At 40.3% G+C, this 144,179-nt stretch overlaps 6 protein-coding genes across 12 annotated transcripts; 3 read left to right on the forward strand and 3 right to left on the reverse strand.

Annotated features, from left to right (window-relative positions):
* Positions 1–36,539: 36,539 nt before the first annotated feature.
* Positions 36,540–48,601, forward strand: LOC115621302 (calcium/calmodulin-dependent protein kinase kinase 1). 2 transcript variants are annotated; one of them, XM_030514912.1, is made up of 6 exons: positions 36,551–37,623; positions 37,685–38,039; positions 39,864–40,051; positions 40,107–40,340; positions 48,161–48,430; positions 48,484–48,601. In XM_030514912.1, the coding sequence occupies exons 1-6, from the start codon at positions 36,583–36,585 to the stop codon at positions 48,544–48,546; spliced, it is 2,151 nt and encodes a 716-aa protein (XP_030370772.1). In that variant the 5' UTR covers positions 36,551–36,582; the 3' UTR covers positions 48,547–48,601. The 2 variants fall into 2 exon arrangements, with proteins under 2 accessions (XP_030370774.1, XP_030370772.1); XM_030514914.1 differs by lacking the exons at positions 39,864–40,051; positions 40,107–40,340; positions 48,484–48,601 and having other exon boundaries at positions 36,540–37,623; positions 48,161–48,354.
* A 6,709-nt stretch (positions 48,602–55,310) lies between these two features.
* On the reverse strand, positions 55,311–61,894 carry LOC115620589 (histone-lysine N-methyltransferase SETD1). Of its 2 annotated transcripts, XM_030513899.1 has the most exons (7): positions 61,836–61,894; positions 61,644–61,724; positions 61,223–61,585; positions 60,914–61,163; positions 57,156–60,844; positions 55,953–56,586; positions 55,311–55,880 (listed from the first exon to the last, which is right to left on the reverse strand). In XM_030513899.1, the coding sequence occupies exons 3-7, from the start codon at positions 61,549–61,551 to the stop codon at positions 55,707–55,709; spliced, it is 5,076 nt and encodes a 1,691-aa protein (XP_030369759.1). In that variant the 5' UTR covers positions 61,552–61,585; positions 61,644–61,724; positions 61,836–61,894; the 3' UTR covers positions 55,311–55,706. The 2 variants fall into 2 exon arrangements, with proteins under 2 accessions (XP_030369759.1, XP_030369758.1); XM_030513898.1 differs by lacking the exon at positions 61,836–61,894 and having other exon boundaries at positions 61,644–61,801.
* Positions 61,895–62,616: 722 nt separating this feature from the next.
* LOC115621145 (cytochrome b-c1 complex subunit 6, mitochondrial) lies at positions 62,617–63,292 on the forward strand. Its single transcript, XM_030514701.1, has 3 exons — positions 62,617–62,637; positions 62,863–62,986; positions 63,049–63,292. The coding sequence occupies exons 2-3, from the start codon at positions 62,894–62,896 to the stop codon at positions 63,220–63,222; spliced, it is 267 nt and encodes an 88-aa protein (XP_030370561.1). The 5' UTR covers positions 62,617–62,637; positions 62,863–62,893; the 3' UTR covers positions 63,223–63,292.
* A 16,888-nt stretch (positions 63,293–80,180) lies between these two features.
* Positions 80,181–97,135, forward strand: LOC115620840 (rabankyrin-5). 5 transcript variants are annotated; one of them, XM_030514274.1, is made up of 6 exons: positions 80,181–80,225; positions 80,304–81,046; positions 94,243–94,377; positions 94,433–94,527; positions 94,595–95,478; positions 95,549–97,135. In XM_030514274.1, the coding sequence occupies exons 1-6, from the start codon at positions 80,222–80,224 to the stop codon at positions 97,099–97,101; spliced, it is 3,414 nt and encodes a 1,137-aa protein (XP_030370134.1). In that variant the 5' UTR covers positions 80,181–80,221; the 3' UTR covers positions 97,102–97,135. The 5 variants fall into 5 exon arrangements, with proteins under 5 accessions (XP_030370134.1, XP_030370139.1, XP_030370138.1 ...); XM_030514279.1 differs by lacking the exons at positions 80,181–80,225; positions 80,304–81,046 and adding an exon at positions 82,107–82,128; XM_030514278.1 differs by lacking the exons at positions 80,181–80,225; positions 80,304–81,046 and adding an exon at positions 82,108–82,141.
* LOC115620841 lies at positions 81,086–82,655 on the reverse strand. Its single transcript, XM_030514280.1, has 4 exons — positions 82,638–82,655; positions 82,427–82,574; positions 81,678–81,922; positions 81,086–81,614 (listed from the first exon to the last, which is right to left on the reverse strand). The coding sequence occupies exons 2-4, from the start codon at positions 82,494–82,496 to the stop codon at positions 81,390–81,392; spliced, it is 540 nt and encodes a 179-aa protein (XP_030370140.1). The 5' UTR covers positions 82,497–82,574; positions 82,638–82,655; the 3' UTR covers positions 81,086–81,389.
* Positions 97,136–129,889: 32,754 nt separating the features above from the next.
* On the reverse strand, positions 129,890–130,456 carry LOC115621436 (mediator of RNA polymerase II transcription subunit 21). The gene has a single exon (XM_030515090.1). It carries the CDS (start codon positions 130,402–130,404, stop codon positions 129,979–129,981), a length of 426 nt encoding a protein of 141 aa, XP_030370950.1. The 5' UTR covers positions 130,405–130,456; the 3' UTR covers positions 129,890–129,978.
* Between the last annotated feature and the right edge of the window lie 13,723 nt (positions 130,457–144,179).

The following is a 144,179-nucleotide window of genomic DNA, read 5'->3' on the forward strand; positions in this document are numbered from 1 at the left end:
ATGCAGCCGAAACACAAACTCCACTTAATGAGTATCTTAAAGGCGCAAACATAAATGCGACAAGCGTGAAATAGCCTGGACGGTTGAGGCAAACAAAGCTTTCGAAAATTGTAAACAAGGAATAAGCGATGCAGTGCGAGCGGCATTCCTCGCACCCTCAACTATGCATCAAAACTGATTCATCCGATACTGCAATTGGCGACGCCCTCAAGCAACTGGACGGTGATGTCTGTCGTCCTGTCAAATTCTTTTCACGAAAGCTAAGTCCAGCGGAAAAGAACGACAGCACTTATGATCGTGAACTACTGGCCATCTATGGTGATATTTTTTTCAAGCACATTCTTGAGGGTCTTCTTCTTATCATCCACACCGATTAGCTTATGCCACGAAAGCATCACCACGATAGTCGCGCCAGCTGGACTTCATTTCGCAGTTCTCAGTGCATGTCTTGGCACATCCTAGTGGCCGCACAAAAGCAAAAATGCTTAAACAGCGATTTGTCTGGCCAGGTATAAATCAAAATACTCTCGCATGGTCAAGACAATGCGTTCCATGGCAACGCGCAAAAATCCATCGACACACACGCAGTGAATTGAAGTTCCTATGAACCGCTTCGAACACATCCATTTGGATTTGATAAAGCTACCTCGTGTCAACGGCTACACACAATGGATTTGTCTTTTCGGCACCCCTCTCACCATAACCATAGACCAGGGTACACAGTTCGAGTCGGCGTTATTCGCTGAATTATCAAAACTCATAGAAGCTGAGAGAATTCGAACTACAACTTATCATTCACAATCTAACGGCATATACTCCAGCCAAACGACTAAGTAGCGTCATCTTATCCAGCACCAAACCGAGATGCATTTCTGCCAATGTTATTACCAGCAATGCTGCCTTCACAGCCACACGATCATATCCCGCTACCTTCTCCTATCGACGAAGTCACTAAAGGGGAAGGGTAGATGTAGTGACTCCGTTTCAACAGACATAGCACGGTCTGGCACCTTCGTCGAAAACAGATCAATTTCGCATATTGTTACAATTCGAGCGTCTTTAACTTCTATGGTTCTATGATCTCGCCAAAGAGGAAAAGGTTTAAAATCTGCCTTAGTGTTTGGATGGACGCAATAGGTTCCCTTGAGCCTACTAAAATAAACTATTTTAAGACTTCAGAGTTGCTAACAAAATCAATTCCCATCTGCGAGCACCATGCACAATGGCAACCACACAAGAGCTTGTTGATGACCTGCTTATTCATCTAATCTCTGGCCAAATGGCAGACACGTCGCAATTTTTGGAAAAGAGATGCCAGATGATGACAATGCAAAGAACACCTAGCCAAAGGTAGGCAAAAGCTCAAATAGATCGAGAAGTAACACACTTACAAGTATGGTATAAACTAATCGCACACAAGCAATTTGTATATTTTGTGACGCTAAGGACCACTATTTTTCCAAATGCTCACGATTTTTAAATTTGCACTCCAAACTGCGATACAAGTTGTCAAAACGGCAGATGCAGCCGTTGCAGTTGTAGCATACAAGACCGTGTAGCTCTAGCATATTATCGGCTGTTACTTTTTAAAATAATAACCTGCGTGTACACCCTGCTCAACTCTTTTTTTTTCAGGTTAAGATCTTTTTGCAGTGTTGCCAATTTGGCTTTTTTCTCGTCAAATCTGGTTGTTTTCGAAATGAGATTGCAGGAAAATATTCGAAATTGCGGGAAGCGGGAATTCTGGCTTTTTAAAAATACATTTAACTTTTTTTCGCTTTTTGTAATTTTTCCAACATTTATGTTAAAAAAATGGAAACGAGGCAGCTTTATCATTTTTTTTTTAAATCTATATTTGCCTATGTGTGGTTAATGATGGCAGATTATTGAGTTATTTGTATGCAAAAAGTGACTTACAATTACTAATTATGTATATAATGCCGCTCGTTTATGACAGTAGTGGCACTCGCTTGTGAAAGTAGGCCCTACGTATTGACAAAGAGACTGCTGTTGTTATACTACACATGACATCACTAGTTTAAACCATCTTTATCTCAAAAATGCGCTTAATTTGTGCCGAAAGAATGCAAAAAAAAAATGCCGTGATTTTTGGCTCACTTACAAAGAAACACAGACTTTCTATGGGACAAACAAAATTAGTTTTGTAAAGCTACTGAAGAAAGAAGCAGCTCTCTACCTTTACTTGCTCAGCATACAGCAATAGCGCAGATTGACCGCTTTTGAAATGTTCACCAAGATGATGGAAAAATGTATTTTCCAAGGTTTTTTTTAAAGCATTTATTGTAAAAATAAATGTAGCTTTTTATTACGCTTTTTGCAATAATTTTTAGCTTTATTTCACTCTCCTTCCCGACAAAAACAGCTTTTTTTCCTTCTAAAAAGTTGTCAATACTGTCTTTTTGTAAGCGCATCGACATAAACTGTGCAGAAAACATTAAAAGTGTCGAATTGCTTACATAAACACACACACACACCTACATAAAGACCTCACTATCGGTCTCCTACAAATCAGAAGTGGTGCGAACTAAGTGGCTGTAAAATTTTGCTATGGACTTGAAAGAATTATTGTTGTCGACACTAAAAAAGTGGTTGGATATATTAAACATGCCATGGCACAAGAGCAAAGAGCTTGCAATGCAGCGCGTCAAGCGAAGTCAGCAGTTAATGAGTCAGTTTGAGAAGCATCTAATGTTGTTCAATGCGTCAAAACAGCAACCGGCTACAACAAATAGCAGCGTGCAAAACACTGTAACGACTGTACGTAACGGTAAAACATCAACAGCACAAAGCGAAACAAAAGCACACGACGACGAAGCGACAAACGATGTGGCAACAGACGAAGGCGAGGCGACAGCAAGAAGCGAAGAAACGGCCCTCAATAAAACATCAGAGAGCAAAATGAGTGAAAAATTTCGTGACGCTATCGTACAATAGGGTGACTCTGTTCAAGCTATTTCATCAGTTCATAGCAGTGGCATAGCACTGAGGTGGCTACTGAGATATTGAGCGAATACAATGGCCAAACGTGTTTGTGTTGTGTTTGGTTGCATGCAAATTCAACTCGTGCGAAAAAAAAAATCAAAAGCAGAGGCAAGACGCGAGTTTGAGGCTCGTATATGGAAATTTAATGAGAAGTTTGCAACATACATGGACGACAAGTAGATGCTATCATACAACATCAATATTGATCAAGCAAATCAGGAGGAGTTACTTGATTGAGTTATCGAAGGTATACCGCATGAAGGGTTACGCACTCAAGCGCGTATTCAATGTTTCGGCGATATTGCACAAATGAAGCGTACGTTTGCTCAGGTGACCTTACCTACAGTTCGAGCGGGCAATGTTGAAAGAGCGGTGGTGGCTGGAGAGAGACACAGTGGAAATATTGTATTCGCTCCCACAATTGCATCTCACGAGGTCATCTAGCGAAAGACTGCCTGAAACCCAAAAGAGCACCTGGCACGTGTTTTGCATGCGTGATGGGGCATTGGGTGGCTCAATGTACGCAGAACAAAAGCGGCGGCGGAAACAGCGTCAACAATATGGGTGGAAGCAGCAACAACTATGTAAGATTATTATACTCTGTACATAAAATGTACAAGAGTATATTAGGTTTGCGGAAGATGAACATGTAACAGGCAGAAGGAGGCGTGGCAGACCCCACAAAGTATATATATTCTTGATCAGCATGACGAGACGAGTCGATCTAGCCCTTTCTGTCTGTCTGTCCGTCTGTCCGTATGCACATCTGGATCTCAGAGACTATGAGAGGTAGAGACACCAAACTTTGCACAACGATGCGTTATGTGTGTACGCTGTGCAAGTTTGTTTTATTTTTTTTTTGTTTAAACCCGGTTAAACTCAGTAACATCGATCAAAAAATTTTTTTTTTAATTCTCTTACTTTTTTTTAATTTCTATAAATATTCTAAACATATGTACAGAGTATTTCAAAGTCGGGACATCCGACTTTAGCTTTTTTACTTGTTTAAAATTTATTTTAAGGATTTTATTAATGACCCATTAATTACAGAATGCCTCAGAGATTCGGGAAGCCAAATCTCGTTTATTAAATTATCTATTGTACCAGAAAATATAATGAAATGTCCAGTATTAGGTTCATACTATGGTTTAAATAAAAGTCGTCGTTTTATGTTACATTTGCAAAAAATTAAATAAAGTATATTTTCATTTAACTATAGTGGCGAACGAATCTATGAGTCATAATGTGGTATTGGGCAGGAATTTTATGGAAACATGTAATTTAAATTTCGACTTAAACACTTTGAAAATGGTTACGTTGGAAGAAGTTGAAACCACAAATGAACACGTTGAAATTAAAAAAAGAAAAATGAGCACGAGGAGCAACAAGGCGAAATGGTTAGTAATGAAAATGTTAGTGAAGAAAATAATACAATTGTGAGTATGGTAAATGGTGAAATGGTTGTGAGATGTGAAATTAAATTAAATTTGGAACAATCGAAGCCCTTTAGTTGTTCACCTAGAATATTATCATATACAGCGAAGGAACAAGTAAAAAAGCTAAAGTCGGATGTGTCGACTTTGAAATACTCTCTACATATGTTTACAATAATTATACATCCTTTACGTGAGTTCGAATACCAAAAGAGGTAAAATCGATCAATAAAATTTTGTTTAATTTTCTTACTTTTTTTAATTTCTACTTGTATAATTATTCTAAACATATGTACAGAATATTTCAAAGTAGGGTCACCCGACTTTAGCTTTTTTACTTGTTAACTATGCCGATGGGACTGAAGAATGCACCAGCAGTATTGCAACGGTTTATAAATAACATTTTGGCTGATATGATTGGAGAAGATAAACTCGTTGTCTATATGGACGACATAATGGTAGCAAGAAAGGATATGAAGGAACATTTAAAAATTATGGAAGAAGTTTTTGATAGATTAGTGAAGAACAAACTAGAGCTTACAATGGACAAGTGCGAATTTTTAAAATCAAATGTAAAATACCTAGGTTTTCTAATAACGGGTGAAGGCATTCGGGCGGTTGATAAGGGGATAGAGGCTATTCAAAACTTTCCGGTACCAGATAAGGTACATGGGGTTAGGAGTTTTCTTTGGAGATTTATATGCTCTTACTTTCGGAGATTTATAAAGGACTTTTCAACGTTAGCTAAGCCCTTATATGATTTATTAAAAAAGGACAACGAGTTTTTTTATATGGAAAAAGAAGTAAATTGTTTTAACTATCTTAAGAAAAAGTTATTCGGAGCTCCAGTATTAGCATTATATGATTATAAAGACGAAATAGAACTGCACTGTGATGCTAGTGCAACAGGTTTTGGGGCGGTAGTACAGCCGCTGTACTACTACAGAGGAAGGAAGGCAAGAAGTTACACCCTATATTTTATTTCTCAAAGTTAACAACTAAAGAAGAAGCAAAAAGCGTTTTAAAATTGTTACAGATTGTAACTCGTTGACATTAACTTTGAATAAAATCGAACTAAACCCATGAATCGCCAAGTGGGCTTTAGAGTTATCAGAATACGATTTCGACTTAGTCCACAGATCAGGAAAGCGAATGCAACATGTAGATGCTCTTAGCAGAAGTTCAAACATTTTAATTGTAGAAAAAAATAGTTTTGAAGAGAATTTGGTTATCTGTCATGCTCGGGATAATAAGTTAAAGGATATAAAAGCAAAATTGGAAAATTCAGAAGATAAGTTGTTTGAAATGAACAATGGGTTAGTTTATAGAAAGACAAATGACAGTAAACTGTTATTTTACGTACCAGAAGAGATCGAAGATAAGGTATTACATAAATATCACAATGAAATGGGTCATGTAGGGCGGGACAAAGTAGTAGAAGCAATTTTAAAAACATACTGGTTTCCAAAATTAAGGGAAAAAGTTGTCACTCATATAGGAAATGGTTTAAGGTGCGTAGCACTTTCACCAAAATCTGGGAAGGGTGGGGGATTTTTACACAGCATCCTAAAAATAAGTAACCCATTTGAAATGATTCACATTGATCATTATGGGCCAGTGAATGCAGGAAGAGCGAAGAAGCATTAATTCGTAGTGATAGACGGTTTTACGAAGTTTATAAGATTGTATCCCACAAAAACAACAAATACAAAGGAAGCAATTGCATTATTAAGGGATTATTTTAGAGCATACAGTGGCCCCTTGCATATTGTTTCTGACAGATGAAGCTGTTTTACATCAGGGTAATTTCGACAGTTTCTGGAAGAGTGCAATGTAAGACATGTTAAAATAGCAATGGCTTCCCCGCAAGAAAATAGACAGGTGGAAAGGGTTAATCGGATAGCGATGATAGCAATGATAACGAAGTTAGTAGAGCGTGAAAAAGGATTGCATTGGGATACGGTTATCGAAAATGTTGAATATTCATTAAATAATACAGTTCAAAAAAAGTATAAATCAGACGCTCAGTAAAATGTTGTTTGGAACGGAGCAAAAAGGAAATGTTATTGATGAGTTAAGAGAAAAGCTTGAAGGGTTAGTAGCTGATAAAAATGTTAGAAATTTTGAAAGTATTAGAGAAGAGGGAAAACAGAATCAAAAACAGGCACAGATGAACAATGAAAAATATTACAACCAGAAAAAGAGAAAAGAAACTGTATACAAAGAAGGGGACTACATAATGGTCAACAACTTTGGTAGTACGGCGGGAATATCGAGAAAGTTAATACCTAAGCACAAAGGCCCTTATATACATAATTCAGAAGGTCTTAAGAAATGATCGATATTTAATGAAATACGTGGAAGGATTTCAACTGTCACTTATCCCTTATCAAGGAGTTTGGAGTGGCCAAAACATTAAGTATTGGATAGGAAAAGATAAGTAAATAAGTAAATAAATTCGTGTAAGTCTTAAATATAGAAATAATAAGTAACTAATCAAATTGTCATGTAAATTTAAGAAAAAACTTTATTATTAAAGTGTAGTATGTCTAGGCAATTAACAAAACTAAATTAAAGATCAGGGGATCTTAGAGGTGAGGAAGGAATTGTAGCACACAAGACCGTGTAGCTCTAGCATATTATCGGTTGTTACTTTTTAAAATAATATCCTGCGTGTACTGCTCAACTCTTTTTGTTTAGGTTAAGATCTTTTTGTAAGCGCATCGACAGTCAGTCGTGTGTGCACAGGCTAACCGTACGCATGTGAATAATAAACTGTGCAGAAAACATTAAAAGTGTCGAATTGCTTACATAAATACACATAAACACACACACACCTACATAAAGACCTCACATATCGGTCTCCTACACAGTGTAGGTCAGGCCATTGCTATTTCATATATATACTGCCACGCAGCCACATTCGTCGTCCGCATTTGTATCAACCGCTTCGCTCCAAATAGAATCAACAGACCTGAAAGCCAATACGACCGATTATGCTGTACTTGGTACCGGAATAATTTGCATCAAAAATCGTTCGTCTTGCTGGATTCTGCATCGCAGCTGAACTTCGTCGCTGCTCGTCCTGCTGACCAACTTCAACTTAAAACATATCGCACAAGTATCACTATATCGGCCATTGGAGAATCGCCTCTCTTAATAAAAATAAAAATAAATCTTTCCGACCCACTTTTCTTCAAATCGCAACGTATTAGCAAATTAGAAATAGATAGCTGCTGCGGTCTTTCTTTGGCATCAAAACAATCAAATATTCCTCAATATTTTCTACCGCATCACTGTGTCCAAAAGTTGGATAGCACAACAACAAAGCTAAGCGTTGTTTTTGATGGATGCTAAAACAACATCAGGCGCTTCATTGAACGATTTGTTATTAGCGGGCCCTTCAATACAGCCAAAAATTCTCATTACACTTCTTCGTTTTAGATTCTTCAAGGTTGCATTATGCGGCGATATATGCAAGATGTATCGTTGTGTGCGTGTGACGCACCCAGATCAGTATCTACAATGCATCCTATGGCGTGCCAATCCATCTGAAGAAATTAAGACTTACACGTTGGACACCGTAACGTACGGCACAAAGTCAGCAGCATTTTTGGCTATCAGAGCCATGCACCAATTGTCCTATGACGAGGGGACTGCATTTCCAATGGCAGCCAAGATTGTTTGTAGAGATGTCTGCGTTGACGACTTGATCCCTGGAGGCGACACCGAAGAGGGGGTATCCCAAATTCGCCAGGAGGTGAAGCAATTGCTGCTTCGACGTAATTTTCCAATTCGGAAATGGTGTTCCAATGCTGCACTAGTGAGGTGAGGCGGTATCAGATCGGAAGAGCATGCATGAAATTTCATGATTTCTTCGACAACTTGCTCTTCAGTTTTTTGCAAATGTTTTTTGACGAGCCAACTAGCCTGGGACGAGAGTTTGCCGCAAGCCCTGCGCTCCATATGGTTAGAGCATACGACGCAAATCTCATTTGCAGATACCAAAATTCGTTTCGCAAAATTCAGTTCGTATTTGGCTATGTACACCGGACAAGGATAACCCTCACATTAGTGGATCGTTAACAGTGCAGGACATCAAGGGAGGCACGTATCTGCTGAGAGCTATACAGGACGTACACTTTGCTAATGAGCGCAATTTATTGCTCGCTCAGAAACAACCTTCATCGAAAAGCAGATTACTGTCGCTTCACCCGATTATTGATCACACTGGACTCATGCATGTTGGTGGGCGCCTTCACCAGCGTTGTGATGCAAGGCATCCCGTGTTGCTTCCGAAGCATCACACTCTCACTGATTAAATTGTCATGTTCTTCCACCACAGTTTTCTAAATGCTGGTCCACAAAGCTTGCTTGCGACCCTGCAGCAAAGATTTTGGCGAATTGGAGGACGCAAAACTGTGGCTGCTATTCTCAATAAGTGCCTTCTTCTAAAGCCCAAAAAGCTCGAACACATCATGTCTCCACACCTGTGTCTTCTACACCGAGTCCTCGAGTGGCCGCCTTTGTACTTCTGAATTACGACAATCTTCCACCGATTCGATGGCATCTGCACCGAGTCGTAGCCATCATTCCCATAAATGACAGCTTTGCTCGCATGCAGAGCTGCCAATTTCGCTTTTTTCCCGTCAAATCTGACTGTTTTGTAAGGCCTGTTGCGGGAAAAATTGAGAATTGCGGGAAACGGGAATTCTGGATTTTTTAATTTGGTCACCATTCATATAAAAATTATAAAAAACTGGCGGTTCATCATTATTTTTATCGATATTTACCAATACCCCCACTTGTTTAGGGCAAATTATCATCTCAATACCAATAGTGCGCGTCAATAATTAAATGTTAAATTGTAAATTGACGAAAGAATACACCTAATTCTGTTTTTACACGGTTTTGATTTAACACCGTGTGAAAATTATAAATTGTATATATTGTCTTATGTCCGCCTTTGTCTTTGCATGCTCTGTCGCAACGCCGGCTAGCTTGCGGCCCAGGGTCGGATTCGACCGCGACAGGGATACGGCAGAACCAACACTATATTTATATTTTCTCGAAACACACATACCTATATATGTAATCGCCGGTGGATGGCCGCCTGGGAGCTTTGTGCGGTGTGGTGGCTGCATTGTTTTTTTACAGCCGCGTGGCCCTCCCTACCATGAGCCGGTATCGACATTCTATTGCCAGCTCCCTTTAATGAGCTTGCTTTGTTTCTGGTTTAGTGGCTTTTGTCACCCCACCTCACCCCATAAATGGTCCTTACTCCATATTCCTTTTAAATCTTCATTTATTACATATACCGTACATTTTAGTTCGACGACTTGTTTGGAATGCTGCAGTTCGTGGACACGTTCTTGTCCCCTTTTTATCTATATTTTCTTTTCAATCGCTGACCACGGTTTCCCTAGCCTACCTATACTCGAGTATAAGAGTGAATGGGATTATAGCGTTACTGTTCAATTATAATTTAGGCAAACAAAAAAACCGCACCACTCCAAGACATGATACAAACATGGTTTTCTTAAACTATACGAAATATATTTTTAAACTCAGTTTTAGACTTAAGCAGAACTGCGTATAACGTTAAATATACGTATACGGTTTGTTTGTGTTGAATTTGTGTATAAGTTTGTGGATCAGATTCCTTTTACATTATGGTTAATTGTTTAACTGGAGGGATGTATATGTCGGCGCTTACATGTATGTGTGTGTGAGACTGTACATTTACGAATATTTCACAACAATTGCAGACGGCACATTGCTGTTTATGTTGCGTCTGTTCGGTTTACATTTTTGTCGCTTTGCAAAGATCCGTTAGTGCGGGGCGACAGCAATGCTGTGTGGTTCGATGGTATGCGAAGGGAAAAAGAAGAGCGTTGTAGGCAGTTTGTTCTTGAGTCGTCTTGCATACGCATCGAAACTCGCTGCGCTCTATAAATCTACGCAATGGAGAATATTACTCTGACATAAACTTGTTTGTATCAACTGTTTTGCGGGCTATTTGTTTATAACTTGTGTGTATCATATCATGTGGTATAACAATAATAACTATTTTGATGTTGTGTACCCGAGTACAATGTCTGACAACATTTAAAATTCACACTACCTGTGTGGCTATTGTAAGAAGTGTATGTAGACTTAGGCTATGTGTGTAATAGGAAATTGATAATTGTTTTGTGTCTTGTATGTTAAATGGACATGGCGAGTATTATGGTATATGAATGGTGTATGTGAACGTATGGGGTGTATATAAATTATTTATATGGGTTTAAATTGGGCTATATAAATGATGGATGTATATGTGTGGACTATATACAAATTTCGTGTATGTGTTTAAATTGGTGTATATGAATTGGCTATGTATACACATATACTATATATATTATGTGGGGTGTATAGAAATGTTGGTGTTGTATGTTTGAAAAGAATATGTATATGTGTAGGGATGTATGTAAGCTGATAGTCGTAGGGGTACTTAGCCCGAGTCCAAAAGAGCAACGCTGATTGGAATCAAATTACGGCTGAGGCCCCGTGCAGGATGCAGCGTCGCCGGCCGGTGTTGGCGTTGTCTTCTGCCGTGGCTACAATGAAGCCCTCCTGCATCCAGGCTACGCTCGTTGACCACGCCGCCCACAGCCCACTTTTCAGGCCCGCCCGTCGCTACGGTTGCCGATCGCCTACCATGCGTAACAATACATTATTTTCTGGCATAGCCCTTTTCCGACTGACTTACCGCAGCCTAGATATTCCCAAAGATATATTTCCTCGTCCTCTTCTTGTCCACCAGCTATTCCCACGTTCTAAATCTTCCACTTTGCTTCCTTTTTCTTCTCCTGTGTGCGTTACAATTACCAAGTGTAAATCCCTTCGTTACTTGCCAAACTGTGCCTTTTGCCCTTGCCGGAAGCTATTATTTGTCATTCTCAAGGAACCGATAACCTCTCTTATCCCAATTCCCGATGCTACCCCGCACTTTGAAACCCTGGTACCACTTGTCCTCGCACCTCACGCACGAGTATTCGGTGTTGGTATCGGCGCGCGCCAGCTGTTAATTACGCGTGTTGCCATCCCCTTCGTCCGACGCCGTTTGAGGTTTCCCAATACTGCCGTGTCGCACATAACAACACCGGTTTTATTTTGTGCCAATCGAAAGAAACGGGAGTGGAAAGCGACGTGACTCTTTTCCTGCCCAACGTAGGACAACGCCCACACCCTGAGATGAGCCTTATGTAGATACCGCCGGGCCTCCGCTACTGCTTGAGGTCTTTTGCATGGAAAATTCCCCATCCGCCGCCCGTGAACGTCTTCCAGCTCATACAAACTGTTCCCCACGCTGCTCCGAATACGGCATTTCACGTATCTGGGGCACAACTTTGCGTTCGATAACGTGAACCGGCTGAGAACGAAATTCCTCCTATAAACCTCCTGGCCTGGTACGTATCTCACATCCTTTGCCCGTACATTGTAGTGCTGTTGTGCCTTCTCATACGGCAGGTGTATATTGTGTCGGATCTGTTCCCGTGCTTGTTCGCGCGGCATTATGCACACTTCGCCATCTTCCAGCGATCCTAACTTGCCTGCCAGTTTATAGTCTTTGCCACTGGTGAACATATGCTGCCCGAACATCGCGAAATACGGCGACGGTCCAATGCCGTGGTGGATAGCGCTGCGCGCGGCACACTGCACTTGTGCCAACCTCTCGTCCCACTTAGTGTGGTCTCCCTGCACATACGTTCGAATCGCCGCAAGCACCGACTGGGTAACTCGCTCCGCAGCATTCGCCTGTGGAGAATAATTGGCCGTCCGCGTTTGCGTAACGCTCAAACTCCCCAGGAACGAGGCAAACTCCCCAGACACGAACTGTTTCCCATTATCCGTGTGTACAGTTTCTGGGACCCCAAATGCTGCGAAAACGTCCTCCTGCAAGAACCGTACTACCGCCGCTGCGGTCGCTCTCGGCATCGCTCGCAGCCAGACGAACTTGGACATATCATCCAGCACTGCCAAGATGGTAGTGTTCCCCCTTCTGAACCTCGGATATGGCCCCAGAAAGTCCAAATACAATTTCTGCATCGGCCGGAAGGATACCACTTCAGCGCCCATCGTGTCTTGCATGGTATGCTTGGTGGCCTTGCAAACCTCACAACTGGCCACATATTTCCTAACCATCCCGCGCCAGAAGAAGAACCGCTTGAGCCGCTTCACCGTCCTTGCCATACCACCATGCATCGCGACGTCGCTCAAACTCCCCAGGAACGAGGCAAACTCCCCAGACACGAACTGTTTCCCGTTATCCGTGTGGACAGTTTCTGAGACCCCAAATGCTGCGAAAACTTCCTCCTGCAAGAACCGTACTACCGCCGCAGCGTTCGCTCTCGGCATCGCTCGCAGCCAGACGAACTTGGACATATCATCCAGCACTGTCGGAAGGATACCACTTCAGCGCCCATCGTGTCTTGCGTGGTATGCTTGGTGGCCTTGCAAACCTGATAACTGGCCACGTATTTCCTCACCTGGGCCACCATCCCGCGCCAGAAGAAGAACCGCTTGAGCCGCTCCACCGTCCTCGCCATACATCCATGCATCGCGAAGTCGCTCTCATGGGCCTGCTGTATAAGTGCTGCGGACACAGAACGCGTAAACTGCGCCCGCTTATACAACAGCCCGTCCTCAACGCGCAAATCAGGAAATTGCTCTGCGTTCTCTTGCACCAGCTTTAACTGCCCTGTGTACTCTGCACTTTCGAACTCTGTAGTCTCAAAGTCAAAGAGGTCAATCTCCTCGAGTTCGAAAGGCCGCAAAAGTGTATCGGCCACCACGTTGTCTTTCCCTTTTGGATGCTCGACGTCGTAATCAAATCGCTGCAGCGCCAACGACCACCGCGCTAACCGTCCGTCCAGCTCCTTTAAGGACATCAACCGCAGGCTGGCGTGACGATTTTGAACGGCATCAACTCGATATACGGTCGAAACCTCGCCACCGCTTTCACCGCAGCCAGACACTCTTTTTCGGTGACGCTGTAATTCAGATGCGCGCCTCGAAGCTTCGACGAAAAGAATGCTATCGGCCTTTCGGCCCCGTCATCGTAGCATTGGAACAACACTTCCCCTATGCCCGCATGACTCGCATCGCACTGCACCACAAAAGGTTTGCGAAAATCTGGATGGACCAGCACCGGTGCGCAGCTAAGTGCTCGTTTCAATTCCTCGAACGCCGCCACCGCCTCGCTTGTTAATTGGAACTTTCCTTTTCCTCTCAGGCAATCGGTCAAGGGCGCGGAAATGGATGAAAAATTGCGGATGAATCGCATATACCAGCCCGCGGTTCCCAAGAACCGCCGGAGCTTCGCGCTTTTTCCGGATCAGTCCGCAATGCGCCATTGCCCGAGACGAATCCCAAGTACTTTAAGTATCGGTAGCAAAACTTGGATTTTTTAAAGGAGATCGTCCAACATCCAACAATACTTTGCAGTGCTGCTCAAACGTACGAGATATCACCAGCAGGTCATCTAGGTAGACAAAGACGTTACTTCTAAGCTTCTGGGGAATCACTTTGTCCATCACTCAACAGAGCCGCTGCGCTGCGTTGCACAAACCAAACGGCATGGCCTTGAACTGGTAGAGAGGCCTTCTGCCGTCTAAACGTAATCTATTTTTGCCTGGCTTCCTCACTAGGGTCAGCCGGTTGCTCCACGGGCTCTCACTCGGCTCAATCATCCCGAGCCGCAGCATTTCGTCGACCTCGGCCAATAGCAGCTCCTGTACTGCCGATGACACAGGATAAAACCGTTCCTTTACCGGTAACGCCCCTTCCGTCAAACGGATGCGATGCTGCTCTACCGATGTTCCTTCCGTGTTCATCGTACGACCTAAACTGGGCCACCACTCGCTGCAGCTCCTTTTGCTGCCACGACTCCAACTCATGTGGTTCTGTCGGCGTGCTCTTCGGCAAACACTCTTCATCCACCTCCGCCACGTGATGCAACTCACTTTCGGCTGCTATCACCCCCGGAGCTAAACCAAATCTGCGCCAAAAATCCACGCCTAAGTACAATGGCTGGCACAGCGACGGACAAACATGGAACACCATAACTGCATCAGTTCCGTTATACCTAACGCGTGCCCTCACACTGCCAACAATGCAATGCGGCGCACCTCCTGCTGTTCTAACCGCGGATTTGGTCTTGCACACTACCAGACCTAGTTCCCGGACTGCCTCTATGGCACCATTGTCCAGCTTGCTCACCGACGCCCCGGTATCCAGCAACCCGGTAAATTCTCTGCCCTCAATCAATACTGCAGCATACGGACTATTGTCGGTACGCCCAGCTGATCTCAACGTGCCCGCAGGTATGCCCTCGACGACCCCGCGGCTTTCAGTTGTTGGCGTCCCTCAAAGATGCGGCTCCTGGCTAATTCGTACTCCTGTTGGCGCTGCTCCAACGACTTCCGTTGCGACCATTTCTTCTCTGGCTTGTCTGCTGCATTAGTCCTATAAATATGTGAGTAAATGCGGTTAAGTACACTTTCCTTGCTGCTACTTAATTCTAACTACTTTCTATCATCCTCGGAGGTACATGGCTTCTTACTCAGTGAGAGTGCGACTCCTCCGGCTGCGTCGGACTCCTCTCTTGGTTTCCCGGACGACATTTCGGGTATCTTGGCAGCACCACGCCTGGCTGTGCGCACTTAAAGCAAAACAAGCTGCACACTGCGGACTCGCACTCAAAATACGTGTGTCCTGGCTGTGCACAGTTCCAACACTTGAGAGACGAACGGCTCCCACCAGCCTGCGGCCTTTATAGCGCCTCCAGATTTTCTATCGGGCCGACTCCTCGATTGTCCGCGACCACTTCCAGCTCGTGCACCCGATGCTGCTCTCGCTGCGGTCCGTAGTTGGTATTGGCTGAAGGCTGTGCCCAACGCGTTGCCAGCATCTTTTCGGCGTCTTGGCACTCCTCCCGCAGCTTCTGCAGGTTGGTGATATGCATCGGATATATGACCCTCGACACGGTGTCCTTAATGCTTGTCTTGATCACCTTAATCAGGTCATAATCCGAGAACGGACACACCAACCGCGACCGCAGCACCAGCATCGCGTGGATGTTCTCCTCCGTGCTCTCGCCGTGTCGCTGCTTCCGCTTCCTCAGCTCCTGCTCTCTCTCAAACTGCGAACTTCGAGTTTGGAATTGCTGCTGCAGCCCATAGCCGAGATTCGGCCAATTGGGCACTCCAGAGGTGCGTATGTGCATCCAGTACCAGTCTTTCGCCCTTCCACTCACCAAACCATGGAAATCGCGCAATACGTCCGCCCATGGCACCTGGTACAATGATTGCAAATGTTTCAAGCGGAAAATGAACTCTGCCACCTGCATACTTTTGGCCTCGCCATCAAACACCAGGCTCCACTTCCTGATGTGGACGACGTCAGTCCTGGAATCGCCCATCGTGGTTGGCCTATACGGCCTGTGCACCTCAGGGCCCAGATCACGCATCCACGGAGCAGCTGAAGCTTGCCGCTGCTCCACATGTGCCCGCTGCTCTGCCTCTAATGCCCGGTTGTCCACGAACAGGTGAGTCGGTGCCGCTGCTGCTGGTCCACTGCCTACTAAATCAATTTCCTTTTCCGCCGGCTCGTACCCGCTTCTGGCTGACTGCTGCATTTGTGTGGGAGCTCGCCCTGGCATGCCCACCGGCGCATAGGCTACAGACGCAGGCGCGCTATGTGTCTTCTCTTGATTAAGCGCTGCCACTGCCTCATTAATTTCGCGCATGGATGATAGCTGGACTGCATCGTGTCCCGTATAGCCGCCACTTCTGATGACAACGACGCGCGATATGTTTCATGGGCCTGCGCAAACGCCACGTTGATGGCCGAACGAATTTCACTAGGGAGTGTGGACTCGGCTCTACCACCCGGCAGATGTTAATCGCCGTCAGGCTCCCGTGCCTGTGTGAGTACCGCCGCACCGGACCTGGCTGGTTGTTCGTCGGGGAACCCCTTAAAGGCTACATCGCGCATATATATATATATATATATATATATATATATGTAAGATTTATTAGGTTTATAAATCGTTTAATAAAGTATATCGAGTATTTGACAAACAATAAGAACAGTATTATATAATAACATAAGACTTAAAAAGCTGTTTAGACGCCGACTTTCGCTACTTCTGACCAACTTTAGTGACTGCTGTACAACTTTACTACTGACGACTGAATGCCACGACTGCTGCTTACGATTGTTGAAAACCGACTATCCCACGACTTCTTCTTAATTACACCTTCGCCTGATCGGGGGTGACAACTGATGATAATGGCACAAGGATGCCACTTTACATATATATATAGGTATAATAAATAAATAGCAATGTGACGCAGAATCCCGCTGCGTCACAATTAGCGACAACCTCATTTTATCATTGTTACTAGCCTAAGTTTCTATTATATTGCACAGATGAATATTGCACATTGTATTACTAGCCTAAGTTTCTATTATATTGCACAGATGAATATTGCACATTGTATTACTACCCTAAGATTCTATTGCACACTTGAATATTGCACATTGTTTTACTAGCCTTAAGTTTTCATTGAATATTTCTAGATCTAAGACTCCATATTTTGTTATTTTCTTATTAATCTAATATTGCAAATTGTTATGTTACGCTAAGACTAAACAGGAACACATGAAGTTAAATATTTAGTTATAATTAGAATATTGCGCATTATTATACTCTGTACATGAAATGTACAAGAGTATATTAGGTTTGCGGGAGCTGAAAAATGTAACAGGCAGAAGGAGGCGTGGCAGACCCCACAAAGTATATATATTCTTGATCAGCATGACGAGACGAGTCGATCTAGCCCTGTCTGTCTGTCTGTCCGTCCGTATGAACACCTGGATCTCAGAGACTATAAGAGATAGAGACACCAAATTTTGCACAAAGATGCGTTATGTGTGTATTCTATACGAGTTTGTTTTATTTTTTTGATTTCCCCCCCCCCCCACTTCCCCCCTATGGGGGTTTTCCCGATTTTCCATTCGTATAATCGCCTATATCTCGGAGACTATAAGACCTAGGAACACCAAATTTTAGTCCCAGATGCCTTATGTGAATACGCAGAAAATGTATATTTTGGAATTCCCCTCCCTCCCCCCTCTACCCAACAAATCGTAACTCCCGTAATTCTTGGAATTTCGAACTAAAATTTTGGAAATACCCCGAGTTGGTTATTATGTGTCCGTATGCCAAATTTCATTATGATAGACCGATTTAACAAGAAGTTATAGCCATAAATATATTTGCTGATGCAGCGCTGCTGCAGCGCTGCTCAAGCGCTGCCCGCGGCTGTTGTTGATGTTGCTGTTTGGTTGACTGCGAAAATGCTTACACAGACACGAATAGATGCGCATAGGCATACATACACTCACACAGACGCAATTGCTATGTAAATGTGCAATTATAAACCCTTTACGTGAGTTCGAATACCGAGAGAGGTAAAATCGATCAAATTTTTTTTTTTATTTTCTTAATTTTTTTATTTTCTATAATTATTGTAAACATATGTACAGAGTATTTCAAAGTCGGGACACCCGACTTTAGCTTTTTTACTTGTCCATTTCTATAATTGTCATGAAGGACCGGTATTATTTGATTTTGCACAACGAGAGGTATTTTATAAGTGTTGTAAATAGAGAGAGAACAGGCGGGCTGGCATCACCGCCCACGCAGAGAGTGTTTTTCGATAAGTAGCGAAAAGGGATGCAAGGAAAACGAGGTTAGAAGGGCGATCAAAAATGTGACCACAGCAGCGAATAGACGTGCGAGTACCAGCTGCAAAGCCTTACACGATCAAATAAAATCCATGTAAGCTCGAAGCATCCTGGTGTTAAATTTGTGTAGCATAGGGCCGGCAGCATCTAGAGTAGGAGTACAACGAAGTGGGGCTAATATTTCGTGGGAATTATGGCATGTTGGTGGTGGGTATCTGCTGGGCCATTAACAGGCAGATATAACGCTAAGGTGTTATAAACCACGAAATCGGCAGAGCCAGATTGGTGACGTCTTGTAATTGCAGTGTCGTTAACCACAATTGCAAGGCAGCGGCAGTTTGGTAGATGCGTCGAACTTTCGTTCATCGGGCATCAACCAGTCAACGCAAATTCCACGTGTCGCTGCCAATAGTCCCCTACAGTGTGCATCGAGCCCTTTTGGTCGCAAAGTGCCGCAACTTAAAAATTTTCTTGTAACGGATCCTGGACAGCTGAGCATTATCTCAGCTGGAAAAATAACTTCTTTACAGTGGCGCCCAAGTGGATTAAACGCTGTAGGTTAGGGAATTGTCTTTGAAGCTGCACCCTAGAAAATTTGGCACACGCCGAATTTAATGCACATGGAAAAAAAACCCAAGCAAGGGCTTAACACACAGGCAAAACAAAACCAACATCGCTGCCGCGCTCTCGCTGCTTCGCTCAGCCTAACGGCTCACGACACGCGCTGAGCAGCGCAGCCGACATCGGCTGCAGTCAATACAATGTATAATAAACGGTGTCTTTTTCAATAGTAATACACTTTATTTCAACGGACTTTATTTCTACTTTTTCGAACTACTTTTTGATCGCACGTCTGGCTTCTTACGCTGCTGAACCTAACACTGAATACATCCTCTTTCTGCCGCTATTCTTTTTAAACATGTGTGTTGCCAGATATCTTTTATTCTTTTAAGGATGCCATATAGGGAATTTTATGACTAGATTTAAATATTAACGTTCGCTTATGAATATTCGATTTTACATATACGTATATACAGCTTATAGTAAGTAATTACATATATGCATCTTAAGTAGCTATTTACATATATACACATCTTACTTTTTTTTTACATATTTTTTTCGGTGTGTGCATAAAACTGACGAAGTGGGCATACAAGCAACACAGTGAACATATGTACATACATGCAACTATACAACAGTAAGCCAACCAGAAAAGAACAACAGATGCAAGAACAATAAAATACAAATTAAATAAATATAAATAAATAAAACAAATCTAATCTAACACATCGATACATGCAAACAAGCATAAGAACAGTGAAACAAAAACAATACTACAATACAACGCAAGCAAGCATAGAAACAGTGAAACAAAAACCAAGCAACAAACAATAAGAAGACAGTAAGAAAACAAAAGAAAGAAAGATGAATCCAGAAATTCAGGGTGGGTACGTTCCAGTAGTCACTAGAAACCCTGGGGTGGGAACCGGCTGGATCTACGGCCGGTCGCAAGCGGAACTGGAAGAGTTCACAGTCGAGTTCGGATTCAACACGGCGAACCAGCTCGACGATTTGAAGCAGAACTTCGCAACTTTCATTGTGGGGAGAGCATTGCAGCGCGAAACTTGGGCTCGGTTGGCGGATCTTGAACGGCATTATACGTCGAAGTCCGTACCGGCCCCAGTTCCTGAGTCTGGACAATTGCCGCGCACATCGCATAAGAAAATGGGGACTTCGTTTTAATGGGCGTACAGACCCACTGGCATTTGTATCCTACGACCTCGAGTTCGATGATCTACCACGCGCCATGCCAGAGGTCCTAACTGAGAAAGCTGCGCTCTGGTTCCGCACAAGCCGGTTACAGAATGCAACATGAGCGACCTTCCGAAGAGAATTTTTAGAATTTTTCCTGCCCTCCAAATATTTTCAGCGGCTAGAAGACGAGATAAGAACTCGCTTTCAAGTTGAGGGGGAGAGTTTCAAAGATTTCGTGGTAGAGCTGCGCGCACTCATGCACCATGCAGGGTACATCGAAGCCCAAGAATTAGATCGCATCTATGAAAATACTTTGCCAGAATTTCAGCTATATGTACGCTGCCATGAGTTCCGGACGCTGCCTCATCTTATCCAACTCATCGGAGAGTTAGAAAGTGTCAAGCAGCGAGGTCAGAGGCGCACACCCATGGCTGCACCCTTCATCGACACTTCGCCAAGGCGGCCGCACACGCCTGTAGCTGCAACATATGGCCGCGGCAACAACACGCGCCCAACAACGTTCGAGACGCCGCGCAACTCTTTTCGACAGCAACCGATGCCGCAGCTTGAACCACCAACGACGTTGGCGGCGCCTGGTATGCAGCAAGGTGGCAGTCGAGAGGCAGCGAACCAGATGATGACGCAGGACTCGCATGTTCTGGGCGACGCTCGAAGAGCATGCAGGAATTGTGGCCCCTGCTGGCCATTTCCAGGATCAGTGCCGTAACAGACGGGTACTGTTCTGCTGGGAATGTGGTCGACGAGGCCTACGAACCCTTGCCTGTTGCCCACAGCGAGCAGCAGATTAACCATATACTAGAGCGACTACACAACGCGAAGCTTATAACCACACTGGATTTAAAGAATGGCTATTGGCAAATACCCATGGCTGATGACAGCCGTGAATGTACGGCATTTACCGTACCTGGTCGTGGTCTATTCCAATGGCGCGTCATGCCGTTTGGACTACATTCGGTGCCTGCTACGTTTCAACGCACTCTCGACACAGTCCTGGGCACAGACATGGAACCCAACGCTTTCGCCTATATGGATGACGTCATCATCATCGGCAAACATTTTGATGACCACATCAGAAACATGCGCTAGGTCTTCAGACGGCTACGTCAGGCAAATCTCAGAATTAATCCAGAGAAATGCAGTTTCTTCCAAGACTAAAATACTTGGGCCATGTGGTCAGCAACCATGGCATCCACACAGATCCCGACAAAGTTTCTGCTGTACGAAACCTAGAACCGCCAACGAACTTGAAGGAACTTCGCCAGTGTATTGGGGTGGCATCCTGGTATCGCAGATTCGTTCCAAACTTTGCTGCAGTTGTGCAGCCAATGTCCCAACTACTCAAGAAGGGAAGAGTATGGCGTTGGGGCGAAGAGCAGCAAACAGCATTTAATAATTTGAAATCTTTACTCACCACAGCTCCAGTTTGTACTCCAAACGGACGCTAGCAATGTCGGGATCGGTGCGGTATTAACGCAGGAGATCGATGGGCAGGAGCGAGTCATTTCATACATCAGTCGCAGACTAAGTATAGCTGAGCAGAATTACTCTGCTACCGACAAGGAATGTCTAGCTGTCATTTGGGCAATCCGGAAGCTGAGGTGCTACCTAGAGGGCTACCGATTCGAGGTGGTGACGGATCACTTGGCACTCAAGTGGCTAAATACACTCGAGAGTCCCCAACTGCAACAATATCAATTCGACAATCGCTACAGAGCCGGCAAGCAAAACGTCGTGGCCGACGCACTCTCAAGGCAGCCCCTGGAAAACATGTATCGAATTGAAGCAGAAAGAGAATCATCTTGTCCGTGGCTTACGAACAAGATAAAGCAAGCACAGGAAGATCCACAGAAGTTCTCGGAGTACACCCTGGAAAATATACAACTGTATCGGAACCTGGGGCGCAGGCCAAACGACGACGACTATGTCCCGTGGAAGCTCTGTGTTCCCCGGCAACGATGCCGTGTTCTCGAAGAGTGCCATGACGCTCCAACAGCAGGTCATCAAGGCATCCGCAAGACAATCATCAGGCTATCCCAGTGATACTACTGGCCAGGAATGTATCGAGACTCCAGACGCCACGTCCAGAAATGCGAAAGCTGCCAACGATTCAAGATCAACCAACAGCGGCCAGCGGGAACAATGCTTACGAGACAAGTCGATGAGCCATTCAGGACACTTTGCGTCGATTTTGTCGGGCCTCTACGTAGATCCAAGCATGGGAACCCTACACTGCTCGTCTTCTTCAATTTGCTCTCGAAATGGGTCGAAGTGGTACCCCTTAAAAAGGCCACTGCCACCCATCTGGTACGAGCATTTAGAGAACGAGTCTTTAGCAGGTTTGGAGTCCCAAAACCCTTTGTGTGCGATAACGGCAGACATTTCACGAGTCGGATATTTAAGAACTGCCTAAAGGAATGGGGAGTCGACGTCCACCATACAGCGCCGTACTGCCCCCAGGAGAACCTAACAGAAAGGGCCAATTGGACAATCAAAACGATGATATCGCAGTTCATAAGCGGCGATCAAAATACCTGGGACGAGTTGCTGCCAGAGATTACTCTGACCATCAACTCCAGCATCTCAGACTGTACTGGTTTGAGTCCAGCCTTCGTAGTACAAGGGCGAGAGCCAAGACTCCCAAACGTACTATACGACTAGGTGACAACAGCCACTGGAAGCGAATCTAAAACGCCGGTCGAGAAAGCAGCCCGTTTGAAGGAGACATTCGCCATAGCACAGTCTAACATGCAACGAGCTACGCAAGATCAACAACGCCAGTACAACCTACGCCGCAGAGAATGGCGGCCGAAGCTAGGATCCCTCGTTCTACTCCGACAGCATCACCTTTCAAAAGCTGCTGAAGGATTTGCTGCGAAACTGGCACCGAAGTACGATGGGCCATTCAAGGTGGTCAAGTTCGTATCTACTTACATCGTGCGCATTCAACGAGTGGGAAGCCATAGCAGACAAGTTGCCAACGTGTCTGATTTGAAGGACTACCTCACTGATGTAGCAAGCAACGACGACGACGACGCAGATATCCTCGAGGCCATCAAAAGCCCTCGAGACTTGACCAAGCGAACATCAACCAAGTCCTAGTAGTGACCCAATTCCTGGGTATGAACCAGGAGACGTGGCGCACCTACTTGGAGAGGTAATTTGTGAATAAGGCGGGAGTACAAGCCAGAGACCCAGCGCTCACAGGCATCGCCCACCAACGTAGTTTACCTCAACCAAAACTAGTTATCTTACGCGCAAGCCACACCTCTAGAGCGGAATAAAACCAGCACAACATTCCACAGCAACAACAAATTTTGACAAGCCAAGATGGAGAAAGAAGATGGCAATCGTCGCCAGAGCGGGAGTGGGAAGACGACAAGTCCACGTCCCCGTACCTTCCCCAAGACCAGGACGCCCAGTCAACGGATGACCCGTCCCCAGCCAGCAACACCCACAGCAACGAGTGGCTCTCCTCACCGGAGCATGAGCCCGACGAACGATTCGAGGATCATCCGGACAGCAATTACGGCTCCAGCTCGCAACCGACGCCGAAGTCCCGCCGAGAACCGAGATATGGACAAGGAGTATATAAGCCCGCTTAGCCACTAACTGAGCTGGAACACTATACACCCAGTCCAACCAGCGAGTCCACCAGCGACGACGAGGTCACCTAGTGATGAGTCGCGAGGAGGTCCGATGTATGCGGGTCGAAGCTGAACCACCCACGGCCGACTGGACCAGGGCTCCGAAGCTGGGCGCGGCCAATGACACGCGAGAGGCACGAGGTAGGCGAGACGATAGCCCGCAGAGGCGGCAACCACGAAAACGCACACCTCCCGAGACTGTCCAATGGCTTGTCTGGGAGCCAGCAACATCGGACGTAGAGGACAACCATCCCCTGTTCCGCCGTCGCTACCCCCAAACCACTACCGATGCAACAACCAGCGAACCAGCCTCAGCGGAGTGGGTTACGGCATCGGCAGAGTGGAAGGTCGACACGAAGGACCGAAGAATACCCCAGGCTCTTCTTGAGGACATCATGTCGGAAGAACTGGGCGACAAACGGTTCCAAATAACACGGGCAAAGGGAAGGGTCTCGATCCGTTCAGCGCCCCGAAGGAAGGAGAGGGTGTGACGCAGAATTCCGCTGCGTCACAATTACCGACAACCTCATCTTATCATTGTTACTAGCCTAAGTTTCTACTATATTGCACAGATGAATATTGCAAATTGTATTACTAGCATAAGTTTCTATTATATTGCACATATGAATATTGCACATTGTATTACTAGCCTAAGTTTCTGTTATATTGCACAGATGAATATTGCACATTGTATTACTACCCTAAGTTTCTATTGTACACTTGAATATTGCACATTGTTTTACTAGCCTTAAGTTTTCATTGAATATTTCTAGATCTAAGACTCCATTTTTTGTTATTTTCTTATTACTCTAATATTGCACATTGTTATGTTACGCTAAGACTAAACAGGAACACATGAAGTTAAATATTTAGTTATAGTTAGTATATTGCGCATTATCCATTTCTATAATTGTCATGAAGGACCGGTATTATTTGAATTTGCACAACGAGAGGTATTTTATAAGTGTTGTAAATAGAGAGAGAACAGGCGGGCTGGCATCACCGCCCACGCAGAGAGTGTTTTTCGATAACTAGCGAAAAGGGATGCAAGGAAAACGAAATTAGAAGGGCGAGCAAAAATGTAAGCTCGCTCTCTTCTCCAGTGACCACAGCAGCGAGTACCAGCCGCAAAGCCTTACACGATCAAATAAAATCCATGTAAGTTCGAAGCATCCTGGTGTTAAATTTGTGTAGCATAGGGCCGGCAGCATTTAGAGTAGGAGTACAACGAAGTGGGGCTAAAATTTCGTGGGAATTATGGCATGTTGGTGGTGGGTATCTGCTGGGCCATTAACAGGCAGATATAACACTAAGGTGTTATAAACCACGAAATCGAATCCCCTACAGTGTGCATCGAGCCCTTTTGGTCGCAAGGTCCCGCAACGTTGAGCATTCCTCAGCTGTAAAAATAACTTCTTTACAGCAAGAACAATAAATAAATAAGCCACACACCAAAATGTGGGGATAAATAAATAGAACAAATGAATATATGCCACACGAATTGACCATTAAGGAAAATCCGTGCCCACATGCAAAAAAAAAAAAGAAAATAATCAAAAATAAATAAATAAATAAGACGTGAACTTATGTCACCTACTCAAACATATAAACGCTATATGAACACAAAGGAAACTTCAAATTCCCGCCCTCTGCACAGACTCGCCAATCTATGCCAAAACACCCATAAATAAAAGGTAATTAATACACTGACTGACTATTACACAATATTTCACACTTACAGGCTCAACACTAGACATGTAAGGGTGAGATGGGTATCCTCCGCCTGAAGCGGCACCATGGCTCGCCGTCGCTGCGGTAAGTATACCAAACCAAAAAAAAACTCCTTTTCGCACGCTTGATACCGCCAAATTTCTCCCAGGCGACCACAAAAACTGAAATCCTGCTCAGGCTATTGATGTTGTGTTGCTCCCATGCTCTGCTGTGTAGGACAACGATGCTCCTTCGGACAAGGACAGGACATGGACCTTCTACACAACTAAACACAAGAACTTATACAAACAAAAACAAGTAAAAAAGCTAAAGTCGGCTGTCCCGACTTTGAAATACTCAGTACATATGTTTACAATAATTATGGAAAATAAAAAAATAAGAAAGTTATAAAAAAAATTTTGATCGATTTTACCTTTCTCGGTATTCGAACTCACGTAAAGGGTATATAATTTCACAATTGCGTCTGTGTGAGTGTATGTATGCCTATGCGCATCTATACGTGTCTGTGTAAACATGTTAGCAGTCAACCAAACAGCAACATCAACAACAGCCGCGGGCAGCGCTTGAGCAGCGCTGCAGCAGCAAATATATTTATGGCTATAACTTCTTGTTAAATCGGTCTATCATAGTGAAACTTACGGACACATAATAACTAACTGGGGGTATTTGCAAAATTTTAGTTCGAAATTCCAAGAATTATTGGAGGGAGGGAAATTCCAAAATATACATTTTCTGCGTATTCCCATAAGGCATCTGGGACTAAAATTTGGTGTTCCTAGGTCTTATAGTCTCCGAGATATAGGAGATAAGGCAACTTTGTGCAAAATTTGGTGTCTCTATCTCTTATAGTCTCTGATATCCAGGTGTTCATACGGACGGACAGACAGAGACAGGGCTAGATCGACTCGTCTTGTCATGCTGATCAAGAATATATATACTTTGTGGGGTCTGCCACGCCTCCTTCTGTCTGTTACATCTTTCAGCTCCCGCAAACCTAATATACTTCTGTACATTTCATGTACAGAGTATAAAAACAAGGTAAGTACCATACTATCTACGTTATATCTTCGTCCCTAACTCCTCCTCATCTTTAGCTCAGGGACCCCCTGTAGGGCAACGATGAGTGGGTACCGAGACCGCTCATGGATCTGCTACATGTGCCCCTTCGCTGTATTCTTCCTGCTGGCCACGATCCTACCCGGACCACGCAAAGGGACGCGATTGCGGCAACGATGGGCTGAGCCCTACTGGAACTCACCCACGGACCTGGCAAATTTAATCAAAACCAAAAAATAAATGTATAAAAAAACAAACACGACTTCGGCTTTCCAGCTGGTGTAAGGCAAATTAGGGGCACCATTTGGTACAATAGTAGCCCCAATGTCATCTATACGAACGTCTTTTGCTTGTCAAATGGGGCGTTCGGGTGTTGTTTTCTGATTGGGCGCCATCTTGTTATGTCCGCCATTGTCTTTGTTTCCTCTGTCGCAACGCCAGCTAGCTTACGGCCCAGGGTCGGATTCGACCGCGGCTGCTTTGGTTTTTTACAGCCGCGTGGCCCTCCCTACCATGAGCCGGTATCGACATTCTATTGCCGGCTCCCTTTAATGAGCTTGCTTTGTTTCTGGTTTAGTGGCTTTTGTCACCCCACCTCACCCCATAAATGGTCCTTACTCCATATTCCTTTTAAATCTTCATTTATTACATATACCGTACATTTTAGTTCGACGACTTGTTTGGAACGCTGCAGTTCGTGGACACGTTCTTGTCCCCTTTTTATCTATATTTTCTTTTCAATCGCTGACCACGGTTTCCCTAGCCTACCTATACTCGAGTATAAGAGTGAATGGGATTATAGCGTTACTGTTCAATTATAATTTAGGCAAACAAAAAAAACCTCACCGCTCCAAGACATGATACAAACATGGTTTTCTTAAACTATACGAAATATATTTTTAAACTCAGTTTTAGACTTAAGCAGAACTGCGTATAACGTTAAATATACGTATACGGTTTGTTTGTGTTGAATTTGTGTATAAGTTTGTGGATCAGATTCCTTTTACATTATGGTTAATTGTTTAACTGGAGGGATGTATACTTGTTTTGTATCAACTGTTTTGCGGGCTATTTGTTTATAACTTGTGTGTATCATATCATGTGGTATTACAATAATAACTATTTTGATGTTGTGTAACCGAGTACAATGTCTGACAACATTTAAAATTCACATTATCTGTGTGGCTATTGTATGAAGTGTATGTAGACTTAGGAAATTGTTAATTGTTTTGTGTGTTGTATGTTCAATGGACATGGCGAGTATTATGGTATATGAATGGTGTATGTGAACAGTACTTATGGGTGTATGGGGTGTATATAAATTATGTATATGGGTTTAAATTGGGCTATATAAATGATGGATGTATGTGTGTGGGCTATATACAAATTTCGTGTAGGTGTTTAAATTGGTGTATATGAATTGGCTATGTATATATCTATATATGTGGGGTGTATAGAAATGTTGGTGTTGTATATTTAAAAAGAATATGTATATGTGTAGGGATGTATGTAATGTAATAATATACGTTGTTTTTTATTATGAGTTTTTATTAATTATTTATTAATTTTACGACACTCAAACTTAAAACTTGAACTTATACTGATTTCTTACATTTTACTTAAAATGAACTTAGCTAAGGCCTCGTAGCTGCGCTGCCAGAGACGCCGGCAGCGGAGCGGCCGCATTATGTATTTTACTTATGTATTTGTACTCAGCGCTGTTGGCAGCGAGAGCGCGAGGGAGAATGTTATGTGCACTTGAGGTGGCTGACACTAGTTGCACTGACGCTGCACTTATGTCGCCCAATGCATGTGCGATCATATTACATCGCGTCCGAATTATGCTTGGCTTTTTGAATTAATTTATTCACTGCAATAAAGTGTTACAGTGTATGTTCTTAAGAGTGCACTGCGTACAGTGTGTACTCCTTATGTATGCACACTACATCTCCCTCCTTTTGAAAAATAACGTAATATTATGAAGTTATTTTCTAAATTATTTATCTATTAATTTCATGTATATCTAGTTATGAAATATGTTTATATCTTTATGATTCGTTTCTTATTAATCTATTTGTTTTGTTTGTTTAATAATGTTTTTAAAGGGAAAATTGATATATGTATGTATATACTTATTTGTATGTATAAATTTTGTTTTTTTTTTATCTTATTTTTATTTTATTTTATTTTTTTTTTATATGTATATGTATATATATATATATATTTTTTTTTTTTTTCTATTATTATTTTTTTTTTCGATGGAATCATAGGAAATTGATGTATATTTTTTTTTGTATTTATTGATATTTATATATATGTATTTATGCTTGTGTATGGCCATACTTCAAGTTACGAATTAAAAATCTTTAACCTATCCTTATGTACTGTTTGTTTTTTGTCTTTATTATTTGATATTATTATGTTATTATTTTCTTCTACTTTTTCTACCTTATATGGTCCTGTATATTTAAAATCTAGCTTGTGACCTGTTTCATTTTTCAATAGAACCTGGTCTCCTATTTTTAACTTCAGATCTAAACTATTCTTGTCATAACTAATTTTCTGTTTATGTTTATTTGACTCTAGCATTAATCTTGCTCTTTTCAAAGCTTGTTCTATCCTAAACTTAGATTCCTTAGCATAATCTTCTATATTGTAAAGTGGTTCTATTCTATCTATGCTATTGAAATACTCTGGTAAATTTGAGGTTCTACCAAAAACTAGCTCATATGGACAGTAATCATGTGCCATTGAGGGTGTAGTATTAAAAGAATATACGAAGTACTGTAACCACACATCCCAATCTGATTTGTCGACTGAGATGTATGACCTGATGAACTCATTAAATGTTCTGTGGCTTCGCTCCACGGTTCCTACAGTCTGGTGATGATGTGCAGTAGATGTTATGTTTTTAATATTTAGATTTTTACATAAATCTTCAATTATTGAATTCTTATACTCTGTTCCCATGTCCGTAATGAACGTCTTCATTGGACCGTACTTCAGAATAAAATGTTCAAATATAGCCTTGGCTACTGTCTTTGCACTTTTGTTCTCTATTGGTATGGCTACAAGGTATTTTGTTAAATCGCAGATTAAAGTTACTGCGTATTCATTTCCTTTTTCGGACCTAGGTAGTGGACCGATCGTATCCACAATTACCCTATCGAAAGCCTTTATTGGCGTATCTGTTATTATCAATGGGGCTCTGGTATGTTTAGTCGATTTCGACTTTTGGCATTTTCGACATTTTTTTATATAATTTGTAATGTCTCTTGTTATATTTTTCCAGTAATAATGCCTTTTTATTTTTGCCATTGTTCTGGCTATACCCGTATGGCCTCCTTGTATTGGATCGTCATGGAATGTAAACAGTATTGCTTCTTTTTCTTTTTCTTTATTTATTTGGGTCAGTACAGCTCCACAAGCTTGTTTACTCGCATCCGTCGTTATGCAAAATTCTTTGCTAAAATCTGGGTACTGCAACAACGTAGGCTTCATCAACTGGACTTTTAAATATTCGAATGCTTTTTGACATTCACCGGTCCACTCAAACTTAACATTCTTTCTACATAATCTTGTTATGTGCCGCGAATAATCGGCGAAATTTTTTATAAAACGTCTATAATAATTGCAGAATGCAACGAATCTTCTAGCGCTATCAGCGTCCGTTGGGACTGGGTACCTTTCTATGACATCATATTTCTTGCTGTCTGGCAAAATACCCTTATCAGTACACTTATGGCCCAAAAAGGTTACCTCGTGCCTGAAGAATGAGCACTTTTCGGGGTGCAATTTAAGGTTGTGTTTTCTACACAAATCAAAAACGCTTGTAAGATTCTTAATCATATGTTTTTCTGAACACCCGATGACAATCAGGTCATCCATATATAAGAATGCCTGAGTAGGTTCTATACCCGAAAATGCGATTGTCATCATTCTTTGAAATGAATTTGGTGCTATTTTTAAACCATATGGTAATCGCGTGAAGCGATAAGAGCCATTGCTCGTGGAAAAAGACGTTATGTTTCTGGAGCTTTCCTCAAGCTCTATCTGATGAAATCCTGACATCAGATCCAAACATGAGAAGTACTTAGCTCTACCCAATTGATCGAGAATATCATCAATTCTGGGCAACGGAAATTTGTCGGATAAGATTTTTTTATTGATCTGGCGATAGTCAATCACCAAACGCCATCTTTTACTATCAGAACCCGGCAATGACTTCTTTGGAACTATCAATAATGGGCTATTATATTCTGAGACTGACGGTTCTACTATTTTGTCTTTTATTAGCTTCTCGACTTGCTTGTCTACCTCTTCTTTTTGGCTATGTGGAATTCTATAGTTCTTAATATAAACTGGTTCATCATCTTTCATTCTTATCTTTTGTTTGTAGAAATTATTGGTTGATATCGATTCGGTTTCTATTCCGAATACGTCAATGTACTTGGTGCATATCTCCGTAAGAGCGTGTTCGAACTGTGGTGGGAAATTTTTACTTAGTTTGTCCAAGACCTCAATGTGACTGCTGTTCATATTTGTTTCTATTATTTCATAATCACTCAATGGTTCAAAATTTACTTCGTTTAACTGAATGATTGCATTTTTATCTGTGGTATTCAAAATTCGGACAAAAATATTTTTAGAGTCTGCAATGGAGTTCCCAATGTATACTCCGTTTTGAATTTCTTGATTTGGTATGAATATATACTTGCTTGTAGTATTTATGGAAATTTTTCGGACGACTTCGGATCTTGCTGGCAAAATTGTGTAACTATTTTGAAGTGTATGATGTATTGGGATTTTTATTGAGTGATCAATATTATTAGGTCTCAGTATGAGCCAATCACTCTCCTGATTTAAGTCTATTTGACAATTATATTTCTTCATAAAATCTATACCTATTATTCCATTACATGGAAGCGGAAAGTCTGAATCTACTATATGAAAGTCATGAGGGATGGCATAGCATGTTGATAGGAGTTCTATCATTGCCGATCCTTTGGAATTGGTTGTTCCCTCACCTATACCGGACAATTGAGTAATATTATTATAATTGACGTTATCAAACGAGTCCGTATCTTCCTTTATTAAAGACACATCTGCACCTGTATCAACCAGCAATGTGTACAACTTATGTGTTGCTTCATTTTTTAGTGTAACATAAAGATTGAAATTAAGGTTTATTGCGTGAACCGTTTGTTCCACAGTTTTCTTTATCCCAAGGGTTTTTACTGGTTTTCCGACGTGGTTTGCACCAGTCGGACTTGGTTATAATTTCTGTTATTTCGTTGGTAGCCATTCTGGTAGTTTCTACCACCACGATGGTTATCTCCACCGCGATAGTTATTTCCACCGCGATAGTTATTTCCACCGCGATAGTTATTTCCACCACGATAGCTATTTCCAACGCGATGGTTATTATTACCTCTAGCTCTATGATTATTACTGAAGCGTCTGTCTATTTGCTGGTTTTTATAATACAAAATTGTATCTGTTCGTCCAGTTGCATCGGTACAACTATTGACAAACTTGGAGACAGCCTCATTCATATTGTTGAATTGGCCGGCCTCCATTACCAGCTTTACCCTGTCAATGTTACAATTCTTTATCATTGATTTTACAGCATGTTGCGTACTGTATTTAGCGGCTATCTCCAATGAAAGTCCATCGTTTATGTATGCACTCTCTAGAGACTTTGTCAGTTTTTCTACCTCTTGGGTATACTGATTAGCCGTCTTGCTCTTCTGTTGAAGGTTCATCAGTTTGGCTGTAATAACCTCAACTGAGTCACCTTTTACAGTGGCAGAAAGTTTGCAAACAATTTCAGCAATTGAGTTCTCAGTGCTAATTAAATTGCGTGCGTTGCCTTTGAGCTTTGTTTTTATTAATTGGACTGCCGTTGACTCGTGTGTCTCTTTAATTGAGTCCACCAACTGCAACGCGTCCAAGAAGCTTCTCAAATTTTCGGCTTTGCCATCAAACTCCGGTATCAGAGATGACGCCGTTTTTAAGAATTGTATCTGTGTCTGCGACATTTTTCGCAACTGCGGGCTGTTTACTATTGCGTTGAGGCTGTCAGCCGGTTCGCTTCTTGCGGGGCTGTTATTGGGAGTAAGTCCGCTTTTGGAATCTTCTTCCGAAATTATGCTGACATATGCCGTATTTGGCGATTTTGACCTGGGACTTATAGACATTACTTCATCTTCGTCCACAGCTATATATGTCGCCACGCTACTTATGACATTTGGCAAGTGTATATCCAAGCCATGTCTTTCTCTAACAGCGAGCAGCTGTTCTCTTAGACGTTTGACAACGTCTGAAGCCTGAGTCCAATGGAGATCCGTGAGCCTAGGTTTGTTTTCTAGGAATATCTCTCGGATCTCGTTATAATAATGCACCAATTTGATGGTGTGCTTATTCAATGTACCAATCTGTATTGGCCTATTTTGAGTGAGGCTTTTGTATGATTTATCAAATTCAGCTCTCAGCTCTTGCACTCTCCCGCATATAGCATTCCAGTCCATGTATTATGGATAATTTTGATGCTCAGCAAGATTTTTTTTTCATTGGACTCCTAGGTAATTAAGTTGAACACCCTTTCTTTTTTTTACTTTTAATTTTTATGTTTTATTTATTATTTATTAATTTTTATTTATTTATGTTTCTTCTATTCTATTCCTATATTTCATAATTATTATTTACTGTTTAAATCTATTGTCCTGGTCATCTACCCATTGTGCATAGTGGTTGGTTCTACCTAGGTGTGGATTTCTTTCCACTCTTGGGCATACCTGATATTATAATTTTACATTGGTGAAAAATGTCCTTTTTTTATTTATATTTATTTATTAATAATTTTTTTTTGCTGCTGGCAGTAATCGCTGTATATTTTTTTATATTTTATCTAAGTCATTTGCCTTACTCAGAATTCTTTTTTTTAGGCATTTATTGTGTAGCTTATACAGCTTAAAAAACAAATTCGCACTCATTAACACAACGATTACTACCAACAGGATATTTATCATTTCTACATCTACTTTCTGTGATTCCACCTTATTGACAATTCCTGCAGTGGAATCTACTACCTTAGTGTCTATCAAACCCATTTTGGGTATATTACTTATTTTATCGGTAACTATGCCACTTTTATATGGCTTATATATTTCTATCTGATCTATCTTACTTATACTATTGCTCCTCATTCATACTATTAAAAGATTGACAATTTTCCTGCCTATTTGTTCGTACAGCTTTACGGGCTGTACTTCTAATCGGGCAGAAAAGGTTCCGCTCAATTTTACAATTTTCCTTATTAATTATTTTACAATTTTCTTATTGGCTATTTTTTTAAAATTTTTCTTACATATATATATTTTAACTTAAATATGCATTACAAATTTTGCATTATAAGTTTTTATCTTTGCTTAATCATTAAATTTTCCTCTGGTGTCCCTTTTTGGGATTGTCGTCTTGTGGCGTCCGCATCAGCTGGACGTCGCCGGTGTGGCACGCTGATGCTCCCTCGTTGTCGCTGGTGGTGGTTTGCCTCCCGCACTTGTCGCTATTTGATGTGGTGTATTCCCGCATCAGCTGGGCGTCGCCGGTGTGGCACGCTGATGCTCCCTCGTTGGTGCAAGGGGCGGCCTGCCTCCCGCACTTACAGTTGTCGTCGGCGTTTTTCCAGCGGTGGTGCAAAAGGCGGTCCTATGCCTTTCACACTTACTGCTCCTAATTGCGTATCGTGCAGTGGCGGCACGTGTACTCGCAGTGTGGGGTGTGCAATGGTCCCTCGCAGTCCGTTGGGCAGCTTTTTGCGTTCCTTGGCAGTTGCTTGGGTGAAGGCGGTAAAATTAATTCACGTTTATTTATATTTTCAATACGAGTGGAGCGAGTTGCGGAGTCGGGTTTCGCATTTTTGCTTATTGACTTTAAATAGTCAAGTTCTGCCTGCAATTTTTGGGCCGTTGTCCACGCGGGTGGTGTTGCAGTTGAGAATAAAAGCCACTTTAAATGTGCTATTCTCTTATTAATTTTATTGTGCACACCTCCGCGTTTACCCATCACTCGCGCACTCTACTCACTCAGTATTTTTATTGTGTTGATGTCCATGCCAAGCTCCGTCTTCCGAATTTTAAAGTTGTCCTCTTGCCGTTATTATGGTCGTTTTTATGGTATATCAGCTCCTCTGTCCTTGGTCCTCCAGGACCACTATCACGGTCCTATGTAGGACACTGTCACGGTCGCCATGTAATAATATACGTTGTTTTTTATTATGAGTTTTTATTAATTATTTATTAATTTTACGACACTCAAACTTAAAACTTGAACTTATACTGATTTCTTACATTTTACTTAAAATGAACTTAGCTAAGGCCTCGTAGCTGCGCTGCCAGAGACGCCGGCAGCGGAGCGGCCGCATTATGTATTTTACTTATGTATTTGTACTCAGCGCTGTTGGCAGCGAGAGCGCGAGGGAGAATGTTATGTGCACTTGAGGTGGCTGACACTAGTTGCACTGACGCTGCACTTATGTCGCCCAATGCATGTGCGATCATATTACATCGCGTCCGAATTATGCTTGGCTTTTTGAATTAATTTATTCACTGCAATAAAGTGTTACAGTGTATGTTCTTAAGAGTGCACTGCGTACAGTGTGTACTCCTTATGTATGCACACTACAGTAAGCTGATAGTCGTAGGGGTACTTAGCCCGAGTCCAAAAGAGCAACGCTGATTGGAATCAAATTACGGCTGAGGCCCCGTGCAGGATGCAGCGTCGCCGGCCGGTGTTGGCGTTGTCTTCTGCCGTGGCTACAATGAAGCCCTCCTGCATCCAGGCTACGCTCGTTGCCCACGCCGCCCACAGCCCACTTTTCAGGACCGCCCGTCGCTACGGTTGCCGATCGCCTACCATGCGTAACAATACATTATTTTCTGGCATAGCCCTTTTCCGACTGACTTACCTCATCCTAGATATTCCTAAAGATGTACTTCCTCATCCTCTCCTTGTCCACCAGCTATTCCCACGTTCTAAATCTTCCACTTTGCTTCCTTTTTCTTCTTTCTTTTCCTGAGGTTTCCCAGTACTGCCGCGTCGCACATAACAATCGTTACACGACTTTATTCCATTTGGCACGATTAAAAATACAAATTGAATAAATAAAAACACACACAGCTGGCCAACAGGTAAAAACCATTCTTATGTGGGTCGTTATGCACATTATATGTGTTTTAATAATCCTAGATATTCCTAAAGATGTACTTCCTCATCCTCTCCTTGTCCACCAGCTATTCCCACGTTCTAAATCTTCCACTTTGCTTCCTTTTTCTACTTTCTTTTCCTGACGTTTCCCAGTACTGCCGCGTCGCACATAACAATTCCATTTGGCACGATTAAAAATACAAATTGAATAAATAAAAACACACACAGCTGGCCAACAGGTAAAAACCATTCTTATGTGGGTCGTTATGCCCATTATATGTGTTTTAATAAACATATATCCTTGGTTTTTCACTGATTTTAATAGGTTTTAGCATTTTTGCATATCAATGTCATTGATCAATGTCTTTTTTTACACGGTTTTGCACTGGAACCAATCTACGTGTAAAAGCAGAATTATGTACTACCAAATTGCCGAGATGCTTGGCTAAAGAGCGAAGAATTCAAGGCTTTGCAAGATCACTATCACAGACAAGCTTAGTCATGCAATAACAAAGAAGCACACAAGTGGAGTGAACTGTTTCATTCAACAACAAAAATAGACTTTGTCAATTTGCATGACAAAACTATGCTGCTTTGACTACCAATTGCCTAATTACATACCGACATAAAAGATGGCGCACCCTGTACTTGTACATACATACTTTTAAAATATTTTTATACCCTGTTACCGTTAGGTGTAACCAAATGTCTATTGACGAGTCCAGTAAACTGACTACAGCCCTTTGGCAGGAAAAATACTAAATCTTATTCCACTGTTCCAATGTGCCTGCTATCGTTTATATCTTTACGCCATTTCTTCCTATCATGTTTCTATTTATATATTAAGTGCGTATATGTACTAATCGTAAGGAAGCAATGCGAATACATTTATTTAATATCTTCAAAACATTTAAAAATGATGCATAATTTTAAATATGAGTAAATTTAAGCCACAAGATGTCAGGATTGAAACGAGTTCAATCGCAATGCGTCCTGTTCACAATGATACCACCGTGAGCCTGTTATTTGATGGGGAAGTGCTTCCAAAACACTCTACTGCAGAGTCCGATCAATTAGATGGCGCAGAATTCGGGGAAAATGCAACAGAACATAATAAAGATGACCTAAATATTTGCTGTAACAACTGTGATGAAGCTGAAAGCGGTTGTGAAGACGCAGGACATGAAAATAACAAAGTGACAACTTTGAACAATAAATTAAAAGAAGTGCACCTTGATTTTAAGAAACCCAATTTCACTATGACAGCTGGAACGGTGCTAAACTTTAATCAGAGCAGAAATTCTGAAGAAGATATAAAAACTCCGTACAATAAAAATAAAGGAACTTGCCAATTGAGTGAGCAGGCGATTCAGATAAACAAATTAGATGTCCAGAGTCTGACCAGTAAATACTTTAAAGCTAGTGACCCAAAATCTACAGAGTACCTGCAGGAGAGTGAAAACGTTAAGATACTTAAAGCAAAACCTACGTGGGATTATTCCAAGCAACTTCAGCTGACATTAAAAAAATCCCAGTCTCTTGACTTATACAACGGCGAAAACCTTTTTTTAAACTCCTGTCCTTATGTGGAGGCACATCTGCTACCAGAAATAAGTACACCTCGTACCACGAATATTAATAACCAATCTACTGCCTTTAAGCCTTCATCCAGTGAACACAAATTCAAAAGTGTTAATAAACCAGCTAGCCTAACAGAAGATGAAATCTACCATATGGCGGCTGAGAATATATGTGTGCCGCCACCACAAAGACCAAATGAAACTCCTAAATATAAACCTGTTGAGTCTCGGCCAATTTACCCAAATGTTCCATACAGTCCATATGGAAGCCCCTATGGCAGTCCTGGGTCTTGCCGTCGCAGGCCAGCCCTCCGCGAGTCACGAAGAGTCTCCATAGAAAAAACTGGTAGTTTTTTGCAATTAAACCAATACAAGCTCATGGATCAAATTGGACAGGTGATATGTCAATATTTTGTGGAATATCTCAAAAATGTACCAAAACAACATACTTTATCAGGGTTCTTATGGATTGGTAAAGTTGGCATATTCTGAGGAAGACTCTACGCATTATGCAATGAAGATACTCTCAAAGAGGCGCTTACTGCGACAAGCTGGGTTGATGAGGCGCGGTCCAAAGAAAGCGACTTCTCCGTTGGATCGAGTTTATAGGGAAATCGCAGTTCTGAAGAAACTTGATCATCCCAACATTGTTAAATTAGTGGAGGTCCTTGATGATCCGTTAGAAGACTCCCTTTACATGGTATTCGAGTTAGTTAAACAGGGAGAAGTTCTTAGTATTCCAACAGATAAACCATTGTCAGAGGAAAGATCGTGGTGTGTTTTTCGAGACGCGCTACTCGGACTAGAGTATTGTAAGTATGCATCAGTTTATGAAATAAATGCTTATATAATTATATTTTAATATGTTAAAATTTAAGTGAAGCAAAAATCAAACGCGATCGATTTTATACTCTGTATAAGAAATGTACAAGACTATATTAGGTTTCCGGAAGGTGGAAAATGTAACAGGCCTATCCGTCCGTACGATCACCTAGATCTCAGAGACAAATTTTGCACAAAGATACCTTATGTATGTACACTGTGCAATTTTGTGAAATTCGTGATTTTCCATAACTCCCGTAATTTTTAGAATTTCGAAGTGGTTATATGTCCATATGCCAAGTTTCATTATGATAGGCCGATTTAACAGGAAGGTATAGCCATAAATATATTAGCTGCTGCAGCGCTGCCCGCGGCTGTTGATGTTGCTGTTTGGTTGACTGCTAACATGCTTACACAGGCACGAATATACGAGCATAAACATACATACACTCACATAGACGCAGTGCTAAAGACACCAAATTTTTCCCAATATTCAGCTTCCTAGCTTTTGCCGTTTGGGCTGTACGCCAACGTTGGAGCATGTTTTCCCCCCTTTGGAGCTAGAATTTTCCAAATCCGCTTCTTATCGCCAACCTATACTATGAAAGGATACTTGAGTCCAATTTCAGCTTCCTAGCTTTTACCGTTTGGGCTATGTGCTAGAGCATCAAAACTATCGATAGTTGAATCCGTCGATACAATCAATAATTCCATCGAATGTGTCCGTATGCCAAGTTTCACTATGATAGACCGATTAAACAAGAAGTTATAGCCATAAATATATTTGCTGCTGCAGCGCTGCCCGCGGCTGTTGATGCTGGTGCTTTGGTTGACTGCACACATGTTTACACAGACACGAATAGATGCGAATAGGCATACATACACTCACACAGACGCAATTGCTATGTAAATGTGCAATTATACACCCTTTACGTGAGTTCGAATACCGAGAGAGGTAAAATCGATCAAATTTTTTTTTTTTTTTCTTAATTTTTTGTACTTTCTATAATTATTGTAAACATATGTACAGAGTATTTCAAAGTCGGGACACCCGACTTTAGCTTTTTTTGATTTCCTTTGTACTCCACTTGGGAGCTTAGGGCTACTACAAGGACATTTTTTCCAATCTTAACACTCTAACTTCTAGCCGTCCATCTGTCTGTGTCCCATGTGGTGTTGTTGTTTCTGGGAGAATTCCTGATACATCCGCCGCCAGGTTGCCGTCTTTTTTAGGTCTGCCGATCCCGTCTGCTTCCTTGGGGGTTCCAGCGCCATCCTTGACATCAAACATCGAAGTAGTGGGAGTCCTTTTTTGGATTCAGTTGTCTTGTAGTAGTTTCCATAATCATGAAGTTGTCAGTCGACCTGGTGATTGGCCAGATGCGACTTATCCCAGTGGTGGGGCTGCCACCTGTCGCCGCCGGGGAGAGACGTCTTGGGGGGTTTAACTATTGTGCAGTCCAGATAGCGTGGATGGATGTGTTTTTGGGTGGATAGATGACCACGACGTTGAAGGCATGAGTAGTTTAGGAGAGTTTTTCGAGAGGAGAAAATTTAGGTCATGCTCTCGCCATGAGTGGGGCTCGAACCCACGACCTCTTGTTTGGTGTGCGCATGCGCTATCCACTACGCCACCGAGGCCCCCAGCTTTTTTACTTTTTTTTTTTGCGCTCCTTTCTTGCTTAAAAATACCTTTTAAAACTATTAAAAATTTGGTTTTTTATTTATGGGAGTGGGTACAGGGTATTTTACTGTCGTGCTTTACTGTTCTGTCTTGTTTTCATAATAATGTCTTATGTCTTGTTCTTTAAAAGTGCACTATCAGAAAATCATCCATGCAGACATAAAGCCAGGAAATTTGCTCTTGACAGAGTGCGGCCATGTCAAAATCGCTGATCTGGGTGTGTGCAATGAGTTTCTTGGAGAAAATGCTGTAATGACTAATGGCTCAACTGCTGGAACTCCAGCGTTTAGAGCCCCGGAAACATTGGTATTAGGCCAGGTAATGAATTATTTTTTATGTTAACTCAGCCGATAAAATATCGTGTTACTCTTAGATGGTGTATTGTGGACGTGGAGCCGATATATGGGCGTTGGGAGCCACATTGTATGCCCTTGTTTTTGGAAACGTGCCTTTTCAAGCAACTTCCATACCTGCGCTGTATGAAAAAGTGAAAAATGATGATGTTGTCTTTCCATCAGAACCAAAAATAAGCCTCGAGCTGCGTCAATGTCTTATTCGTATGCTTGATAAAGATCCTGTTAAGCGAATAACTTTACCGGAACTAAAGGTTAGATTATATTAACATAGCTTTGTTTATAAGTTTACTAGCGTCCTGCCCCTGCTTCGCACGGGTATTTATACAAAAATTTTAAAAATTTTATATTTTATAACACACACACACTTAACACACATACACCCTTATTATAGCCTGTACCCAAAGGGTGAAAGGCTATACTATGTAGTTTTGTGCGCATGTATGTAAGACACAGAAGGAGGTGTGGCAGACCCCACAAAGCATATATATTATTGATCCGGATGACAAGACGAGTCGATATAGCCATGTCCGTCTGTCTGTATGAGCGCAAGGATCTCAGGAAGTACAAGAGCTAGAATAACCAAACTTGGTATCGAGGTTCCCCTAAGTCCTAGGCAGGTCAAGTTTATTTTTATAGCCTGTACCCAAAGGGTGAAAGGCTATACTAGTTTTGTGCGAATGTATGTAACACACAAAAGCAGGCGTGGCAGACCCCACAAAGTATATATATTCTTGATCAGGGTGACAAGCCGAGTCGATATAGCCATGTCCGTCCGTCGGTATGAGCGCAAGGATCTCAGAAGGTACAAGAGCTAGAATAACCAAACTCGGTATCCAGATTCCCATACGCCCTAGGCAGGTCAAGTTTATTTTTTTTATTCTGATACACCCCACCACTCCGCCGCAATTCGTGTTTTTTTCCATAACTCCCGTAGTTCTTGGAATTTTGAACTAAAACAAGTAGCTACATCCCGTTAGTGATTATGTGTCTGTATACCAAGTTTCATGATGATAGGTCAATTCTAAAGAAAGTTATAGCCATAAATAAAATCGCTGCCCATGCTCTGCTTGTACTGTTGTTGTTGCTGCTGCTTGGGTTCAACTTTGTGCTGCATACATACACGCATATAAATACGCAGAGACACGATTCTGATGTAAATGTATGCTGTTGAAACTGTACATGAACATGTCTTTAATTTAATTAATATATATTTTTTTTAATATTTAAAAATTTTTTTTTCATTTTTTCCTTTTTTGTGGGAGGTACAGGATATTTAAGAATTGAGCTTGCTCGACTTTAGCATTCTTTTCTTGTTTTATTCTATGAACGCAAGGATCTCAGCAAGTACAAGAGCTAGAATAACCAAACTCTGTATCCAGATTCTCCTGAGTCCGGGGAAAGGACGATTTGTTTTTTTTTTTTCTGATACACCCCACTACCCCGCAATTCCTGTTTTTCATAACCACTGTAATTCTTGGAATTTTGAACTCAAATTTGGAATATACCTCCAGTTAGTGATTATGTGTCCGTATGCCAAGTTTCAACATGATTGGTCAATTCTGAAGAAAGTTATAGCCATAAATAAAATCGCTGCCAGCAGCTCTGCCCGCAGCTCTTGTAAATATGTATTGAATAATTTGTATTTAATTTAATTAATATAATTGTTTAAAATTAATTAAAAATTCTTTCCTTTCTGGTGGGAGGTACAGGTTATTTAAGAGTTGAGCCTGCTTGACTTTAGCATTCCTTTCTTGTTTTTAATACATCCCCACTCCCCCGCTAGAAGTCATGTTATGTGTCCGTGTATACCAAGTTCCATCACGACAGGTCAATCACGAAAAGTGCCCACCGCTGTTGTTGTTTTTGCTGCTTTGGTTCAACTTTGTACTGCATTCATGCTCAGACACAGACACGCATAGACATAAAAACCCATAGACTCACATAGACACAATTCCTATGTAAATGTGCAGTTATCCAACCTTTAAATGTTTTTACTTTGTTTTTAATCATCTTAATTTTTAGTTCTTGTAATTCTTCTACACATATGTACAGAGTATTTCAAAGTTGGGACACCCGACTTGAGCTTCTCCACTTATTTTTCCCTACAGGTCAAGGTATTCAAAATTCTGAAAAATGCTAAACCCAAAATTAAGGATTGATTTCCGGATAGGGGACGTTTGAAATTTATTCAGATTAAATCAATTTTTAAAAGGACAGATCCATCCGGAAAAGGCAACACTGTCCACATTCCTCGAAAACACACGAAAAGGTTAAGATTTCCGAATTAAGCTTGTTTAATTATATTTTTAATTAATTAATAAGGGAGAACGAGAGTGCGCAGCCTATGCAAAGCAGGGACGAGCTTTTACAGCTCGCTCACTATAATGAGCGTGGATTTCGCACTCCCACTACCTGTAATTCTGCTTTGTGAGCATATGCTACCTTTTAATAATAATTTACGTTTTAGGTTTAATTCTTGGATTAATCGTTTTTTCGTTATTCGCTTTCTTGTAAATGTAAATGTAGTATCAATAGTGTGCAGATCATCGGTTAGTGCTCTTGATCGCTGTATAATGCGTCGGCGTATGATTGTTTTTTGGACTCCATGCGAGATAACTTCCATATTCCATATTCATATTCGGGTTCAAAGCAAAAGTCATAATTTATAAAAAGAAAATTAACTCACTTAATCTAGACAAGTTACAACTGAAAGGCGAACCTATTGTATACGTAAGGCAGGCAAATAATTTAGGGATAATCACTAATGACACACTATCGTGGCATAATAATGTTAATAATGCCGTAGGAAGAACGTATAGTGCACTTAGGCTTCTCTCTTTGACGCAGCATTTCATCCCGGCCAAACTCAAGCTCTTTATTGCTGAGACATACTTGATACCCTCATTATTTTATGGAGTAGAAATATTCGGAAACTGTGACCAAATAAAATATAGCCTTCAACAGCATTGCAAGATATGTCTTTGATATTAAAAGAAGAGAATCCATAACGGGATACGCGAAAAAAATTTTTAACCTGACCCTCAACTCTGGGATTAAACTTAGGACACTAATTTTTATGCATAGAATCATTACTCGAAAATACCCGAATTATTTGTATGACAAAATCTCATTTACCTCATCAAGAAGAACAGTTTGCATAAGATATAAATTATCTTGTTCCGAAAGACACTTTTTAATATTTGCTATTCGTCTGTGGAACGAGTTATAGAATAGAATTCAAGCGCACTTTCAAGAAAATTCATAAAGAAAAATAAAGTAAAGAGCACAATACCAACACTAATACATTTACACTCAGTAGGCAACACTGATTATACCGATAATAACAATAAAAAACAAGTGAAAAAGCTAAAGTCGGGTGTCCCGACTTTGAAATACTCTGTACATATGTTTACAATAATTATAGAAAATAAAAATAAAAAAAAAGGAAAAAAAAAAATTGGATCGATTTTACCTCTCTCGTTATTCGAACTCACGTAAAGGGTAATTACACATTTACATAGCAATTGCCTCTGTGTGAGTGTATGTATCTGTGTAAGCATTTTCGCAGTCAACCAAACAGCAACATCAACAACAGCCGCGGGCAGCGCTTGAGCAGCGCTGCAGCAGCAACTATATTTATGGCTATAACTTCTTGGTAAATCGGTCTATCATAGTGAAACTTGGCATACGGACACATAATTACTAACTGGAGGTATTCGAAATTCCAAGAATTACGGGAGTTAGAGAAAATTTGCGCATTTGCGGGGGAGAGGGGGGAGGGAGGGAAATTCCAAAACATACATTTTCTGCGTATTCGCACAAGGCATCTTGGACTAAAATTTGGTGTGCCTCGGTCTTATAGTCTCCGAGATATAGGCGATTATACGAATGGAAAATCGGGAAAACCCCCATAGGGGGGAAGTGGGGGGAAAATCAAAAAAATAAAACAAACTCGTATAGAATACACACATAACGCATCTTTGTGCAAAATTTGGTGTCTCTATCTCTTATAGTCTCTGAGATCCAGGTGTTCATACGGACGGACAGACGGACAGACAGAGCTAGATCGACTCGTCTTGTCACGCTGATCAAGACTATATATACTTTGTGAGGTCTGCCACGCCTCCTTCTGCCTGTTACATTTTTCAGCTCCCGCAAACCTAATATACTCTTGTACATTTCATGTACAGAGTATAAAAAAACCAAAACACTTTAAATGTATGTATAACTAAATGTATATAATAAAATTAGGTTAAGTAGGCTAATCAAATCACTTGAATTTTAATATCTAAGGAAATATAATTTTTGTGACTAGTGCATTAATTTATAAGAATCTTTCTTGTCGCACTAGGAATTAATAATAAATAATAATAATAAACAATATTGTACAATTAACTTATAATAAACAAGTAAAAAAGCTAAAGTCGGGTGTTCCGACTTTGAAATACTCTGTACATAAAAGGTGCGTTCCAAAGTAAACAGGACTTTTTGAATATAGAATCTCCTATCTTTATCGATTGTCCAGTGAGAATTTCATGACATTTCATCGAATGGAAGTGAAGTTATTGCGTTTTAAGTGTCAGTATGACATGTTATCGGTGCGAAAATGAACAAAGAGCCAACATTAAATTTTGTTTTAAAATTGGTAAAACTTTTATCGAAATGTTTCAATTGATGGAACAAGTTTATGGCGATGATTGCCCATCCCGTAGCAGAGTGCACGAGTGGTTTCAACGTTTTCAAAGTGGTCGAGAGGACATAAATGACGATCAACATGTGGGCCAATCAAAATTCGTGATCACCGAAAACTCCATCGAAACTGTGCGTGAATTCATCAAAAATCAGCCGAAATCATCATTTAAATTGATGGAAATGGAATTGAACATCTCCAAAACATCGATTTATCGCATTTTGACCGAACATTTGGGCTTACGAAAGGTGTGTGCACGGTTTGTTCCGCACAAATTGAATGACGACCAAAAATTGCTCTCATCGATCGACGCTTGTTACCGATTATTTGACCAAAAATCACATTTTAACCATTAACCACTCGCCGTATTCTCCTGATATGGCACCGTGCGACTTCTACCTTTTCGGAAAAATGCATTTGCCCATGAAAGGAAAGCGTTATGCAGACGTAGAGGCCATTCAAACGGCTTGCACCGGCATACTGGCGGCCATACCAGCCAACGAGCTAAAAGACTCGTTCGACATGCTTTTAGATCGTGCAAAAAGCTGTATTGAAGCAGGAGACTATTTTGAATAAAATAAATTGATTTTTTTTTAAAAGTGCTGTTTTCTTTGGAACACACCTTGTATGTTTAGAATAATTATAGAAATTAAAACAAGAGAGAACGCTACAGTCGAGCAAGCCCGACAGTAAAATAACCTGTGCTCCACAAAAAAGGAAAATTAAAAAAAAAAAATTAAATCAAATTATTTAAAAAAAATTGAATTAATTAATTAAATTAATAAAGAAAATTTATTTAATACATACATAGAAGACATGTTTATGTTCAGTTTTAACAGCATACATTTCCATCACGTGTCTATGCGTGTTTATATGCGTGTATGTATGCAGCACAAAGTTGAACCAAAGCAGCAACAACAACAGCTGCCGTCAGAGCTGCAGGCATCGCATGAGCAGCGATTTTATTTATGGCTATAACTTTCTTCAGAATTGACCTATCATGATGAAACTTGGAACACGAACACATTAGCACTAACTGGACGTAACTACCAAAATTCCAAGAATTACGGAATTTATAAAAAAAAGTAAAAACGCTAAAATCGGTTGTCCCGACTTTGAAATACTCCGTACATATGTTTACAATAATTATAGAAAATTGAAAAAATTAAGAACATTAAAAAACAAGAAAGGAATGCTAAAGTCGAGCAGGCTCAACTCTTAAATACCCTGTACCACCCCACAAAAAAGTAATTAAATTAATTTAATTAAATTAATTAATTAATTAATTTAATTAACTAAATTAAATATAAAATATTCCATGCATGCATACATACATTTACATCAGAATCGTGCCTTATGCGTGTTTGTGTACTTGTACATATGTATGTATGTGTGCATTGGGCCTGGTTATATGGCTATAACTTTCTTTCTGATCATTCTATCATAATGAAACTTGGTATACGGACACATAATAACTAACTGGGGTATTTGCAATATTTTAGTTCGAAATTCCAAGAATTACGGGAGTTAGAGAAAATCGCAATTGCGGTGGAGAGGGGAGAGGGAGGGAAATTCCAAAATATACAATTTCTGCGTATTCACATAAGGCATCTTGGACTAAAATTTGGTGTTCCTAGGTCTTATAGTCTCTTAGATATAGGCGATTATACGAATGGAAAATCGGGAAAACCCCCATAGGGGGGAAGTGGTGTCTCTATCTCTTGTAGTCTCTGAGATCTGTGGTAGAAAAATAAATTGATTTTCAGGAGCTCCGACCCGTGATAGGTCAACATACCGTAAAACATTGCTTTCGTATGTGGATCCCTACTAATTCGAAGGCTTGGCCTTGGGACTACCGGAAATTTAAGCCATATAAATGATCAAATGGGATCATCGGTATCCTCGTTATATGAGCTAGTTGACCAGTTGCTGGGACGTTGATAATAGTTGCTACACTTAAATTTTCCTGCAATTCCTTAATAATCAGCGTTGTCCCATTGCACATGCTTGGAAGGCTTTAATTTCTCAAAAGCATGATTGCAATTCCGAATTCTACCGTCAATTCATGTGGCGGCAATCCAGAAGGGCTTAGTGAATTTAAATGTCTTCAATATTAATCACGGTGTCGATCGATTTGTAATTATACTCTGTACATGAAATGTACAGAAGTATATTAGGTTTGCGGGAGCTGAAAAATGTAACAGGCAGAAGGAGGCGTGGCAGACCCCACAAAGTATATATATTCTTGATCAGCATGACGAGACGAGTCGATCTAGCCCTGGCTATCTGTCTGTCCGTCTGTCCGTCCGTATGAACACCTGGATCTCAGAGACTAAGAGATAGAGACACCAAATTTTGCACAAAGATGCGTTATGTGTGTATTCTATACGAGTTTGTTTTATTTTTTTGATTTTCTCCCCCACTTCCCCCCTATGGGGGTTTTCCCGATTTTCCATTCGTATAATCGCCTATATCTAAGAGACTATAAGACCTAGGAACACCAAATTTTAGTCCAAGATGCCTTATGTGAATACGCAGAAATTGTATATTTTGGAATTTCCCTCCCTCTCCCCTCTCCACCGCAATTGCGATTTTCTCTAACTCCCGTAATTCTTGGAATTTCGAACTAACTAAAAATTTTGGAAATACCCCCAGTTGGTTATTATGTGTCCGTATGCCAAGTTTCACTATGATAGACCGATTTAACGAGAAGTTATAGCCATAAATATATTTGCTGCTGCAGCGCTGCTCAAGCGCTGCCCGCGGCTGTTGTTGATGCTGGTGTTTGGTTGACTGCACACATGTTTACACAGACACGAATAGATGCGCATAGGCATACATACACTCACACAGACGCAATTGCTATGTAAATGTGCAATTATAAACCCTTTACGTGAGTTCGAATACCGAGAAAGGTAAAATCGATCAAAAATTTTTTTTTTATTTGCTTAATTTTTTTTATTTTCTATAATTATTGTAAACATATGTACAGAGTATTTCAAAGTCGGGACACCCGCGTTTAGCTTTTTTACTTGTTTTTTATTTGGCTGGGGCTTTTGAATAATATTGCCTTAATATTTAAGGTGACAACGTTTCGAGGATGATTATGAACTAACAGCATGCTATTCAGGTGTTTTTTAAGGTTATTTTTTTACACCTTTGGTTACTGGCGTTTTGGCGTTTTAGTAAGGATTCCATTCTTTCTTTTAGTGTAGCTAGATAGTGTAGCTTCCCAACAGTGAAAGAATCCATTAAATCGGTCCAGTAGATTCGGAGCCTTTTCAATTCAAACAAACAAACAATCAAATCTTTCCTCTTTATAATATTAATATAGATAACAAAATACTCGCTATAAATTTACTTAACAAATTAATATTTTAGATGAACGATTGGGTAACAGCTTGTGGAACCTGTCCATTACCAACTGAAGATGAAAACTGCCGCTTAGTGCAAGTCGATGACGAGGACATAAACTCTGTCGTGCGTAGCATTCCAAAACTTGACACACTTATATTAATAAAAACAATGCTAAAAAATCATTCGTTCGGGAATCCTTTTATGAGAGCTATCTCCGGCAGAGCTCCTCAAAGAGGCGGATCCCGTTTGGAACGATTTATTCGGGCTGGTAGATCAAATTCGGCACCTGGTCAGGTATGTACAAAAAAACCTACCATAAAAATATGTAATATGTATACCAATTATAGGCATCAATTCCTGGACATGGAGGTACCACCGGACTTGCAGAACGTTGTTCAAAGCAAAAATAAAGGATAGTCGATGTTTAAAAATAAACTCAAATAACATTAAAATTATATTCCTTAATATTAAGATATATTGAATATGTTGAATCTGCAAAAGGATAAGTTACTAAAAGGGCAAGTCAATGCAAAATTGCACCAATATTTTATTGGTGCAAATTTGTGAAATACTCCGGGAGAAGAAGAGCAGACCTCTCAAGCTATATACATGTATGCGCGACCAGCTTGGCAAGATCATTCGATATAAGTAGTTATTTTCTTTAAGTCAAGTCTAATTTTGAAATGCCACTCCCAAAAGAAATTTAAAACTACATTGACTGGCCTTTCTCTTTCAGGACCTGTTATATTTAACCCTGCTTTGATTAAAGGTACATACAGATACATACACACATATATATACGCTGCGAATAAATTCTATCGAGAATATGCATATAAATAAAAATAAAATATTGTTATATTTTATTTCATTTATTTTGGTTTATATTTTACGATATTTTTATTTTAAAATAAAACTGTTATTATTTAAGAGTCTTGTCGTGCTTGTTTTCAGCATATTGGTTTTAAATACAAAAAAAATGCTTTTTAACAGCATTTTATCAACGTTTTTTGGCAACAGAGCACTTAATTGGCCGATTCAATTTAATAAAGCATGAAAACAAGTTTAGATTTCAATTGTTTTTTAATATATACATAATTCTACGGAAAAATTTTTTTATATTCATTAATTTATGAAGCCAAAATAAACAAGTGAAGAAGCTAAAGTCGGGTGTTCCGCCTTTGATATACCGTGTACATTTGTGTAGAATAATTAAACAAACTAAAACAAGAAAGGAATGCTAAAGTACTCTAAAATACACTGTACCACCCAACAAAAATAATAAAATTAAAAACTATATATTCGAAAAATTAAGTGAAACAAGAAAGGAATGCTAAAGTCGAGCAAGATCAACTCTTAAATACCCTGTACCTCCCAAAAATAAAAATATATTTACAAAATTAATTTTAATAAATTATATGAATTAAATTAGGTACAAATTATTCAATACATACATACAAAAGTAGAGACATATTCAACAGTAAAACATTTACATCAGAATCGTGAACCAAAGCAGCAACAACAACAACAGCTGCGAGCAGAGTTTCGGCAGAGACTATGTTTATAACTGTGGCTATAACTTCAGAATATGCATCAAAAAAATAACAAACTTGATCTGCATAGGGCTTAGGGGAACCTGGATACCAAGTTTGGCAATTCTAGCTCTTGTATCATTTGAGCTCCTTTTTATCCCACAGACGGACGTACGGACAGACGGACACGGCTATATCGCCTCGTCACACTAATCAATAATATACATATATACTTTTGTAAGTCTGCCACGCTTCCTTCTGTGTGTTACATACATTCAACCACAGCAGCGACATCAACAACTGCTACGGGCAGTGCTTGAGCAGAGATAACTTATATGGCTATAACTTCCTTTAAAACCGGCCTATCATGATGACTTAGCATTCGGACTCATAATCACTAACTGAAGGTATTTGCCAAATTCCAGTTCTAAATTCCAAGACTTACGGGAATTATGGAAAATCAGCAATTGTAGTGGAGAGGGGGATGGAGGGAAATTAATTGTTATACCATGTACCCAAAGAGTGAAAGGGTATACTAGCTTTGTGCGAATGTATGTAAGAGACAGAAGGAGGCATGGCAGTCCTCACAAAATATATATATTATTGATCAGGGTGACAAGCCGAGTCTATATAGCCATGTCCGTCCGTCTGTATGAAGGCAAGGATCTCAGAAAGTATAACAGCTAGAATATCCAAATTTGGTATCTAGATTCTCCTAAGTCCGAGAAAGGACGAGTTAGTGCAATTTTTTCCATAACTCCCGTAATTTTTGGAATTTCAAACTAAAAGTTGGTAACTACATCCAGTTAGTGATTATGTGTCCGTATGTTAGTTTCATCATGATTGGTCATACATACACGCATATAAACACACAGAGACACGATTCTGATGTAAATTGTACATAAACACTTATTTATGTATGCATGTGTTAAATTTTTATGCTCTGTACATGAAATATACAACAGGCAAAAGGATGCGTGGCAGTCCCCACAAAGTATATATATTCTTGATCAGTATGACAAGACAAGTCGATCTATGTCTGTCTGTCCGTCCGTATGAACACCTGGATCTCAGAGACTATAAGAGCTAGAGACACCAAATTTTGCACAAAGATGCCTTATGTATGTACGCTGTGCAAGTTTTTTTTTTTTTTTTTTTTTGATTTTCCCCCCCACTTTCCACATTTCCATTCGCATAATCGGAGACTATAAGGCCTACGGACACCAAATATTAGTCCCAGATGCCTTATGTGAATACGCAGAAAATGTGTATTTTGGAATTTCCCTCTCTCCCCCTTTTCCGCCGCAAATCGTAACTCCCGTAATTCTAAGACTTTCGAACTTAAACTTTGCAAATACCTCCATTTAGTTATTATAAATCCAAATGCTAAGTTTCATCATGATAGACCGATTTAACAGGAAGTTATAGCCATATATGTACATAAGACCAAGTAGTTCCCGCAGCTGTTGTTACTGCTTTGCTCAGGCACACGAGACATACACAGACACACACAAATACACACATACACGCATAATTATTCTACACATATGTACAGAGTATTTCAAAGTCGGGATACCCGACTTTAGCTTCTCTACTGGTTTATATATAATTTAATAAAATTTTAAAAAATAATTTTTTAATTTCCTTTTTTGTGGAGAGTATAGTACAGGGTAGGTTTACTATCGGACTTGCTCGACTGTAACGTTCTATATTGTTATAGCCTGTACCCAAAGGGTGAAAGGCTATACTAGTTTTGTGCGAATATATGTAACACATGTCCGTCTGTCCGTCCGTCTGCATGAGCACAAGGATCTCAGAAGGTACAAGAGCTAGAATTACCAAACTTGGTATCCAGATTCCCCTAAGCCCTAGGCAGGTCAAGTTTATTTTTTTATTCTGATACACCCCCCCCCCACTCCCCCGCAATTCGTGTATTTTTTATAACTTCCGTAATTCTTGGAATTTGGAAATCAGTTTTAGTAGTTACGTCCAGTTAGTGCTTATGTGTCCGTATGCCGAATTTCATCATGATAGGTCAATTCTGAAGAAAGTTATAGCCATAAATAAAATCGCTGCTCATGCTCTGCTTGCAGCTCTGCCCGCATCTGTTGTTGTTGCTGCTTTGGTTCAACTTTGTGCTACATACATACACGCATATAAATACAAATAGACACGTGATGTAAATGTAAAACTGTACATAAACAATTCTTCTATGTATGTATTAAATAAATGTTCTTAATTAATTTAATAAATTAATTTAATTTTTTTTATATATCTTTTTTAATTTTTCTTTTTTGTGGGGAGTACAGGCTATTTTACTGTCGGGCTTGCTCGACTGTAGCGTTCTATGTTGTTTTTAAATTCATTTTTAAAAAATTACAAAAATTTTGTCCTCTTTTTTGGGGATGGGTACAGGGTATTTTACTGTCGGGCTTGACCGACTAAAGGTTAGTTTAGTTAGTTAGTCTAGTTATACTTTGTAAATGAAATATACAAGAGTGTGTACATTAGGTTTGCACGAGCTGAAAAATGTAACAGGCAGAAGGAGATGAGGCAGACCCCACAAAATATATATGTATAGTATATTCTTGATCAGTATGACAAGACAAGTCGATCTATGTCTGTCTGTCCGTCCGTATGAACACCTGGATCTCAGATACTATAAGAGCTAGAGACACCAAACGCCGTTTGTTTAATAACCTATATCTCGGAGACCATATAACCTAGGGACACAAAATTCGTATTTTATAATTTCCCTCCATCCCCCTCTCCACTACAATTGCTAATTTTCCATAATTCCCGTAAGTCTTGGAATTTAGATCTGAAATTTGGCAAATACCTTCAGTTAGTGATTATGAGTCCGTATGCTAAGTCATCATGATAGGCCGATTTTAAAGGAAGTTATAGCCATATAAGTTATCTCTGCTCAGGCACTGCCCGTAGCAGTTGTTGTTGTCGCTGATGTGGTTGAATGTATGTAACACACAGAAGGAGGCGTGGCAGACTCCCAAAAGTATATGTGTATATTTTTGATTAGTGTGACGAGTCGATATAGCCGTGTCCGTCTGTCCGTACGTCCGTCTGTGTGATAGAAAGGAGCTCAGAAGATACAAGAGCTAGAATTACCAAACTTGGTATCCAGGTTCCCGTAAGCCCTATGCAGATCAAGTTTGTTTTTTTATTCTGATTCACCCATCCCTCACAATTCTTGTTTTTTTTTTGCCGTAATTCATGGAATTTTGAAATCATGTATTTCCATTTTTAAATTTTTCCCTTTTTGTTGGGAGGTACAGGGTATTTTAGAGTTGAGCTCGTTCGACTTTAGCATTCTTTTCTTGCTTTTTTTTGTGGGAGTGGGTATAGGGTATTTTAGTGTCGGGCTTGCTCGACTGTAGCATTCTCTCTTGTATTTGATCAAAGCAAAAAAACTGGAGGAAATGCAATGTCTTCATTTTAAATTTGCATGTATTGGCGCAAACCTAAAGTAACTAAGAGGACGAATTTGAATGTATTTGTAGTTAAACGGCATTCGTTCAGTTTGAATCAACACAATGGCTAATTACGATTTTTCATTTAATTTTTTTGCGTTCTTTCTTCCAGTTTCAGTTACGCTCTCCCTTGCACTTTTAGAGTATACAAGTATTACAAGAACCTTTTTGAAATCCACAAAGTAACGGTTTTAGTTTCTGTATTTTTTGCAGTTGTTTCGTCTTGTAAAGATAAAATTTTGCTTTGGAATATTTTACAGATTTATTTAGTATTGTATTCATTTATTCAGCATTGAATTTACATATTGGTAACTATTCCCCTAATCAGCAAACGGTGGTGATTTATAAATGAAACTATTCTTACCAAACCAAATACTTTACATAAATATAAAACTATTTATTTATATACCAAATAGGGGTAAGCTTACGGTACAATGCTCTGCTTTTACCAACACATCAATATATGCAGAGATGTCATGTTATTTGCTTACTTTATCGTCAAAAGCAACAAAAAAAGAACACGTTTCATCCTGCGGCTTATAAACCTTGGTATATCTGCCTTAAATTACTATACTATAGAATCAGAGTATTAGATGGATTGGACTTTTATTGATAAAGCAATATTTAACAAGAATTAAATATTAAAGTTGTACGGACCCGACTCATATAAAATTGTTCCCACTTTTAAAAGGAATATAAATTCGAAAAAGAGCGCTTTGGACAGGACCAAAAATGGGATGATGTTGATTTATATACATACTATGTTACTTATATAAATTTGTGAAGTCACCTTAAACTGGTTATTATTACTTTAGGGCAGTTCTACATTTACGCTTACATTCTTAATAACAAATAAAGAGCATGACCCACTACCAATTGCCTTATACAAAAAAATATATAAAAATATCTTTTAAACTAATTTGTTTTTTTAAATAACGAAATGAAAAGAACAAAATTAAAACAAAAAATGTTTAAACACATGTCTACACGTACAGCATACAGTATATATCAGCAACACCAACAGTAGCTCTTGGCTCAGCATGGGCAGAGATTGCTTTTATGGCTATAACTTCATTCAGAATTTCTATGAATTAGAAATTATTGGCATTAACCAGATGTGATTATCAAATTTTGGATCTAACAGCTGCAAAATTACCGGAGTTATTTAAAAACAAAAGCTGATCCTGCTTAGGGGAAATATACGTACCAAGATTGATTCTAGCTTTTATTCATTTAGACGGGCATGACTAAGTCGACTCGTCGTTATTTCACAGTCATGATTACTAGAAAGTATCGCGCTTTATTTGAACGCAAAACATAACCTGAAGAATATATTAATAGTTTCTTCTACAAATAATCTCTAAGAACTACAAATAATAATAAATAATATATCCGAAAATGAGATTCACCTTTTACTTTGACTGTTATTGACTTTATCCACGTACTACTACGTATCTAACTCTTATTGCTTAATTAATCTGCTGTAGCTTGTACGTTTAGGGAAAATATTGTGAAAAATGTTGCTGTTTCTTGAATACATACTCAAATAACCCGATGATAAATCATTGGCTTTAATATTCTCCCAATTTGTAACTTAGAAGACTTTATAAAAGCTATATAGTTTTATTTTGAATCAAAATAAAGTGCACTCCGCGAACCAATTATAAACGCAAGTCTTAAGCGAAGTTTTCAAATACTATATATATTAATATTGATGTATAAAGAATAACGCACATTTTTATTATAGTTGGAAAGTTGGTGTTTGTTTTAAAAAGAGCACATACCTACCTGTATGTATGAGAAAGTCGGGTATGTTTTAAGTCGAGTTTTTTCCTAAGTGAATTTAATTTGGGACCATTAAGATGTTAAAACTTAACAACGAAATCGCTAATTCTAAAAATTACATATTTTTTATTTAACTGATGTGATTATAAAAATTAAAATTCATCATAATTACTCAAGTAGTACAATAAACATTTAAGTTTATTGAGCGAGCAGACTGGACGAGAAAATGCATTTGGAACCTAACGCCAACATAAATAATTTAGAATGTGAATAAGTGTCGCTGTTAGGGACCTATTATTATCTACCCAAGTAGCACGTATGCATGTATTCTGCGCTGCTACTTAATACGTAAAAGACATTCAAACAAAGAAATTATTTTGCAACTGCAACATTTATTTATTCGTCTTATGTAGGTGTGTATTTATATAATAACCATGCGTGGCCACTTTTTTTTATTTTAATATTGAATATTCACATTAGAATTTTACTTATGCCTATATTTATCATGCCGGATGTCTGTATTTATAGGATACAACTAAAAACATAAAAGCAGTTATAGATTAATTATATTATTTTTACTATGATTTTAAGTGGTATAATTTTAAGGAATTACTAATTAACTAATATTAACAAAAATTTTGTTTGACTAAAATATGTACATTTGTGTTCAAATTTGTTTATTCAAACTCGTTTTCGAAAATAACCTTGTATATTCCAAAACATAAATAAATAATCATACGTGTGTATGTGTACTATATATTTTCTCGTTTAATTAAGCGTTCCTCTGCAACCTTGAGCCCCGCAAAGGCATGGAATCTTTTCGTCCTCTAACGGAAATTTATAGTCATATGTTATTTCTTCATTAACCCCAATAGGTTGCTTTGAATATATAACAATCTTTTTCTCCGATTCAATTGTGATAACCTTAGCATAACAGTTGGGCTAAAATGGGAAAAAAAAAATTATTTAAAATAAATTTCCGAAATATTGACAATCATCACGCATTTTACTCACATTGCAACTGTGATTAATAAATCGCGCCAAGTTACCACATTTTGTTGCGTCAATAATGGTTTCCATGTCAATTCGGAATAGATAGGAGCTTCCAATGCCAATCGCCTCGTATTTTGTCTCCCTTAAATCAGCAACAATCGGTCGAATCATTTGACCGACATATTCGATAACCATTTCATCTGCTGCTATTGGTTCCATCGCAAACAGCCCCCAATCATGTATGGCAGATTTGGCAAACTTGAGTTGTTTTTTTCGAAACTTGAGCTGGTTAAACTTCAATAACTCGGACTCAGCCATTGAGCCAAAAGCGGTTAGAAGGCGCCTCTGATTTGAGCGCGCTTCCCGCGATATTCCTTGCATTTTGGAGATAAGCTTATTATGATGGTGATTAGTAAGAGCAGTTGGCTCATCGCAGCGATCTTCGTTGCGTGCGTCGTCTAAGTTGGCCTTTGTATGGTGATACTTGTGTTTCGCTTTTTCTCGAACGTCCAGTTTGTAATATCCTTCCGTTCTGGCACAACCAGTTTTATGGCGCAACAGATCATCATCCTTTTTACGCTTTTTAGGAGGAGGCGGCCAGAACGTCCTATCCGTCGTGCAGTGATCCACCCAATGCGTATTGTTAAGAAACATCCTAAAATTGGAAAATATTGCATTTTAGTAAAGACATTTAAAATATATCTACAAGTATATACCTTTACTATAAAGAATACATATTTGAACAACAACTAAAAATGAAATGCCAGAGTGTAAGCCAGAGTGCCATTCTTTTTCTTTTTAAATGTTTTTAAAATTGTTTAGTATTACGTCTAAATTTAAACAAACTATGTACGTCTATTGATGTGCGTTGTCAATTGGCCAAATTTGCATCGGGTTTTCTGCTTTTGCGTGCAATACAGAGTTGAGCCAATGCGGCTACAACAAAAGTAGCTGCTAGCAGAGCATGGACAGGTGTTACATTTAAGCAATAACTTCAGTTGACCTATCACCACAAATGCCAAGGCATTTTCTTTAAAATTCGTTTCATTAAATATTTAATGAGGATAAGTTCGATAGAAAAGTTATTTTTTACTACACATATTATTGTCTGGCTTTGAAGTGTGTGCTCACGTTGGGCTTATTTATCCTTGGCGGGATATACCCATTTTTTAACTTTAATATATAAGCTAAATTGTATATACTTAAGAAAATTGATCCACTTACGCATAGGGCTCCTTCTGCAAATGCTCAATGTAACTTGTCTTTACGTATTTTATGTCTTCAGCATCGATGCCTTTCGTGAGGAATGCATAAAGGATAACCATTTCCTCATTTTGATCACGTAAATCATACATTTCGTAAGGGACAAAGTTTGCTATTTGCCGAGCTACTTCCGCTGCGGAATCTCTTAACTCTGTTTTTATTTTTGCATTTGATCGACGTGTCACAGACTCCTTCCTTCGTTTTTGAATACGTGCTGGTTCTTTACGAGGCCTACCTGGACCAGGTCTAGATGCCTGTTGGACGTTAGTATTATGTATGTCGTTTTCAGATGCTCTTTCCTTCTTAACATCTAACATTACAGACGAACCACTATTTGGAAGAATAGCCTGAGCTTGCGGAGGCAGTGAATAGCAGTGCTCCAGTGCCACTTGACTGGCTTGAGACACTTGACTAGATCCGCTGTCGGAAGAGGCGGGTGACTGCTTTCCTTTGTTAATTTGATTACTATCAACCAATGGAGACGATGGAGTTTTTCCATTTACTAATGTGTTAGGATTAACTTCATTTGCAAAAATATCGGCATTTTTATGACATTTTTCTTGATCTTCGTTTAGATCTGTTTGGTTGTTCTTTTGAATATCAATGTCTTTGTTCTTAACAGTGTTAGTCTTCCCCTTGCTCACACTATACGAGAGTACATCGTCAACAAAATTATTTAATAATTTCACACCAGGTGTAGGAGGGGGTTTAGAAATATCAGGAGTTTCAGGCATTCCAACACATGCTGAGCTCACAATATCTAGTTTTAGGTCAGATTTTGAACTTTCAGTGATCTGGTGTAGTTTCTTTTGCTGCTCTTCTAAGAATTCACGTTCAATCTGAGCCATGTACTCGGTATTTCTACGTCTCCTTTCTTGATATTCACGTTCTTCATCGGAGTCGCTGTAAATGCGATCATATTCAAATTGTGATTTGCACTTTCTTTTATCGTTACATTCTTCGACAGTCTCCTCATTGTAATCTGGAGGGGGAACTGGTGTAGGTGATCGTCGAGATTCTTCATCGGTCTTATCGGCTGATTTGAGCATTGAGTTATGTTTTGATTCTAGATCCCCCAAACTACTATCTTTGCTGATATCTTCAAGGTCTGAAGGTATCGATGAAATCATATGATTGGCTCGGTTTAAAGGTATTACATCAGCTTTTGCCTTTCTATAATCCTCCTCATCCGTGTCGGAGTAAATATCCATTTTATTTGTCCGCTCATTCTCAATTGTATTAGCAAACAATTTATCCTCTTCTTCAGAGTCTGAATACAAGTTTCGTAGATTACTTCGTGGCGGGTGTGGCTTGCGTGATCGGTTCTCACTGCTATCATCACTACTCCTTTCATTTTCAGCTTCATCGTCTTCATCTGCGTCATTGTCACTAGTAGACGATGAAGATGAAGACGAAGAAAAAAAACTGGATGCACTTCCCTTTCGTTGTGATTGGATGTTGTCTTGGTGCTTGGTACTTTCCTTTTCGTAATTGCAGCTTTTTAGTTTGGTACCAGGAGCATCCGAGTTTCCCATGTTGGAGTCTTCCTTTTCCGAATCAGAACATTGAACCATTTCTTCTTGGTCACTGAGATCCTTTTCTGCTCCACTTTTTTGGTTGGGAGCAGGACTAGCATGCTTACGAACGCGACGGAAAGAAGGCATCTTTGGCATTGTGGCCCTGATCCCAATGCCAGAAAAGGACTGAAAATCTGATATAATTCGTTGCGTATTGATAAGCTGATTGATATCAGGAGGCTTTTCACGACTGGTATTTTTATCAAGATTTACAGATGTTGGGACGATGGATTTATCTATGGATGAAAACTGTTTAGAACGGGCCTTTGTCGTTTGCTCGTCCCACCAAGCTTCAAAGCTTTTGAAAGCCGTTGTTTCAATCATGCGTTTGTTTACATCTCGCTTCAGAATTTGTTTTAATTCATCAACAATGCAGTCCATAACTTTTCTTACATTTTGTTTTACCTCGTCATTCTGACTGGTCTGCAAGTGTTGACAACCATAGGCTTGGACGTAAGGATTTAAACTGAATGCATCAGAAGGTACTATTCCCGACAAGTACGGTGATTGGATGTAGTTAGTGTTTGACATATAGCCTCCCGATAATGCTGAGTTTACTGTCATTGATGAAGCGTAGTGTCCGTATGAAGAGTTCTGGTAATAGTAATTATTTTGATCTCCTGGTTGAGGATAAATATATGAGACTACTTTCGTCAATACAGATGAATTTGGTTGATCTATTAATTTTGGAGATGCGTTTGTTGATTCCTCGTGTGAAGATAAGCTGGACAGTGACATATTGTCATCCATAATTTGCTCCGACTGATCTTTGGAAACAATAAGACTCGTAGTTTCTTTTTTGACTAAAATATCATCGTCACTTGAAATGTCGCTAGCATCATGTTGCTGCAAAGCTAAAGTTTTGTTAATTTCTTGTATTTGTTTGCATTTATTCGTAAATGCTGCATCTCTTTGCACATATGGGTTTTCCACCTCATCAACTTTTACTTTATCAGTATCTGAATCACTGCTATCCATTTGTAGAAAAGGTGGTGCATTCCCAAATGTTTTGCCTTTAAATATTAAAGCGATACGGGTATCTAAGTCTACATTTCCCGAGTCTGTATCTTTCACAGAGCCGCTCATCGGTTTCTTAATTTTTAATGTACTTGGAATTTGTAACTTTTTGCATGAAGAAGAGTTTTGGCTTGGAGCCTTTTTATTAAGAGTTTCGCGGGGTGCTTGAGGTTCATCCCAGTTTTCTTCTTCTTCCGGTGGTGGAGGCGGTGGTGGCTGTGGCAAAGAATTGGGCTGTGGGGCAATCCAGGATCTGTGTGAGCTAGACCAGGTTTGAATACGATCTGACATTGTGTAACTATAGCTACTATATCCATAGGCATCGTCTTGTGATAAACTAGACACAGGGGTTTCCGCATAATATGAGTTCGATTTTGAACATCCACCTTTAATCTCATTGTATTCGCGACTTAAGTACCGCTTAGAGTACTTTGATGATACAGCGTCTTTATGTTCAATTTTATTTGGTCGATCTCGGTCCCGTTCCCGATAATCTTGTTCTCGCGATGAGCTTAAACGATAGTCTCTTGACTCTCTTAACTGATCGCGAGGCCGATCTCTTAAGCTATTGCGATCTCGAAACTTATCGCGTTCCCTTGACCGTAAATAGTTTCCTGATCTGACGTCGCGATCCCTTTCTCTACTGTTGAACAGTCTGTCTCTGTTGGGCTCTGGGCTTTTTTCCCGAGAGCGCCGACTATGGTAGTGTCGATCGTGACGAAGAGAGGATGTGTATTTATCGCGTGTTCCATGTTCCCGCTCATACGGCTTTTCAATAGATCGATTTTTTAAATAACGATCATGATCGCGTTCCCATTTACGATCATGTTCTCCGAATTCCGTACCTTTGTGATACAAATCATAGTCAATGCTGCTAAACTTTTTCATTCCATTTAGCTCTTTGTAATCATGGCCATATTCACCCTGTATAGCTACCTGCTTCGTTGTTTGGTGAGAAATGGTTGGGACAATTGGTTTTGGAGCCATGGGATTCGTCAAATTATCAATAGTTTTCTTTAACACGGTACCAAATGGATCGCAAAAAACATTCAAAATCTGAGACAGAAAAATAATTATTCAAAAATCAAAAACTCAAGATTGAGTTGAAACCTTCAAACTACACACCTTTCCCATAACAGACTTTTGATTATATTTTTCGACAAATTGGCGCGCTCCTTTTGTGCTCTCGAAAACAATGCGCGCAACACCGAGGTGTTTGTTCGTCATCGGGTGATGGTAAATGTTTATTTCATCAACCGAACCACACTTTTCCAACATATTTGATAAGAACTGCTTATCAATGTTGTCGTTTAAGTTGATCACTGTTACTTCAGTTGCTGGTGGTTGTCCTACGTAGTTGGAATCTATCACAAGCCTGCATAAGAAATGTCGCCGTTTGATATTTGATGTATATTTAGCTATCGAGCTGCTTACCGAGGCACAAGTAATGCAACAGGCTCAACAGGTCTGGCACGTATTCGAATCAGTGGATTTCGTGGGTCCCGTGGCGTAATTGTTGGGTAAGTTGGGTCTCCAGGCACAATTCCATCGTAACGGTATAACTTGGCACCACATTTTATCAGCTGCGGATCCGCTAATAATTTAAAATTTCGCGGTGTCTTCGATGGCGGAACGGATGTATTACAATTGCTGTCACGAGTAATCGTACTCGGAATTGAAATGAATTCTAACTCTTCCGCAGCTCCACTGCCGTTCATCATAGAATTTGCAGATGTGCGTAAGTAATTACCACTACCATCCATGTTTGCAGCCTTTCAGTACGTCCAAAGAATCTTTCTAAAAATTAAATGGTAATAATTAAAATATATTATATTATATAAATAACATATTTTACTTGATTGTTAACCGTTAGCGGTTTCGCCTTACAATCATTTTACTTAAACAGAGCCTCTCCGGTGATACGGCGGGCTTAGGACTAAGCATTATCAATCGTACATAGAACGAAATATGATAGTGTAAATGCCGTAGCAATAATTGTGAAACAGTAATCCATCTACGCCTGCTTTGTCTCAATATCAAAACTTACGAAGAAACAATAATAATGCGCTTAACGTTGATACTTAAACGACTTTAATATATACAAATGCAAATCGAAGCATGTATAATATACACATAAAACGAGGCTGTGATAGGGATGGGAATCCCCAATCGCTGTCGATAAATATGAATTTTTTGCGAAGCATGAGCATGTTAAGGTATCGTCAAGAATCACATGGATTTTGGTGCCTGGTCTGGAGCGTTTGGTAAGAGTACCATCGACCAACCAATAAATATGACCTACATATATGCCTGTGCTCAACATTTCTGCTCTTAAAATTCTCAGTACTTTTAGTGAAATATGTATTTCAAGAACTATATATTACCAATCTATTACTGGCATGTGCACTTGTCTAACTCATGTTATACAAACAAGCGGTGTAAACGTATTTTTTATTAAGATACCTTTTTGTTTAAGATATGATAGTCCAATTCGGTATTTAAGAATGCCGTATCATATTCTGAAGTTACAGTAAAATCCGTGCAGTAACATAATCAAAGCAGGACAGAGTTATTTTATGTGGAGTTTTAAACATGTAAAATTTAACGAATATACTGTATCTTATCTGTTAAATTCAAATGTAGTCGGAAGTTATTTATTCGCTATGCCATGGAACCTTGAAAACAACAAATTAAAATTTCGTATACATTGTTTGCCGGACTACTGCCCAGAATTAGTAGTAATTTCGCAGTATTTATTAAGAATGTATTTTTTAAATATCGAAATTTGTCGTACACCTCTAGGTCGATACATTAATATTTCATTTTTTGGGCCTTCTAACGCATTTGAGGTAAAAGGATTGGTAAATTTTTCTGTTGAATTAAATTGAGTTTTTGAAGCAGCTGCATATCTATTACGTAACAAATATTTATTTTTATGAAGTTAAAGTGATTGATTTATTTACATTCAATTTGTGTAATTATATTATATAATAGCATAAATATGCGTTTGTGAATGTTTTTCATAAGTATGCTTTGTACTTTACATAAAATATCAAAAACAACTATTCTTGCAGGGCTTACAACTGCACCAGTTTGATAAAAATAATGGCCTTCAATAAATTGATTGAATTTATGTCATTTCCCGTTGTCAAGGCGGATGACGAAGAAGATCTTGTGGACCCTCAAACTGCTTTAAGGGTAAACATCTTACTAAATATTTAACAAATATATATAAATTGCATTTTACTCTACTTGAAAAGGAAAAGTGCCAGACCAAAGGTCATATCGAATCACTGTATACCAAGTACCAAGAGTGCAATGATCGTGTTAACAGCCGCTCCAAGACTACGGAGACGTGCATGGAAGAGCTGTTTGACTATGTGGCTGAATTGGACCACTGCGTGGCGCACAGTCTCTTTTCGAAACTTAAGTAAATTAAAATGAATTTTAATTGTTAAAACACTGAAATTAAACAGCGGAAATATCCAACTCGCCTAATAAGAACTTTCGACAGTGGAATCACTTTATACATATATCATTGAATACTTATCAGCGATAACTAACCTCTGATTAGTATCGAGACTTTTTATTGCACTGGACATTCTCACAAAAAATACATATTTATATTGTCTGGTTATAATAACAACGTAGATTATCGGACTTATTATATCCCTTAGTGTAAAGGGTACAGGTACACGAAATAATGGTAGCCACTATTTATTATTAATGTGTAGAAATATGAACCAGCGCTATTGATTATAACTTTAAAAATGCGTATTTATTCATTAAAATCTATTTTATCGCCTTAAAAGTAATCTCCGAATGCAACGCAACATGTTCTGGAATGATCTTTAGTACCTTGTTCGATTTGGCTTAAATATCCTCAATCGTGTTAAAACGAATTCCGCAAGGTTAATACATGTATGTTACATATGTATGTACATATATATTAAATATATGTGCACATAGGTCTTGTTTTTGGCGACATGGTCACAAAAAACAAGTGTAGTTGTGCAATGTATTTGAACCCAACAAAATTAGAATTTTAGGACGCACAAAAGTTTTCTTAAATTGGTGTTGACTTATCAATAACATAAACGATCAGGGTCATCAATGTCTTAATCTATAAATTGACGAAGTAAGAGCTCCAATTCTCTAATTTGCGTAATTTTTTGTTCATCAGTTGATTTTCTTGGTCATCTTGGATGTGGTCCTTTTTTTCTTGTTTGAAAGCAAAAAATCAGTTTCCAATGCTTGTTTAGAATAATGTGTAAACGCAGCTAGAACACTGTGACACTAAGTATACATACATACATAGATAGTTAAAAAGGTTATTTTGAACAAATGTGGGTTGCAAATAATTGCCCTACACTTTTTATACCCTGTACCCTTAGGGAAAAAAGTGTATATTAGGTTTGTGCAAAGTCTGTAACACACAGATTAAAATATATACATACATATGTACATATATTCTGAATCAGCATGACGAGAGAAATCGATCTAGACATGTTCGTCTGTTTGTCTGGATGAACGCCTGATATGTAGAGTGCCTAGTCTATACGAGTTTATTAAACTTTTATGAATTTTCGCTCCCCGCTACAGAATTTCGTCAATACTGTCCACATTTTGAAACCTACATAAAACAAGCTGCAAACATAATTTATGTATATACATACATAAAATTATATACACTCCAGTACTGCGCTTACAAGCTGCAGCATCAAGTTAGCTCACACAGTCACAGATGCCTTATGTGAATACGCAGAAAATGTGTATTTTGGAATTTCCCTCCCTGCCCACTCTCCCCCGCAATTAGTGATTTTCCATAACTCCCGTATTTCTTGGAATTTTTGATTGAAATTCGGAAGTTATAGCCATTCATGTCATGGCCAAGAAGTGCCTGCAGCTATTGTTGTTGATACTGCTTTGCACAGGCACACGAGACATACACAGCCACACACACAAACACACATACACTCATAATTATTCTACACATATCTACACACAGAGTATTTTAAAGTCGGGCCCCACGAACTTTATCTTCTCTACTTGTTTTTATATATACTTGAACTTTTAAGATCGCAACAATACTGTTGTTCATATCAAAATCGTTTTCATTAAATTCATTTAGAAACAAAGCAACTTCCATTTTCAACGTACTTGCAAATGCACAAACAAATACATACATACATATGTGTATGCAGCTGATCAAAAGTGATCAAAAATGTATCACTATTTTTATGACACATTTCTAGTGATCATTATCATCATCATTATCATTATATTGAGCAGAGACTGATCAGTGATGTTGCAATGTTTCACCCGTGCAAAGAATTTAGCATTGTACTAGAAATCTGCTGATACATTGACTTCTGAAGATGGAAACTGCTTATGTATTGCTATGCTATTGTTATTATTGCTGATCTACCTGATCTTACAGAGCACTTAACTAATCTATTCGTATTTTTGAACATCAATGCACTGACTTGGCTGTCTGCAAAGTAAACGCTGTGTTGATCAGAAAGAATATATATTTGTCTTATACATTTGCCAAACTATTATATTGAATGCTTGTTTGCGTAGCGTTGGTGAAATGTAAATGCGTGGTACGTGAATATGGTTATTACTTGCAATTTCATTTATTTATAGTATGCTTAGTGCAAGGATGGCCATTTCATGTATCAGGCAGGTGCACTGAACTGTCGGCTTTGTATAAATATTATATATATACCATATATACCGCGTCAGCATTTCAGCCGGCGTTTTGCTGTTTCTAAAAGAAATTATTTGGAGCTTGCTCCTTTACCGTTTCTTAATGTAGTTTGCTTCTTTCTTTCGACTTACCATATGAAGAGTGTTAAGTGAAAGTAAAATTGTATGTGTATGTGCCGGTGTATTTAATATTTGCTTGCTTATTTTAATTCCTGTTACTGATGCGGTTTGGCTGTCGGCTCTCGGTCTGGCACGTGCTGCCGCTTTGATGGCTGCGGTGTTCGCCAGAGAGAAGGCGGTATTTGTCAATGGTGGTGATGATTGTTGCTTAATGGTACGGGCTTAGTGTCTTCAACTAATGCGTTTTCCCAAGTGGTGAATTATGCTTGTTGCTCCACCCTGGGACCTTGGTCCGTATTAAATGTTATTGATTGTGGCTGCTTAATAACTTAAGGTTGCCTTACAGGTTCTGTGTTCTCCAGGGATCCAGAGCCCGGACATGCTTCCAGTACTCGTGAGATTAATTTGGAATGCACCAGTGGAGAGTAATGGGCATCGTTTAGTGAGCAAGTAAGCTCGCTGATTTTAATGAAGGTTCTCCTTACACTTGGGTTCTCCTTTTTAGTCCACACCCATGAAATCAGTGACTGTAGTGGTTCCCAGAGTGCCGGTTCCGTCAGAGTGATTATCATACATTCTGATGCATTTAGTAACTCAGTCAATTGCTGTGTGGCTCATAGATGCCGACGAGCACCGAATAGTCTAAAGAATTTCGATAAAGAACTGCACAGCTAGGCTTCGATTTCAAAAGTCATATAATGAATAAGCAAACAATGCTTATGCTAGATCTCAGGCGCGTATGGAACATATAAAATATAGCGCAAGAGAACCTTCCTTTACTCGAGCAGACTTCTGCTTATTAATCTTCCGTCATCGGAGGACTGTTCTTGGAGCTGTATTTGTCCACAAACTGATTGCCAGTAGTGTTGATTCTCCTTTTCTTTTAAGTCGTCTTAATTTCTCAGTTCCTTCCAGAACGACAAGAAATTATCTTCCCCTTTTCCTTAGTAGGTGCACAACGATTATGCATCGCAGAATCCTTTTCGGGTTTTATGCTCATCTTATAATAAGTATTTTCCCCTGCTCTCAACTGAACTGTCTCTTCCTATAATACAAGTCTCTCTTTTCAGCCATCTCCGGAATCTCTGACCAGGATCGGCTGTGAGATGGGGCATAGCTTGCCGGACTGGCTAAAAAATTCTTCTTCTTCCCCCACCGGGTCTGAGATTCCCATTTTTTTCCTTTTACTTCTTACTTTTTTCTTTTTAAAATTAGCTTTTAAGTAATTGTAAGCTTCTTCTCTCTGTTAAGTTTTTCTTTTTATACTCTGTACATGAAATGTACAGAAGTATATTAGGTTTGCGGGAGCTGAAAAATGTAACAGGCAGAAGGAGGCGTGGCAGACCCCACAAAGTATATATATTCTTGATCAGCATTACGGGACGAGTCGATCTAGCCCTGTCTGTCAGTCTGTCCGTCCGTATGAACACCTGGATCTCAGAGACTACATATAAGAGGTAGAGACACCAAACTTTGCACAAAGATGCCTTATGTGTGTACGCTGTGCAAGTTTGTTTTATTTTTTTGATTTTCCCCCCCACTTCCCCCCTATGGGGATTTTCCCGATTTTCCATTCGTATAATCGCCTATATCTAAGAGACTATAAGACCTAGGAACACCAAATATTAGTCCAAGATGCCTTATGTGAATACGCAGAAAATGTATATTTTGGAATTTCCCTCCCTCCTCCCTCTCCACCGCAAATCGCGATTTTCTCTAACTCCCGTAATTCTTGGAATTTCGAACTAAAATATTGCAAATACCCCCAGTTAGTAATTATGTGTCCGTATGCCAAGTTTCACTATGATAGACCGATTAAGCAAGAAGTTACAGCCATAAATATATTGGCTGTTGTTGATGTTGCTGTTTGGTTGACTGCTAACATGTTTACACAGACACGAATAGATGCGCATAGGCATACATACACTCACACAGACGCAATTGCTATGTAAATGTGCAATTTACACCCTTTACGTGAGTTCAAATACCGAGAAAGGTAAAATCGGCCAACATTTTTTTTTAATGTTCTTAATTTTTCTTAATTTATATAATTATTGTAAACATGTGTACAGAGTATTTCAAAGTCGGGACACCCGACTTTAGCTTTTTTACTTGTTTTTTTATACCGTTAGATCTATTGACGCCTCTGGCCACACTTGGTTGTGTGGTGTATCAGAATAAAAAAATAAACTTGACCTGCCTAGGACTTAGGGGAACATCGATACCAAGTTTGGTTATTCTAGCTCTTGTACTTCCTGAGATCCTTGCGCTCGTCCTGACGGACGGACAGGCGAACATGGCGATATCGACTCGACTTGTCACCCTGATCAATAATATGTATACAAAAAAATAAATACGAATCCGCATATTAGCCAATAATACAAATTAGGCCAGATATGCACTAAATATTGCATGCTAGCAAATATTACAAAGTCAGCCAGATTCGCTAACCTAGTGCCACAAGTCCGTAAGTGCTGACCTGACTTTTGCATCGCCATACATCGCATTAATATATTACGACACTGCCGTGGCGTTCATTGCACTCAAGCCACTGCTTCCGTCAGCCGTCTACGCACCCGCCGTCTTCACTGCTGCCGTTCGCAACCGCTGACACGGCGGAAAAGACCAACTTCGATTAGGTATAAATAGCGTATTATCTGTTAGCAAATCAGTTGCAGAAATATCATTTAACCAATAAAGACTTGGTTAGTAGATAACTTTACATGTACTTTCACTACAAATCATAGTCCACCTGGCTACAACTGCCGGTTGCGAAAATGATACTGCTACTAGTTTATGTGCTAGCAGCAATAAACATTCGCCTTTACATTTTGGTGACCCCGACGTGATTCTGTAAGGATCCGTAAGGATCACAACTTTGAATACATAATGCGTTTGGAACATTGATCAGCAACAGCAGCCAATTAAGAGTTTCGTTGGGTATCAGTATTAGTCTTGCTCGCAGTAGCACCAGAATCCTCAACGAAGCCAGGATGACGGAAACATGCTTCGGCTAAACATAACTTAGAAAAAGGCGGCACCCAGGAAACTGTGCCAGAACTTACTTACGAGAAGTCTCGCCGACAGAAATTTTTCGTCGACAGACCTCCATTAATATCCAGTGTCATTGACCATTCTCCGCTGTGAGTCGAGGCACATCCTGTTTAAGAAAAGCGAAACAAAAATACCTCCAACAGGTCTGACCACTGAGATATTAGATTGGTGACAATGGCGAACATCTCTCCAGAAGTGGAGTCTCTGCTTGTTCAACAAGCATCACTTGGTGAAGAAATACAAGTGTTGATAAAGAACTACAAAAAGGATTCCAAGGACAGGAAGACAAAGGCGTACTACGAAGATGGGAAGGCAAAGCTCGTCAAGGCACTGAGCATTGAAACACACATCGAAACAAGATGCTTTGATGTCGGCTTTGTCTCGGATAATGGGACAGATAACTCCTCAAAATCAACGCAAATTGAGGCCGATGGCGGAAAAATATTAGAACCAAATTTCCGACAGTCGCTTCAAATTATACTAAGTTTTTGAGGATCCAGAAAGCTTGGGCTATGATTTGGATAAGTTCATCTCTATCGAAACGGCTGTAATGCAAACTAATGATACAGCTAGCGCAGATAGTGCTCTTAACAAAGGACACGAAAATTCCCATTGCAACTACCAAAAATGTCAATCCAACATTTGACGGGGATTATCTGAAGTGGCAGCAATTTCATGATATCTTCAGGAAGATGATTCAAGAGGCCAAGATACCCACGATCCAAAAAATGTGGTACTTAAAGGCCAACTTGCAAGGCGAAGCAGAAAGGCTGATTCGATACGTATTGCTCACTGAAGCAAACTACAACACGGGTTGGAAAATGCTTCAGGACCGTAATAATAACGAGAAAGTGCTATGTTCAGCACTCCTAAAGAAGCTTTTGGATCAGTCTCCAGTGTTGAACGAAGCCATACCAATAACAGTTTCATGATATTATTCATGAAACAATGGCGGCTTTAGAAAATTTGAATATAAGCACGCAAACATGGGATCCAATCTTGGTGTACCTTCTAACAAAGAAACTAGATCGCCAGTCCATTGCCCTGTATGAACAATCCATATCGAACACTAGGCAACTGCAGTCGATCACGTAATTTATCTTCCTTCTTGAGCAACGTTTTCTGGGATTGGAGGCCATCGGAAGCGAGCAAAAACATAAAGAGAGGTCTAAATCCTGCGCATCCACTACAGCTTACACCGACAAGGCGCGCCAAAATCTAGGAAATGTCATCTCTTTATCAGTGGCGTCACGTAGCGAAAAACAAAAACCCAGCAGATACGCTGTCATGAGGAGTGCCAGCAAAAACCTTGGCAGTTCAAAGCATGTGACTGTGTGGACGATTGTTTCTACATGAACCACGGACAGCATGGGCTACAGCATTTACAACCACCGAACCCAATAGCCTTCAAAACTTAGAAAGGAAGCTGAAGATTGCGTGCACCACTGCGCTCATCTCCGAGGCTGACAATGTCATATAAAGTATCAGATGTAATGGCTCTTTCCCCGAACTAAAACGGATCGTCGCCTATATATTGCGAATCAAAAGGCGAGGTGTTACTCATGAGCTAAGTTAGGATGAGTTGGAATATGCGCACACTGTCATAATCCGAAACATGCAGATGGCTGACTTTGCAACTGAAATCAAGTAGTTAAGACAACATAAAATGGTTGACAAGAGTAGCCCACTGACATCACTAACACTATTCTTAGACGGCGATTCCATAATTCGAGGAGAAGGACGACTGAATGCTTTCATTCGATTTCGTTTGATGCTAAACACCCATTGCTCTTACCATATAATGACCCAATCGTGAAAATTATACTACGGTCAACGTATCAAGAAAATATGCATTCCGGGTCACAGGCCAGAAGAAGTCCACCTTGAGTTAGTCATTGACCTGGCCACCGATGCGTTCATCGGAGCCTTAAACGCTTCATAGGACGTCGTGAAGATGCAAAAATATCCACTGTGAAAACGCCACTAATTTTGTGGGGGCAAGGAATCAGATGGAGGACCTCAAAGGAGCAATCCACTCCTCCAAGGCTCAACAATCGATTATTGAAACATGCAACAATAAGGACATAAATTTAAAACTCATTCCATCACGTGCACCACACTTCAGATGCCTATGGGAAGCTACAGTGAATTCTGCAAAGCACTTGTTCCTGAAAAATGATCCCACCACATCGTTAACCGCGGAAGAGTTGGGAACAGTCATTGTTGAAATCGAAGCAATTCTTAACTTTAGATCCCTGTCGCCGTTTTCAAACGACCCAAGCGATTTGACATCCCTGGACATTTTCTGACAGGCGAGCCGTTAACCGCAGAAGCAGAAAAGATACAGTTCATCGCACCAAAGAGACTGGTACAGCGCTGGGAATTGGTTTCCAGATTAAAGCATACTCTCTGGACACAATGGAGCCAGGAGTATTTACAACAACTACAGCAGAAACAAAAATGGAAACAGGACTCAGCAAATGACAAGGAAGGTATTTTTAGGAAGGTACTTTTAAAAGAAGACAACATACCAGTTTTAAAATTGCCATTAGGAAAAATCATACATGTCTACCCAGGCCCTGACAATCACATTCGAGTGGTTGACGTGAGGACATCAACTGGGACATATAAGCGGCCCATTCATAAGTTGGCACAGTGGGGAGCGAAAATGCTACGCTATAGCATTAGAGCATAATACATGCATGGCGTAATCACTAGTGAATCTGTTAAGTAGAAGAGGCAGAAAGTTCCTTGTTGGCCTGGAAGGAACAGAAAAATTAATACGACCTAAAAGCATAGAGGAATCAACGTCTCCAACAATCAATTTGTGGAGGAACAGAACACCAAGAACTATCCTACGGTGAGCTAAAAAGGGTAGGTTAATAAGGAGAAGCCTACTGGAGTAGGAAGGTAATCGCAGATTAGGATCCCAGTTAAGACCACGAAGAGCAAAAAGAAGAAATTGTTTTTGGACTGACTCAATGCGATCCTGATGCAGTTTATACTGAGGACACCAAACACATGATCAGTATTCTAGCACTGGTCGTACTAGTGAACTGTAAAGTAGCTTGGTAGTATAGGGATCGTTAAATTCTCTGGACCATCGTTTAATAAAACCAAGAACACCATTAGCTTTGTTAACGATAGTGGAGATGTGAAGATTGAAATTCAATTTGGAATCAAAAAGAACTCCAAGATCTTCAACTGTAGATATACGTTACAATGGTATATTGTCAATCGCATAAGTACCTAGATGTGGTCTGGACCGGTGAAAAGTCATAAACTTGCATTTAGAACAGTTAAGGTGCAGGTAGTTGACCACGCACCACCGTTGAAAACAGTTTAGATCATACTGCAGACGAGACTGATAAAGAGGATCTTTATACGAAAAAATAAGCTTTACATCATCGGCATACATTAGTATACGGGAATGCAGCAGGATAGACGGAAGATCATTAATAAATAGAGTGAATAATAGGGGGCCGAGATGACTACCTTGAGGTACTGACCTGAGTAGTACCTTCTGTGTCCTATTTTTTAAGTAAGAGGAAATCCAATTCAAAGAGTTTGACGGAAATCCCCTACGAGATAGCTTTAAGAGGAGAAGGTCGTGATTCACAGAATCAAATGCTTTGCTGAAGTCAGTATATATAACATCAGCTTGCATCTTTGCTAGGAATGCATCATTTATGACAGATGTAAATTCTAGCAGATTAGTCGTTGTTGACCGATTTTTAAAAAATCCATGCTGAGCAGGGGAGATTACAGACTTACAATGATGCTGTAAAGAGGAAGTAATTATTTTTTCAAATAATTTAGGAATAGCAGACAGTTTGGCAATGCCCCTATAGTTAGAAATGTCTAACTTACAACCCTTTTTGTGGAGTGGTATAATAAACGATTCTTTCCAAAAAGCAGGAAAGATTTCGTTCTCAAGGGACAGATTAAAAAGCGTAAGCAACGGCTTGCAGAGGGAGGTACTACACTCTTTGAGCACACAACTAGGATTGTGGTCAGGCCCAGGAGAGAATGAAGCTTTTACAGATTGTATATTAGACAAAATACAAGAATCTGTAATTATTGGAGCAAAAGTGAAATTTGAAGGCATAATGCAGAATGGGTAAGAATTGCCGTTAAAAGACTCGGAGGAGTATGTCGGCTGGAAAAACTTTGCAAATAATTCAACACTTACGGAATCATTAACAGAATTGTCATTCGCAAGAAAAAATGACGATGGCAAAGTCGAAGATTTCCGTTTAGAATTTACGAAGTTGTAGAACTTCTTAGGGTCATGTTTAAATTGGAGTTTGCAACGCTCGAGATAATTTGTGTAACACAGGGAGTTTAACAGAATAAAATTAGATTTTGCAATAGAACATTTGGAGAAGTCATCAGATAAGCCAGACTCTTTGAACTTTTTAAAACATCTCGATTTAATGTTTTTTAAGTTAGAAAGTCTACGCGTAAACCATGGAGGTTTAAGAGTAGAAGATGATGCGACGCTATTGGGAACACAGACATCGAAGATGGAATACATGGTGTCATAAAAAATTTTTGAAGCAACATCTATATCAGTGGAGCTATATAAGAAAGACCAGTTAGTATTTAAAATCAAACTGTTAAGCATAACAAAATCACAATTACGAAAGCATTTGCGAGGCATGTTGCACTCAGAAGACCCTGCACTATATCTAGAAAAGGGAAGACTAATTTCTAGAGTTGGATGATAGATATCTTCAGGCAGTGTTAAAGGAGAAGATCTAGAAACAACAGCACTATTAACATCATTAACAAACACCAGATCGAGATATCTATGAAGGTGTTTGTATATAGGATTAATTTGAACAAAAGAGAGTTCAAGAAGGCAATCTAAAAAGTCATTCGGTGACGAAGGAATAAGGTGAGGGGAATCAGTAAAGAATGACCAAGAAATTAAAGTCCCCCACTATAACCACCAAGTCATTATCACGCAGGCGGGAACATACTTCTCTGATACAAGTGATATGGAGCATATAAACTTGAATATCAGAAGAAGGAGGAAATAGGAGCAGGTGATATATATGCATTGATTTATCCCTATCATACTATATATGTACGTAAATATACATATGTATGTATGCACATATAACCATACATAGTATTTATTGTACTTTATGGCTTAGCTCTCAAATCGTACCAAAGTAATTTGCTATTTGGGAAATTAACTCTTTAGAAACTTTAGAGAGTGTCGGAAGAGATATATCATATAGTAAATAAACGTATAGTTGGAAGCACAAATACTGAGCCAGCAACGACGGGCAAGACCTGCTAGTAACCAATAAAGACGATTAGTAGAGCCGCTGTCTTGTTCTTAGTAGGGCCGGACGGTCCCAAATGGGTGGTTTACTGTTTCTTCGTTGTTGCGACGCGAATGAGTATATGACATTTCATCAACGCGACGCAAAGAGGCATTCAATAAAATTGTAATATATACATAGAAGTAGACATAAACCTATACGCCCATATGGTTTCAGCATACATAATATTGGCACCATAGTCTGCACGCGCACACGATTTTTAGGTGCATTGACATTGGCCAGCCAACACAATAATAAGAATAAGACACATATAATATTCTTTTACACATAACTTATCCAGCATACGAACAACATACGATCAGATATAGGTCATAGTTCCCTGCACTGCACATATAAAGTTATAGATCAAACTGAGCTGACACCAGCATACTTAAGCTCACGATCAAAGCTTGCGCATCATTATTGTGAAACCTCCAGCAGATTAGCTTACGTAGCTGGGCGGTGTCAACCTACATTCGATTAAGAAGTGATTGGGCAATGACCAATACATAGAACCGGTAAATGTAAATAGTCATAATCTAGTTGTAAGCATGGCTATATAAGCCATACGTTGTAAGAATAACGTCAGTACGCAAGCTATCAACGGACGACCTGTTACTTTGGGTAAATACCGGAACCGGTGATTGCTGTACCATGTCATCTCGAACTTCATGCTCCCAAGGATAACCATCTGGTGCTTTGAGCAAAAACGAGTAGGAACACAAGCGTCATTCAACTTTAATTCATAAGGACAAAGATCGTCCTGACGATTCGCACTAGCGCACGTGTGCGAATAAACATTCGTCTTCCTTGTCCTTACAGCCTCGACAAAAGTCGATGTGTTGCATCCTTAGCCTGGCGGCGTATATATCTGACAGCTAATTTCCGGCCATGGCTCTGATTGTCGCCGATCAGTGGCTTTTGCTAAGCTGGCATAGTTCCGCTGATCGTTTTTTGCTGCGGGTAGGCCGCTTTAAACGTGTAATTTTATGGGCGTTAGGTCCGTTAGTCCACATTCGATTTGCAACCTCTTCAATCGGTGTACCGATACGGTCCTTATCAGATAGGGACAGTGCTAGCGTGTCTTGCCAGCTTTGCAGTTGCCCTCTATGTTCCTGTGTCTTGGGACCCATACGAAGTAGACTGAAAACTGCGATGCCATCTCGTGGAAAGATCTGCGACAGTTCTGCACTATTTTTAAGCTAGATGAGACTGCACTTAGGGATTTTGTAGTTGCCTGGCTATCCGAATAGATGCAAATGTCTTTAATGTCTATGTCCATGCTTGGCACAGTAGTGGAAGCCTCCTGAATAGCGAGAATTTCTGCGGGCATGAGGTCATTTCCCCCCAGTATGTTGGCGTGGGCAGCGCCGTCTTCTGCCAACTGTTCAGTTTCTCTTAAGCGCAGAGCCGCCAGAGTGGCGTACGTCATGTCCATGAGCTGTATAGGGAGTATTCCTAGAGCAGCACTCGCAGTGGTGCTTAGCGCTCCCGTAATAGTGAATTTATCTTGTCGCTAAACCTCTGGAGGGATGTGATTTTGGTGAGTGCCGGCCACCATATAAAGAATCCATAAAGGGGAATTGGGCGAAGTATCGCTATGTACATCGAGTGGACTCTATATATAAATATATAACCCTTCATTGATGCCACCCTTCTTGATGTATCCTCACATCTTGATAGAGGTCCTCCGGGTACTCCAGGAAACGACCTTGCAGCTCGTTTTCAACCTATGGCCACATGTGGTGTTGGGGCATAGCCAGTGTACCACTGAAAGCCTGTTTGAAACTGGAGGTCGGCAGGTCCAGAGTTTGCATTAGTAAAGACTGAGCACCCCCTCAGCTTTCCGCTTTAGAGTGGGAAAAATGTTATAGAGTTTTCACCTCTCGCCAATCCGCCCCCGCAAGGAGAGTATAGTCGCACTACCATTTTCCCGTAAGTCTTGGAATTTAGAAATCAAATTTGGCAAACCTTCAGTTAGTGATTATGAGTCCGTATGCCAAGTCATCATGATAGGCCGATTTTAAAGGAAGTTATAGCCATATAAGTTATCTCTGCTCAAGCACTGCCCGTAGCAGTTGTTGTAGTCGCTGCTGTGGTTGAATGTATGTAACACACAGAAGGAGGCGTGGCAGACTCCCAAAAGTATGTGTGTATATTATTGATTAGTGTGACGAATCGATATAGCCGTGTCCGTCTGTCCGTACGTCCGTCTGTGTGAATGAAAGGAGCTCAAAAGATACAAAAGCTTGAATTACCAAACTTGGTATCCAGGTTATCCTAAGCCCTAGGCAGACCAAGTTTTTTAATTTTGGTAATACACTGGATTGGAAGTCTTGTTTTTAGACCGCAGAAAGAACGTAGGCTGCTCCAAATCCTAGAGGTAGAAGTTGTTTAATTCAGCCGTAAAGGGTTTAAGGGCTGCGCGTTAGGCTATTTCTAGTTTTCGTGAGGTAATGAACCACATTACCATTTTTAAAAAGAGACAATTTTTTGATTGTTTCAACTTCTGTAGGTGGTTGTTCCACCAAGGTACCCGGTGTATTAGATTACGTTTCTAAGTGGAATGCGGGATGGAGCATTTGGCACTTTGTTGAATGATTTTTTTAAAATGGAATTTTGACAGGTTCGTGAAATATTCCAAGCTTGGGGGTGTTGGTCTTGCTTCGGTTGTGTAGTGTCAATATCGATGTCATCGTACGATGTAATGATTCTATTGAGATTATGTTGGTCAGTGGTATTGATTGTAGACTTGGTGATGAGGTACGTTGTGGTATTGTCGGCTGATTTCGTTGTGCTGGGCGATGTGTTCGGTTGCACGTTTTTGCAATTAATGCATTCTGTTGCAAGTGTCGTCTTCCTCTATATACAATATATCGAAATTAGGATTAGTAGACAATGTATTGATGTTTTATAAAACAACAGTGTTAGAAGGTTTAAAATTATGTTAAATTTGATAGCGAATGATTTTGACGGAAACAGTTGCCGTTTGGGGAAATTTTATGAACATCGATAACGTTTTGTGGCTTAAGCTCTTTTTTATTTTCTGTTTATGATCGACTACTTTTATAATAAAAATAATTGTTTTTTACCCTGTATCCGTAGGGTAAAACGGGTATATTAGGTTTGTGCAAAGTATGTAGCAGGCAGAAAGAAGCTTCTCCAATCCCATAACGTATATATATTCTTAATCAGCATGACGAAAAAATCGACCTAGACATGTCCGTCGGGCTGGATGAACGTATGGGTTTCGGAAACGATTGAGCGTACATTAACCAAACTTCCCCTCAATTCGGTCAATGACAAGAAAAGTTATTAGCGAAACAATTTCACTCCAGTGTTGTTATTGTTGTTTTAAATAGATAGATAGACAATTGTGTATAGGTCACTAGTCCCACGTCCTAACTCTTCGAAGCTTAGGGTGAAACAGTCTTTGCGATACTTAAAACTAAATTTTAAATAAACTTAAAGTAGCTAACTCTTAGTGATTGTTGACCAAACAACTACCGCCAGCTAAAAAACGTCAGTCGTATACCATTCCACAAATCCAGCACATTATCGGCCAATGTATTAACTGCATCGCATTGCGGAGCTCGGCCTGCTCAAATTACTGAACTTCTAAAAAAGAGCTAGAAGTGATTATGGCAGGCACCATAAAAAAAGGATTTGTGAAAACTTAACGGCGACTGATGGAAGCTTCCGTTTACCTGACGGTCTAAGCGCGTTACTGACGGAAGAGCTAGAAGACTAAGAGCATGTGATTGTCAACGCCAGCCAGAAGCTTCAGTAAATCGAAATAAAGTATAGCGCCACCTGAGAGGGCTGTTGGAAGAGATAGAAGGCTAAGAGCATGTGATTGTCAACGCCAGCCAGAAGCTTCAGTAAATCGAAATAAAGTATAGCGCCACCTGAAAGGGCTGTTGGGCGATGCGAAACTGTTTCGTGTAGTAGCATTTTACCGTCGAGAGCAACTGCGCTCGGCAGCTGAGGTGGCGTGAGATGCCGTATAATCAGAACAAAAAGAGCTTTCTTGATCTCATCTTTCCTTTTCAGCTCCTCCGAGTACAACTGGTTCAAGTACCGCTTTTACAAAAATTAAAGACATTCGTTTATATACTCATTGACCTCACATTGGTGTAGGTCGAGGCACATCCTGCTTATAAGCAACACAAAAACACCTCCAACAGATCTGAATACTGAGATATCAGTTTGGGAACAATGGCACATCTTTCTCCAGTACTGGATTCACTGTTTACTAAGCAAGCATCCCTTGGAGAGGAAATCAAAATCCTGATAAGGGATTACAAAAAAACTAAAGCTTACTATTAAGATAGAAGGGCAAGACTAAACCATCTTGGCGAGTAATTCCAAACGGGCAATAATGAAGTTATTACTGACTTAAATGGTTACATAATAGACCACAAATATTTTGAAAGTTTTCTGTGAATTAGGCTTAGCGGTTGTGCCAAGTGACCCCAAGTTAGCTTCTATCCTTTCCCTTCAGTCCGGCTAATGGCAATTGACCCCTTTGCATTACACACTGGACTAGTTCCTAGTCCCTTATTGAAGCAGCACCGTAGTAGCAAAACTTTGATATAATAAAAAAAAGATTTTTAAAAAATTGATAAACGCATGATATTTGCGTTGTCTTTTATGGTCTGAAGTGCAATAACGCTAAAAGAAAAGATTAGAAAAGATAGTCAAGCCCTTTGTTCGTTCGTCAAGTACCAAAAAATATTAAGCAAGAATGGTTGCTTTTTTTGCCTTCCTACCTATTCTATTGCGTGTCACCTGCCGCAGATTGCCATGACAGCTGTGGTGATGCGTGAGCAATGCAGCTGGCAAAAATATATTTAAAATTAATAACTATATTAAATATTTATTATTCGTTATTATAATATTAATATTCATTTGTCGTAAATGTGTATTATACAATTTCTGGTAGTCATAAGTCAACGCAGAAACAACAACAACAGCTGCGGGCATGGCTTTGGCAGAGATTACATTTATTTACTATAACTTTCGTCATAATTGACCTATTATAATTAAACTGAACGCACGGACACATAATCATAAGCTGTATGAAACTGCTTCGCTTTTGTTTTTCCACTACGACGGCTCAACGTGCACGCATTCTAAAAGTCGACCACAAATTCTTTGCTCATTTTCACAAGTGTGTACTTCCGAAAAATTTTTTACAAATGATGATAGGACAATACTGTTGGCACGAACAGCCGCAAGATAGAAACATTTCTATTCTACGAGAGCAAAACGCCGAGTACTTAAATTCAACTCATCCTCACTAACGCCGAACATTTCGTCGAGAACAACAAATTCGGCCAACATGCTCGCGTGTGGGTAGGTTGCTTTCAATATGTATGTACATTCTTTGTACATCCTTTTACCTTTTAGGTACAGGCTATAATAAATAACCAAGAAAGAAATGCTGAACTCGAGCAGGCTCAACTCTTAAATACCCTGTACCTCCCACCAAAAAGGAAAAAATGGGAAAAAAATTAAATTAAATTAAAATAAAAAATTAACTTGACCTGCCTAGGACTTAGGAGAATCTGGATACCAAGTTTGGTTATTCTAGCTCTTGTACATCCTGAGATCCTTGCGTTCATACAGACAGACGGACAGACAGAGGGACAGACAGACGGGTATGGTTATATCGACTCGTCATACTGATCAATAATATATATACTTTGTGGGGTCTGCCACGCCTCCTTCTGCCTATTACATACATTCGCACTAAACTAGTATACCCTTTTACCCTTTGGGTACAGGGTATAAAAATAATAATAATAAAAAAATAAATAAATAATAAAATAAAATAGGAAAAGAATTTTTATATTTTACCATTTATTATAGAATAGCAACAGTTTTTTGGTAATCCCTGTTGTGCGGAACAATTTTTCGAAAAATTTTTATATTCTTACTGATATATTAATTGAGAGAAATAACTATATATATAAAGCGATATATTTTTTCAGTGTAATTTTAAGTATAATTGTTTTTCCGATTTTGCCGTTTAATTTGAAATAATTTGGATTTTGTATGGTTTTGCAGTTCGATATGATGTAAATTAAAAATGGATACTCCAAATCAAAGCATCGATGTTTGATCTCTACAAAAGAATCGATTATTTCGATTCTTGGTTGTATTGTTTCCGTCTCCATAAAGAAACTACCTTGTTAATCTTGCGAGTATGGGTATGCTTTTCCATTTTGTTTTTTTGATTTAGTAAATAGTTTATTAATCAATCATATATTGGGCGTTGTTTTCAGTAGATTGCAACGACGCTGCAGCAGTATTAAAATTAGAAAAACACCTGGCCCTGCTTAAAGAGGAATATACGAAGTTACAACGAAATTATGGGGAATTGGAACGCAAGTATGGAGAAGTTATCGCATCAACATCGGATTTAGAATCAACAGGACAGTTAAGCAGTTTTGTATCGCGACTTTTATTGACTGTTACCTCATTGTATGGGCGTTCGGTTTACTCTGATATAAGCATAAGAACTAGTGCCAAAGTTATGCCGGCGCACAAATTTGTGCTCCATGCTCGGTCAGATGAGTGGGGCGAAGAAGTTCTTGAGGGAAAGCAGGAATTGGATTGGTCTGATTTGGAAGAGGATATTGCGATGTCCCTGTTACGGTGGACCTATACGGATATAGTCGACTTGAAAAATGATAGGCTTGCTTTAGGCCTTCTACGTGTGTCCCATCGATTTGGTTTACCAACACTTTTGGGCTTGTGTGAGCGTGCTTTGGTAGCTTCGGTGGGCGTGCGGTCCTGTGTTCGATTCTACTGTGTGGCAGAGGAAGTGGGAGCTTCTACTCTACTTGAATATTGCTCAGGAATCATATCTACACACTGGGATGATTTGACTGCCCAGGATTTCGAACACATGTCTGGGCCTCTGCTGTTTAAAATGCTAAAAAGCAAAACAAAGTACCCGCTTCATGCCGCTGTTCGGCTGTTGCGCGAGGACGTTGTATTCTTGTGCCTTATTGAAAATGATGGAATGGTGAGTATTGGGATTTTCGTTGTATTTGAAGTTACTATATTTACCACTATTCGAGTTTATTGCCACGATTTCTTAGTTCTTTTAAAGTTGTTTCGAAAATTCGTTCTCAGTATATGTATGTATGTCTGTTAAGTTAACAAGTTTTTCTTTTAGAAGATAACTTGGAATTTATGTATACAATTTTAACCACACATAAGTAAATATTGCAGAGGTCAGGATACACAAGACACCCATGAGTTTACAAAAATGCAAATTACTTTAAAAATATTGGTGCGCTGACAACAGTTAATCTCTAAATTAGTTTAGACGTCCAAGTTTCACAATTTTCTTATTCATAGTCTAATTAAAAACCACCCACTTGTGACAATACCAAGGCGATGTACCAGAAAATCATAATTAATACTTTGCTGTGGAGATTAGGGTGATTGGATGAATTACATAAATCTCCACGACAGTAACAGTGGACGTTTCTTGATCCAGCCAAGTTATTGCCTTTGATTTCTTTACAACCCTCTGCGTATACTTCTTGAACTAAATGCTCCTGTTCCCATTGTTTATTGCGAAAAACCTAAAAATGAAACGGGTATAATAATACACTGAATTAAATGTAAGCTGTCCAAATATTTCACACCTGAGTCGTGTTCTTTTGTTGAGCGCAGCCCCTTGTTATGGTTTCTTGTCTTTGTCCATTCTGAAGGTGCAAAACAGAAACTGACTTTAGACACATTGTAGAGTAACGACACTCTACTGTGTATTCCGATGTCTCGATGAACTTTGAGCACAATGGAGTAACCTGGGTTTTATTGTCGACAACATATTTTTCAACCGTTACGGAACATTTGTAGCATTGTAAAGCATCACAGGTACCGAAGTTTCCTAAATTGAAATTGTAAAATTTAAAGTCACGTGAAAAATTTAAAATCTCATATTTAATTGTGCATTTATACTGCATGCTTAAGGAATTTAACTCTGAGTTTGATGTCGCTATTTACATTTGCTTTATGCACATTCTATGTTATTGGTTTGATTTTGATCTGTTATAACTAAAAGCTCCTGTTCCTAGTATATGGTGAATATACTGTGTATGTATGGACAGTACGTAAGTTAGGTCATACCCATTTGATTCTGTTTTACACATCTTAAGGAATATGAATGGTATATGCATATAATACAATATCTACATATGTATGCATGTATAACTAAATATGTACATATGTATGTATGTACATATGTATACTTATTGGGTCGCCTTAGTGCGAGTACTATCAGTACTATATGTTTTAACAATATCTTATGCAAGTATTTATATAGCAAATATGTACATATGTATGTACTTTTTTAAATAAATGCACACATACGATGGTGAACGCGATTACCAACCCAAAAAATCAATAAACATAACGCAAATAAACAACCAGCGACTGTTTTCTGCCAATTTTGTGCTCGGCATTTTACTTTAGTGGCAGTAAGGTTCTCTCTCACAGTCGGTAATGATGTCCTTCTAGCATTTGATAGATAAATCGGAACTCTGGAAGTAACAATAACACATTCCGTATTTTCAAAATTGTTTTCTAATTTTTTATTTTATTACTATTGTACATATGAATGTATGTATGTGTGTATATGCGGTGCAATTGGAAAAATAATTTTTCTGCACAATTAATTTTTTTTAATTGTTCTTGATTGTTGTGTTAATATCTCTTAAACCTGTCCATACACATTTCCATTTGCCACATAATGATACTTTCATTTAGAAATAGGTCTATCGATTGCGAAAAATCAAACGACAATCAAGTTAACAGTATAGTGATGTGTTTATTTAAATAAAAAATTGTTTTATGTAATTCAGCTATAAAACGAATTAATACAGATAAAATTCCGCAAAAAGAAACAAATATGAAACAGGCTAATATAAATGGACACGTTGTGGATGCATGCTATAGAGTTGCTAAAAGAATATCGATATAATTTTTTTTTTTGTAAATATCGGCGACTTGCTATTCCGTTTTATCTGACGATTTTACTCATTCGATCGCTAAAGGGAATCTGAATCCTGAGGTGAATGCTGGTTCAGCATTTGTGCTTACAATTATACGTTTATTTACTATATGATATATCTCTTCCGACACTCTGTAAGTTTTTAAAGAGTTAATTTCCCAAATAGCAAATTACTTTGTCACGATTCGAGAGCTAGCCCATAAAGTACAATAAATAAATGTATGGCTATATGTGCATCCATACATATGTACATACATATGTATATTTATGTACATACATATATAATATGATAGGGATAAATCAAGGCAAGTAATTTCTAGAAAGTTATTTGGTCAACTTATGCAACTGCACAAAATTTAAATGAGCATACACATACATTATGTACATACATGTATGTATGTTTGTATATATATGTATCTACCTTTATCATAAATATTTCTTCTACTTTTTAATAAAAAGTTACAAAAATACAGCTCAGTTGTATTGTATTCTTGTATTCTTTCTCAGAGTAAATAAACCAAGTTTAAAGTTAATCTGATTTCTAATTCTCTAAAAACCACTTCTTGGTGCTCACCCACACTTTAACAGGTTCTTAACGCTTACCATTTGGGCTCTGCGTTGATACACACATACATAAATACATATAATGGGTTGAAAAAGCATATATATATTATACTATTTTATATACATATATGTATGTATGTACATGCATACATACATAAACATGTATGTAAATAAAATACATACATATGTACATATGCTTAAATATATAGATTGTGACATTGAGGGCTAATAGTTTCTAGAATTAAACACTTTAAAATTTAACAACGACATACATACATTCCTCATTTATAAGTGCAGCTCGTTCAAAAATCTGGACTGACCCTGTCCCGCGCGGGCATTTAATTTTGATTTAAAAATCGGGACGTCTGGCAACGCTGATGGGTACATTTTATTTTTTGATGCAGGCGCTATCTATCCCCATATGCATGTACATACATATACATACATATAAATGTATGTATTCAATTGTACAGTTCAACACTAATCCATATATGTTTTTTGAATGTGAATGTTGATAGTTTAAAAGAAGTGTTTCTGCTTTTGCAAATCGCAAGAATACGAAATAAGCTTAACGCTTAATGTCTCCCAGAATTCTGCAGCATACATTTGTAGCGTTGTTAGCTGACGCAACCGTTTAACACAAACAATAAATCGCTAGTAAATATGCGATCAGCTGATATGCTAGAGATGGGATAACCTAATTGGCTGTAAAAACACACGAATCCGTATGCACGGTGAATGGATACACAAATTTTTCGTTCGAAATCGAATAATTCAACAGGACTTTTAAAAAAAAAAACAACAAATTGTTTTTTCGGCAATTCAATTTATTTTATTCAAAATAGTCTCCTTCTGCTTCAATACAGCTTTTTGCACGATCCAAAAGCATGTCAAACGAGTGTTTTAGCTCGTTGGCCGGTATGGCCGCCAGTATGCCGGTGCAAGCCTTTTGAATGGCCTCTACGTCTGCTTGAAAACGCTTTCCTTTCATGGGCAAATGCATTTTTCCGAAAAGGTAGAAGTCGCACGGTGCCATATCAGGTGAATACGTCGAGTGGTAAATGGTTAAAATGTGATTTTTGGTCAAATAATCGGTCACAAGCGTCGATCGTCTGAGCAATTTTTGGTCGTCAGTCAATTTGTGCGGAACAAACCGTGCACACACCTTTCGTAAGCCCAAATGTTCGGTCAAAATGTTTTGGAGATGTTCAATTCCATTTCCATAAATTTCAATGATTTCGGCTGATTTTTGATGAATTCACGCACAGTTTCGATGGAATTTTCGGTGATCACCAATTTTGATTGGCCCACATGTTGATCGTCATTTATGTCCTCCCGACCACTTTGAAAACGTTGAAACCACTCGTGCACTCTGCTACGGGATGGGCAATAATCGTCATAAATTTGTTCCATCAATTGAAACGTTTCGGTAAAAGTTTTACCAATTTTAAAACAAAATTTAATGTTGGCTCTTTGTTCGAAGCTCATTTTCGCACCGATAACACAACTGACACTTAAAACGCAATAACTTCACTTCCAATCGATGAAATGTCATGTCTCATCGATAAAGATAGCAGATTCTAACACTCCAGTCGACATATAGATAGCGCCACCAGGGGGCTCTATATTCAAAAGTCTGTGGCGACTCTGAACAGCACCATCTTTTGCTAATCATACTCAACTAATTTGAACACCTAGTTCCGATATAAGTATTATGATGTGCAATCGATCTCCACGAGGCAAGCTTGCTGGTACGCCGTTACAGCAAACCTATACAAAGTACTTTTTGTTTTATGTTAAACACATCCGCATTATATATTCAGTAGGGAATATTCGAACTTCCCATAAGTCCTGTTTAGTTTGGATATCAATCAATAATTCCATCGAAGTTTGAATACAATTAACAGAAAATTTCAATAATAACATCTTTTAATTTATTGAGATCAATTAGAACAAATCATATACAAACATACATATGTACATATGTACATCTGCCCGCAACGCGAAGCAGAATCTGCTTTCTGCTTTACTATCGCTTACGCAGTCGTTGCCTAGCGACGGTAACTGTAAACTTTTGGCATTTTGCCTTTGAAATTAACAGGCGTAAATGATCAAAACGAAACGCGAGCCACAAATTGACTTGCAGTTGTTGTGGTTTTTCGTTTTAAAAATTTGATTTAAAACCGTAGAACAATATTTATTACAATCAAACAACAGTGCTCGATTGTCCAATGTATACATACATACATACGAATGTACATACATGCTATATATGTACGTACCAGAGAACTGCAACAAGTATGTTCGACCACCCTTGCTGAAAATGCAATCAAATCAGATCTTTGCTTGGTTGCAAACGAGCTTGAACGAGTTGAGTACTCTCAGCATTTTTCTTATGATCGAACTTGCATGAGCAATCTTTCTATTTTTACGAACAAGCACCGGTCTTGATTGGTTTGCTTTCAAACAGTTCAGACTGGGTCCTGATCGAAGCAAACCACACTTTGCAGAATGAGCGTTTGATCGAACGAGTATAGTGCCGTTATTGGTCGAGTATTGTTTGGGTATTGCGCGAGCTATACTCGGGTATTACTCACGGGTATTGCGCAGGTTTTACCCGAGTATGACCGTATAAAATATGCATGTATTGTAGGAGACCGATATGTGAAGTGTTTATGTAGGTGTGTGTGTGTTTGTAACCAATTCGACACTTTTAATGCTTTCTGCACAGTTTATTTTAATCACGTGCGTTCGGTAAGCCTATGCACACACGACTGACTGTCGATGCGCTTACAAAAGAGATCTTAGCCTAAGAAAATATTTGAGCAGTGTGTACACGCAGGATATTATATTAAGAAGTAATAATTGATAATATGCTAGAGCTACACGGTCTTGTGTGCTACACGATCTTGTTTTCTACAATTCGGCCTTCCTACCCCTAAGATCCCCTGATCTTTAATTTAGTTTTGTTATTTGCCTAGACATACTACACTTTAATAATACAATTTTTTTTTAAATTTATATGACAATTTGATTAGTTACTTATTATTTCTATATTTAAGATTTACACGAATTTATTTACTTATTTACTTATCTTTTCCTATCCAATACTTAATGTTTTGGCCACTCCAAACTCCTTGATAAGGGATACGTGACAGTTGAAATCCTTCCACGTATTTTATTAAATATCGATCATTTCATTTCATTATGTACATAAGGGCCTTTGTGCTTAGGTATTAACTTTCTCGAAATTCCCGCCGTACTACCAAAGTTGTTGACCATTATGTAATCCCCTTCTTTGTATACAGTTTCTTTTCTCTTTTTCTGGTTGTAATATTTTTCATTGTTCATCTGTGCCTGTTTTTGATTCCGTTTTTCCTTTTCTCTAATATCTTCCAAATTTCTAACATTTTTATCAACTACTAACTCTTCCAGATTTTCTCTTAGCTCGTCAATAACATTTCCTTTTTGCTCTGTTCCAAATAACATTTTACTAGGCGTCTGATTTATACTTTTTTGAACCGTATTATTTAATGAATATTCAACATTTTCGATAACCGTATCCCAATGCAATCCTTTTTCAGGCTCTACTAATTTCGCTATCATTGGTCCTAGACTCCGATTAACCCTTTCCACCTGTCCATTTGCTTGCGGGGAAGCCGTTGCTATCTTAACATGTTTTACATTGCACTCTTCCAGAAACTGTCGAAATTCCTCTGACGTAAAACAGCTCCCTCTGTCAGAAACAATATACAAGTGCCTGCTGTACGCTCTAAAATAATCCCTTAATAATGCAATTGCTTCCTTTGTATTTGTTGTTTTTGTGGGATACAATCTTATAAACTTCGTAAAACCGTCTATCACTACAAATAAATGCTTCTTCGCCCTTCCTGCATCCACTGGCCCATAATGATCAATGTGAATCATTTCAAATGGGTTATTTCCTTTTGGGATACTGTGTAAGAATCCCTCACCCTTCCCTGATTTTGGTGAAAATGCTACGCACCTTAAGCAATTTCCTATATGAGTGACAACTTTTTCCCTTAATTTTGGAAACCAGTATGTTTTTAAAATTGCTTCTACTACTTTGTCCCGTCCTACATGACCCATTTCATTGTGATATTTATGTAATACCTTATCTTCGATCTCTTCTGGTACGTAAAATAACAGTTTACTGTTATTTGTCTCTCTATAAACTACTCCATTTCTCATTTCAAACAACTTATCTTCTGAATTTTCCAATTTTGCTTTTATATCCTTTAACTTTTTTCCCGAGCCTGAAAGATAACCAAATTCTCTTCAAAGCTATTTGTTTCTACAATTAAAATGTTGGAACTTCTTCTTAGGGCATCTACATGTTGCATTCGCTTTCCTGATCTGTGCACTAACTCGAAATCGTATTCTGATAACTCTAAAGCCCACCTGGCGATTCTTGGGTTTAGTTCGATTTTATTCAAAGTTAATGTCAACGAGTTACAATCTGTAACAATTTTAAACCGTTTTCCTTGTACATATATTCTAAATCTTCTTAACGCATAAATAATGGCTAACGTTTCCAATTCAAAGCTATGATATTTTGCTTCTTCTTTAGTTGTTATCTTTGAGAAATAAAATATAGGGTGTAACTTCTTGTCTTCCTTCCTCTGTAATAGTACAGCCCCAAAACCAATTGCACTAGCATCACAGTGCAGTTCTATTTCGTCTTTATAATCATACAATGCTAACACTGGAGCTTCGATTAATTTTTTTTTAAGATAGTTAAAACAATTTACTTCTTTTTCCATAAAAACAAACTCTTTGTCCTTTTTTAATAAATCATATAAGGGCTTAGCTAACGTTGAAAAGTCCTTTATAAATCTCCGAAAGTAAGAGCATAGCCCAAGAAAACTCCTAATCCCATGTACCTTATCTGGTACCGGAAAGTTTTGAATAGCTTCTACCCCTTATCATCAGCCCGAATGACTTCACCCGTTATTAGAAAACCTAGGTATTTTACACTTGATTTTAAAAATTGTCCATTCTAAGCTCTAGTTTATTCTTCACTAATCTATCAAAAACTTCTTCCATAATTTTTAAATGTTCCTTCATATCCTTGCTTGCTACCATTATGTCGTCCATATAAACAATGAGTTTATCTTCTCTAATCATATCAGCGAAAATTTTATTTATAAACCGGAACACTCTTTCTCTGTATATGATAATCTTCTAGGTGAACAACTAAAGGGCTTCGACTGTTCCAAATTTAATTTAATTTCATATCTTACATCTGGCTTGTTTGGACTTTGCTTATTTATATACATATCTTCCAACAACTGCTTAAATTGACAACGAACTTTATATTCGACATTTTCATTTATATTATACTCAACCTTATCATGAAGAATATTTATATTAAACAATTCTCTCTCAATATCACTCAAAGCTGATTCATTTAGTAGTGCTTTTTCATTTATTAGAAACTCATTATCATAACTTTTAAATTTATTTATACCTTTCTTGTTAACTATTTTATCACCTGCTTTAGTTTCCTTTTTGTCACTTACTATACAATCAATTCCATCATATGCCTTTCTAACCGTTTCGTCGCTCAACTTTTTTACATTTGCTCTATTTACATTTTTATCATTTTCTTTATTAACATTTTCATAACTAACCATTTCACCATTTTGCTCTTCCGTGCTCATTTTTCTTTTTTTAATTTCAGCGTGTTCATTTGTGGTTTCAAGTTCTTCCAACGTAACCATTTTCAAGGTGTTTAGGTCCAAATTTAAATTACATGCTTCCATAAAATTCCTGCCCAATACCGCATTATGACTCATTGATTCGTTCGCCACTATAGTTAAATGAAAATACACTTTATTTAAATTTTTGAAAACGTAACATAAAATTTTTCCATGCGTCTTTAGACGACTTTTATTTAAACCGTAGTATGAACTTAATACTGGAAATTTCATTATATTTTCTGGTACAATAGATATTTTAATAAACGAGATTGGGCTTCCCGAATCTATGAGGCATTCTGAATTTAATGGGTCGTTAATAGAATCCTTAAAATAAATTTTAAATAATCTTACATAGTTGTTGCTGCTTCCACCCATATTTTTGACGCTGTTTCCGCCGCCGCTTTTGTTCTGTGGACATTGAGCCACCCAATGCCCCATCACGCCGCATGTAAAACACGTGCCAGGTGCTCTTTTCGGTTTCAGACACTCCTTAGCTAGATGACCTTGTGAGTTACAATGGTGGCAGCGAACATTTCCACTGCGTCTCTCTCCAGCCACCACCGCCCTTTCAACATTGCCCGCTCGAATTGTAGGTAAGGTCTTCTGAGCAAACGAACGCCTCATCTGTGCAATATCGCCGAAACATTGAATACGCGCTTGAGTGCGTAACCCTTCATGCGGTATGCCTTCGATAACTCGATGAAGTAACTCCTCCTGATTTGCTTGATCAATATTGATGTTGTATGATAGCATCAACTTGTCGTTCATGTATGTTGCAAACTTCTCATTAATTTTCCATATACGAGCCTCAAACTCGCGTCTTGCCTCTGCTTTTGAATTTCTTTCGCCAAAGGCAAATATTAGTTGCTCACATAAATCCTCTATTGGATTTGCATGCAACCAAGCACAAGCACTGCCTTTTAGCTTCGCTACGAAAAGCATACGCAAAGAAACACCGTGAACGCCATAAATATTAGCAATATTTTTTATTTGCATAATCCACTTGCGTGCACACGTTTGGCCATTGTATCCCCTCAAGATCTCAGTAGCTAACCTCAATGATATGTCACTGCTATGAACTGATGAAATAGCTTGAACGGAGGCACCCTGTTGTGCGATAGTGTCACTCCATTTTTCACTCATTTTGCTCTCTGTTGTTTTATTGAGAGCCGTTTCTTCGTTTCTTGCTGTCGCCTCGCCTTCGTCTGTTGTCGTCATGTGTTTTCGTTTCGCTTTGTGCTGTTGCCAATCCGTTTGTCGCTTCTTCTGCTGATGTTTTACCGTTACGTACAGTCGTCACAGCTTTTGCACGCTGCTATTTTTTACTGCCGGTTGCTGTTTTGACGCCTCGAACAACATTAGATGCTTCTTGAACTGACTCAATAACTGCTGCAGCTTTCCGATCGTGTCGTCCCTTTCTAATTCCACTGACATCGCTTGACTCGCTGCATTATAAGCTCTTTGCTCTTGTGCCATGCCGATTTCGTCCAGCGCTACCAGTGGAAGCCTTTCATTTGCATCTTCCTTCATCACGTCGGCCAGCAAATTGGGATCTCCACGATTCTCTACCGGTATCGCATTTAATCGTGCAATTACTTCGGCTTTGTTGCCCGTGGATGGCATGTTTAGTATAACCAACCACTTTTTTAGTGTCTACAACGATAATTCGTCAAGTCCATATCAAAATTTTTCAGCCACTTAGTTCGGACCACTTCTGATTTGTAGGAGACCGATATGTCAAGTGTCTATGTAGGTGTGTGTGTGTATGTTTCTAACCAATTCGACACTTTTAATGCTTTCTGCACAGTTTATTTTAATCACGTGCGTTCGGTAAGCCTATGCACACACGACTGACTGTCGATGCGCTTACAAAAGAGATCTTAGCCTAAGAAAATATTTGAGCAGTGTGTACACGCAGGATATTATATTAAGAAGTAATAATTGATAATATGCTAGAGCTACACGGTCTTGTGTGCTACACGATCTTGTTTGCTACAGTATGTACATATTTATATATTTGTGCGTACATGTGTTGTTTGCAAATATGCGCAAACATGTGTATATGTATGTAGGTATTTTAAATAAAGTGGTACAGAATGAAAAGAAAACATATGTATACATATATTTATGTGATATTTAGCATGATTTTATTTCTTAAAAAAGGAGCTGAAATATCTTTAAAAAAAAAAACAAATTAATATAAATTAAAATAGCATAACTTTTTTTAATTTAATAAAAAGGTATTTCTTTTCGCTAATAGTTTTGTTGGCTTCTTTAATTTATATGCAATTACATACTTGTATACGAAGTTACTATTGAACTAATAGCCGAAAAAACAATAGAAAATGCAAGTGCACGTGCACCCGCCGTTTGATGGGCATGGGCCGGCTATTTTCGGCCCGACACGATACGGCCACGAAATGAACCTTTGGAAACACGCACGCGCACGCACGACGATAATATTTCTAAACACGAACATGTTATAACCATTAAACGTAAAAACGAAAAATATATCCATATTAAGCACTTTAAATTTGTATTAAAAAATATGTACTCATCTATATTTGAGCTAAGAAGCCGATCTCGTCGCTTATTTTAGATTTCTCTAGAAGCGAAAAAAACACGTTCACTTGTTTGAAAAGCTGTCAGGGATGTATTGATATTTGCTTTAGCAATTCCAAATTTTTTTTGCTTCCAGTTTTTTAACACACAAATTCCTGGATCAACAGCAGTACATATATAGTTATATATTTCAAAATCTATTGTTGACCTGACCAGAAATTGTTTTTGCATTATTAGTGTGCAATAATTAACAAAAGTAGTGTTGACTACTTTTAAGCCCTGTACCCAAAGCATGAAAGGGTATACTAGTTTTGTGCGAATGTATGTAACAGACAGAAGGAGGCGTCGCAGACCCCCAAAAGAACATATATTATTGATCAGGATGACAAGCCGAGTCGATATAGCCATGTCCGTCCGTCTGTATGAACGCAAGGATCTCATAAAATATAAGAGGTAGAACAACCAAACTTGGTATCCAGATTCTCCTAAAACCCAGATAGTATGACTTTTTTTTTCGATGCACCCGCCACTCCCCCGCATTTCGTGTTTTTTTCCATAACTTCCGTAGTTTTTTGTACTCAAATTTGGCAAATAGCTCCTTATTTATTATGAGTCCGTATGCCAAGTTTCATTATGATATGTCAATTATGAAGAAAGTTATAGCCATAAATAAAATGCTCTGCTTGTAGATCTGCCCACCGCTCTGCCCGCAGCTGTTGTTGTTGTTGCTTTGTCTTATTCCTGTACTGCATAAATACACGCATATAAACACGCATTGACACGAAGATGTAAATGTTTGCTGTTGAAACTGTACTTTGTATGTATGTACATATGTACTGAATATTTATACTCTGTACATGAAATGTACTTAAGTATATTAGGTTTGCGGGTGCTGAAAAATGTAACAGGTAGAAGGAGGCGTGGCAGACCCCACAAAGTATATATATTCTTGATCAGCATGACGAGACGAGTCGATCTGCCCGGGGCTGTTGTTGATGTTGCTGTTTGGTTGACTGCGAAAATGCTTACACAGACACGAATAGATGTGCATAGGCATACATACACTCACACAGGCGCAATTGCTATGTAAATGTGCAATTATAAACCCTTTACGTGAGTTCGAATACCGAGAGAGGGAAAATCGATCAAATTTTTTTTTTATTTTCTTCATTTTTTTATTTTCTATAATTATTGTAAACATATGTACAGAGTATTTCAAAGTCGGGACACCCGACTTTAGCTTTTTTACTTGTTTTTATTTAATTTATTTTATTTAAAAAAAAATTTTTTTTTTAATTTCCTTTTTTGTGGAGAGTACAGGGTATTTTACTGTCGGGCTTGCTCGACTGTAGCGTTCTATCTTGTTTTTATTACTTTAGTTGTTAATATTTGTTCGTTTTATATTCGTGTTTGCTCGTGCGTGTTTCCGATGGTTTGCGTACATTACATATTGCTCTTCACGTTCATCCTTCGCTGTTCGCGCTTCTGACTCTTGGGATGCGGCAAATCGTCCCGTGTCTTAATAGAACATCGAAATGTTTAATATGAGTCAGGAAAACTACATAATAAGAAGATCGCTAGCAATTCATCGCCAATTTTATTTATTTTTTTCTCTGCATCGAAAATAATCAATTAAATGCTTACGCACGTCATTTTCTGCATTCAATTGTGATAATGCACCTCGTTTCAATAGCTTTTGCTTTTTTCACGAGTCTTTTCGATCGAAATGTTTCCTTTCATTTCGACCATCATTGTTGTTTCATAATTTTTTATATTCTTTATTCATATTTCTATAGCTAACTGCGATGGGTTCACCGACAACAAGATATCTGTACGTGTCTTTTCGTCACGTGTTTCCCACTCGCTCCGTTCGTCTCGGCAACTTTTCGTTCCATCGACATATTTCCATAGTGCGTTCTTCATAAGAACTGCACGCATTTGTAGTTTTCACGTATCATAGTTCTTCGTGTTTAGCGGTTCTATTTTAACGAAAGAACTTGCCATTTTTCAGAGCTGACAGCTTTCGACTTTTCACATTTTAGTAATTCACTCTATGCGTAATCTGGGCCCATAACCTATAGCGGAGTCGAGTCTGATTTAATGTCATTTACTAATAATGTTTTAATGTTATTTACAACGTGTAAGGTGGACTGTAAAAAGAATAAGGCAAGTTGTAGACATAGAAAGTTGCCAGATTGCTACTTTGATATAAACATATGTACTTATGTTATGTATAGCCATATTTCAACAATAGCACTACTTAGTTTCATAAAGGTATAATATTTAAAATCCAACTTTAATCCATGTTTAATGAATTGTGCGACACTTTTAACTTTTTATCTCCCTCAGTTACCAGAGCTGGTCAATGTTTTGTCTGAAGACGGACAATTACCACTCCAAATGGCTTTATGCGCTAAAAACTTGGCGATCGCTCAAACTCTTATAAAAAATGGAAATGCCGATGTAAACGCCTATGACGCCAAAGTAAATATTATGTAACAAGTTGACTTCCCAAAAAAATAAAGTTTTGATTTATCAGGGCTCGACATTGCTTATAGATGCTGTAACAAGATCAGATGAATTTGCTGCAAATTTTTTACTAGATCATGGATGTAGTACGGATCTTCTCTCCAGGTTTGAAAAACATAATTCTCATTGTTGTATTAAAAGTTAAACACCAACGTATATTAAACCATTTTAGACCATCAGCTGATACCGCACTTCACATTATCTCCAGCTATACGCGTACTAAGACAAACCATGACACTTTTGAACGCATGCTTAACGTTGGTAAAAAGATCCTGCAACATAAGCCTAATGTCAATATTCAAAATTTAAAAGGACAGACACCATTACACGTTGCGATTATTTCGGAAAACACCGCTATGGTGAATCTATTACTGGACGATCCAAATATAGACATCAACATTCGATCGAAAGACGAGAAGTGTGCCTTAGAATTGAGTTTAAGACAAAGTATGTCATCATCTAATGAGGGGTTGGAGCTGGCAGCAAAACTGCTTAGACTAGGCGCAGAGCCAAACCCTTTAAAGTCGGTAACACGTGACAGTTTATTACAAGTACTCTGTGATGGAGGGAAACCATTTGAGGAAGCCGCCATATTTTTAGCTGATTTTGCCAATTTAAACCATGTAAATGAAAGCGGATTCACTGCGTTGCATATCGGTGCGCAGCATAATCTTGCCAGATTGGTTGCAAAATTACTTTCTTTAGGAGCTGAACCTAATGTCCAACCGATAGCTGCGGGTTTAAAGTCAGCTCTACACATAGCTGTGAAGGCGAATGCTATGGAGGTTATCAAACAGTTTGTTCAGTTTCAAAGCCAAGGAGATCAAAAGCATAAACCTGATTTTAACTGCAAAGATGCAGGTGGTGACTCACTCTTAAGCCTTAGTTTGGCTCTAAATCAAACCCATCTTGTTCCCATACTTATAAACGGTGGTGCTGATATCAATGTAAGAAACGGCCGTGACCTTACATTACTTCAACAGGCCATACTAAACAAAGATAGCGAAATGGCGTTATTTTTATTAGATCAGGGAGCTGACATTAATTCGTTAACAGGTGAATCACATTTATACATAAAATTATTGAAAAACATATGAACTCATAATCAACTGGTCCAAATTAACAGGTCAACAGCAGACCGTTTTGGAGTTGTCTATAAACTGTAACTTGCCAAAAGTGGTGGACGCGTTGTGCAAACGGGGGGTGGCACTTAGTGCTCAGGAAAATGGTAGGGATATGCCATTATGGACAGCTTTGGAACTGGGTTTTGATGATGTTGCGCAAGTGCTCGTACATCACGGTGTCGACACGGACTGCTGGAGCTCAGGGCCCGACGGATGCCTGCAGACGCTTTTGCATCGTGCAATCGACGAAAATAAGGAAACCATTGCAATATTTCTAATACGAAGTCAATGCGATTTAGATTCCCCACGTCAGCCGGGACCGAATGATGAGAATTGTGAGATCGCTAAAGAAAAGGCATCTCCGCTGCATCTCTGCTGTCAGTGGGGCCTGACAAAGGTATTGCAGACATTAATCGACCATGGAGCCAGTGTCAATGCTGTAGACGCAGAAAACAAGACTCCTTTGCACATTGCAATTGAAAACCAACATGAGGAAATCATTGCCATTCTGCTCTGCCATCCCGGCATTGACTTAAAAGTGCGTGATAATACGGGAAACACCCCCTTTGCTTCTGCTTTGGCGATACGCAACCATAAGGCAGCGCAAAGAATACTTGATCGACTCCCAAATGCAGCCGAACAAATGGATCAACGTGGCCGCAACTTTCTTCACATCGCCATTATGAGGGATGACCTTGAGAGTGTTCTATTTCTATTGGCCATACAAGTGGATGTGAACTCACGGGTGCACGATGCTACCCAGTCCACACCATTGCATTTAGCTGCTACTTCGCAAACTGAGATGATAACGCGCAATCTTATTCTAGCTGGTGCACGGATCAACGAGCGAGACGCCGCGCAGAAGATGCCTTTACATATTGCAGTAGAGCGCGGTAACCTATCTGCAGTATCTGCCCTAATTCAAAACAACGCTGATTTCGACGCTACTGATGCCGAAGGGAACAACGCTCTTCATATAGCCGTACGTGGCGGCCAGCTATCAATTGTTAGAGAGTTGCTGACAGAGTCACGCGTAAATGCTGAGGCGTTAAATCTAAAGGGTCGTAATCCTATGCACGAGCTGTGCCGCGTCGTAGAGGATAACAACGGGGCGTCCATATGTGAATTGTTTCTTGAGTGCATGCCGACGTATCCCATTAATGCGCCTGATATGGACGGCAACACACCATTGCTGATATCGTTTATGCGTGGACAGGCGCCGCTTTGCAAAGTCCTTGTTAAGAATGGTGCGTGCTTGGGCACTGAAAACAGGGATGGAATAAATATTTTTAATTTTAAATTGGCCACGGATCAGTTGCTACACAAATTGTTGGACCAGTTACCCCAAGAATCGCCGTGGGCTGAATCGGATCTGTGCCAGGAATGTCACATAAAGTTTTCCCTTACTATGCGGAAACATCATTGCAGGCATTGTGGTAGAGTACTGTGCTCAAAATGTTCCAACAACGACGTTCCCATTCTTAAATTTGGTATTAACAAACCTGTAAGAGTTTGCGGTGTCTGTTTTAATGTACTTCATGGCAGTAGCATATGATATCCTCTATGATAAAAGTATTTAAAAAACTCTACGTGTGCATTTCTTTGTAGCAGTCCTAGGATAAGCATCTGGTATTTCCAAGTACATTTATCGATGCAAATATTTCTTTTCGTTAAAAAATATTCATTATTTATTTTATCTAATTAAAATGAATGATTTTTTTATTGTCATACATAATATGTATACATATATTAAGAAATGGAAAATTATAATAAATAAACAAATATAGTTTTGGATTTTTATACCCTGTACCCAAAGGTTAAAAGGGTATACTAGTTTTGTGCGAATGTAAGGAGGCGTGGCAGACCCCACAAAGTATATATATTCTTGATCAGCATGACGAGACGAGTCGATATAGCCATGTCTGTCTGTCTGTCTGTCTGTCCGTCTGTCTGTCTGTCCGACTGTCCGTCCGTATGAACACCTGGATCTCACAGACTATAAGAGATAGAGACACCAAATTTTGCACAAAGATGCCTTATGTGTGTATTCTATACGAGTTTGTTTTATTTTTTTTATTTCCCCCCCCCCCCCCCCCCCCCACTTCCCCCCTATGGAGGTTTTCCCGATTTTCCATTCGTATAATCGCCTATATCTCGGAGACTATAAGACCTAGGAACACCAAGATCCCAGATGCCTTGTGTGAATACGCAGAAAATGTGTATTTTGGAATTTCCCTCCCCCCCCCCCCCCCCCCCCTTCACCACAAATCGCGATTTTTTCTAACTCCCGTAATTCTTGGAATTTGGAACTAAAATTTTGAAAATACCCCGATATAACAAGAAGATATAGCCATAAATATATTTGCTACTGCAGCGCTGCCCGCGGCTGTTGATGCTGGTGCTTTGGTTGACTGCACACATGTTTACACACACACGAATAGCTGCGCATAGGCATACATACACTCAAACAACCGCAATTGCTATGTAAATGTGCAATTATACACCCTTTATGTGAGTTCGAATACCGAGAAAGGTAAAATCGAACAAATTTTTTTTTTTTAATTTTTTTAATTTTCTTAATTTTTTTTATTTTCTATAATTTTTGTAAACATATGTACAGAGTATTTCAAAGTCGGGACCCCCGACTTTAGCTTTTTGTACTTGTTTTTTTCCGATGCACCCGCCACTCCCCCACTATTTGTGTTTTTCCCATAACTCCCGTAATTCTTAGAATTTCCAATTTGGTAATTACATCTAGTTAGTGATTATGTGTCCGTATGTTAGGTTTCATCATGATTGGTCAATTCTGAAGAAAGTTATAAAATCACTGCCCATGCCTGCAGCTGTTGTTGTTGCTGCTGCCTTGGTACAGCCTTGCATTCACACGGAAACGTACATATGTATGTATGTATGTATGTAAGTAGGCACGCATAGAAACAGAATGGATGTAAATCTCTATATATATAATACAGTTTGTCCTGACTGACTGACTGACTGATTGGCAATCAACGCACAGCCCAAACGGTAAGAGCTAGGAAGCTGAAATTTGGACACAAGATCCCTCTTATAGTGAAAGTGAGCACTAAGAAGGGGTTTCGGAAAATTCGAGCCCCAAAGGGGGGAAAACGAGCTCCAACGTTTGTATGAAAAATCTACAATTTTTATCCGATTAACTTCAAACTTAGTTTGTATACTCTCACAAAGAATACAAAAAAATACTGTATACTTGGATTTTCAATATTTTTCCTGGGGCATGAAAAAGGGGGGTTTTCCGTGGAAAAATTGAAACACAATCAACACCCCACAGCCCAAACGGTAAGAGCTAGAAAGCTGAAATTTGGGCTCAAGTATCCTGGTGTATCATGGTGTAGATGCGCACTAAGAAGGGATTTTGGAAAATTCGAGCTCCAAAGGGGGGAAAAGTAGCTCCAAAGTTTGTTTGAAAATTCTGCATTTCTGAATCGATCAACTTTAAATTCGGTTTTTATAATCTATAAAAGAATACAAACAAAACTGCATACTCGGTTCGAAATTTGTGTTGGAGCTTGAATTATTGGGGTTTTAATATTTATTCATTTTTTCAAATGAAAAGTTTGTGTTATAAATTTTGTCAGATCGATTTCAAATTTGGGTAATATAATCTACGTAACTAAAATTACAACTTTGCATTTAACGATTTTTAAAATATGCATTTTACAAATGCAGGCAGAACAAACAATACAAAATATCAAACAGTTGGGGACAACTAAGTATACATACACACACACACATACATACATACAAGCAGCTGTTCGTGTAGTTGCGTGCAAACGGTTGAAGTAGCCAAAGCAAAATGTGAGACACTAATGTGTGAATGTTCATTTGTACACATGTATGTACATACATACATACATACATATGTATAAAAGTACATTCGTCTTGCACTGACAGGGCAAAAAATGTTAATTAATTAAAAATTATTAACATTATAACATAAACATTTTTATGTTATTTTTTCTTTGTTTAGTACATTTGGCATAAGGGGTTTTTAGGACAACGGACTACAAGGGCGTACGATGGTTGGGCAGGGGGGACATTGCTCCCCTTAGAAAGAATTTCGCATTATGAATTACACCAGCACCATATGTATTACATACGTACATACATATGTACATACTTCTGTATGTATAGTATGTACATATGTACATCAATAAGTATGTATGTACATACATTCTTATATACATACATATATAGGTTTGTATGTATGCAGTGGGCCATCGAACACTGTTCTTTAATTGTAATAAATAGTGTTCTATGTTTTCAAATCAAAATTTTTAAAACAACAACAACAACAAGTTGTTGTTTGCATACGCAAAATGCCAAAAGTTTACAGTTACCTTACACATACAAATACATTTGTATGTATGTATGTATGTGTACAGTGAACAATCGAATACAGTATTATAATCAATAACTCTCAAACGATGTTTTTCGATGTATTTGTATTCGACATGTATTACGATATATCAACACAAGTATCGATATTTTCGATATATCGCATTTAATTTTATTATTGGGGTTTTAATATTTATTCACTTTTTCAAATGAATAGTTTGTGTTATAAATTTTTTCCGATCGATTTCAAATTTGGGTAATGTAATCAACCTAACTATATGAACAAATTGGCATTCAACGATTAAAATATAGCAATATGTTTTTTACTTGCCATATATCAAATATCAAATAGTTGGGGACATCGCATACACACACTCACACATACATACAACAAGCAACAGTTCGTGTCTATGTGTGCCCATGCATACATACATATGTACATGCATATGCATGTATGCCTGTAAATGTATGTAGCATGTACATACAAAACAACAACAACAACTGCAAGTCATTGGCTCGCTCTTCTTCTTTCGTTGTGACCATTTAATGTTAATTGCAAAGGCAAAACGCCAAAAGTTAACAGTTACCGTCGCTAGGCAACGACTGCGTAAGCGATAGTAAAGCAGAAACCGAATAACGGAGCTACGCATATTCTGCTTCGCATTGCGGGCAGATGTATGTATGTATATGATTTGTTCTTATTGATGTCAATAAATAATTAGATTTTGTTATTTAAATATTCTGCTTATTGCATTCAAACTTCGATATTTTGATGGTATCGGTGGCTTCAACTATCGAAAGTTTTACTCTAGCAAATTGAGATGAGAATTGTCAGTGCTTTTTGATCGTGGCTCATCGCTGCACGGCATTGACACGAGTGCCGTGTTTCATATTCCGAGTTTGTGCGTGACCGTATTGACTCAATATGGCACGAAAATGCTCAAATGTGCATTTAAAATTAGGATATACCCTTATAATTATTCCCCCTTTTTTGCAAATCGTCTATCTTAAAACGTTGCGTTATCTCTATATATAAAACAGTTTGTCCTGACTAATTGGTGATCAACGCACAGCCCAAACGGTAAAAGATGAAATTTGGACTCAAGTATCCTTTCATAGTATCCATCATAGGTAGGAGCACACTAAGAAAGGCTTTTGGAAAATTCTAGCTCCAAAGGGGGGAAAACGAGCTTTAAAAAATATTAGTTATAGTGGTCATGTTCGTTTAACGAAATAGTTTGGCAAGAACAAAAATGTAACGGACTACTGAACAATTTTTTGTCAAGAACAGAAAATGTTCATTTAAATACCTTAAATGCCTTCCTACTGGTAACTTATAAGGTGAAAACATATGGGTAGGTTATGCACACACAAAATGAATACAATTGGAAACATTATATTGAGCCGGGTTAAGACGGGCAATACCTGCTAGTACACAATAAATGTACATGTATAGTATGTAAATCGGCAGCGAATTCGAGCAGCGCATTATATTAGTCATTTTTAACTATCCTGTACGAGCCCTAACCACTAATTGGTACGGCTAGCTTTTTTTCGATAGTGCATTTTCAATTACCTTTTTTTATTTGTGGGTGATGATTGCACAAACATATTTATACTTTTTGAAAGGACTATTGAATTACCTTATATTTCATATCAAAAAATCACGTTTCACATAACAATAATGCAAAAAATCAATTTTAATAAGACAACTTCATAATACACTAAATATTTTTGACCATTATTAATTGGTACGGCAATATTATTTTTATACTCTGTACATAAAATGTACAAGAATATATTAGGTTTGCGGGAGCTGAAAATGTAACAGGCAGAAGGAGGCGTGGCAGACCCTACAAAGTATATATATTCTTGATCAGCATGTATATGTGCAATTATACACCCTTTACGTGAGTTCGAATACCAAAAGAGGTAAAATCGATCAACATTTTTTTTAAATTCTCTTTTTTTAATTTCTATAATTATTGTAAACATATGTACAGAGTATTTCAAAGTCGGGACACCCGACTTTAGTTTTTTTACTTGTTATAAATAAGGCTGTAAAAAAGTGAAATGTGAACATAAATTGTAAAACTAACCTTATAAAAACAAGATAGAACGCTACAGTCGAGCAAGCCCGACAGTAAAATAGCCTGTACTCTCCACAAAAAAGAAAAATTAAAAAAAATTTTTTTTAAATATTAAATTATTAAAAAAAATGAATGAATTAATTGATTAATTGAATTAAATTAGAATACATGTTTTTGTTCAGTTTTAACAGCATACATTTACATCACGTACCTATGCGTGTTTATATGCGTGTATGTATGCAGCACAAAGTTGAACCAAAGCAGCAACAACAACAACAGCTGCGGGCAGCGCTGCCGGCCGAACTGCAGGCAGCGCATGAGCAGCGATTTTATTTATGGCTATAACTTTCTTCACACTTCTTGACCTATCATGATGAAATTTGGCAAACGGACACATTAGTACTAACTGGTTGTACCTACCAAAATTGATTTCAAAATTCCGAGAATTACGGAAGTTATAAGAAAAAACACGAATTGCGGGGGAGTGGGGGGTGTATCAAAATTAAAAAACAAACGACATGAAATGTACAGAAGTATATTAGGTTTGCGGGAGCTGAAAAATGTAACAGGCTGAAGGAGGCGTGGCAGACCCCACAAAGTATATATATTCTTGATCAGCGTGACGAGTCGATCTAGCCCTGTCTGTCTGTCTGTCCGTCCGTATGAACACCTGGATCTCAGAGACTATAAGAGATAGAGACACCAAATTTTGCACAAAGATGCCTTATGTGTGTATTCTATACGAGTTTGTTTTATTTTTTGATTTTCCCCCCACTACCCTCCTATGGGGGTTTTCCCGATTTTACATTCGTATAATCGCTTATATCTCGGAGACTATAAGACCTAGGAACACCAAATTTTAGTCCCAGATGCCTTATGTGAATACGTAGAAAATGTATGTTTTGGGATTTTCCTCCCTCTCCCATGCAAATGGCGATTTTCTTTAACTCCCGTAATTCTTGGAATTTCGAACTGATGATGATAACGCTTTTTTACTTGTTTTTATTTTCTATAATTATTGTAAACATATGTACAGAGTATTTCAAAGTCGGCACTCCCGACTTTAGCTTTTTTACTTGTTTTTAATATGTTTTCTAATTTTTGAGCACGATGGCACGAGGTAAGCCAGTTTGTGAGTAAGTTCGAGCTATAGAAAAATTCAATTTGGGCAACAACTATGGCAAGGTAAGAAAAAATCGTATGCTTTCTAAGTCTCCGGTACAAAAAAAAGTGCAAAGGTATGGAAAGATTGACAATATTTACGGAAATAGAGCAAATGGAGGTCGAGTCTCCATGTGACAAAAAGAAGTTTGTCGACTATAATTCAAAATCAGCGAAGTACTGTGAGAGATATAGCGGCAAAATGGTTTGAAAATATTGGAAAAACAGTAAAACATGAATGGACGCGACAGATAATGAAAATAACTTAATATGGCTTCTATAAGGTATGATTGCAGCTCCTGTTGAACATAACAAATAATTTGGATGTTTTTAGGTCAAAGAAAAAGTTTGCTCACAGCTTTGCCAATAAAAAAACTACTGCTATGGGCAAGAGAAAGACCGAACTGGGTACTGAGACAGAGGAACTCTATTATTTTCAGCGATGAATCTAAATTTTATGTGTTTGTCGGTGATGCTAAAAAAAAGTAATATGAGGCATACCACAAAGATTGTCTTAGGCGTTCAACCAAGTTTCTATCAATCACAATGGTGAGGATGCAGGTTAGCCAAGAGAGACAAGAGACTTTACTTCATATATGGAGCTGTACATGCAGAAAAATACAAGTTTATCTTACAAAGTAACCTCATTTTACAGCTTTGTGACTGTGGGGAATATTCTTGAGGAATGTCTAAATTTAGTTAATACTATTGAAACGAGAATTAAAGCTATTATTAAAAAAAAAACGATGATACTCAGGTTTAATTTTTAAATATTGTTGCCGTACCAATTAATAATGGTCAAAAATATTTCGTGTATTATGAAGGTTGACTTATTTAAATTGATTTTTTGCATTATTGTTTGTGAAACGTGTTCATGTTTTGATATGAAATTAAAGGTAATTCAATTACCTTTTTAAAAAGTATAAATATGTTTGGGCATTAACCACCTAAAAAGAAATATAAGTCATTAAAAGTTGCACTATCGAAAAAAACGAAGCCGTACCAATTAATAGTTGTTAGGGCTCGTAGAAAGGAAACTTTTATTCCAAATTTTAAAATTACGAGTTACATTTTTATACTCTGTACATAAAATGTACAAGAGTATATTAGGTTTGCGGGAGCTGAAAATGTAACAGGCAGAAGGAGTCGTGGCAGACCCCACAAATTATACTTGTATATATTCTTGATCAGTATGACGAGACGAGTCAATCTAGCCCTGTCTGTCTGTCCGTATGAACACCTGGATCTCAGAGACTATAAGAGGTAGAGACACCAAACTTTGCACAAAGATGCGTTATCTGTGTACGCTGTGCAAGTTTGTTTTATTTTTTTGATTTTTCCCCCCACTTCCCTCCTATGGGGGTTTTCCCGATTTTCCATTCGTATAATCGCCTATATCTCGGGGACTATAAGACCTACGGACACCATATTTTGGTCCCAGATGCCTTATGTGAATACGCAGACAATGTGTATTTTGGAATTTCCCTCCCTCCACCCTCTCTCAAGCTAATCCCGATTTTCTGTAACTCCCGTAATTCTTGGAATTTCGCACTAAAATTTTGCAATACCCCCAGTTAGTTTAACAAGAAGTTATAGCCATAAATATATTTGCTGCTGCAGCGCTGCTCAAGCGCTGCCCGCGGCTGTTGTTGGTGCTGGTGCTTTGGTTGACTGCGAACATGCTTACACAGACACGAATATACGAACATACATACATACACTCACATAGACGCAATTGCTTTGTATATGTGCAATTATACATCCTTTACATGAGTATGAATACCAAAAGAGGTAAAATCGATCCAAAAATTTTTTTAATTCTTTTTTTTAATTTCTATAATTATTCTAAACATATGTACAGAGATTTTCAAAGTCGGGACACCCGACTTTAGCTTTTTTACTTGTTTTTTCAATTTTTTTTTCTTTTTTGTGGGAGTGGTTACAGGGTATTTTACTGTCGGGCTTGCTCGACTCTTTCGTTCTCTCTTGTTTAATAATGTTTTGTAACACAAAGGGGCATAGGACGATGTTATACATGGCTGCCACAGAAATCTTTTCCGCCCAAGTTTCACCTCAAAACCAATTCTCGGTGTCACAGAAGTTGCTTTTGGGAGTTTCTCCTAGTTTAAAAATAATCATTGGAATATAAACCTTATAGTTTTTCTGAACAATCTGTATTAAACATATTTTGCATATCCTACGTAAATATTATTAAATATTGTAATAAATAATATTAAATATGTATACTCAAAACACCAGCATTCACACATAGCATCCAAAACAGCCGGATCCAAATAGAAAATTACATTTTTCGAACATCACAATTTGTTGAGTTAAGTGTAAAGTTGTGAGTCAAACGAAAGTTAGAAATAAAATATATATTTGATGCAATTCTTGTTTCAAATAAGTACCACATAACTGTCTATTAATTAAACAAACGAAAATTGTGTGTCGCAGATTGGGCAAGTCTGTTTGTTAGCGAAAATGTGAATGGTCACAAACTGCTTTTGAATATACAATAAGGACCAGGGAAACAAAATGTAAGCACATTTTTGTAATTTCAGAATTCAATTTCAAATGCTAATTTTTGCAAAACATAAATCGCCACAACAGGACGCAATTTTCGTCTAATTTATGGAAGTACACACCGTAATTGCGCAAAATTCTAAATGATGTGATAAAAAGTGTAAAATAAATTTAATTTGTAATAACCAATATGGTTTTTTGGGATCAGATGCTGTTGATGAACGCCTGCAACAAATCGTATATTTTCATTCTTTCTATCCAACACAATGTTTATACACATTTGATATACTAATTAGTGTGTACACCTTTTAAAACATTTGTGACCACTGCGACGGCATTTCTTATAATTGTGAAATTATCATTTAGTATTAAAGTTTCAACAGTTCAGTACACACGTGTTTTATTACTACAGTCCACTACTCGTCCGGGAATTTGTTCCAAAACATTATTGGTCCTTCAAACCGGATACCAAGAAAGGGAATTGTTGATTTATTACTCAAAGTTAATTGTTTGCAATGGAACAATTAAAAGCATTGATGAAGGTTCGCGCCAGAGTAAAGGCTTCTCTCACACGCATACTAGCGTGGAGTGAGAGAGATCATCCAGTTGAATCGGAAGAGGTAACCTCACGGATAGATCAGCTCCAGATTATTTGGAAAGAGTTCACCACACTTGGGGACTCCATATCCCTTCTAGACGAGGTGGAGGGTTATACCAATCCAGAGGCTGATAATGAGATCTACGAGGAAAAGTATTTAAAGGCAAATGCTTTGCTTTTAAAGAAACATGGTTCGCTACACAAAACTGCAAGTACAACAAACAAAGGTGATGAAAGCAACGGGCTTCATCAGAACGACGCCATTATAAGTTTGCTACAACAACAACAACAACTATTCGAACGGCTTGCGGTTAATCAAACAACAACAACAACAATGATGCATGGCAACAACGACGGCAACAACGCCACACAGGCGGCAACAACATTACACGCGGTCAGCGCGGCGCCTGCCATTCAGAATGAATTACCCAAAATTCAAATAAAAAGGTTTGCTGGAGTGAGTGGCCAGCTTTTCAGGATATTTATGAAAGCACAATTCATAACAATCACCATTTGTCTAATACACAGAAATTTCATCATTTGAAAACACTACTAATAGAGGATGCTGCCAACTTAGTGCGACATTTGGCAGTCACAGACACAGCTTATACCACAGCTTGGGAACGTATAAAGGAACGATATAACCGTCCACGGCATATTGTTAATTCATTTCTGGAACAATTCATTGGCTTACCAGCAACTACGAAAATTGATGCTCCAATATTGCGAAAGGTAGCTGACGGCGCAAATGAGATAATAAGAGGTCTAGATGCTATCGATCAAAAGGGACGTGATTGCTGGATTATATTCTTGGTGATTGAGAAACTTGACGCTGACACGCGGCGCAGGTGGATTGAGCGAAGTCTGGACAAGAAGTCACCTACTCTTGAGGAATTCTTTACGTTTTTGGATTCTCGCTGCGAGGAGTTGGAGCTGAGTAGCCGTGAACTTTCAGCTGTTGTGAAAGCAACAACACAAGTAAAAGGACAAAGACGAGTTACACAGTCATTGGTAGCAGTTGAAGGCATCAGCTGCATCAAATGCAAGTCAACAGAACACAGTCTGTATGCATGTCAACAATTTTTGGATATGACAGGTGAACTACGTCTACGATCTTTCGTGAGAGAAAAACATCTGTATTACAACTGCCTTAAACCTGGTCATGGAGTGAATAAATGCAAATCGAAATACACGTGTAGACAATGCAAGGGTCATCACCATTCTCTCATACATGTAGAGAACAATCAATCTCAGTTCATTGGAACTCTCGCGCAAGCAGTTGAGGAGAATCAGCGTACACAAACCGCTTCTTATAATACATCAGTGACTCTAAGTCACATTGCCCAATCACAGGGGACAAAGGAAACTGCACAATGTATTCAGATAGCAGGAAACAGAAGCACACTACCAACTGCCATGGTGTTGGTTAAAAGCGCGAACGGAGACTTTATAACGTGCCGTTTACTATTGGATACTGGATCAGAAGTGTCGTATGTATCGGAACGTTTCGTTCATTCTCTTGGTTTGGCACGTTCACATTCACGCTTATTGGTTACGGGTATGGCATCAGTAAAGGCTGGTACCACAAGGGGAAGTACAACACTTCATATCGAATCCCGTATTTCCGATCAACACTTGGTCGTCAATGCACACATCATGGCGAAAATCACATCACCGTTGGAAAGGCAATCTTTCGACTCATCAGCACTTCAGATTTTCGAAAAACTGCAACTGGCTGACTCACACTTGGGTAGCGATTATGTTTGGTCCACTCTGACTGGAGAGAAAACATATGACGACAAGGGAAATATAATCGCAATCTCTACCATTTTTGGATGGGTGATCACATCAATCAATACACCGCAACTAAGGAACCCCATCACACTCACGGCAACATTGGATATTGACACGTCACTTCAGAGATTCTGGGAACTGGAGAACGTCGACACCGCGACTTCAGTTGGACTCGAAGATGAACAGGTGGAGAAGCACTTTCTCGCCACTCACACGCGCGATAAAAATGGAAAATATATTGTGGAACTTCCATTTAACACTGAAAATCTTCAATTCGGAGACACTCTACAAGGGGCTCTCAGTCGCTTCAAGTCTGTTGAGCTACGGTTACAAAAGAAAGAACAGCTACGAACTCAGTACATAAGCTTCATGAGGGAATATACCAATCTGGGGCATATGAGAGAGCTGTCGCCAGATGAGGTCAACTCTGACCAACATTTCTATTTGCCACATCATCCTATAGTAGGTCGAAAACTGAGAGTTGTTTTCGACGGTTCATTTCGCGACGCCAATGGTAAGGCTTTAAACGATATTTTATTCACAGGGCCAAGCATCCAACGCAACCTCATGGCGGTGTGCCTGCGCTTCAGGATGTACAAATTTGTGTTCTTGGCAGACATAGTGAATGAATATGAACTCATAAAACTGATGTCCTGCGCTAATCTAGAGCTCGGGAAATGGGTATCAAATACAAATCGCATACAATCTGACGATACCAATTTAACTTCACAGCCAAACCAACCTACACTGGCTAAGGTACTTGGGATCTACTGGCATCCTGTGGAAGACACACTCACTTACAATCTGGGTCTTACAGCAAATCCCAGTTGCACAAAAAGACAAGTTCTGTCGGATATCTCACGAATGTTCGTCCCTCTTGGGCTTTTGGCACCCTGCGTGGTCCAGTTCAAGATACTGTTTCAAAGGCTATGGCTTCTCAATCTGGATTGGGATGAGCTACTTCCAACTAAACTGGAAGACGACTGGCTGAAATGGCGGTCTGATCTTGAAACACTCAAACAGTTTCACATACCAAGGTTTGTGGAAAACGATGGGAATGACATCGAACTGCATGCATTCGCCGATGCATCCATTAAGGCATACGCTGCAGTAGTTTACTGCAGAGTAATACACGAAGATGGTTCCAGTTCTACATCCATAGTGGCAGCGAAAACAAGGGTGGCATCACTGAAGCTGCAGTCTTTGCCACGCCTGGAACTTTGCGCTGCACTTCTTCTAAGTCGGCTAATACGATCAATCAAGGCATCGTTACGCCACGAAAACGTTACAATCTATGCTTGGAGCGATTCTACAATTGTTCTATCCTGGCTATCATATACACCATCTCAACTAAAAACATTTGTCGGAAACCGAACTTCCGAAATCCTCGAAGTAATTCCAAGGCAGAATTGGCATCATGTGGATTCCAAATCAAACCCATCTGACTGTGCATCTAGAGGCATGATGGCATTCGAACTCATCAACTTTGAGCTGTGGTGGAATGGTCCGTCATGGCTACGGGACAAGGAAAAACTTCAGGAAAGGCTGAACAACGCACAGCCCAGCATCGCTTGTTCTGACAAACGCTCACAAAATGAAGTCAGAACAAACTGTCTTCTTGCACCAACTATGGAAATAATAACTGACCCTCTAGATGAGCTTATAGAACGAGTTTCATCATGGCCGAAGCTAATACACATATGGGCATACGTTTCACGCTTCATACAACGCTGCAAGAGGGAACTTCGCGAAGGAAGATCAGAAACGCTTACATACGACGAAATAAAGGCAGCACGCATTTTTTGTTTGCGGCACGCACAGAAATGCTTTCAAGATGATTATCAATTGCTCCGCGCCAACAAACCACTACGGAACCAATCGCAACTGGCAAAGCTTTTCCCAATTATTGACAAGGAAAACTTACTAAGGGTTGGCGGGCGATTGCAGTACTCACAATTACCGACCGAGGCCAAACATCCAATCGTCCTACCCAAGAATCATCGAATTACAAAAATGTTATTGGAATACGAGCACAGTGTTTCGGCACTCTTTGTCATTGTAAGGCAAAGGTTCTGGATATTCGGCGCACGTAATATTATCAGAAGAATCACTCATGATTGCTTGTTATGTTTTCGACAGCGGCAACATACATCGCATCAGCAAATGGCTGATTTACCTAGTATACGCATAACTCAAGCACTTCCTTTTGTAAATTCAGGTTGCGACTATGCTGGACCGATCATCCTCAAGGAAGGCAGCGGGCGCAAACCGCTCATAATCAAAGGCTACATATGCTTATTTGTCTGCCTGGTGACATCGGCAATACACCTGGAACTTGCCACTGACCTAAGCAGTGAAACATTCCTAGCTGCACTGCGTCGCTTCATGTCCCTGCGGGGTAAGTGTGCCAAAATCTACAGCGACAATGGCACGAATTTTGTTGGAGCCAAGCGAGCACTTGATGAAATGCAAGCGCTCTTAGCATCGCAGTCACACATCGATTTGGTCACTAGAAAACTAGCAGATGAAGCAATCCAGTGGGTATTTATCCCACCACACGCTCCCCACTGGGGAGGAAAATGGGAGTCGGCTGTTCGATCAATCAAACTGCACCTTCGTCGAGTCATTGGAAATTCTACCCTAACGATCGAACAAATGCGAACTCTGCTTGCAGAAATTAGCGCAGTGGTTAACTCACGCCCGCTGTGCTATACCTCAGATGGTGAGCTGGACTACCTTTCACCAGCACATCTTTTAATTGGACGACCATACACGACCATACCGGATCCAGATTTGGGTCATATTCAAGTTGGTCGACTGGGCTACTGGCAGAGCATTCAGGCCATGTACCAAGGATTTTGGAAACAATGGCATCAGGCTTATTTAACCACTCTGCAACAACGACCAAAGTGGACAAAGAGAACACCTAATATTTCAATTGGAGATATTGTCCTTATTAAAGAATCCAACACACCACCAGCTTTATGGCACATCGCACGGGTTCTGGAAACCTATCCTGGAAAGGACCAATTGGTTCGCGTCGTTAAACTTAGAACCAAATCAGGAGAATTGGTCCGACCTATTACCAAGGTTGCGGTACTGCCCTGTTCAGAAACTGTGTTTCAGGGCGGGCCGGGATGTTGATGAACGTCTGCAACAAATCGTATATTTTCATTCTTTCTATCCAACACAATGTTTATACACATTTGATTTATGTTTCTACTCATTATCCATGTTCATGTATACTAATTAGTGTGTACACCTTTTAAAACATTTGTGACCACTGCGACGGCATTTCTTATAATTGTGAAATTATCATTTAGTATTAAAGTTTCAACAGTTCAGTACACACGTGTTTTATTACTACAGTCCACTACTCGTCCGGGAGTTTGTTCCAAAACAGATGCGCTTCTTAAACATTTGTGTTGTATTTTTTCAACAATTAATTGGCGTTTCCACAAATATTAAAGCAAATGGAATATTTATTATAGCCTGTACCCAAAGGGTGAAAGGCTATACTAGTTTTGTGCGCATGTATGTAACACACAAAAGGAGGCGTGGCAGACCCCACAAAGTATATATATTCTTGATCAGGGTGACAAGCTGAGTCGATATAGCCATGTCCGTCCGTCCGTCCGTCTGTATGAGCGCAAGGATCGCAGAAGGTACAAGAGCTAGAATAACCAAACTTGGTATCGAGGTTCCCCTAAGCCCTAGGCAGGTCAAGTTTGTTTTTTTATTTTGATACACCCCCCCACTAACCCCGCAATTCGTGTTTTTTCTTATAACTCGGAATTTTGAAATCAATTTTGGTAGGTACATCCCTTTGGTACAAATGTGTCTGTGTGCCAAATTTCATCAATGTAGGTCAATTGTGAAGAAAGTTATAGCCGTAAATAAAATCGCTGCTCATGCGCTGCCTGCAGTTCTGCCGGATCTGAGCTTAAATCCATCCGTGATGAAGTTAATAGCATTGTCTTTCCAGTTGGGAGAGTTTCCCAATCTTTTCGAATGGAAGTCCTGATCACGTATTCTTTTTCAAAAAGAAGTTTGGGTATGCAGTAGTCCGTGCGGGTGGGAACCCCGGGGTGCAGGCGTTGAATGCTAGCTTATCCTCTTCATGAGCTCTTCCAAACAGAGGTTTCTCTTAGCCTTAGGTCCGAGTTCGTGGCTTGTTCTCTCCCTAAGATGTCCAATGGGAGAATATGAAGAAATATGTTAAGGGCCTCTGTTGGTGTAGTTAGGTGCGCCCCGCTGATGCTCACTTCCACCGATCTCTTCACCCAACATAGTAGGGTGAGAGCGGTCGATTTGTTTAACGTGGGCCACTATACTAAGATCCCGTACCGCAGAATTGGTTGGATGATGGCGGTGTAAATCCAGTGCACTATGCCTGGTGAGATCCCCCTTCTGGTGCTTATGGCTCTCTTGTAAGTGTAGAGTGCATTCGTGGCTTTCTTCACTCGCTCTGTTATGTTGTCGTTCCAGTTCAACTTACTATCCAGGATGACTCCCAAATACTTTGCGCTGAATTTAAGGGGAACCCCTTGAAGTCATTGCCTTAAATTCCGGATCTTGTAATTTCTTGTAAAGAGTACTAGCTCTGTTTTTGTGGGGTTTACTCCCTGACCACAAGGCCATTGCAAGAGCGTCGATAGTGGCATCCTCATTAGGTGACACAGTGTCTGCGAGCATTGACCGCTGCATATTATGGCGTAGCACATCGGCGTAGGCTATGACCGCATGGCCTTCCATCTCCATACTCCGAAGCATCTGGTTGACTGTCAGCAACCATAGTAGTGAAAAGAGGACTCCATCCTGAGGAGTGCCCTTGCTGACAAACTTTCGACAGAACTGCCCCCCAGTTCGGCATTCACAGCCCGCTAGTGAGCAGTTGCTTGATGAAGCCGATTAGGGATACGTCCACCCCAAGATCCGCCATGGATTGGGTGATTGACGAGGGTAGTATATGGTTGAAGGCGCCCTCAATGCCAAAAAAGGCTAAAAGCGAATACTCCTTCACCGAAAGAGAGTTCTCTATTTTAGAGATCAGAGAGTGTCAGTGGACCTGCCTCTACTACACGCGTGCTGCGAATTCGACACCAGAACTGGGGTGATTGTCTGCCTGAGGTATTCTTCTTTTAGTCTCTCAAGAGTTTTTAATAAGAACGAGTATAGGTTGATGGGCCTGAAATCAGTAGATTTGACGTGTGATGCCTTTCCAGCTTTGGGAATGAACACCTCTCTAACATTATTTCCAGCTTCTGAGCATTGCCAGGAGCCACGGCATGATGTACATCATGGAGTGTTAGAGTTTGGGCGGGAGTATGCCGCCTGACCAGGGTGATTTATAGGGCTGAAATATTTTTATAGTCCAACATATGCGATGTTCCGTGACGATATCATCTATCATATGCCTAGGTACCCCCCTGTTCTGGGGTTAGGGATTATACTGATAACATCGATACAACCTGGGAAATGTGTATTAATGAGCAGATCGAGCCAGCATCTGCCAGAGCCCATCTATCTGCCGTCTTCCCTTTGTAAAACCGATGGTCGACTCTTTCTAATGGCCGACTCACTACGGTTCTTAGTGACAAAGGTGGGGTCGTTCCCTATGTTACAAATTACCTCCTTCCAGGATCGCGCCATTGTATGTGTATTGTATTTTGCTTCTGACGCTATTGTCGACTAGGCTCTTAAGGCTAGTCTAAGACCGATCGCCGTGAAGTCATAAGCGCAAATTGGGGAAGTATAATAGCGTTATGTTGTTTTTTTTTCGCTAAATACAGATTCTGTGTTTACCCTTACCGTTCGTGCAGAACATGGTGAAACTTGGTGACCCAAGACCCCGGATTGAGTTATTGTTCACCCAGGGTTCCTGAAGACTATGTCGATTTCGCCTGTCGCCAGACAAATCATTAAGGAAGCTGTCCCTGATTCTCCGCTCTCTCCCCTATAAGTGCAGCTTCGGCCTCTCCGTTGGTCTCCTCTAGAAGCTCCCGCACCGTATATAGCCGACCCGGGCATTTCGAAATCTGACGGTACGTCATCTCGATAATCCAAATCACCGTTGTGAAGGCGTCCGCAAGCACGCATGAGTCCAGTGTGATCAATAATCGGGTGGAGCGACAGTAATCTGCTTTTCGATGAAAGTTGTTTCTGAGCTAGCAATAGATTGCGCTCATCAGCAAAGTGTACGAGTTTTATAGCTTTGATGAGCAGATATGTGCCTGCCTTTATGTCCTGCAATGTCAACGATCCACTAGTGTGAGGGCAATCCTTGTTTCTGAGTGATATAAATTGATGTGCATAGCCAAATACGCGCTGCAGCTTGCCAAACAAATTGTGGTATTTGCAGGTGAAAGAAATATCCAGTTGCTTGGATGCAATCAAGACCTTGCGACGGCGTTCCGGTAAATCCAATATAGGTGGCGCGCTGGTCAGTCAGAAGTATTACAGCGCAGAAAAGCTGGGCCCATGCTCCATAACTCAAGAGGATCAAGTTCGAGACCCTACGGGCCATCCAAGAGGATTGGGTGCAATGCGCCCGAATTTCCGTCAACACCACTCATGGCGACATCACTGTAGGCGCTGCCTACTGCCCTCCAAGGCATAGGGTCAGAGACGAGGATTTCGAAATGCTCCTGGACAGCCTGGGCCCCAAGTTTGTCATAGGAGGGGACTTCAATGCCAAGCACACCTGGTGGGGATCCAGAGTCTGCAATCCAAAAGGCAGAGTGCTGTGCAGGCAGGTTCTGTCCCGCAATCTCAAATGCCATGGGACTGGTGCACCGACCTACTGGCCCACCGATCCTGCAAAAATCCCAGACGTTCTGGACATTGCCATCTCCGGTGGCTTGGATTCTGCAAGGATTCTAGCCAGAGAGGTCGAGGATCTCCTTTCGGACCACAGCGCCATAGCTATTTCCGTGTACGCTTCAGCCATGCTGCGAACCGCCCGTAAAAAGCTGATATACAAAACCTCAGACATCAGCAGATACCATCACTGGCTGAACTCCATGAACCCGAACCCACCACTGGACACTCCCGAAGATATCGAGACTGCCGTCGAGAATCTCACCACGCAAATTAAGGACGCAGCGGCACGTGCGCCACCAAGGCTCTCAAACCAGCTGAGAGCTACCAGCAGGGACGTCCACTTTTGGAATCCCCAAGTAATCGAGCTGAAGACCGAGAAACGGCGTCTCCGACGAGTATGGTTCCTCTCAAGAAATCCTAGAGACAAGACCGCTCTTAACAGAGCCACAAAGGAGCTTAAGGAGGCTTTGGCAAACCTGAGGAAGGAGGCCCTTGACAGCTTCGTAGGACAGCTTGCGCCTGGTGACCCTCACCACAATTTGTGGAATGTCACCAAGTACATTAAGCGGCCGCTCAAGAGGATTCCGCCCATTAAGAAACCAGACGACTCATGGTGCAGAACAGAGGCGGAGAGGGCCAACGCATTCGCCGAGCACCTGGAGGGAGTCTTCACACCAATTCTTCGATGCTCTCCCTATGACGCAACGGAAACGGCCAGACTCCTGGATGAACCTCTCGCAGACTCTGAGCCGATTTCCCAAGTTACAGAAGAGGAGACTGCCGAGCTAATAGCTGCAATGCATAACAACAAGGCACCAGGCGATGATGGCATCAATGCAATCGCATTAAAACTTCTCCCACCCACAAGCAAGAAACTCATAACGCTCATATTTAACAAATGCTTGCAAATGGGGAACTTTCCATCATCATGGAAACGTGCAGAGATAGTTATGATACCTAAGCCTGGAAAACCTGAAGCTAATCTTGCCTCCTATCGGCCGATCAGCTTACTGCCAGTACTCTCAAAGATACTCGAAAGAGTATTCTTAAATAGAGTATTGCCGATAATGGACGAGGCTGGTCTGATCCCCGATCACCAGTTTGGATTTAGGCGCTGCCACGGAACCCCAGAGCAATGCCATCGAGTGGTTCAATATATCTTGGACGCTTTTGAAAACAAGAAATATTGCCTAGCGGTCATGCTGGACGTCAAGCAAGCCTTCGATCGGGTCTGGCACCCTGGACTCCTCCTGAAGATTAAAACCGGCCTGCCCCAGCCCTACCTCAAGTTCTTGAAGTCATTCCTGGAAGGCCGAAGGTTCGCCGTTAAATGTGGAGAAGCCCGCTCAGGTCTCAAAGATATTCGCGCTGGTGTCCCCCAAGGAAGCGTCCTCGGCCCGCTTATGTACAATGTTTACACGGCCGACCTCCCGGTGCTACTGAGCCCCAACATTATGGTAGCCACATATGCCGACGACACGGCCTTCCTCACCGTAGCAGACACCCCAGCAGAGTGCTCCCAGGTAATGCAAGAGCAACTCCATCTGCTTAACTCGTGGCACAAGAAGTGGAATATCTCTGTTAACAGCGATAAGTCCACCGCCACCACCTTCTCCACCCGCTTCGGCAACTGCCCACCAGTTAGCCTCAATGATACTACAATCCCAGAAGAAGACACTCCCAAATATCTTGGCATCACCCTCGGCAGGAGGCTAACGTGGAAACCGCACCTGCAGAAGAAGCGCCGCCAGGCAGAAGACCGCATTAAAGCGTTCTACTGGCTGATGGGTAGGAGATCCAAGCTGCCGACGTCATCAAAGCTTCTTGTATACAAGGCGATCATCAGGCCAATCTGGACATATGGTATCCAATTGTGGGGCACCGCCTGTAAAACAAATGCCCGAATTATACAGACATTCGAGAACAAAGCTCTCCGCATCGCCACCAGCGCTCATCCTCTGCACGACAACGACACTATTCATGAAGTCCTAAGCTTCCCTTGGGTGAAGGACGAAGTTAAGAAAATAGCAGAGGCTACATGACCACCCCAACAACTTGGCGATGAACTTGCTGGACAACAGCGAACGGAACAGGAGGCTGCTCAGGACCCATCCTCTGGACCTCCCCAGGGACTAGCCGGATACTACAACTACACTCTAAATTAAATAATAAACTGAGAAGTTTATCTTTATCAAATTTAATGATTGTCCATGATGGACAGTTTTAAATAAAATACGAAGAAAAAAAAAAAAAAAAAAATCATTCGTTTTGTCAGTTCTTGGATTTGCGCAACTCTGTTTGAGACAAGAACATTAAAATTTGATGGTGATTCTCGTATCCAGGAGAGTGCAATAGTTGAGTCAGACCAACAGTGGACTGAGCAATGCTAGCGAGCAACTTAAAACGACGAGCTAATAAATGCGCTGCTGCCAACTCCAGCTTTGGAATTGTAATCGCTTTTATTTCGAACAGAGTAAGTGCGATGCGAATTTTCCGATCGGGCGTAAATGCAGGCACCGAATGCGGATATGCTGGCGCATGGCCGTAGCGAGGGGGGTGCAAAGCGGGCAGTGCCCCCACCTAGATTCTGAACGGATCAAAAATTTTGCAGACAAATTTGAATTTGTGCTGCATTGTACAAAAATCACGAAAAAAGGCATCCATTTTATGGCTACGGTTAATTTATCAGCTAGATTGCTAAGAAGATATAATGTTGAGAATATATACCTATATATATATATAGAGATCTTTAGTGAGTTCCCTACGAGTGAGTAAAAATCTGCTCCAGAAACTCCGTTAATAATAAGTATACCACACGTCGTCGTTTTAATCAATAGAGTACAATATTTATTCATGTGCAAATTAAATTAATGTTTATTCATAACTTGTTTACAACGTCTGCTCGCTTCCGAAGTCAAACTCTTACTACTAAAACGATATACGTTCTTAGACTAACCACCCCGATAGTCCGATGATTATCTGCTGGTTAAAGAGCTGCCAAACCTACATATATGGGCATGAAAATATTGTGTTAATATGCTCAACTTATAACTCTTGGCTAGCCCTATATTTAGTGCTAAGATTGATTTTGGGCAACGGGACAAACGGGGCAAATAAATTGTTTTTCCGGCCACCAGTTCGCTGATTTTATCGAAACCTGAGGCAATATACTATATTAATGCGACTAATTTTACAACGTTGTGCATTTTTGTCTTTTAAAAATAGTTTTGGTATAACAGTTCAGAAAATGCAGTTTCAGTTCTGAACTGTCGAAACAAAATGATTTTAGATTTCTTTATCTGCCATAACGTTCTTTTGATAACTGCCCCGACCCCAGATACGGGTCCCATTCCATTTTAGCTTGTAAAAAAATTCTATTCAACTGAGAAGCATACGAATTCTTTTTAGAAAATTAACTAGAGTTGATACTATAAATTGATTTTCAAACTGAGAGCAGCACCCATTAGAAAAATTACATATTTTTCTCCCCATTTGCACGCCACTTTATTTTTTTCGCAGCCGGTGTTATTCATCTGGATTTCAATCATTTTAAAATATGTACTTGTATATACGAGTATATAAAAATTTATCATTTATGTAAGAAAACATAATTTCAAATTGTTAAATTTTACACTCTCGATGTCGCACGGGGATTCTGGACCGAATTCTCCAGCTCGAAGCCGTGACGCGCAGAATTCCAAAATGGCAATTTGGATTTCGAAGAAGTCACGGAACTCCGGAACAGCTCCACCGTGTGGTCAATTTCGCCCTGGAAGCCATGGAGCAAAAGATGTACTCAGTGGCTGTGTGTGGACTCCTCTGCAAATTGAAAGGCGTGCTAACTCCTAAAACTCATCGAAAGCTTTCTAAGGGACAGAAGCTTCAGAGTTGCTGTTGATGGAGTGAAATCCACGAGGCGCTCAATTTGTGCAGGGGTGCCCCAAGGCAGTGTTCTCGGCCCTACCCTGTATACATTATTTACTGCTGATATGCCTGCACCGCCAGAGATCATTGGAGTAGATGAGGATGACGCACTAATAGCTACTTATGCAGACGACACTGCGGTGCTTACCAGAAGCCGAGATATCGATGCAGCTTCGGAAGCCTTACAGCAGTATGTAAGTAGTTTCGAGAATTGGGCTCTGAATTGGAACATTGGTATCAACGCCAGCAAGTGTGCGAATGTCACATTTACAACAAGGCCGTCGTCATGCAGAGATATTACAATGTTGGGGTCCACGCTCAGTCATACAAATTCGCACAAGTATCTTGGTGTCATTCTGGACAGAAGACTCAACTTCAGCAAGCACACAACAATGGTCAAGCGATCGGTCATGGCAAAAGCCGGAAAGATGGCATGGCTGCTTGCACCATGCAACAAGCTGTCTCTGCACAGTAAGGTGACAATATACAAATCCATATTAAGTCCAATATGGAAGTATGCGCTACCAATTTATGACATTGCCGCTGCATCAAACCTAAACAAAATAAGAGTTGCGCAAGCTAAAATACTGAGAAAAATATGCAACGCTCCCTGGTATATGCGCAAGGTTGGCGATGTCATTCAAGTGCACGCAAGCAATTACGAGAAGCGATTCTCCAATGCCTGATATAATGATGCTTGTACGATATGGTTTAAGCTGAAGCTGGGCAGCAAGACATGCAGCATCCAACAAGACGCGGTATGGTACGAACATGCCCGAACGACTTTGGATGCAAATGATTGCGGTGGCAAGCAACACGTAGTCTGTCGAATTGGTATTCAGGGCTGTTTGTTCTGTTTGAAGCGAAGCGTTTGGTACAAGTGTGGACGACGAATGTGGCTGCATGGCAGTTGCAGGTGCAGGCTGCACGTCGTTGGAAGCTGAATCTTCACCTATATGAAGTAGCGTGTGGAGCTTTGCCTGGCAGCGTCTACAATGCCTTGACCTAGATTTCTGCAGGGAATGGCCCTTGCGAAGACAGTTGAGGCACAGATGCAGTCGTTTTGCCTCCTTGTATCGCAAGTTGGCGTTTAAGATTAAAAATCTTGGACATTTGGACAAATAGTGGTCCTTAGAGTCACAAAATATGCAAAGCGCTTGTGTGCAGTTGGCTAATACCATAAGTGTGTTACGACTCGACTTGAGCTCTTTCCCACCTGTTGGCTAGGTGTCTTGTGTACCATAGCGCTTTCGAAATTTGCCATCATCTGGTATCTCTTCTCCAGAAATTGCGACATGTCTGCCCATTTTGGAAGTTACCGACCCACTTCCCACTTCTCATACGTATGCTGGTCCACTTTGCCAGAGATTAGATGAATAAGCAAGCCATCAGCAAGCTCTTGTGTGGTTGCCATTGTGCTTAGTGCTCCCAGATGGGAATTTAACATTTTAGCCAATATTCGTTAATTTTGAGCGTTCTGCTCCGAACAGAGTTCCTTTAAGTATCCAACCAGCGTGAGGAAAAAATAATTAAAACAACGTTAAGCTGTGTAGACTGTGGTGTGTGAAATTTTGTTTTGCATACGCCAGTGTTATTCACGTATTGCACGAAAATAAAGATTGTTTGGAGCCAAAACACTGTTAAATCTAAAATTAAAAGTGAAACAAGATAGAACGCTACAGTCGAGCAAGCCCGACAGTAAAATAGCCTGTACTCTCCACAAAAAGAAAAAATTAAAAAAAAAAAAATTTTTTTTTAAATTAAATTTTTTAAAAAAATGAATGAATGAATTAATTAAATTAAATTAGAATACATGTTTATGTTCAGTTTTAACAGCATACATTTACATCACGTACCTATGCGTGTTTATATGCGTGTATGTATGCAGCACAAATTTGAACCAAAGCAGCAACAACAACAACAGCTGCGGGCAGCGCTGCCGACAGAGCTGCAGGCAGCGCATGAGCAGCGATTTTACTTATGGCTATAACTTTCTTCAGAATTGACCTATCATGAAATTTGGCACACGGACACATTACTACTAACTGGATGTACCTACCAAAATTGATTTCAAAATTCCGAGAATTACGGAAGTTATAAGAAAAAACACGAATTGCGGGGGAGTGGGGGGGGGGGGGTGCATCAGAAAAAAAACACAAACTCGTCCTTTCTCGGACTTAGGAAAACCAGACGGACGGACGGATCATATATATCAACTCGTCTTCTCATCCTGATCAAGAATAATTTACTTTGTGGGGTCTGCCACGCCTCCTTCTGTGTGTTACATACATGCGCACAAAACTAGTATAGCCTTTCACCCTTTGGGTACAGGCTATAAAAATATACATAGTTTGATGAATCAAAATTTATAAGGGCTTCAAGATATTTTTTTTTGACTATTTATAGCGGGTTTGATACCTATTAAATTTTCCCACCAAACAGCGTTACAGCCCAACCGTATATCGTACCCGGCTTTTTATGTCCGAGATGTACTTTTTTTATAGCCTGTACCACTAACCATACAACATATAGGTGCTTCATTCAAATGTCCCATCAAAATTGTGAGCGACAGCTCCCATAGCTGTTCGGGTATTTGCCGAATGGGAGCTGTCGCATTCGTGCTCTCTGTGAGCGAATTTCATTTCATTCGCAGAGAGGCAGTCAACAGTGACGGTCGATGTGTGCCGCTTGTGCTCTTCGAATGTGTGCGTGCACATATATACATGTATACGTTTATATGTATTTGTTCTTTTGCGAGCAGTAGCTTCGCTTTTAGTTTTCAGATTTCGCCTGCTACATGGGCATGAGAATTTCATACACTGTTGCCATCTTCTGTCGCATTGCATGCGTATGCAAGTGAACTTTGTCAACAGTGTATAGGTTTCTAATAATGCCTATAAAAGCACACATACATACATATATGTGTATGTGTGCAAATGTAGTGTTCATATGCAGACAGTAGCCTTGACATTGTCATGACCTACCTCAACTGTATTTATGCACAATCAATTTTGTTGATCGACTAAATCCTATTTTTGTTTGATTGACTTGCATATTAATTTAAAAATATTTGCTAAAAATGTCAGTTGACAAATTGGCCGATATTTTATATGAAAATATGTACATTTAGGGGTTTCAAAATCTTGTAAAATTTGTAAAACTGGTGTAATTAAATAAATAAAAATACATATATGTTTATATGTATCTATGTATGCACATCATTTTATAATTCAATAAATATTGTCTTTTCTTTTTTAATTCGCCGCTCAAATTTGTTATCGATCTAATAATGTATATGAGCAAACTATTGGTAATTTCAAGTTGCATAGAAGGGGGAAATAAGAAACAGTGATCTGCTTCTGTTGAAGGTTTATGAGAGACTACTTTTATTGAGGACAGATATGTAACTTAACTGCTACTGTGTGTTACCAGATCGGTACTATGTATACTAATGAGCGTTGCCAATTACCAACACTCCTCCTCAATGCTTATATGTATACAAATACAATTCTTTAACTTAAGCCGAGCAATGCAGTACAATTTTGATGCATATTCTTTGACAAGTTATTTGTAAGAATATCAGCAACCATTTCTTTTGTTGGGCAGTACTTTAAATCAATTTCATTGTTTTCATAACAATTACGAATATAGTGATACTTAATATCAATATGCTTGCTTCTAGCATGATACACTGGATTCTTTACAAGATTTATAGCACTAAGGTTGTCACCATGCATTACAACAGAATCAAGCTTAAATGGTACATTTCATTGATTAATTTATGTAAGTAAATTGCCTCCTTGGTTGCTTCGGACAAACCCACGTATTCTGCCTCGGTGCTACTTAGGGTGACGGACTTCTTTTTTTTCGATGCCCATGAGAATACAGAACCGCCCCACATATACGCATATCCAGTATATGACTTTCCATCCATAGAGTCGCTTGCCCAATCTGCATCTGCATAGCCACAGATAGGCTCACCGGTCTGCTCGTATTTTAGCTTCAGATCCACTGTTGTCTTCAGGTACCGCAATACTTGGCTGCTGCGAAATGCTCACTATGCGGATAAGCATTTCTTTGTGACAGCTTGCATACGGAATGCAAAATGTCCGGCCTTGTAGATAGTGCAATATACATTAGAGAACCAATAAGGGATTGATACTCTTTCTCGTCCACTTTCTTGCACTCAGAATTTTCGCAGCTAAGTTGGAATTTATGGTCCAACGGAGTTTCTGCCGAGTGGCATTCGCTCATGCCAAACGTGTTGAGTATGTCTTTTCTGGCTCACAAGGATTGTACCCGTATCACCCTCTCTCTCGATTTCCAGACCTAAAAAGTTTGCCACTGGACCTTTATCTACTATCTGAAATTGAGAAGAGATAGCCTTTTTAGCCTTTACCATCTCACCTAGATCTGAGCACGCTAACAGCATGTCGTCAACGTAAACTGCAATTACGTTGATGCTCTTCTTGTTTTCGCATGCCCTGTAGCCAATTTGTTCTAGGACGCTATTCAGTTTCTCGTTCCATACGCGGCCTGACTGCTTCAGCCCGTAAAGTGATTTCTTCAGTTTCAGCACGTTGCCAGTATCATCATCAAATTGCTGGGGTTGCTTCATGTATACCGCTTCCTGAAGATCACCATTAAGGTACGCCGTTGATACATCTAGTTGGTGGACATGTAATTTACATTCAGCCGCCATAGCCAAGATCATGCGAATGGTTGCATATCTCACGACTGGTGAATATGTTTCATCATAGTCAATTCCAAACTTTTGACTACATCCTTTTGCCACCAAGCGTGCTTTGTATCTTTCGATATCGCCATCCGGACTTCGTTTTAGTGTAAATACCCATTTGCAGGATATGGGTTTTTTACCTGCCGGTAACATGACTGGCTGCCATGTTTCGTTCTTGAATGTCGTCGCCGCACATCATATTGAGAACGTTGTACGCATCACAGAGTCGACATTAACAGTTTCCTTTGTTTCGAAACTTTCCACAAAGTATACGTCACGGCTAAACTTCACGTCACCAGTTTCTTTATCATACAGACGATATGCTTTCGATGTCTCTGAGTATCCCACCATTATATACTCTTTGTCTTTCTCTTGGAATTTTTTCTTCTGCGTCTTGTCAAGTGCAATAGCAATCGACCCAAAAATTCGTAGGTGCTTGACGATCGGTTTGTAGCCCATCCATAGTTCAAATGGAGTCACGCCTACCAACGCTTTTGTAGGTGACCTGTTGCGCAGATATGATGCGCACGCAACAGCTTCAGCCCAAAATGATTCAGGAAGCCCTGCACTGTTCAACATGGTTCGTCCCATCTCCATTAGGGTTCTGTTGAATCTCTCAGCGACGCCATTTTGCTGTGGTGTATATGGGACCGTGAACTGGCGCTTTATGCCTGTTGCCCTCAGATATTCTTCAAACTCCTTGTTTGAATATTCCGTCCCATTATCATTCCTGATAGCTTTTACCTTTTTACCTGTCTGCCGCTCAACCACTGTTTCATGTTGCTTAAGTATTTGAAATACTTCTGACTTGTGTTTCAGAAAATAAACACGAACATATCGGCTATTGTCGTCAATCATTATTAGAAAATATCTACAACCTCCGTTTGACAACACATTTACTGGTCCGCACACATCGGTGTGCACAAGTTCCAACAAATCTTTTGCTCTTGAATCAGATTTTTCAAATGGCTTTACATGACATTTATTCTTCATACATGATACGCATTTTATGATTTTATTGTCTAACTCAAATGTTAATCCACGAACCATTTCTCTAGTTTTCAGCTCGTTCAAGCTCTGCATACCGTGCATGCCACCTTAAAAGTTCGTTACTCGCCTTTCCAAGGCAAAGTACTTCATGTTTGCGCATTCCACATATAAACAAACCATTAACTTTCTTGGGCGTAAGAACTAGACTTTTGTTGTCATTTATCTGTGCGTTTTGCTTATCAAATTTTACTGTGCAACCGTTTTCTACAGCTTTGCTTACTGATATAAAATTGCATTGTAATTCTGGGACATATAACACATTTTTTAATGTTATTTTGTAGCTACACATTCCATCGATGACCACCGTGCCGCGACCACATGCCGTTGTGTGTTTGTCGCCTGCCAACTCTATTTTTTCGTGATGACATTCGAACTTATCGAATAATTCACGACGGGCACACATATGTGAAGTTGCCCCACTATCGATACACCATGCATGTTAATTTAGTATATCGACTGTTGCCACACCAGCGAATGAATAGTTCCCCTTTTTATTACTGCCGTTGCCATACTGATCCTTACTTTTATTTTCGCTGTGTTCTCCGCTGCTTCTGCATTTTGCGGCGAAATGCCCCTTCTCGCCACATTTTAAGCATCGCATCTCCTTTCGTTTGTCTTTGCTGCTTCCGTTATTTGGCATTCTTTCTGCAGTACTCTGGACATTATTACGTGCTCCAAACGCCTGTGTGTTCTCGTTTTGCACATTATTTTTTACGCCGTTCGCTTTCCTCTACTAATTTGTTTTTTATGACCGTGAGCGTCGGCAAAGCATCACGCGCTTCTAATGCAATGACGAAATTCTCATACGATGCTGGTAGGCTCGCTAACAGCATAATAACGAATAATTCGTCATCCAATGAAATGCCTATTTCGAACAGCTTTTCGGCTATATCGACATATTCCTGTACATGCTGTTGTTCATTGTCGCTCTCTTTCATTTGCTTATTTAGCAATTGTTTAAATAACGTTACCTTGCGAACTGGACCTGATGGCTGATGCAACTTTTTCAACTCATCCCAGATTCCGCGTGCACTTTCACATTTCTTTATGCTGCTTATCAGTGATGTGCCAATAGATAGGAATAACACTGCCATTGCTTTGTCATTTTGTGTTTTCCACAACATATAATGCACAGAAGTTTCATCTTCTGGCTTCATGGAGGTACCACCGGTAATCTCCCACAGCTCCTGATGCACTAACACACTACGCATCAACACACACCATGTTTTATAGTTTGAATCGTTTAATTTTTCGATATTGTACAGTGAACTCATTTTTACGTTTTTTATTTAACAAGTCTCTTGAATTATTTCGCGAAGTCCATTACGCGTTTATTCACACAGTCTCTATCTGGAATTATCTCGCGAAGTCCATTACGCGTTAATTCACACACTTTATTTCTTATTCCTTTTTCTTCTATACTTCTTTTGCGCTTGAAGTACCTGGGCCCATAACCTATTGGTAATTTCAAGTTGCATAGAAGGGGGAAATAAGAGTGATCTGCTTCTGTTGAAGGTTTATGAGAGACTACTTTTATTGAGGACAAATATGTAACTTAACTGCTACTGTGTGTTACCAGATCGGTACTATTATATGGTTGTATACTAATGAGCGTTGCCAATTACCAACACAAACATATTAGATCGGTATCCAAGGAACACCACGTGGCGGCCATCAACATTTTAATGGGGTCCGAAATTAATAGGACCTTTGAGTCGACTAGAAATGACTTAATTTCAAAAATGTATAACACTTTAATTACTATTTATAAGTATTTGAAATTAAGTCAAACCCATGTTCCCCACTTAATATTACCTTATTTAGTTTTTTAATTTACGAGTAAATATTTGAAACTATTTAATCATAAAGTAAGAAAAAATTCTACTGCTTAATTATTTTTAATTTGTTTAAAGCTACCTTGGAGTTCTTACTACCAGCAATCCTATCTGTTATTCATTTACAATATTTTCTAATTAAAATCAAATCATTAAGTAATTGAGTTCTGTGATTATAGCACGGACCAGACTCTGTAAACCAGCATGCGTATTTATGTAACTTTGATGTAATGAATACGTATTTTTGAACTATTGTTTTTTCAAATGGAATCTGTGAGACTTTGTCTCGAAATACCGTAACCGAAGTTTTTATTTAGTATTAAATACTCGGTAGTACATTGGACTTCATCGGACGGTTTCAACAGATTTGAACACACTTTGCAGTCGTGTTTCTACAAGAGATACCCTGCAAAATAACGTTCTCATTGAAAGCGTCTTGAATATTCAAATCTGTTGCTTCTATGGCCAATTCTAACTCTAATTCGTCACCAATGAAAATCAAATCATTATCTTCAGAAGATGTTAGCTCTGATGATGCTTGATTTGACCCACAGTCTTGTATAATGTTAATCAACATAGTATCTTCATCGAGGGCACAGTTCCCAGATACTGTTGTTGATGTCAAGAAGAATTTTTTCTTACTTTATGTTTAAATAGTTACAAATATTTACTTGTAAGTTAAAAAACTAAATAAGGTTATATTAAGTGGGGAACATGGATTTGACTTAATTTCATATACTTATAAATAGTAATTAAAGTGTTATACATTTTTGAAATTAAGTTGATGGCCTCCACGTGGTGTTCCCTGGATACCGATCTAATATGTTTGCTCATATACATTATTAGATCGATAACAAATTTGAGCGGCGAATTAAAAAAGAAGACAATATTTATTGAATTATAAAATGATGTGCATACATAGATACATATAAACATATATGTATTTTTATTTATTTAATTACACCAGTTTTACAAATTTTTCAAAATTTTGAAACCCCTAAATGTACATATTTTCATATAAAATATCGGCCAATTTGTCAACTGACATTTTTAGCAAATATTTTTAAATTAATATGCAAGTCAATCAAACAAAAATAGGAATTAGTCGATCAACAAAATTGATTGTGCATAAATACAGTTGAGGTAGGTCATGACAATGTCAAGGCTACTGTCTGCATATGAACACTACATTTGCACTAGGGATGCTCATGTAGAAAATACATCGATGTTTTTTTCGATTTGATGCATCGACATCTTGCATCGATGTATTACGATATATCAACGAAAAACATCGATGTTTTCGATATATCGCATTTGATCTAAATATTATGATCAATATAAAAAACGTACTTTTGCATTAAGAAATATTAAGAATATAGAGATTTATTGTTGTATTTCCCACTGTTTATTAGGAAAATGTTGCAAAAAGAGAAGTTTGTTGACACGCTTGGCTTGCAAACAGCTAAAATTAGAACCATTTGTGATATTCAAACTAAAATTAATTTATTTTGACTTTACCCTTTTTTTACACAGTTTGCACTTAACAGATTTATCGCTAACTTTGTCGTAATAATTTCATACGACACTTTTGTTGTTTGGTGCCATGATAAAATATTTCGGTATACAATTAATTAAATCAGAATTGGCTTAAAGTAAAAGCACTTCCAAAGAAGAAAAAGCGAATAATTGCGTCACATGTATATTTACAGCATTCAATAGACATGATACGTTTTGCTTTGTCTCCATTTGAACGGGCTTTGACTGTTCAATTAGTTTTCTTTAATTAAGTCAGAAATAAAACTCGCCTTTCGATGCATCGGCTCAAATACATCGATGTATGATTCGATATTAACCTATTCAATATATCGTAAAATGTCGATATATCGAAAGCAAACATCGATGTTTTATGGAACATCGATGTATATCGCGCATCCCTAATTTGCACACATACACATATATGTATGTGTGTGTGCTTTTATAGGCATTATTAGAAACCTATACACTGTTGACAAAGTTCACTTGCATACGCATGCAATGCGACAGAAGATGGCAACAGTGTATGAAATTCTTATGCCCATGTAGCAGGCGAAATTTGAAAACGAAAAGCGAAGCTACTGCTCGCAAAACAGCAAAAGAACAAATACATTTAAAGCGGCACACATCGACCGTCACTGTTGACTGCCTCTCTGCGAATGAAATGAAATTCGCTCACAGAGAGCACGAATGCGACAGCTCCGAGTCGGGATAGCCGAAGTTGCGACAGCTCCCATTCGGCAAATACCCGAACAGCTATGGGAGCTGTTGCTCACAATTTTTATGGGACGTTTTCGTTGTATGAAATGAAGCACCTATATGTTGTATGGTTAGTGCCTGTACCCAAAGGGTAAAAGGCTATATTAGTTTTGTGCGAAAGTATGTAACATACAGAAGGAGGCGTAGCAAACCCCACAAAGTGTATATGTTCTTGATCAGGGTGACAAGCCGAGTCGATATAGCCACGTCCGTCCGTCCGTCTGTATGAGCGCCAGGACCTCAGAAGGTAGAAGAGCTAGAATCACCAAACTTGGTATCCAGGTTCCCATAAGCCCTAGGTCAGGTTTATTTTTTTATTCTGACCGATGCCCATGCTCTGATTGTAGCTCTGCCCGCAGATGTTGTTGTCGTTGGTGCTTTGGTTCAACTTGGTGCTGCATGCGTATGTACATATGTACATGCATATAAACACGCATAGTCACGATGATGGACATAAATGTATGCTGTTAAAACTGTACATAAATATGTCTTTAATTAATACAATTTTTTTAAATTAATAAAAAAATAAACATTTAGTGATTAAGAAAGAGGAGGTTATCCGTCAATAATATAAAACAAGACCAAAAACAAAAATGTACAGACATTCTTTCACAATTTTGTTTTATCGTATTTTGTTGTTTTGTGTACATGTGTTTGCTAAAAACCGCAAAATAGCACCGACAGTCCAAAAAGTTTTAATTCACGCAAGGTTCTCAGAAAGTACAAGAGCTAGAATAGCAAAACTGAACTTCCAGGTTCCCCTAAGCCCTGGTCACGCCAAGAGGTATTTAAGAGTTAACCGCGATCACTTAAAGTGCTTTTTGGGTTTGTGACAAGTCCTTCGCTATTTTTACACATTACATTTACCAAAACCTCCACAACTTTTGTACATTTATGTCGTCTGTGGGAATTATTCACGGACAAAGTTAGTTGTTATTGCGTGAACTATTATTAAACTGTTGGCACAAAGTATGCTCAAATGTGTAGATGTGGTAGACCCGTTTGCCTCACTTTTGGATCGAATAACTTGAAACCTTTTTTTTTAAAGTAATTTGATAAAGCGTCTCTCTGCTTGCTCGGCCCAATAGTCAGTCACAGATTTGTGTACAATCCATTTAACCTTGTTTGCTTGCTGTATCTTTGTATGTACCATATCTAATATAGGGACGCAATTTATTATTAAACAAATATTATGTTTAACAATTTTTATAATAATTATAGATTAAAATTATGTACTGGGCTTTAACGTTATTTGCATATCCAGTTGAGCCTGTGCTATGTTTTCTAAAGCAGATTGTATTTCTTCAAGTAATAGCTCTCCTTTTTGAACTATGTGTTCAAGTTGAACGGCTGTTTCTTGATTTTCAATTTCCAATCTAGATAAGCTTTGGTTCTGCAGCTCAGTAGAGCTATCCTCGTTGGGCAATGATTCAATAAGCGTATCAACGTCCTTAGCACACCGTGCTATCAATTGTGCAAACAATTGAGCATAATCCTCTTGTGGTTGATTTTGTAGAGGCGTTTGCGATCCAGTCCTGTCAAAATTTACGAATTTGCTTGGGTACGATGACTGCTGAATTACACCAATCGCATTACAAAAATGTTCGGCTTGCTGATTGACGGTGTCTTGCAATTGGGTTAACCTATCTGCCATGACGCTTTTTATTAAAACTTTATTAAATTGGACAACTCTCAGTTAGCGTTCAGATTAGAGGTGGGCGATTTTAAGTGTATTTTGTCACGAGTAGTCATTTGTCAGTTCAGTATATGTACAGTACGCACTTCCAGTAAAATGTTCAAACTGTACGCACTTTAACATTAAATATGAAGCTTTCAGAAAAAACATTTTTTGGAAAGATATAAACGCACTTAAGAAAATGATTTGTTTTACCTGTAAGGAAATTTTAAGGGGAGCATTTGTTATTGTTGCTGCATTGGTTGAACTCTGTAATGCACAAGTAAACGCATGCCCGATGTAAATCTATTACTTGTAACTATTAAAAAAACAAAATTCATTAAATGAAATAATTTTTTTAAATAAGTGCAGTGCTTTTAAAAGTTGGAAAATCTAAACATGAGCATTCCATTTTAGCGTTGTAGTTTTATTCATACGTGCTGCATTATCCGCCATAGGTTGTTATCGATTATTGCAACAGCTGCCTTAGATGAAAATTTTATCACCAAGTAGAGCTTGCTTGTGTATGCAAAAATACATTCTCACTGATAAAGTGTGCGAAAAAGACTCTGGGACAAGAATATTTTTTGTTGTAAAAATTATATTGCATTATTTTTTGACTTTTTTTTTATACCAATATTTAAAACCATCTCTTTTGCTTATAGCAAGAATTCTCCAAAAGTGCCGTTTATTTTTACCGCTACAACTTAAAATAGCTTGCAGCTTCGCTTGGTAGAGCGAAATAGCTGGGATTAATTATTTTTAGTTTTCTTAAATAAAAAACTGGTTATGCATTTTTATTAAGCCGAGTGCATATTATTATTTATAACCTTATTATACAGGATTCTGTTGATTTTTTTTTACGTTTTGAGGCATTTTTTTTGTGAATTTTAACCCATTCCATGACAATAAATACTTTGAGATCCTTTAAAGTACAAAGCTTCCTTTTTGGCAGAAACCTGATTTTAGAGAACTCCGCAAAGGCTTCCCTTTGGTTTTAAATCTCGTTTTTTTGAAAAATTTGGAAATTCATGGAAAAGGTAAACGTTTTGGCTGACTCTCCTTGCTAGAAAACGTGGTGTACGACGAAAATAAAAATTAGCAGTTAAAGAGAGCATTAGCCCATCCCAATTGAACTTAATCTACCAATTGCTACAAGACGGGTAAAAATAATTTCAAGCTCATCAGAATTGGTTTCATATGCAAAAAAACACTCCACCAAAATTTGTTGACTTTCGCTCCTCCTTAGGCCGCTTAATGTGTTAATAATAGAAGTGGTTACTATCTGACCCATCCAGATTGAACTTCTTGTCGCGTAATACCATATTTTACCACTCATCCTGCCAATTTTTTCATGACTGCAAAGTTCAACCGTGACGACTTATGCCTGCGTAATATTGTTTTGCCTATGAAACCAATTTTGATGAGCTTGAAATTATTTTTACACGTCGTATGACATTTGTTAGATTAAGTTAATAATGCATTTTGGAGGAGCTGCTGATGTGTGTGAGTGTTTAAACAAATTTTGTGTAATATGTTTGAATTGGTGTAGGTGAATTAACAATGTATATAATTTTTGTGTTGTATGTTTGAATGGTTTATACATATGTACTGTAACGTTGTTACTCTGCCGCGGGTATGCTCGCCGGCCAGAGTATGCTGAAATAAATTAGGCACCCCAAAGTGCCGAGGTGTCCAACCAATAAAAGAAGGCGGTGTGCCAAAACTTCTCCACGTGTTTTATTCCAAAAGAATCAAAAATGCAGCCAGCGCTTCAGTGCGTGTTGGGCATGAGCCAGAAGAGAACTAACTTAAAACGACTTTACAATTACTTGCCTTCATGGCTTACTCTTCTTATAGTTACTTGTACTTATAACTACTCGTAATGACGCGCGGCTGGTTGCTGCGCAACGCGTCGTTACACCTCCCCCTTTCCCCAAGGGGTCGAACGGCCCGATCGGTGGTTTTTTTTCGAATTTTCTTTCACCGCGCCATAATCGAACGGCAGATGCGTAGCAGCTGGGTGGCAGCGCTGCCACCCCTCGCGTTTGGCCACCTGTCAACGCCACCTGTACCTTCACCGTCAGCTGTTCGCTCTGTCATTCGGTCGCATTGTTGTTTTCTGCATTTCCGCCGCGTGGTGCTGACGTGTCGTCATCCTCTGGATTCTGTACTGGGTGCTGTAGTGGCTGCTGTGGGACTGGCTGCTGTTGCCGTAGCTGTTTAGGGATCGCCAATGGAATTATCATACCGCCCATCTGCTGCGTCTCTGGTATATTCGGCGCTGAGTGTGTATCTCAGGCGGTGCGGTAATCTACATCGCTTCACATGGCCTGAAACGTAACAACAAACTGCGTTTAATTATGTTTGTAGGCTTACATGGGCATCTTCTTCGGCTAGAACGGCAGCTTTGCTGTTCCCGCTTTGGTGGACGCCGGTGGTGTTGCCGTTGCTGTTGTCGGTGTGGCTGCTACGAAGCCCTGGTTGCTGTTGCTGCTGTCGTGGCTGTCGTGACCGTGGCTGCTGTCGTCGTGTTCGTTGACATGGCCGATCTAGTTGCCCGGACTGCCGCTGCGTCTGCGGAGATTGGTGTTGTGGCTGCTGTGAAGCTGTCGGTGGCGTGGCCCTGGTGACCATACTAACGCTGCCTCTGTCGTCGCTGCCTTCGTCGGCTTCGCTGTCTTCTGCGTTCACCGCTTTTAGATCTCGCACATGTGCCGTTCTACCTCTGCCGCCCGCTACTGGTCGCACACGCACTATAACTGGGGATATGAATGCTCGCACTGTGAATGGTCCATCGAAGCGAGGCGCCAGCTTGGCCGCAAACTGCTCGGCTGCGTTGGACAAGTGATGTTGTCGCACGAGCACCTCGTCGCCCAGTTTGGGTCGCCACTCGCGTCTCCGCAGATTGTACTGGCGTGCCTGATCCTCGCTGGCCACCCCTTGGTTTCTTCTTGCTATGCGGGCAACAAACTGTAGCAGCGTCGCGTGTGTTTCTGGGCTACCTGATGCTGCCTCAGGGGCATCAGGATCCCTGCCGTACAGTGTGTGTGGATGCCGTGGTTCTCTCCCAAATAGGATGAAAGCTGGTGAGTAGCCCGTTGCGTCTGAAATTGCTGTATTAATGGCCAATTGTGCTTCCGGCAGTTGTTCGTCCCACGTGTTGTGCTGCCCGTTCGCCAGCTGAGCAATCAATGTTTTGACCGTTCTATTGGTCCGCTCAGTGGGATTCTCCTGAGGTGTGTATGGTGCCGTCAGTTGTTGCCGTATGCCTGCCTCGGCGAGGAACTGCTTCAGCGCGCGGCTCGTAAACTGGGCTCCATTGTCTGTAATGAGTTTTCTTGGTGTGCCAAACCGTGCCAGAATCCGCTCTCGCAAGGCCAGCTTCACTGCCGCTGCCGTCGCCTTGCGGATGGGGACCAGTTCTGCCCATTTACTGAACTTATCGACCAGGACCAGTAGATACGCGTTGCCTCGTTTGGACCGCGGCAGCGGCCCCACAAAATCGGCGCAGACGACGTCCCACGCTGCCTCCGCTGGTTTGAAGTGCATCTTGCCTGCCGTCAGCTGTTGCTGGGCCTTATAGCGTTGGCACAACAGGCACTGGTGCACATACTTCGCTACGTCGCGATACAGACCAGGCCAGTGGTATCGGTCTGCAACGCGTGCACAGGTTCGGCGTACTCCCATATGGCCCGCTGTTGCATCGTCGTGGCATTCTCTCAACACCTCCAGTCGTAGAGGCGCGGCCACGCATAGCCTCCATGGTGACACCTCATCTTCTCCTAGAACGTGAGGGATGCGGCGGTACAGCCTGTCGTTCTGTATGGCGTAATCTGGGTACTTGCTGGGACTCTCCAACACCGCTGCCGTCAGCCGCTGTAACCATTTACAAGTTGGTGCTGCCTCTGACTCCACGTGTGCACGGCCGATCACCTCGCGTGGTTGTCGTGACAGTGCGTCGGCCACCACATTCAAGGCTCCTTTTCGGTACTGGACATCGAAGGTGTACTGCTGCAGCTCCAAAGCCCAGCGTGCGATGCGGCCGGTGGGGCTCTCAATTGAGTTAAGCCATCGCAACGCCAAATGGTCGGTCACGACGGTAAAGTGATAGCCCTCCAGATAGTGTCGCAGCTTTCGGGTTCCCCAAACAATGGCCAGGCACTCCTTCTCCGTGGCGCTGTAGTTGACCTCTGCTTTCTGCAGTTTCCTACTGGCGTAGGAAATCACGTGCTCCTGGCCGTCTACGTTCTGTGTCAAAACCGCGCCCAGCCCATACTCGCTGGCGTCAGTCTGTAGGCAGAAGCGTTGTGTGAAATCGGGGCACGCTAACACCGGCGCTTCCATGAGCTGTCTTTGGATACAATCAAATGCCTCCTGCTGCGGTGTTCCCCAACTCCACTTGTGGCCTTTCTTTAACAGCTCGGTGAGTGGGCCTACCGTTGTGGCGAAATTGGGTACAAAGCGGCGGTACCACGAGGCCATCCCGATGTACTGCCGCAGCTGTTTTAGGTTGGCCGGGGGCTTCAGTTCACGTATGGCTGCCACCTTTTCTGGATCCGTCTGTATCCCGTCTTCTGTCACCAGGTGCCCCAGGTAGCGTATGGACCTGCGAAAAAACTCACACTTATCTTGATTTACCCGTAGGTTTGCCGCTCTCAGTCTTCGAAACACCTCCCTCAGGTTACATAGGTGTTCTTCGAATGTCTTCCCAACCACAACTATGTCGTCCAGATAGGCAAACGCGTGTGGAGCCATATCCGGGCCGATGACGCTATCTAGCGCCCGCTGGAAGGTGGCTGGGGCGGAGTGCAGGCCAAAGGGCATCACTCGCCATTGGAAAAGGCCCCGTCCGGGCACTGTGAAGGCGGTGTATTTACGGCTGTCGGGCTCCATGGGGATCTGCCAATAACCGTTTCGCAAGTCGATGCTGCTGATGTACTTCGCCTGTCGTAGCTGTTCGAGAATATGTTGGATCCTCGGAATGGGGTATGCGTCTGGCTCCGAGCGCTCGTTCAGCTGGCGGTAGTCGATGCACATTCGCCACGCCCCATTCTTCTTGCGCACCAGGACTATGGGCGCGCTGTACGCGCTATCGGACCGCTCAATGCAGCCTTTCGCCAGCAACTCGTCAACCTCGTTGTCAATTACCGCTTGCATCGCCGGATTCCTCGGATAGTAGCGCTGTTTAATGGGCCTGTCGTCTTTCACGCGGATCGTGTGTGTCGCCACCGACGATACGCCCACAATGTTCTCAAAGCGTGGTAATTCCTCCTGAAGGAACGTGGCAGCCTGAGCAGCCTGTTCATCTGTCAGCGTAGCCGCCGATGGAGCAATTGGCTCTGTGGTCACCAATGCCGCACATCGTACTCTGCGGCGCGCCTGACGCCTTCTCCGCCGTCGCCGCTCACGCACATCTCGCATCTCCAGCTTGTGGCTGCCGGCGGTGAGCGTACCATAGGCCTTCCTGATGAAATCCAGCCCTAGTGAGAGCTCGTCCTCGCAGCCCGGCAGTGTTAACAGTGGTATCGAGATGCATTTGTCGTCCACTGTTATCGCCGTCATCGTCTCCTCGCCAACAGTTTGTCGCGAGCCGTTGGCCATCGACATCGACACCTCTACACTCCGTACATTCTCCCCACCTGGCTTTCTCAAGCGTCGTGCTAGCGCCGGGCTCACGAAGCTGCGAGTGGCTCCCGTATCCACCACCGCGTCGAGGGCAAGACCACCGCAATCCACCCTCAACACCATCACTCGCGAGCGTTCTGCCACTAGTTTTCCTGCGTGGGCTCGCCTATTGGCGGTATGTGGCGAGCCCCCCTGGCGTTTCCCGCTCTGCGGCGACAGCATTCGTTCGCTCGCACGCCCAGCCTACCGCAATCCCAGCAGTATAGTTGTTGTTGGTTTGGGCAGCATTCGTTGTCGTGCCCCGCCATACCACAGCGTTTGCAAGACCGCCCCTGGTGTACCGACGAGCTCTGCATCTCGGGCCCGGTTGCTGTTGTTCGCGCGGGTGTCGTCTGTAAAGGGACAAAGTCTCGCCTGCTTAACTCACCACCAGATGTGGGCTGCATATCCGTTGGCTCCGGACGTCGGATCGGAAGCCCCCGTGGGCCCATGAACGCTGGCTGGGATGGCCCTGCCCCAATGGTACAGGCCGGAACCAGGCCCAACTCCTCCAGCTCTGCTGCTTGCCGTTTGAATTCGGCCACAGTATGGACATCCTGATGCCGTATCCTGATGTTGATCGCTGGTCGGCTGTTGCGGTAGATGAGACTCAGCTGCTCCTCTCCGGGCATGTCTGCATCGAGCATCAGTTCCAGCATCGCTTGGACGTAGGTCGCAGTGGACTCCGACTCGCCCTGAAAGCGTCGTTGCGCATTCTGTCGCCACCGCTCAATGTGAGGAGCGGCCGGGTACGCTTCTAGCAGTTCCGCGCGGAACTCTGCCCACGACTGCGTCGAGCTTCGCCTTGTGCGGTCCCACGTCAGTGCCGCGCCCTCCAGAATGTTTGGTAACATCGGCACCAAATTATCTACCGGCTCCCCACTCACTTCCGCTTTCTCTTCTAGCCTGCGCAAGAATGCCCGTGGGTCCCCGCTGCCGTCGAAACGTACTCCCCACTGTGCCACCTCCGTGCTCAGGGCTCTCCGCTCCGCTCGTGACATTGTCGAGTGGGCCGAACCAGCCGCGGATGCGGTTGACACGGCTGAGGTTGGCGCCTGTGGTTCAGCCACCGCCTGCGCGCTTGCGAGCGGCGACGCTGGAGTCGGTGCTGTTGGGTCATCTTCGTCAGGCGCATTACCAGCAGGCGCGGTGGAAACGCAGACCTGGGTCGACAGTTTCTGGAACCCATCATCCATAGCCTGGGCCAACCGGTGGGTGTACTGAGCCAACGCAACTGTTACCGAATCGGCAATCGCTTGTGTCAGGTCCGCCGTTGAGAGCACTGGAGCCATTATTGGCGTCGCTGAAGCTGCCGCGGGCTCCGTTGTGGTAGCTCCCGGCGAGGCCGCGACCGCTACCGAAATGGTCGGAGGAGTTCGCGGTGTCGTGTTCACCTCTGTCACGACGAGCAGCCCCTCCGGTACGTCCTCTTGTTTCGGGACTCCCAGCCGTCCGCCGGGCACCGGGCTCAACTGACCTGCCGTCGCGGTACGCGACGACATGTTCTCGTAATACGCCGCTAGTTCTTCCAGGCGGGGTCGGTACTCTTCTTGGGCCGACTTCACGAACGTTGCCAGCCGCACCCGCAAAGCCTCCACGGTGCCGGTCTCCTCGATGTCGAACTCGCGCAGCACCGTGCTGAGCTCTTCCTTCCGCAGTACACGAATCCAGCTCGTTCGTAGCATCGTAGGTCCACGCTCTCTCCCCTACTTGGTCGGATCTAACCTCACACTTCTTTGGGGTCCCTGCTCGGGCGCCACTTGTAACGTTGTTACTCTGCCGCGGGTATGCTCGCCGGCCAGAGTATGCTGAAATAAATTAGGCACCCCAAAGTGCCGAGGTGTCCAACCAATAAAAGAAGGCGGTGTGCCAAAACTTCTCCACGTGTTTTATTCCAAAAGAATCAAAAATGCAGCCAGCGCTTCAGTGCGTGTTGGGCATGAGCCAGAAGAGAACTAACTTAAAACGACTTTACAATTACTTGCCTTCATGGCTTACTCTTCTTATAGTTACTTGTACTTATAACTACTCGTAATGACGCGCGGCTGGTTGCTGCGCAACGCGTCGTTACAGTACATATGTAAGCAGGCGAGTTACAGGCGACCACGTAAAGCGACAAAGCTACAAAGCAGAGGGACAACAGCGACAAGAGAAGAGGCAGTCGTCAGATTAATTAGCAGTCGAGAGAGAACAGTCGCTGCAGAGAGTCGTCGTAAATAGTCGTCGAAAAGTCGTCAATGCCAAACGTCGCTAACATTAATCATATTGAATTGAATTAATTGAACTATTGTTATAATTTGCATCATTATTTAAATGTATTCTTCTTAACATAACTTTACATATGGGGGCTCGTCTCGGTCAATTCACGGCTTATGTTTGCTTCGGTGGTGTGTGTAATAACGAATATTGTGTTTCTAAAAGCGGATATTGACAAAAGTTGCTAAAGTTGTTTAATATTGATCGGTCAATGCAGAAGCTGAAAGTTGAAAAGTTGTTTAAAATTGATCGGTTAATGCAGAAGCTGATAGTTGAAAAGTCGAAAAAGTTTTGAAATTCCACAGTCGAACATTCAAGGTTTTTCTACGTCGTATTGACAGCCTGGCGCCAGCATCATACAATCGAGCGAAAAAGTTACAGTTATATACCCACAGTTGTGAAATGAAAAACAATTAAAGCGAAACTATGACCAACGTCACGCGTACGCCGGCAAAGAAGGACGCGAAAGTAAAAGAACAAATGGTTAAAATGCAAGAAACCGTTGGTTTTGTACCGCAAGAACTTGTTGTTGCTGAGCAAGATCAGGGTGACCAGTTGCGTAAAAAGTTGATAGAGCAGCAGTTGTGTGAAAAGGAGCAGTAGTTGTGTGAAAAGAATATAGTGCAGCAGCAAGAAGGCATAGAGTGTAAAATACAGCAAATGTTGCAGTTGCTAACACTGAAAGTGGAAAAAGAAGAAAAGAAAGAAAATGAGAGAGTGAAAATTCCTATAGACAGCTATGACAAAGTTGTGTGTGAATGTGATGGGTATACAGTTCCGATAGATTAATGGATTGAAATGTTTGAAAAGAATGCAAATGCCTATGATTTGTCCGATATGCAGAAATATATACAAGCTAGAAATAAAATGTGTGGTGCCGCCAAGCTATTTTTAGAGTCTGAAACAGCTAGTGACTACAACGAATTAAAAAGAGCATTAGTAGAAGAGTTTAAATGTAGCCTAAATAGTGTAGATATACATCAGCGGTTGCAAGAGCGAAAGAAGAGAAAAGACGAAACCTTTCACGAATACATGCTACAGGTAAAAAAATTAGCATCAGTCGGTAATGTGGAAGATGCGGCAGTTATTCGCTATATTGTTGATAACTTGTTTATACAAGCCGAATATAAGTGCGCGATGTATCGTTGTAAAACATTTAAATCATTAAAAGAGGAATATGACATTTTTGAGCGGCTAAATAGAAGTCAGCAAAAGCAAAACAAACCGAAGAAGAATTCAAATATAAAAAACGTGGTAGATCAAAGCGCAAAGAAGGACCATTGCTTTAATTGTGGCTCATCTGAGCATAAACGTAAGGATTGCGCAGCTGCTGTAAAATGTTTGAAGTGTAATCAAAGCGGTCACATATCCAGTTGTTGCCCTAAAAACGAAAATAGAGTGCGTGTTGTTGTTGATCGCCGCCGTGTGAAGTTGGCCTGGATAAATGGTACAAAAGTAGAGTGCCTTGTAGATACCGGCTCTGGCGCAACAATTATTAAAGAAAATGTAGCTAAAACCATCGCCAATGTTGACATTAAAAAGAGTTCATCCATGTTTCGAGACATGAGCAACATAGCAATGAAACCGGTTGGGTTCTTCATAGCCGAAATAACAGTAGATGGTCTGCAGACAAATCAGAAGATCATGGTTGTCCCAAGCTACAAAGTCGATTCCGATGTATTGTTGGGGCATGATTTTATCGAAAAACTCCGCTTGACTGTCGATTCGAAGGGCTATGCGTTTGAGGCCCTTGAAGCGCAGCAGATCTCTGACGATAAGTATGACCTAAACATTTACAATGTTATTGAAGTCCCATCTATTACAGCTCCGCCTCATATGAAGTAAAGCAGTGTCCGATCACTCTGAAAATTGTCCCAGACGCAGTAGTCTAGTCTTGATTAATCAAATGCAGTCAAAAAGCAAGTGGACGAGTGGCTTGAGCAAGGTGTAGTGCGCAAGTCAAGTTCTAACGTGGCAAGCAGAGTAGTCGTCGTGAAGAAGAAAGATGGCACACTACGAGTTTGCGTCGACTACAGAAAGCTGAACAAGATGGTACTCGACGATTGTTTCCCTGTGCCACTAATGAAGGAGGTCTTAGAGAAGCTTCAAGCTGCCAGATACTTCACCATCATGGACCTCGAGAATGGGTTCTTTCACGTACCAGTGGAAGAAGAAACCAGAGCTCTCACGGCGTTTGTAACCAGAGACGGCCTTTAAGAACTCACCAGCTGCTTTCATTCGCTTTGTGAACTACATATTTGAAGAGCTAATCCACGAAGATATAATGCAGCTGTATATGGATGACATTATTGTTTATGCCAAAACACCAGACGAGTGTATGCAGAAAACTACGATGGTCATAGAGACAGCATTCCAGTATAAGCTGAAAATAAAATGGAAACAAGATAGAACGCTACAGTCGAGCAATCCCGACAGTAAAATAGCCTGTACTCTTCACAAAAAAGAAAAATTAAAAAAAATTATTAACAAAAATGAATGAATTAATTAATTAATTAAATTAAATTAGAATACATGTTTATGTTCAGTTTTAACAGCATACATTTACATCACGTACCTATGCGTGTTTATATGCGTGTATGTATGCAGCACAAAGTTGAACCAAAGCAGCAACATCAACAACAGCTGCGGGCAGCGCTGCCGGCAGAGCTGCAGGCAGCGCATGAGCAGCGATTTTACTTATGGCTATAACTTTCTTCAGAATTGACCTATCATGATGAAACTTGGCACACGGACACATAAGCACTAACTGGATGTACCTACCAAATTGATTTCAAAATTCCGAGAATTACGGAAGTTATAAGAAAAAACACGAATTGCGGGGGAGTGGGGGGGGGGGGGTGTATCAAAATAAAAAAACAAACTTGACCTGCCTAGGGCTTAGGGGAACCTGGATGCCAAGTTTGGTAATTCTAGCTCTTGTACCTTCTGAGATCCTTGCGCTCATACAGACGGACGGACGGACGGACGGACGGACATGGCTATATCGACTCGGCTTGTCACCCTGATCAAGAATATATATACTTTGTGGGGTCTGCCACACCTCCTTTTGTGTGTTACATACATGCGCACAAAACTAGTATAGCCTTTCACCCTTTGGGTACAGGCTATAAAAATGCAGCTTTCTTCAGTCGCGCATAAGTTTTCTTGGCCATTTTGTCGCAGATGGGAAAGTATGGCCTGGAAGGGAGAAAACTACAGCCGTTCTTCGCTTTGCTGAGCCGCATAACATTAAAGCCGTACAGGGGTTCCTCGAGCTTACCGGATTTTTCAGGCGGTTCATTCCTAAGTACGCTCATATGGCTCGCCCGTTAACGAATCTTCTAAAGAAGGATATAGAGTTTTTAATTGGCCCAGCAGAAAAGCAGTCGCTACAGCAGCTGAAACAGGCTCTCAGTAGTGAGCCAATTTTGCACATTTACGACCGAAATGCTGAAACAAAAGTTCACACAGATGCTAGTAAAGACGGATGCGGTGCGATGTTGCTGCAATAGTTTGATGCCAAGTTCCACCCGGTATATTTCTGGAGCAAGAAGACGTCTGATGTGGATTGCAAGAGGCACAGTTACATTCTGGAAGTAAAAGCTGCTTACCTCGACTTGAAGAAATTTCGACACTACGTTTTAGAAATACAGTTTAAGTTGGTGACAGACTGCATTGCCTTTAAGCAGACAACGTCCAAGATCGATGTACCAAGGGAAGTCGCGCAATGGATATTATTCATGCAAGACTTTACCTTTGAGGTTGAACATCGCTCAGCTGATAAAATGAAGCATGTTGAATACCTAAGCCGCAATCCACAATCATGCTATGTCGCCAGTGCAGAGGTCTTACCACAGCTGAAGAAAGCGGAGCAGAATTATGAGCACATTAAAGCAGCTACAAAAGTGCTTAAAGAACGTCCCTACCAGGACTACAAGCTGAAAGGTGGCATTCTCTACAATTGCGTCAGCGGAAATGAGCTTTTCGTAGTTCCAAAAAGGGATGGAGCGTGAGGTGATACAAGAGGCTCTTGAAATTGGTCATTTCGCAGCGCAAAAAACCATGCACTATATTCAGCAGCAATATTGAGTCTCGCATTTAGAGCATAAAGTTGCAAAGTTCGTCTCCAATTGCATAAGGTGCATAATAAGTAACAGAAAGGTGGGAAAGCAGGAAGGTTTGTACTGTATAGACAAAGGAGATACGCCCCTCCATACGCTGCACGTTGACCACTTGGGGCCATTGGATGCGACGTCTAAGCAGTACAAATATATCTTCGCAATGGTGGATGCATTTTCAAAATTTGTATGGCTGTTTCCCACAAAATCTACTGGACAAGAAGTCGTACGCAAGCTAAAAAGTTGGTCTGACGTTTTTGGGAGTAGCCAGAGGGAACGGGCAGATAGAGCGCGTTAATCGTTCTATTTTGTCAGTCATCACAAAATTGTCGAATGATGACACGTCGAAGTGGTTCAAACATGTGGCGCAAGTACAGAAGCCTATTAATTCAAACGTGAATGCAAGCACAAAGGCATCGCCGTTTGAAGTCATGTTTGGTACAAAGATGAACAACAAAGTCGAGGATCGCATTCTGGAGATACTAAATGAAGACGACATCAAGCAGTTCGATGACGAGCGTCTAGAATTGCGTCAGCTAGTCAAAAACAACATTAAAGATGCACAACGACCCTATAAGCGCAATTTCGACAAAAAGAGTAATAGAGAACATGGCTATAACGTCGGCGATCTTGTGGCAGTAAAAAGAACTCAATTTGTTGCCGGTCGCAAGCAAGCCACAAGGCTAAAAGAAACGGCCGCTATGAGGTCAAGAAAGCAGCAAACGTCGAAGGACCAAATGTTACGGCTACAATGTGGCTGAAAATGAGGATCTGTTGTCATCGGGGACAGATGACGAGAATCAGGAGGGCCGAATGGCGAACAGGCGACCACGTAAAGCGACAAAGCTACAAAGCAGAGGGACAACAGAGACGAGAGAAGAGGTAGTCGTCAGAGAGCAGTCGCTAATCAGCAGGCGAGAGAGAACAGGTGTTGCAGACAGTCGTCGAAAAGTCGTCAATGCCAAACGTCGCTAACATTAGTCATATTAAATTGAATTGAATTAATTGAACTATTGTTATAATTTGCATCATTATTTAAATATATTGTTCTTAACATAACTTTACATATATGTGTAAGTATGTATATAAATTTTGGGTCGTAGGAGTACTTAGCCCAGCATGCGCCTCTCTCTTCCAGCACGCAGTCTCTCTGTCCCGCCGGTGGCTCGACTCGTCGCACGTTGGCAGCTTCGCACCTGCTGTGACTACGTCCCCACACTCGTTCCCCTAGCCTGGACTGGATTAAAAACACCATTACTATTTGGATTGGGTTCGTTTTTCCGTACCCCTAACCTGGTGTGTTTTCACGCTCTGCCTTCTATCCTCTGCGTGTACGCCCTTTGTCTACTCCCTCCTTTTTCGTTGTCTTCCGATTTTCACCAAATATATATTTCCTTAGATTTTCAATAAATGTTCGTGTAAATTTTGTCTACTGTCGGCTCTCTCGATCTAGTTTGATTAATTTTAAGGATTCGTGAGTAAATGTGACTATTAATGTTATCATTATATCATATTATATTATCATTATCATACTCCTCTCCGAGTTTCCCCGACGGCACTTTGGCAGCACCACGCCTGGATGTCGGCATTTAGCTCCTGCTCACGCTCAAACTCCGACCTTCGAGTAGAATTGCTGCTGCAGCCCATATCGGAGGTTCGGCGAATCCGGCACGTCAGAGTTACGTATATACATCCAGTACCAGTCCTTCGCGC

The sequence above is a fragment of the Scaptodrosophila lebanonensis genome, unplaced genomic scaffold, assembly GCF_003285725.1.
Source record: "Scaptodrosophila lebanonensis strain 11010-0011.00,11010-0021.00 unplaced genomic scaffold, SlebRS2 tig00000024-arrow-pilon, whole genome shotgun sequence".
NCBI classification, from domain to species: Eukaryota; Metazoa; Arthropoda; class Insecta; order Diptera; family Drosophilidae; genus Scaptodrosophila; species Scaptodrosophila lebanonensis.

What these genes read in the sequence shown, in the direction of transcription:
- LOC115620589 (XM_030513899.1), bottom strand. Translation starts at nt 61,551, where the DNA reads ATGGATGGTAGTGGTAATTACTTACGCACATCTGCAAATTCTATGATG. An exon ending in GTTGCATTACTTGTGCCTCG is followed by an intron (nt 61,164 to 61,222) that starts GTAAGCAGCTCG and finishes TTTCTTATGCAG; the next exon opens with GCTTGTGATAGATTCCAACT. An exon ending in TTATTAATCACAGTTGCAAT is followed by an intron (nt 55,881 to 55,952) that starts GTGAGTAAAATG and finishes TTCCCATTTTAG; the next exon opens with CCCAACTGTTATGCTAAGGT.
- LOC115621145 (XM_030514701.1), top strand. Translation starts at nt 62,894, where the DNA reads ATGGCCTTCAATAAATTGATTGAATTTATGTCATTTCCCGTTGTCAAG. An exon ending in ACCCTCAAACTGCTTTAAGG is followed by an intron (nt 62,987 to 63,048) that starts GTAAACATCTTA and finishes CTACTTGAAAAG; the next exon opens with GAAAAGTGCCAGACCAAAGG.
- LOC115620841 (XM_030514280.1), bottom strand. Translation starts at nt 82,496, where the DNA reads ATGCCGAGCACAAAATTGGCAGAAAACAGTCGCTGGTTGTTTATTTGC. An exon ending in TATGTTTATTGATTTTTTGG is followed by an intron (nt 81,923 to 82,426) that starts GTTGGTAATCGC and finishes ATTTCAATTTAG; the next exon opens with GAAACTTCGGTACCTGTGAT. An exon ending in AACAAAAGAACACGACTCAG is followed by an intron (nt 81,615 to 81,677) that starts GTGTGAAATATT and finishes TTTCATTTTTAG; the next exon opens with GTTTTTCGCAATAAACAATG.
- LOC115621302 (XM_030514912.1), top strand. Translation starts at nt 36,583, where the DNA reads ATGAGTAAATTTAAGCCACAAGATGTCAGGATTGAAACGAGTTCAATC. An exon ending in TAACTTTACCGGAACTAAAG is followed by an intron (nt 40,341 to 48,160) that starts GTTAGATTATAT and finishes TTAATATTTTAG; the next exon opens with ATGAACGATTGGGTAACAGC. An exon ending in CAAATTCGGCACCTGGTCAG is followed by an intron (nt 48,431 to 48,483) that starts GTATGTACAAAA and finishes TACCAATTATAG; the next exon opens with GCATCAATTCCTGGACATGG.
- LOC115621436 (XM_030515090.1), bottom strand. Translation starts at nt 130,404, where the DNA reads ATGGCAGATAGGTTAACCCAATTGCAAGACACCGTCAATCAGCAAGCC.
- LOC115620840 (XM_030514274.1), top strand. An exon ending in TTATTGAAAATGATGGAATG is followed by an intron (nt 81,047 to 94,242) that starts GTGAGTATTGGG and finishes TATCTCCCTCAG; the next exon opens with TTACCAGAGCTGGTCAATGT. An exon ending in TGACATTAATTCGTTAACAG is followed by an intron (nt 95,479 to 95,548) that starts GTGAATCACATT and finishes CCAAATTAACAG; the next exon opens with GTCAACAGCAGACCGTTTTG.